Genomic DNA, 122,916 nt, shown 5'->3' with positions numbered 1-122,916 from the left:
TTTGAGGAACCACCATACTATTTTCCACAGCAGTTGCACCGTTTTACATTCCCACTGTTGATCCAATTTGAGTTAATTTTTGTATATGGTGTGAGGTAGGGGGTCCAACTTCATTCTTTTGCATCTGGATACCAGTTGTCCCGGCATTTGTTGAAGAGACTGTTCTTTACCCCTCTGAATGGTCTTGGCACCCTTGTTGAAAATCAGTTGGCCATAGATGTATGGGTTTATTTCTGGACTGTCAATTCTATTCCATTTGTCTATATGTCTGTCTTTACCACACTGTTTTGATTACTGTAGCTTTGTGGTATATTTTAAAATCAAGAAGTCTGAGTCTTCTAACTGCATTCTTCTTTTTTCAATACGGGCTATTCAGAGCCCCTTGCAATTCCATATGAATTTTAGGATGAGTTTTTTCATTTCTTCAAAAAAGGTCATCAGAATTTTGATAGAGATTGCATTGAATTTGTAGATTGCTTTGGGTAGTATTGCCATCTTAATAATACTAAGTCTACCAATTCATTAACATGGATGTCTTTCCATTTATTTAGGTCTTCTCTATTTCAACAATGTTTTATAATTTTCAGTGGACATGTCTTTCACCTCCTTGTTTAAATTTATTCCCGGGTATTTTATTCTTTTGGATACTATTGTAAATGGAGTTGCTGTCTTAATTTCCTTTTAGGATTGCCCATTGCTAGTGAATAGAAACACAACTGATTTTTGTGTGTTGATCTTATAAATCCAGATGTTTTTGAGCTTAAATAGAATGTATTTGGAGACTTGCTGTTTGTCCTCAGCATTCTGTTAGAATTATCTGTGGTGATACACACAACTAATTCATTGATTTTTCTCTATTGCATGGTATTCTACACATGAAGATACCACAATTTATCTCTTCTCCTCATGATGGAGAGTTGGCTGATTTCAGTCTCTTACTCTTCAAACAGGGCTGCTCTGCATATGTCCAGAGAATGGTTCTCAGACGGGACTGCACATTAGAGTCATCTGGCTGCAAGCTTTTTATCATTACCAGCAACAAGGCCCCACCTCCAGAGATAAGGATTCAGTTCATTTGGAGTAGGGATTGGGTGTATTTGTTAGAAGATTCTTAGATAATTTTAACGTTCAGTCTGTGTTGAGAACCACTGTTCTAGAGTATATACCTAGGAGTGGAATTCTTGAGAATGTGCATCTTCGGTTTTGTTTGATGTAAAATTGTTTCCAACGTGGCTGTACTATACCAGTACAACCAGGCCGAACACCCATCAGCAGTGTGTAGCTTCCATTGCTAAAAATCCCTACCAACACTTGACACTGTCAAACTTTTCAATTTTTGCCAGTTGATCTCTCATACAATTTTAATTTCTATTTCCCTCATTAATGATTAGGTTGAGCATCTTTTCATATTTATTGAACATTCTTGTTTCCTCTTTTGTCAAATGCCTATTTGTATCTTATAGCCCATATCTATGTATTCGTATATTCTGCATATGAATCATTTGGTTGCAAATATCTTCTCCCAGATTGTGGCTTTCCCTGCCACTTGATTACAATGTTTGATTAGCAGAAGTTTTTCATTTTATTGTGGATGAATGTTTTCAATCTTTTCCCTTACAATCTGCTTTTATGTAGTAAGAAATCTCTCCTGACCTTGAAGGAATCAAGATATTCTCCTATATTTCTTTCTAAAAATGTTTAAAGTATTACTTTCCATATTTAGGTCTTTAATCCACATGAAATTGATTTTTTGTGTACGATGCGCAGTAGGGGTCTAATTTCATTTTTTTCCCTTATGGTTAACCCATTGTCTTACCACGATTTATCAAATAAGCCATAATACTGCCTCTCCCCCTCTCCCCAACTGCAATGCTTCCTCTGACATAGCCAGGTTTATGTGTGTGTGGGTCAGTTTCTGCCTTCTCTGTTTGATGCCCCATTTATCTGTCTTTGGGCTGATATCAGACTCTCTTATTCTCTCCATCTTATCCCTCAGGAACATCTTGAGATTCAACGTTGGTGGTTATATGGGTGTTCACTGTAAAATTCTTTCCATCCTTCTCTATGTTGGAAATTTTTCATAATAAAATATTGGGGAAAACAGTGTCAGGGCTCATCCAGCCTTTGCCCTTTTATCACTGTACCATTTTTAAAAGCCTCAGGTTTCAGACTGAGCCAGCTCTCAGCAGCCACAAACCTTGGAGAAAAGGACGGAATTTTAGGACATACGTGGAACTTTCACACTCCAGTGGGCATCAGAGATTACTTGCTGGGGTGAGGCAGTGCTGGTCTTATATCGTGCCCATTTCACAGCCCAGGAAAGTGACTTGCCTGAAGACCCAGCCTTTGGGCCCCACTGAGAGCTGTGTCCGGCCTACTTCGTCTAGCTAAGCGTTCCCAGCCCCTTTCATTTCCCCTCCAGGACCCTTGTCTCAATCTCCCCCATCTGCCTCCCACGCCAGTCTCTGGTTCTCCGTCTCCTGGAGTCTGGTGTGGTGGAGAAATGGAGCCCAAGGAAGACGGGGGTGCAACCTGGCGCAGGCCACACCGTGTGACCCCGCAGAGCAAGAGCCAGCCTGCAGGCCCCCAGACGTCCCTCATTCCCGCCCTTCTGGGGCCCTGATCGTGCCTCTGCCTCCCCAAGTGGCCAACTATCTTCCAGCTATCTCCCTGGGTCTCCCCTGCTCCGGTCTCGCCGTTTGACAACGCGGCAAACTGTGAGCGCCTCCTGTTTGATTCCCACCTCCGCATAGCGACCGGGGCTCCGCCAGGCTCCAGCTCCTCGGGCACCCGGCGCCGGGGTTCTCCGCGGCCGCGAGGGGGCGCGCGCGGCTCGGTCTGGGCGCGGGAGCCGCGGAGAGCCCACCCCCTCCCGGCGCCCCGCCCCGTCCGGCCGCGGCCCTGCTCCCCCGGCGCCCCGCCCCGTCCGGCCGCGGCTCGCTCCCTCTGTTACCCCGGCGCCCAGGACCCCCGACGCCCCTGTCTCCTCTGCTCGCCGGGTCCGCCCATGGGCCCCGCCGCTCGCCCCGCGCTGAGGTCGCCTCCACCGCCTTCTCCGCCGCCGCTGTCGCCGCTACTGCTGCTGCTGCCCCTGCTGCCGCTCTGGCTGGGCCTGGCGGGCCCCGGGGCCGCGGCTGACGGTAGCGACCCCGCGGCCAGGGCGGGGCGGGGCGGGGCCCGCGCCGTGCGGGTGGACGTGCGGCTTCCGCGGCAGGACGCTCTGGTGCTGGAGGGCGTCAGGATCGGCCCCGAGGCCGACCCGGCGCCCCCGCTGGGCGGCCGCCTGCTGCTGGTGAGCCGCCGAGCCGTATGGCCCCCGCCCCGCCGTAGACCCTGCACCCAGATCCTGCCGTCATCCTGGATCATGCCCTGGCAGCCCAGCGCCCCCTCCCCAGGCCGCCCCTGCCCCCAGCATTCCGGCTTCCAAAACCTGAGGTCCAGATGCCCTCCCCTCCAAACTCATTCCCAAACCCTGGCCTTGCATCCCCTGTGTGTCCGACCCCCCTTACTCCCCCTCCTCCCTCTGCCCATGGCCCCTCGCCCCACAGATGGACATCGTGGATGCTGAGCAGGAGGTGCCTGTAGAAGGCTGGATTGCAGTGGCATACGTGGGCGAGGAGCAGGCGGCCCAGATCCGTCAGGAGAGTCAGGGCAGCGGCCCGCAGGCCTATCCCAAGGCCCTGGTGCAGCAGGTGCAGGGGGTGTATGTGGGGAAGGGGGCTGGAGGCAGGAGTTTCAAGGCATCTGCTAGAGCCAGACTACCAGATGGGCGCCTGAGGAGCTTCCACAGAAGCCCTGGGCTCTGGTGGGGCAGGGGGCCCCAGTTGGGAGAATTGAGTCAGTATGATTAGCAGCAGGGAGGTGGGAGGAGGCCAGAGAATCAGGAAGCTCCACCAGGCTCTGAGAGTATCCAATGGGGGGTTCCTGCTGGCGGTTGGTGGGCAGGCCTGCCCTGCTAGGACCAGGGAAGGCACAGCATTGTTTGGGTCCCACAGAGCATCTGGGGGGAAGGCAGGAGGAGTAAGAGTTTCTGCCCTTGACCTCAAGGAGCTGAGAGCCAGTCTGTCCAGAGGAAATGCTCACTGCGAGTCAGGAGCTGAGGACAGCTGTGGCTGCAGGTGTGTGGTGAGACATGTGCTAGCTCTGCCCCTGTCCCCTGCAGATGCGACGGGCGCTCTTCCTGGGAGCCTCTGCCCTGCTTCTCCTCATCTTGAACCACAACGTGGTCCGAGAGGTAAACTGCATCAGGTTTTGGGGGCACGCGCGCTGGGGGATAGGGACCAAGGCCGGCTGACCTCCCTGTCCCTCTACAGCTAGACATATCCCAGCTTCTGCTCAGGCCAGTGATTGTCCTTCATTATTCTTCCAATGTCACCAAGCTGTTGGAGGCACTGCTGCAGTGAGTGGGGTTTGGGCTCTAAAGGACTAGGCTGGGGGGCCTGGGTGCTAAGGGTCTCTGGCTCTGCCACGGGCTCAGGGGTCTTGGGACCAGGGCTTTTCTAGTTAGCCTTAAGACTGTAGTCTCCTGGTCTGAAAAATGGGTGAGGGGACCAGAAGGAGGTGGCAGGGCCTGGAATGAGGAGGCGACTCTGTGGGCAGAGAGGATTGGCTCCAGCAAGGAGGAAGCCAGATTCCTGCTTGACAGGCTCTTCCCTGAGCTTGTGGGCCTCCCTCGCCTGGCTGGTTTGAGATTTGGAAAAACCAATAGCCAGGAAAGGCCTGGGGGCCAAAGCAGAAGGGCTGCGGGAATATCCTTTTCCCACAAGGCTGGCATGGGTGGGTCTGGGCCTCCCCTCCCAAGAGCTGTTCCGTCTGGCCCCTCCGTGGCTTTCCCTCCCAGGAGGACCCAGGCCACGGCTGAGATCACCAGCGGAGAGTCCCTGTCGGCCAACATCGAGTGGAAGCTGACCCTATGGACCACCTGTGGCCTCTCCAAGCATGGCTACGGAGGATGGCAGGACTTGGTGTGCCTGGGAGGCAGTCGGGCCCAGGAGCAGGTGGGTGCCTGGAAAGAGGAGGCTCAGGGGGGGTCACATGTATGCCTTGTCTCAAATCCTGTGCCCTCTCCCTGCCTTGGTAACGAGGACTACCTCTTCCACCTCCCAGGGCTGTGAGTGTTCAATGACATGGCGGGTCCTCAGTACGGTGCCTGACCCAGGGTCATGCACAATCAGTGTTAGCTGCTGCTCTCGTCGTGTCATTCTCCTCCTCAGAAGCCGTCTTTGGCTCTCCATTGCCTGCAGAAGAAAGTTCAGACTCCTTAGGCTGGCTTTCAGCTCTCCTGATCACTTACTTATCCTTTTTTTTTTTCCTAGTCTTCTTGCACTCCACCACCCTGTGCCATTTACTGGCCCCCACACACACCCTGGTCTCCTGCCACTAGGCCTTTTCCATGCTTGGCTACAGGCACGGACATCCTTTTCCTCTGTCTCCATGTGTCCCAGTCCAGCCAGAGCCCTCACAGCGACCCCTGCCTGCCTTCTTTGGAAAGCCTCCCTCACACCCTCCGCTCACAGTCCCTGTCCCTCTCCTAAATCACAGCAGCACTTTGTGAGTCCCTTCATGGGGCTCTTAGGACAGCCCATCCTGTGTAAGCGTTGGGGAGCGTGACTTTGTCTCCTGCGGGCTGGGGCTGTGTCTTATTTGTCTCTGAATTTCCCGGTGCTCAGCATTGAGAGGGTTCAAAGGTATTCTGTCCGCAAGCATTTCTCGAGTCCCCACTCTCTGCAGGGTGGGCGTGCCCTTGTCTGGCGTGCAGCCTCCAGCACGTGTTGGTGGACGTGGGCCGTGTGAGGCGGCTTCAAGTCAGGCAGACGTGGGTTCAGATCCTGGCTCTGAAACCTTAGCTGAGTGGTCTTAGGCCAAGTGTTTAACCTCTCTGGTCTCGTGTTCCTCATTTGTGAACAGGGACAGTACATGGCCACAGGATTGTTAGGGGATTGTATACATTAAGCTCATAGTGGGCCCTGAGCAGATGACAGCTGCTGCGACTCTGAGTATCTTCATTGTTATAAGTGCTTGAATAAGTCAGTGGCCATAAGTAGCTTTTGAGATCCTAGGATGCAAGGGGCTTCACGTGGAGGGTACAAAAAGCCTGTCAGACCGGGCTGTGCCCTTGAAGGGCCCAAAGACAAGCAGGGAAAAGGAACGCTTATGTGAATGCAGCTTCAGCCCGTCAGCCCAGACAGCACTTGCTGATTCCTGTCTGAGCAGCCCGAACTGCAGTTCGGTGGAGGGAGCGGGCACTGAGGCTGGGGGAAGGGAAGGGCTTTCTGGAAGAGAAGGGAGCCCCACTGTATCTCCCCTGGAGGACAGCCCACACAGAACTCTGGGCGGGGCAGGCATTGGTAAGGGGCTGTCAGATGAGAGGCTAGAGCTGGGAGAGAGCCCGGAAGCCTGTAGGTGGGAATGTGCTCAGTCTGCAGGTCGCTCTGCTGGTGCAGAGGGCAAGGCTGAACAGCCTCGGCCATACTGCTGGCCGGGGTGGACCAGTACAAGTGTTGGGTGCCTGTGGTAGCGAAGGTGTCTGAAGGGCAGGTGGGGCAGGTTCTCAGCCCCAAGCCCAGGGCCCAGTCCCCATCCGTCCAGCCTCTGGGAATCCAGAACGGCGGCACCCGTGTGACAGAAAAGCCCAATGAACCATGTCCTTGCTGCTCTGATGGACAAGCCCCAGCCCCACCCTCCCTCTTCACCTGGGGGTCCCCAAATGCGCTGAGCCTGGGGAGGCTGGGTCTTCGGCCTACAGTGGAGTGCCAGGTAGGCCATGCCCTTGGCCCACCCAGTGCTCACTGGCTGCTCCAGAGCACTGAGCCCCAGGTTCAGCCCTGGAGTTTACAGCGTAACGGCTGCTCAGTGAGTCCTGCCAGGTGTCAGCTTGGCTCAGTGTGGCAGGGGGCACAAGGGCAGGGCAGCTCCAGGCCTGGGCTCACAGGGCCCCATCCAGGGAGGAGACAGGCCAGAGGCAGTCACTCTGCTGGGGCGAGTGCTGAGCTAGTGGTGGGAGAGGGGCCGAGCCCTCTGTGGCATAGTGAAGCCACCTGAGCTCAGCTGAGCAGCTTGCGGGGAGCTTCCTGGAGCAGGTGCCACCACCCCACCACGAATGAGAGAGACGGGGACAGAAACCAGGGGGGGAAAGGGTGGGACAGCAGGGTGCTGGGGCTCATAGACACCTTTCGGCAGTGGCCCCCAGAGTGCCTCTGCCCTGAGCAAAAGCAACATGTGTGACACTAGCAGGACCCAACCTTGTCTAGAGTGGTGGCTTCTTTTAATGTCAAATCATTTCTCAGCCCCTCTCCCACCTGCTGGTAGTTGAACTTCAGCGTTGGCCGGGGAAGAACCTGATGGCAGAAGGCTACTAGGAATGCAAAAAGCTTTTAAACAAATGCATTTATTAGTCATAACACATCCACAGACCCTGTGAAACGGTGTGCCCATGTGGGTGAGCGAGCCAGGTTTTGCTTATTCTGCTACATCATTTCCTGAGCCAGCTGTTTAGTAGTCAAAGCCTTGCTGCCACACTGCAAATGGTGGGAGTTACGTCCGGGTCAGTGTGGTTCCCCTGGAACTCCGAGGCCCCCCTGGGACCTCTCAAAGGCTAAATGAGGCACGTCAGACATGGTTCTCTCCTGCCAATGGGAGTTGGGGAGTTCGAGGACAGCAGCAGTGAAACACTGGGTTAGAGTAGGTATGAGGAGGGCTGCACAGGGAGAGGCAGGCGGGGAGCATTTGGCCAGCCGTGGTGGTCTGGGAGAGCTTCTGGAGCAAGGGGAGTCCAAAGGCATTAGCCATGGGAAGGGGTGAGGAAGAAGAGAGTTCCCAAGACAGGGAATGGTGTGTGGAAAGGCACAGATGTGGGAGGGGGCGAGGAGCATGGACACTGAGGGGTGGGAGGGTGTGGGAAATCAAGGCCTTGAGGGTCGGCTGAAGGAGGAGTTTGGGTTTTTTTCTGAGGGTGGAGGATGGGGTGGGGGAGGGTCACAGGGAAAGGTGTCAGGCAGGGGTGCTGTGTGATCACGTTTGCAGGTGAGATCCCTGTGGGTGGGAAATGGGTGCGTGAGGCCGGGGCAGGGGACCTGAAAGAGCAGTGGAGTGGGATGGAGAGGAGGGGCATGGGAGACCCCTAGGAGAGCGAGGCAGCAGGGCCTGGGGTCTGGCGCCCTCTCAGAATGCTCAGCCTAGACGGTGGGGAGGCAGGTGGGTGACGGTGGCCAAGAAAGCAGAGCAGAAAAAGTGTGGGTTAGGGATGGGGGTGGGAAGGTGACAGGGTCCTGAGCTGGGGAGCCTGGGAAGCTGCCAGATAGATGCTTCCAAGAGTGCAAAAACACCAGGTCTGTTGCCCACGAGAGGCCTGGGCTGGGGACAGATGTGGGTCACCTCACTGTGGAGGGTAGAGCAAAGGCAGCTGGGGCAGACCCTAGGAGTGCACAGGTGGGAGGGCGGGAGGCTTCAGAAGAGGAAGCCAGGAGCATGGACCTCACCTGGCTGGTCCTCAGGGTGGATTTCCTGGGGGAAGAGGGTAGAGTGGCCCCACCGGCTGACACCTTGCTCCCCTCCCCAGAAGCCGCTGCAGCAGCTGTGGAATGCCATCTTGCTGGTGGCCATGCTCCTGTGCACAGGCCTCGTGGTCCAGGCCCAGCGGCAGGCGTCGCGGCAGAGCCGGCGGGAGCCTGGAGGCCAGGTGGGAGCCAGCCCTTGGGAGCTCTGCTGCCCCAGCCCTCGGGCCTGCTGAACCGTGCCTGCCCTCTGCACAGGTGGACATGCTCAAGCGCCGCGTGGTGCGCAGACTGGCGTCCCTCAAGACCCGGCGCTGCCGGCTGGGCAGGGCGCCACAGGGCCCCCTGGAGCCTGGCGCTGAGACTTGCGCCGTGTGTCTGGACTACTTCTGCAACAAGCAGGTTAGTGCCCTGGGCAGAGGCCAGCCCTCAGCTGACCTGTGATGTCCCCCACCCTACTCCTGAGACCTCAGAACCACCCCAATGGGGCCCTTCTCCTCCCAGCCCCCACCAGCGCTATGGAAAGCAGAACGGGGGCGTGCAGGCCACAGAGGTTTCAGTTCCCCAGCTCAGGTGAGGGCACGGGGCCAGGCACCCCCACCTGGAGGCCTGCGCCTGTGGCCTGAGCCCTTCCCTCCACCCCGCAGTGGATCCGGGTGCTGCCCTGTAAGCATGAGTTTCACCGAGACTGCGTGGACCCCTGGCTGATGCTCCAGCAGACCTGCCCGCTGTGCAAATTCAACGTCCTGGGTGAGCACCAAGGGTGGGGGCCCTTGGCCGGCTCCACTGGGTCCCCATCTGATGCCTCCCTCCCTGTTCTTTTTCCTTCTCCCCTGCAGGGAACCGCTACTCAGATGATTAGCTGCCCCAGCTGGGTCTCTGCATGTGGGGAAGGGACCCCCTCCCGCCTGCACCCTGGCTCTTGGCCTGGGCTCCTGGAACAGGACAGCAAGCCCTGTGGGTGGGAGGAAGGATAGGGGCCCTCCCCTGCTGAGAGGCAAGGCGCCCTACCACATCCACATTGGGAAGGAGGGCCACAGGCCCCAGGCCGAGGATGCAGGGCCTGGACTTGCCAGGAAGAGAGGCCGCATTGGGGGCCTTCTCTGCCATCCTGGGGTGTCCGTGTCTGCCTTCTTGCAGGCAGCTCCTGGGACCCTGGGCAGGGGTCTGGGGAGAGGGTGTGGAGCAGTGCAGCTGTTCTCAGGGCTCCGGGAGCTCTCCAGCCTGCTTGTCAGGGCATCCCTGGGGGCTGAGGCTGCAGTGGTCGGGTTTTGTGCTTATTTATTGGGGGGGTGAGTTGGGGGAGGAGCCATCTGGCCTTGGGGGCACCTTAGCCTGACCACCTTTCAGGACCCATCTTGGTCAAGGCTGTGATGTTAAACCCAGAGGCCCCTCCACTCTCTGCTGCCCTTGGTCCTTGGACACTGGGAGCCGCAGGTTCCACTGCCTGACCGGCCGGGCTCCCTCCCCGGGCCTGGCTGGGACCAGAGGCCTTAGAAACCATCCAGTCCTGTGCTGCTCAGCAGGGCTACGGGTTGCTGACCAGGATACTTGAAGCCACAGGATAAATGTGGGGCATCTTCCAGAGGCATCCATTTTTTTAGAAGATAGGGGAGGTTTAATATTAAAATAAACATGTATATATTTTAACATAAGAAGTAAAATTTGTGTGGATGTTTTAAGATTAAAAAAACAAGTCGCCTTGAGTTCTACTGCCTGCAGGAGGTGGATTCTCAGATGGCTCCCAAGATGCCCCCAGCCCCCATGCTCGTGCCTTGCAGAATCCTGGAACTGTGACTCGGAAGGCTTTCACTTCCCTGATTAGGTTATGTTAAATGGCACAGCTGACCTTAAGACAGGGAAGGTATCCAAGTGGGCCTAACCTAACCAGGTGAGAAATTCTCTGTTGCTGACTTGAAGATGGAGGGGACCACGTGGCAAGGAAGGCAGACAGCCTCTAAGAGCTAAGATTGGCCCCTGCTGACAGCCGCCAGCAAGGAAATGGCCCCCAGTCCTATAGCTGCAAGAATCGGAATTCTGCCAACAATCAGAATGATCCTGGACTCTTCCCCAGAGCCATCAGAAAGGGACGTGACCTGGCAGATACTTTGATTTCAGCCTTCTAAGACCCTGAGCAGAGAACCCAGCCATACAAGGCCTGGACATCTGACCTACAGAACAGCGAGTTAATAAATGGATGCAGAGAAGAGCTGAGCTGTGACGGGTCCTCCCCCTGCACTTGGCCCAGGCCTCCTGCCTCGGAGCCCCCGCACAGAGAACTAGCTGTCATCTGAGGGGCAGGGCCAGGCACCCCAGGCTCCACAGAAGCAAGAGGGGGGCAGACCCTGGTTCAGCCATGGCCCCTCTTGGCCCTCCTCTGTAAACTGAAGAGCTCTACCTGCTGGCTTCCTCACCAGGGGAAAGTGTCACAGGAAGCTGGGAGTGCCACACTGAGAAGTCCTCAGGCAGGTCTTAGAGCCTGTCCTTTACAGATAGAGTGACTCAGGACAGACTGGAGCCTTCATGAGGAAAACTGGACTGCTATGGGTCTGGTGTGGCTGGTGGCATCAGTGCCCAGGCCCCAAGGTGCAGGCCTGTGAAAGCCTAAGCTGGCTGAGGTGTCCCACTCTGGTTGGGTGAGGCCTTGCCCTACCTTCAGTGGCCTCCCAGGGGTCCACCCTCCTGGATTTAGAGAAATTCTTGTGACTCACATTTCGTGGAGGCGAGGAGTTCCTCAGGGAAAGGAGGGCTGACTTTCTTGGGTCTTTAATGTCTCCATCCCCAGGTTTAGGTCTGGATCTGGGGCTGGGGAAGGCGTCGCTGCCCTCTGCCTGCCTCGGGGAGCCCAGTCTCTGACTTCTTCCTTGCCTCAGACATCCTCACCGGGAGGGGGCCCATCTCGGTAGCTGCTCTCCCTCCCCTGCACACACCCTCCCCTGACCCCGCTCTTTGTTCTTGGGGGTCACTGAGCCCAGGTTACCCCTTGGCCCTTGCTATGGGGATCAAAAGACTGCCTTTCACCTGACCCAGGTGCTAGAAGCTTCCTTCTGCCCTCAGTGTGCCCTCTTCTCCCATTGCCCCTGTCAGGAGGGAGGCAGGAAGCTCCCATTTACTGAGGGCCCACAATGTGCCAGGCCTCTGCTGGCCGATGACCTGCATGGCTCAGTGGTCCCTGTCCAGGATGGGGAAGGAAGGACACTTCCCCCGGCGCAGCCGGTGCTGTGAGGCCAAGGCTGCTGTGGGCAGATGGCGGGGGCTTTATTACATTTGGGTGGGTTACCAGCCACTTGCCTTCTATCCCCATCTCACTGCAGGCTACATGGGCCGCTCCTGGGGCTGCTGTGCAGGGCTGGCCTGGCCCTGGCCCGGTGATAGTCTCCTCCTCAGCCTGGCCAGGGCCCGGATGGGGTTCTGGGCGCAGGTGGTTGAGTGGGTCACATTCTCCAGGGAGGACTTGCTGGGCCGGCTGCAGGGCTGCTGAGGCAGCGATACCCGGGGCTGGCCTGTGAGGGTCCTGCCTGCACTAGCCGTCCTGCTGCCAGGTGGGTGCTGCCTGCCCAGGGGCCTGAGGGAGGACCAGATGGCAAGATCCCCTGTGAGCGAGGGGGACGAGCCTACCCCTCTCTGCCCTGCCTCTGGCAGAGCCTCACTCACCCTGGGGATGGTCTCTGGGCCTGGGCTGGGGGCGTTGCTCCCTGGATTCCTTTGCTGGGAGGGGCCCAGAGCTGGTCCTGAGGGATCAGCTGCAAAGAAAGCCAAGCTCAGGCTCAGGAGTCCCCTCCCCACTGCTCAGAGAGGGTGTCATAGCTGGGGGCGGGGGGGTGGGCCGAACCTGTACCCACAGCCCCTCTCTCTGAGGGGCAGGGTTTGGGAAGCCTTCCTGGGCTGCCTCTGCTGCGGTTAAGTGTGGAAAAGTTTGCTTTCTGACAAGACTCCTGGTTGCACTTGAAATAAAGGCACGAATGGCCAGAGAGGGGTTTGGAACCAGAAAGCACTGTTAACACTCGCACACCTTCTAGAAATGTGGAAGATAGTTCACAACAGCATGGCCTAAAGTCATGTGTGATGAGGCAGGCTCTCGACAGGTTCCCAGGGTGGGGTCTGAAAACCTCTGCTGAGTCGGGGGCCTCCTCCAAGTCCCCAAGGGCCGGCCCTCTCAGGTGGGGGAGCCAGGGTGCCTACCTTGAGGCCTCCCTGCTGGGCCACCTCCCGGATTTTGGACAGCATCGACCGGAGCCGCCCATTCTCCTCCTGCAGGACCCGGATGCGGATGTCGTTGGCCTCCACCTGCCTCTCCATGTCATCCGTGACATTGCCGGAGCCTGTGGGGACATGCTATCTGGCACCTCACCCTGCCAGATCTGCCTCTTGTGCCCAATGGGACAGTACCTCAGAGGGCAGGCACAGCAGCTGGCATGTGCCTTGGGTTGGTGGCCCAGCAGGCACAGGGGAGCTGGGCAGGGTCACTGCACTGGGCCTCCCATCTCATCTTCCTTCTCCTGAGGCCTTATCCCCCCACCTGCTGGGAAGTGACCACAGCAGGATAGAATTTGAGAGCTGGGTGGGACCTAGAGCTCACTGAAGACTCGGCAAATAGGCAAGAGAGTGAATCTCTTCCAAGGCCACCTGTTTTCAGAGGGCCAGAAGGAGGGTGAGTTGTCCCGAGTCACACAGCGGCTCTTGGGCATGAGTCACCGGAATTCAGCAAGGCCGTTCTTTCCCACTGCTCGGGGGATGGATGCTTTCTTTCGGCTCTGTAAACCCGGGCAAGTTGCTGCCCGCTCTGGTTCTGGGTTTCCTGGTTTGTAAAAAGGGGCTGCTACCCGCCCTGCGGGGCAGTTGAGAAGGCATCGAGGGGCCTGGCACGTAGTCAGCGCTCAGGAGTGATGACTTATCATGAGCAGCTTAACTGTAGAGGATCTTCCCAACAGCTCTGCAAATGATTCACCCCCAGAGCTCTAGAGGGCTGGAGGGGCTGGGACGAGAACCCAGGTCACTTGGAGTCAAATCCTCCGCTGTGCCACGGGGTCCAGGACACTGGAGAGCTGGGGCTGTGCCCTGGAGCTGACCCCACGATGTGGTTTGGGGAGACGCAGCATGGGGGACACAAGGACGTCGAGGACTGGCATGTGACGTGGTGAAGAGCACAGGCGACCGAGGCAGCCAGACCTGCATCTGGATTTGGCTATGGGACCATGGGCAGTCACCACACCTCTGGGCTTCCCTGTCCCCATCCATACAGAGGATAACACGTGAAGCACCTGTGTGTCGTGGGGGCTCTGTATGGGCCGCACTGCTTGCTACCCCTGCTCTCCCCGCCCTCGCTGCAGCCTGGGAGCTGCAGACCGCAGTGTCCTGCCAAGGTGAGCCCTCAGCTGCCCGCCCCAGGCCCTCTGCAGCACCCCCAGGCCCCTACTCTGGATCTGGGTCTCGATGGGTCTATGCAGGTCCGGGAAGGCCACCAGCAGCCGCTCCCGCTCCCTCAGCTCCACGAGCTCCCGTTCCAGCTCTGAGATGGTCAGCCGCAGCTCCGTTGTCAGCTGTTCCAGGCCCTGCTTCTCCTGCTGCAGGCTCTGCAGCAGCTCCTGGGGCAGGGGGAGGCTCAGGCCGTCTGAGGAATGGCTCCCAGCTCCCCTGGGGACACCCCACCCCCCTACTCCCCAGACACGGGTCAGGCCTGCAGGCACTCAGCTGGCTGGAGGCTCCTCTGGTGAAAGGGAAGAGCTGCCCCCAGCACCCTCACCCTGCCCACTCCCACCTGCTGGGCCAGGAGCTGGCACTGCCCCTGCTCCCTCTCACTCTGCACGCTCTGTAGCTGCTCCTCCACGTGGGCCCGCTGGGCCTCGGCCTCGTCCAGACTGCCCCGCAGCTCCTCGCGCTCCTGGTCTAGGCTGTCCAGCTGCTGCAGCAAGGCTCGCTGTTTGGCCTGCAGGGACTGAGCCAGGTGGGCAGGCGGGGAGGCCATGAGGCCTCTGGGGCTGGGCCCAGCCACTTGGGACTAAGGAGCTACCATATCTGCGACCCTCTGAGCCCTCCCCCTAGAGCCGCGTCTCTCTGTGTGCAGGAGGCTGTGCACAGCGTGGAGTGGAAGATGGATGCACACCCCAATCCCGTCAAGGCCAGGCCCCCCAGCTTGCAGACCCCGCCCCCTTGGAAAGCAGTTGCCTGATTCTGTCGGCCTCACACCCACTTCTTTCCAGTTACACAGTCTCCACTTGAAGAGGAATTCTGGCAAGTACACTTTTCTTCTCCTCCGGTCACTAGTGTCCCATCAACCCATGTCACTTGGAACCCACATTTCCTGACACCCACTGAGTGCAAAGCCGCAAGAACCAGCACCAGTCTGCTCTGAGTCCTGGCTCCACCACTGGCTAGCTGTGCGGCTTTGGACAATTTCCCTAATCTCCCCAAGCCTCAGTTTCCTCATCTGTAAAATGGGGATGACAAGAGTATCTACCTCCTGCTGTGGCGAGGAGTAAGAATGAGGGGGTTGCAGAGGCTGAGGCCCAGTGCCTGGCTCACAGCAGACACCTGATGCATGGTGACCGTGACTAAGACACCGAGAAAAGCACTGTTCGGGGTTGAAAGGCTTCCCTATCCTGGCCATGCCTGACCCAGGGGACTTCTACCTTGGATCTTGGCTCCCCACTGAACATCTAAGGTTAAGCCCAGCCAGGACAGCCCCCAGACCTGCCCCCTTCTCTAGATGACAGGTCACTTGTTCCCTCAGCCACTCCCTTGGGGACTCCTGGGCAAGGCCCCAATGCCCAGAGCACAGCCATATCCCGGGCCCTGGGCCCTGGCTCACCCTCTGCCCTATCTTTCTTCTGGCTGATGGACTAATCACCAGCCATTGGCATCCAGGTCAAAGGCCAGCTCCTCCCAGAAGCCATCCTGGATTCCTACGGGCAGATGTGACCATCCCTCCCTGGACCCCTGCAGCACTTTCTCCAGCCCCTTAGCCATCTGGCAGGAGAGTTATGGTGGCACAACCGCTCGTCCTTGCCGGGCGGGGAGCTCCTCCAGAGCAAAGCCTCATTTGGCTGTATCTGTCCCTGGGTCCCTGTTTCCCCAGTGCCCGGCTCAGGGGAGGGCTCAGACTCTTGGAAAAGATCAGTCAAAACAAAACTTGGGTGTGTGTGTGTTGGAGAGCAGGTACCCTACACAGATAAACCCCCATCCCCACCAGTGGAGCCCTCTCTCCCTGCAGCCTACATTGCAGGTGCCCAGAGCGCCGGCAAGGCCCCCGGCCTCACCTCCTGGTGGCGGACCATACTGTCGACGCGGGCCTTCTCCTTGTCCAGCTCTGTGCTGGCCCAGCGGATCTGCTGGCTGGCCCCGTCCAGCCGCCCTGCCAGCAGCTGCACCTGCTCCTCCAGCTGCTGCACCTGCCTCTCGGCCTCCGCCCTGCACTTGGCCTCCTCCTGCAGCTGCTGGGCCTTGGTCTCTACAGGATTGAGCAGCCATGGGAAGGGGTAGGGCAGGGGAGCCCTGGGTGCGAGTCCCTGCAGTGCCTCCGATCCAGGACAGGACCTGAGTGGGGAGGGTCACGGCACGTCTCTGGGCCTCAGTGTCCTTAGCCACAACATGGGGCTCTGAACCCCGCCTGAGGTAGGTTCTGAGAATAGAAGGTGGCACCCGGGCTCAGGTCATCACCCAACAGTGTGGCTGGTCAGGCCCACCCTCCTGTGTGGTTCCCTTTATTTTTACCCTGGAAGCCCAAGGAACAGAGATGGAGGGGCTCATACAGCCACCACTGGGCACAGGGCCCATGATGCAGGGCCGTACAACGGGGCTCCTCACCCACAGCCTGCATGGACTCCTTCTGCTGCTTCAGCTCCCCCTCCAGGATGGCCACCTTCCTCTTGAGGTCACTTGTTTCTACGGCAGCCAAGAGAGAGGCCCTTCAGAGGCTCCCTTGGGCCTGGCTGGCAGTCTCCACACCTAGTGCACCCTGCAGAGCAGTGGCAGCCCCTGCAGTGTGCAGGGGCCAGGAGGCCTGGGCCCCATCTGCCCTGCTTGCTACTGGCTGGCTGCCATGTCTCTCCACCTCTCTTGGCCTTGGTGTCCTCCGTCGGGGGGACAGTGAGGCTTGGAAAGGGCAGCAACTTGCCCAAATCCCTCAGGCCTCACATCAGCGAGCACTGGCCAACTTCCAGTGCCACAGCAACATCTCTTTGCCCAATGGCTTTTGCTGAAGCCAAAGAGGCCGCTCTGCTGGCTGGAGTTGCCAGAGGAATGAACTCCCCCAGGAGTCCCCTTCAGCGACCTACAGGAGTGTAGGAATCCCTGGGCTCCCTCGCCCCTCTAAGGGGACAACTCTGAGGCACTGTTTTACACCACTGGCTCCAGTGTTCCCCAGTGGGATGAAGCTCCAGCTGCCTGCCATGTAACCGGCTTGATGAGCACACCCTTTCTCGTTGCCTTCCCTTCCCTGCGTCTCTTGCCCACTCCCCAGCCGGGGTCTCTTCCTCACCAACTACTTGCACCCACAGCCCTGTCTCGGGTCTGCTTCTGGGCGAGCCCGAGCTAAGGCTGCAGCAGAGCCCAGGGCACAGACCTGCGAGCAGTTGCTGCTTGTCGCGCTCCCACTTGGCCAGGCGCTGCCCGGCCTCGTCCGCCTGCCGCCGCCGCTCCCCCTGCTCCTGCTGCAGCGCCTGCTCCAGCTTGCCCACCTGCTTCTTCAGGCCATCCTTCTGCCCCTCAGCCTCCTCCAGCTGGGCCCTGAGGGGCCCAACGAGCTGAGTAAGGGCCCCCACATGCTTACTGAGGCGCGTCAGGTCTTTGCTCTGCTCTGTGGCCCAGTGGCCCATGGTGGTGGCCGGCAGTGGCCTGAGCCCCACGCTGTCCCGCACCAGCTGCTGGAACTGGCCTAAGGACGAGGGCAAGTTCTGGCTCTGACACAGGCTGATGACCACCTTGCCCACCTCCCACAGGCTGCCCTGGACGCTGGTGCACGCATCACAGGGCACCAGGGCCGTCTCCACGGTCTGGGAGCGGACACTCCTGGTGTTCTTGGTGGTCCCGGCTGGACGCTGCAGGGAGACTCTGACGGCGAGGCTGTCTGCCTCTTGGCAGGTCTGGGGCAAGAGTGGCATTGGGGAAGGAGGCTTGATGAACTTGGCAGTCGCAAATTCAGGGCTCCTGGCTGGCTCGCCGGTGGCTGTGGGCTTAGAAGTGGGGGTCTCTCCTTGGTTTGCCCTTTTCTGTGGTCAAGAAAAGAAAGGGAAAGCAGGTGAGGGGGATAGGTCTGGGAGGTGACCAGTTCCCTGGGGATTTCTGTGACAGCCTCTCCTGATGCTCAGACCCTCAGATGTCATCTGACACCAACGTGAATGAGAGAGAGAACCTTCTTTCTTTCTGCTGTCTCAACTTCCCAAGCCCAGGCCTCCTCTCTGCTGCCCCTCCCCACCCACCAGGCTCACTGCAGTTACACGCGTGGTACTGGGAGGGTGACAGTGACAGCCACGGCTGCTGGTTACGGGGCTCTTGCTTGGTAGACTTGCTTGCTCTCATGTCACCAGAGTCACCGTCAGTTTGTTTCCTCCCCTTTATGGTGACGGTGGTCCTTCCACCGGGATAACCCGTAACAAATGGGGCTCATATTAACTCTATTACCCAACAAGATCCTGAGAGGTAGGGACTGTTATTACTCCCATTGTACAGATGCACAAGCTGAGGTTTAGAGTAGGTAGGATTTTTCCAAAGCCCCACGGTGTAAACAGCAGAGCCAAGTAGCCCAGACATGACCCCGAGGCCTGTGCTGCTAACTGCCGAGCTGCGTGGGCCTTGACTGGGAGGTTCCAGAGTTGACACTATCTCCTTCAGGCAGTGTGGAGCCAGCAATGGATATGGTGCACGTTTGGTGTGCTAGAAAGCTGGGACAGGGTAGACTGGTGTGAGGGTGACCACAGTTGGGGAATGAAGGGTAGCCACCTGCTGGTACCTGGGGGGCTGCCTGCTGGTAGAGCATGCCCAGCCTCAGCAGACTGTTCCAGAAGCGCCGCACCGTGAGCCCCACAGACATGCAGGGCCCTGCAGCCCGGGCAGGGGGCACTGTCTGCTCTGAGCTGAGGTTCTCCAAATAGCTCGCACAGCTCTGAAGCAGCAGCAGGAGCCTGTGGGCAGAGAGGCAGGGTCACCTGGGGCAGAGCCCAGCACCAGTGTGCCCTCATGTCACACAACCAGCAGCCTCTGACTCTGGGGAACTGGCCCAGGCATCAGGGACTTGGAACATCTCGAAAGATGCTCTGCCTGGCCAGCTTCAAACCCAATCCAAGAGCTACTTCCTCCAGGAAGCCCTCCTTGAGGGCTGAGCTTGGGGGCCTCCTGGGTGGCAGCACTTCTGCCTGGCTGTTCCCCACTGGACCAGGATGCTCTGGGAGGCCCAGCCTGCCTCATTTGCATCCTGAGTGCTCAGAAAGTGAGGGGTGAGTAGCTGCCTTACATCACATGCTCAAAGCCTTCACCTGATGGACAACAGAGCTGAGACCTTAGGAGGGGAGGAGCCTGCCCACAGCCTCAGTTTCCTGATTCTAGTCAGGGGCTTCTCCTGCAAGGTGGGCTGCTTCTGTGACAATGGAGATGGAGGGAAGAGAGCTAGGCCTCTATCCTAACCTTGGAGTTCAAAATCAGAGTCACGTGCTAATTTTAAGGAAAAGTGGTGCTGGGAAGATAAGTTTATGTTTGCCTGGGAACTAAGCAATTTTATTTTATTTTATGTATGAATGTATGTAAGTATGTAAGGAAGATCAGTGCTGAGCTAATGTCCGATGCCAATCCTCCTCTTTTTTTTTGCTGAGGAAGATTGGCTCTGGGCTAATATCTGTGCGAATCTTCCTACATTGTATATGTGGGACATCGCCACAGCACGGCTTGATGAGCAGTGTGTAGGTCTGCACCCGCAATCCAAACCTGAGAACCCCAGGCCGCCAAAGCAGAGTGCGCACACTTAACCGCTATGCCACTGGGCCAGCCCTGGAACTAAGCAATTTTAAAGGAAGAAGTATTGCATTTACAAAAGATACCAGGCAGATAAATGACCTTATCTTGTGGCAGGTGCTGGGGGTCATCTCAAACCCACTGGGGTCTTGGGCAGAGAAGGGAAGGAGGTGCCAACCACTTCTAGGCCCTGCCCCACTCTGGGCCAAGGTGTCCTCCTCTGTGAATGGGCACAACAGTGCTTGTGCCATGGTGCTGAGCAGCACTAGGGAGAGGGAAAGGGCCTGGAAAGAGGACAGAGCATGGCCTTGACAGAGTGATCTGCCTGCTCAGGCAAACCCTCCTGATGGGAGATGCTGTGCTGCTGCATTATCTTCACCCTGAGCCGTAATCCCATCCCCTGACATGAACTAAGCACCTCCAAGTGCTACACTCTGAGCTGGCGGCTGCAGCCCTGTCCTCCGGGGCTCCCAGGCTGGTCTAGGTCTCAGACCCAGCAGCCTCTGCCAGGAGTTATGTACACACATAGAAGCCCAGAGGAGGCTCTTGACAAGCTCAGCCAGAGGTGAGCAGAGGGATGTGGCAGAGGGCAGAAAGCCATGTCAACAATAGCTTCACAGCGGGGATGGGTAAACTGGGCCTTGATGGATGAGTGGGGCCCGGCCAGACCAGCAAGGGGTGGGCAGGGCGTTCCTAGCAGAGGGCACAGCATATGCAAAGCCACGGAGGAAGGAAGGTGTGTGCTGTGCTTACACAGGTTCAGCCCCTCCCAGGTTACAAATGGTGCTCTCACACCAAGGGCTCCTCCTCCAGGCCGCTAAGTGGTTACCCGGGCTTCCTTGTCCCCAGGCAGGCCATCCCAGAACTGCTGGGGTCCCCGTCTATTGGGCCTCCATGACCTCATTAGTGTATAAGGTTTTGGAGCACAGGGAGCATGGGTTACAGTCCCCAGGAAGTGGAAGTGACTTCAGTGATAGCGCAGAAGTGGCAGGGCCACCGGGGAATCCACTGGCCTCTTCCCAGCCGGGCCAGGATTTGGAAAAACACATCCCGTGTCTGGTCCTGTGACACACAGAGGGAACAGCACAGCCCACAAGACACCAGGAAAAAGAGCCTGGGATGGAAACTCTGAGCAGCAGGTGTGGTGTCCCCGACACACAGAAACCCTCAGGAGGCAGGTGGCAGTGGCCAGAGAGGCAGCCGTCAGAGCTGTGGTGCTGCAGAGACCAACAGGGCGGCCAGCAGCTCCCTGAGGGTGGACAGGATAGGACGGCCCAGCACAGCACAAACAAGGTGAGATCACTGCGAGGGCCCTGAGCTGAGCTGGCCCCCAACAGGTACTCAGTCAAAGGCGACTGTTGTTACCAATGTCATCACCACCGCTGCTACTGGTTTAAGGGGAGGGTGCCAGCAACCCGAGGTGACTCACCTGTCGATGACCAGCTCCAGCAGAACAGCGTGGGAGAGCTGCGTGAACTCAGGGTCACTCGGCACATGGTCATAGTGCTCTAGCAGGGCCACCATGTCCAGGTCACAGGCTACTCGGTCAGGGAACTTCCAGGAGGGGAAACGCACGGGCCCGGCACGGGAGAACACGTCCACGATGGCGCCCTGCAGGTCGGTAAGGTCCTTGCGCAAGCTGTCCATGCAGGCCTGGCTGCCCAGCAGGTGCGCCATCCTCGTGGCTCCTGGGGTGGGCAGAGAGGATCCCCATTAGCCAGCACCATGTGACCACTGCTGGAGGAACCTTCCTAAATCCCTGATCTGCCCAGTGGCTCCTAGGCCAAAAGTCCAACCTAGACCCTAGGGAGAAGTCTGTTCCCTGGCCCCAGGTCACCAGGTCCTTCGGGACCTGGTTGTGGGTGACCTCACCAGCCTCCCTCATCCACCCTACCCCATGCCCACTCTGCCGATTCCATCGTCCCACAGTCCTTGCTAAATGCTGGGCAGATACAGCTGTGAACGAGAATGTACCTACCATCTTTCTCTCCCTGAGCAAACAAACCATTGAACAGGCAACTGACAGCTAAAAGAGAGTTGTAGCTACAGCATGATGGGGAGTGAGTGCTGGACCACACCAGGCCACTGTCATCTCCCGCCTAGACCACTGCAGCAGCTTCCAGCTGGGCCACAGGCCTGCCCACTCCAATCGGATCCACTTCAGCTCTCAAGGTCTAGACCAAACCCTATCTGACCATGTCACACTGGCCAACAACGCCTCAAGACTCCTTGTGGCCCTTGGGAGAAAGGCCATCTCCAGCCACACCCCTCCCTGTCTAATCACCCTCTACCTGCCCCATACCCTCCCCTCCAACCAACATCAGCTACGAGCAGCAGCTCATGTGCAGCCACTTGTTTCTGAATCCATGCCCATGTGTCCCCTCTGTCTGAATCATGCTTCCCCCATCCAATCCCACCACCTAGCTAACTCCACTCATCCTTCAGGGTTCCCAGATATCACCTCCTCCCTGAGAACCCTCCCTGAGCATCCTCTACCATCAGGCTGGGTTAGATAATCCTTCTGGGCTTCCCCCACCTCAGCCCTGATTGCTTTCTGCTGAAACGGCCTCTGCTCTCCAGGCCAGGTCCTCAGACCACCTTAGTCACTGTGGTACCCCAGTGTGGCCAGCCTGGGGCCTGGCCCATTGTAGAGGCTCACTGGCAAGTGAACGACTGAGTAATTGAATGGAGAAAAGAAAAAGAATCCACAAAGAAAATTTAAAACACATTGACTTTTGAGGAAAAACAATTCTTAAGGTGTGAAAGAGGAAAATGTGAAAATTTCTATCAATACCTATCCTAATCACTCTGGGGACAGGGGGCCCACTATATGTTGATACAGAGAGTCCCAGCCCTGCCCCTTCCTGGCTGTGTGGCCTTGAGCAAGTCACTGCACCCCTTTGAGCCCCAGCTGCCTCCACTGTAAGATGGGGACACGGTCCCCAACCAGGCCAGGTGGTTGTGAGGCCTTTAAAGGTGTCCACAAGTAATTTGCTTGGTCCAGGGCAAGGCACCAGTAAAGTTCTCAAGCAATAGTAACTATTATTATTGTGATTACTATTATTAGCAGTAACAACAGCAAAGACCATCCTTGTCTGGAGCCGCTGCCTGCCTCCTATACTTCCCCTTTTCCCCTGCGGCCCACCCAGAATGCTTCTCGTCCATCTTCGGAGTCTGTGGACATCTGAAGACGGTGATTTGGTTGAACCATCCACGAAGCCCGACACTGTCCTGGCCCCTCCTGTGGCTCATCGGCTGCCTTGGGGGTTTCACCCTCTGGTAGCTGGTGTCAGAGCCAGCACTCTGTTCAAAGCTGGGCAGCCCTGTGTGTGCTGAGCCCTGGTCCCTCCCCACTCTGCGGAAGGGGCGCTTGTCCCTTGTGGATTTCTCAGCAGCAGAAAGTGCTTCCTTGCACTACAGCTCCTCCCTGCAATGCAGGGGCTGCTTGGGCAGTATTTAGGCCACGGCCACTCTGACCCCCACCAATCCAGGCTTGCCTGGGAAACCTCTCTTCCTCCAGCCTATTTCTACCCCCAAGCCTCCCTCATCTCAGAAAATAGCACCCCTACTGAGTGCATCTGGGCACTTCCTCGAATCCCCTTCCTTTACCCCCACGTGCAAGCAGTGAGTGATGCCAATCCTACATCCGGACCACACTGAGAATCCACCGCTTCTGTCCATTGACACTACTCCACACTCCACTATCTCCCCAGGCCACTGCCACAGCCTCCCTGAGGGGTCACCCTCTTCCCTCTGCCCAGCAAAACCTCGCCCACCCGTTCTGTATACGGCAGCCAGAGTGATCAGCTTTCTCCAGCATAAAGACTGGAACACTTCCCCAGCTCCGGCCCTGCGTGGTCTGTTTCCATCTCAGCTTCTCACCACCCAGAATGTGCCCCGTCCCCATACTTCCTCTTGATAAGATACCTCCCTCAGGTACCCAGCCAGGTGAGGTCCCCTGGTACACATTCTCAGAGCATCCTGTTCTTTTCCCTCCCAGCACACACCACACTGGCACTGAATCACTGAGAAATTATTTGCGGTTGGCAATTCATCTCCCTGCGAGCACATGGACTGTCTTTTGAGTTCACTGCAGTATGACCTGGACGCCTGGGCCAAGGGACCTGAGGGCCAGCCTGTGCCCACAGGTGCTGGGAAGCTCAGAGGCACCCAGGGGTGGTTCCTGAGAGCTGAGCAGGCCTCTCCGGCCTCCCAGAGGACTGGGCCCTGGCCTTACCTCTGCCCAGGTGCCTGCTCCTGGAGCTGGATGTCTGAGTGTGTCGAGCTCTTGGACTAGGCTTTGGGCTCTGGGGCTCAGGGTCAGAGGATCACCCAGGTGCCTGGCTTCCTGTATCCTGTGTGAGGGCTGGCCCCGAGCAGCTCTTCAGTCCCTGGGAACCAATGAAAGCAACAGTCAGTGACTGGACACTCAGAGAGGGCTCCCTGGGGGGCAGGCAGGAGTCTGTCCGGGAAGAAAGAGAGGGTGATCCAGGCTGGAGGAATGGGGTGGGAAAGGGCAGGTGGGATGGCCTGCATTGAGCCTGAGCACAGAGGGCACACTTCAACAGTGCTAGCTCTGACTGCAGGACCTACTGTGTGCCACTTCCTGAATCCACTTCCTTTATACAGATGAGAAAACTCAGGCTCTAGAAAGTTAAGGGGCTGGCCCAAGGTCACTGAGGGAGCTGGGATTCTTGAGTCCAACATTTATGCTCTGTATTCAAACTATGCTGCTTCTAGAGCAGCCCTGGCCAAAAGAAATATAACGCAAGCCACATATGGGATTTTAAATTTTCTACTAGTCACATTAAAAAAACTAAAAAGAAACCAGTAAACTAACTTTAACAATGTATTTTATTTAACCTACTATACTCAAAATATTATCACTTCAATATGAAATCAATACAAAATTATTAAGGAGATTTTCTTTCTTTTTGGGTGAGGAAGATGAGCCCTGAGCTAACATCCAATGCCAATCCTCCTCTTTTTTGCTGAGGAAGATCGGCCCTGGGCTAACATCTGTGCCCATCTTCCTCTACTTGATGTAGGACGCCGCCACAGCATGGCTTGACAAGCAGTGCGTCAGTGCATGCCCGGGATCCAAACCCGCCATTCCCGGGGCCAGCGAAGCGGAGCGCACACACTTAACCTCTGTGCCACCGGGTCAGCCCCAAGAAGATTTTCTTTTCTTTTTTTTTTTTTTGTGAGGAAGATCAGCCCTGAGCTAACATCCATGCTAATCCTCCTCATTTTTTGCTGAGGAAGACCGGCTCTGAGCTAACATCTATTGCCAATCCTCCTCCTTTTTTTCCCCAAAGCCCCAGTAGATAGTTGTATGTCATAGTTGCACATCCTTCTAGTTGCTGTATGTGGGACGCAGCCTCAGCATGGCCAGACAAGCGGTGCGCCAGTGCACGCCCAGGATCCAAACCCGGGCCGCCAACAGCGGAGCGCGCGCACTTAACCGCTAAGCCACGGCCCCCAAGGAGATTTTCTTACAGTCTTTTTTTGCATTAAGTCTCAAATCCAGTGTCTATTTGACACAACACATCTCAATTTGGACCAGCCACCATTTTCAAATGCACCACCACATAGGCTGGTGGTTACCAGACTAGACAGTGCAGGTGTAGAGGCTCAGATCTCATGTGTTCATTCAGCAAACAGTGACTGAGTACCTACTACGTGCTGGGCACCATGGCAAGAATAGGGCCAGAGGGGCCAGCCCGCTGGCGTAGCAGTTACGTTTGTGCATTCTGCTTCAGTGGCCTGGGGTTCGTGGGTTTGAATCCCAGGCACAGACATACGCACCGCTTATCAAGCCATGTTGTGGCAGGCGTCCCACATATAAAAAAGTAGAGGAAGATGGGCATGGATGTTAGCCCAGGGCCAATCTTCCTCGGAAAAAAGAGGAGGATTGGCAACAGATGTTAGCTCAGGGCTAATCTTCCTCATAAAAAAAAAAAAAAGAATAGGGACAGAGCAAGGCACACAGAGCCCTATCTGCCAGGAACCACCATCTATGTCTGAGGGTCTCTGGAGTGGACAAGTCTTGAGTGTGTCAGCTCTGTCAGTTCCACCCACAGGGCGATGAGTAGCCGTCCCACAACACTCAAATACACACACAAACACACCCAGGCCCACATCCCGCACACATATGGTGCCTTGGTGACTGCCTCTCATGAGATATTGCCACCTGTGAGATTTTATGTCCCCAAGGAATGAGGCAGAAGCAAACAAAAAAAAAACAACAGACTGAAACATTCCAGTTTCCTTCCTGGAATGGGAGGAAGGAAATAAATAAAGAAAGCAAGAAACTCCACCCTGGGAGAAGGTGTATTCAAGTGGCACCCGGACCTCAAGCGCTTGCTTGCAAAGACACCAAGAAACATTGACCTGTTCCTCAAATAACTATGGCCATCTAGGGCCATCTGAGATGCCAACTCCTGTTAGATTCCAGTTCTGAGAGGCAGCAGCAAATGCCAAAGAATCAAGAATATACAAGAGGAAAACACAGCATTGAAAAATATCCAAGGTTACCTTATGTCATTTCTTATGAACTTTGGGGATTTGCAGATATAAGCATGGTTTGAGAACCACTTAGGTGTGTGTCAAGTGAAGGAGCATTTGACACAGCTTTCTCTGTAATTCCTGGGTCTTGAGTGGAACCCTCAGCCTGAAGCTGCCAGCCCTGCACTGGTCCCGAGCTCACACAGGCAATGGCCCTAACTGAGCCAACACTGCCTGAGGTAGGAACAGCAGCTAACTCTGCCTCTCCTCAGTTCCCTCAAGCTCAAGGTGGACTTTTGATTCACAGAGAAGGTAAGGAATCTTTCCTCCACTCCTGTTCAACATTCAAGCCCCTTCCCTTTCTGAGCCCTAAGACCTACCTCTCTGGTAAAGATTATGCCCACCTCCCGGCCAGTGTGCTGAGATTCCAGGTGACCACCATGAAAACACTTTGGAAACTCTAAAACCATCAATATGGTAGTTGTCAGTCTCTGATTCAGGATTGCTAATTGCCTGGATCCCTGGGGACAGTGAAGGGACTGACTGAAGACAAAGGAATAAGTAACTGCACAAGTAGAGGAGTAAGAATGGCCTGGGTTTGGATTCCCACTCCACCAACTCCAAACTTCACTATCCTCAACCGTAAATAAGTTGCTGTAAGAAATAAATGACGTAATGCACGTAGTCTTTGGACAGGGTCTGGCTCACGGTAAACGTTCAATAAATCCTAGCTATCATTATTATTCTACATTAATAATAACAACAATGACATAAACCAGCTATGGTGTGTGTGTGTGTCTAAGAGAGAGAGAAACAGGTAGGAGTCACAGGAGGCCATTTTTTTCCTATCATCCCCCCATTTCACAGGTGAGGAAATTGAAGTCCAGGCAAGGCCCGCATTCCGGAGTTGGGAGGGAGGGGAGAAGGGACAGAGAGAAGAGGATATCAGGAGGGGAAGTGAAAAAGGTGGGATTCGAGGTGGGCCAGGGGAAGCGGAGGAAGTGGTCTGCAGAAGCACCTGTGGGAGTGAGGGGTGGAGCCTCAAGAAGCAGCCCTGATTTGAGATGGTCCATGAGGCTTGAGGGCGGGACTATGGACGGCAGGAGGTGGAACCCAGAAAAGGCGCGCCCACAGGAAAAGGGACCAGTGGAAATTAGGGATTCTGACTCCGGAAAGGAACCTGGGGGAGGTGGGCATGAACCAGAAGAGAGGGTTTAAGAAGTAGGGAGGTGGGGCTTTGAGGAGGCGGGCCCGAGGGGGCTCTCCAAAGAGAGGCCAATGGGAGGGAGCGGGGGCCTTAGAAGGCGGGGTCGGAGGGAGCTAGGAACCCACCCGAGGAGTAAAGGAGAGGGGGCGCGTGCGGGGGGCGTCTGCCATGTGGAACATCTCACCAGTCTCCGGCGTCACAGCCTCAGCCCCTGTGTCTGGTGGGCTCATGGAACTGCTCTCGGCGCGCCCGCCGCGCCTGGGATCTCCCACAAACCAGAGCCGGGCGCCCCGACCGCTGCCATGGCAACGGCGTCTCGCGCGGGCCGCCTCATGCGCGGAAGGGGCGGAAGTGACGCCACGGAATAGGGGCGGGACCGGAAGTGCGTCAGCCTCGCCTCCTCGGCTACGACTCGTTCGGTCGCCGCCATCTTGCGAGCTTGTCGTACTGTTGGTGAGGGGAAACTCTTTTGACGGAGCACCGCTCACCTACACCGAGGCGGACTGGCAGCCCTGAGCGTCGCAGTCATGCCGGCCGGACCCGTGCAGGCGGTGCCCCCGCCGCCGCCGGTGGCCACCGAGCCCAAACAGGTACCGCGTCCCCCGCACCTCTACCGGCAGCCCGAGCCTAGGCCTGGGCCCTCCCTCTGGCGCGGGCGCTCCTCACTTTTGCAGGAAGGCTGAGGAGGGCTTAGAGGGACTGCAAGTCCCAGGAGGCAGCGCGCTTCCTACGCTGCTTTCCGGTAGCGCAACGAGCTCACTACAACAGTGGTTCTCAAAGTGTGGTCCGCGGACCAGCAGCATCAGCATCACCTGGGAGCTTAGTAGAATTACAAAGTCTACACCCCAGACCTTCTAAATAGGAATCTGCATTTTAACAAGATTCCAGGGTGATTCATTCGAGTTTGAGAAGCACCGATCCGGCCCATCCACCGGTCTTCTGTTGCATTTGGGTTGCCGGCCCCCAGCCTTTGCCCAGTAATCTCTATAATTTCCCAGCCTGCAGGGTACATCTTTTAACGTTAATTTGCAGCATCTGTTCGGTGCTTACTCTAAGCCAGACTCGGTGCCAGGCTCCGACGTTACCGGAGTGAATGAGGTACAATTTCTGCCTTAGAGAGCTCACCGACTAGTGGGAAGCTATACGTGAATACTCAACAAATGTTTATTGCCCCGCCAGTGTAAATGATACAGTTCCAGCCAGTCCTTAAAAAGATCTCAAACAGGTGAGGAGGAAAGATGTGCATAAATAATTGCGTTATGGTGTGATTGTCTCTATAATAGAAGTATCAGGTTCGAGTAAGACAGTAATCTAATCAACGTGGCTTTGATGAGATAGAGTGGAGATTAAGGTGGGTGAAGCTCACAGGAGTGAGGTAAATTGATTTTAGGAGGATGCATAAGAGTTCACCAGGTAGGTGGTTGGGGAAGGGAAATAGCATTCTTTAATCATTCATCAAACATTTATTGAGCACATATTGTATACTAACCACTGCTTAGAGTTCAGAATACAGTGGGGAACATGACAGAAGAGGTCCGTCCCCTTTCCACAAACATGTAAGTGCCCATGTGTCCTGGCGTTTTCCCAGTCACTGGGGAAAAATAAACAAGGTAATACCAAATAATAATGCAAAGATACCAAGATAGGAATCAGATGGCCCCTCTGGTCATGGGTAAATAAACAGGTGTGGTTGAAGCACAGCATTGGATAACTGGTGGCAGGAGATGGGATTCTCAGAATTTGAACTTTGCCTAGTAGACAACGGGGAGAAAATGAAGGATATTAAGCTGGATAGTGACATTGTGTTTCAGAAATTCAGCTAGGTAGGCAGTGATGTGGAGAATTGCTAGGAGGACTGAGGATTAGTCACTTTATTAAAAAAAAAATGCTGAGGATGGGTGATGAGGCAGAGGGTCTGAGCAAGTTCGTTTCACAAAATGGCTCATAGTACAGGCTCTCCAGCCAAAGTGATGTTGGAAATTTGGTTCTGTCATTGAGGGCAGTTAAGCTCTCCATTCCTCAGTTTTGTCATCTGTAAAATGAGGATAATAAGAGGACTGACTTACCTTCTGGGGTTCTCACGAGGGTTATAAGAGTTAATATATTTAAATTGCTTAGGGGGCCGGCCCCATGGCTTAGCGGTTAAGTGCGCGCGCTCCGCTGCTGGCGGCCCGGGTTCGGATCCCGGGCGCGCACTGGCGCACCGCTTCTCTGGCCATGCTGAGGCTGCGTCCCACATACATCAACTAGAAGGATGTGCAGCTATGACATACAACTATCCACTGAGGCTTTGGGGGAAAATAAATAAATAAAATCTTTAAAAAATAATAATAAAGTGCTTAGGAAAGCATATGGTACCTATTCTGTGCTTGACAAATGTTATTATCATTGAATGTAGAGGCTGAGGAAGGGAGAGGAGGCCCAAGTTTCTGGCCTGGGTGACCAGGTACATGGTTGGCCATTCATCAGGAAAGAGGTTAGAGATAACAGTGCTCAGGAGTCAACTGGGTCTGGCTGGATAAAGCTCTGGGATGTCAATTTGGATGGGATTAGAGGTGGTACGGGAAATGGAGGATGTGGTTGTGAGTGCATCACTGAGGACAGTGTGAATACTATGAAGAGAACCAAGAACAGAATTCTGGGGGTGCTCGATGTTATAGGGCAGGAAGTGAAGGAAAGGAGCCAGGCAGGAAACTTGGAACGTATGGTGAGCAAGAAGGAAAGACAGGTGAGAATAGGGTGTGGGAGTTGAGGAGTGGAGAACTTTGTGAAGGAGTGGTCACTGGTCACAGAGCCAGATCACCACTGTAGTCAGTTTTTGACTTTGGCAAGAGCACTTGAAATGGATGAGGACCAAATGGGAAGTGAGGAAGTGGGAATGGCAAGACTGGGAGAACTCAGGGTGTTTAGCTCCGGGGCTGGGGGGGAAAGGGGGGAGGGAGAAGGCAGCAGCAGAAAAGAACGTGAGGGCAGGGGAGAAACTTGATTTTTCTTTCTTTTTTTTTGTGACGAAGATCGGCCTTGAGCTAACATCCATGCCAATCCTCCTCTTTTTGCTGAGGAAGACTGGCCCTGAGCTAACATCTATTGCCAGTCTTCCTCCTTTTTTTTCCCTTTTTCTCCCCAAAGCCCCAGTAGATAGTTGTATGTCACCGTTGCACATCCTTCTAGTTGCTATATGTGGAACGCGGCCTCAGTATGGCCGGACAAGCGGTGCATTGGTGCGCGCCGGGGATCTGAACCCCGGGCCGCCAGTAGCGGAGCATGTGCACTTAACCGCTAAGCCATAGGGCCAGCCCGAAACTTTATTTCTCTTAAGATGAGAGATTTGACCCTTCGTTTGCTAAGGAGAAGAAGCTAGTGAGGAAAGAATATTGATACTTATGGGACAATTAACGTTGAGTATTCCAGTGGAATTTCACAAAACATTTGAGCGTTGAGTGTGGTTCAGACTATGGAAGGGATGCAGAAGGAAAGGACATTCAAGGCAGAAGGAGCTGCCAGCAAGGAGTTTCCTGTTTCTTTATTTAGCAAACAATTGTTAAATATCCTGTGCTAGGCACATCCTGGGGTATGGGGATACAGACATGGCCTTCTGGATTCTGGAACATGGTTTTTCAGAATGTGGTCAGTTCCCCTCCACATCTGAATCACCTGGGCACTGGTAAAAATGCAGATTCCCGGTGTCACTGAGCCAGTCCAGCTTATGGGAGCCAAGGAGGCTGCTCTTTTCACTGGTCGCCCGGGAGAGTCCCATGCAAGCACAGTGCAGCTAAGAGAACCAGTCCTCTGGAGCAGCGGGTCCTAATCAAGGGAAGTCTATGGGAGAGAGTCGATATTCTCAGTGATACCCTAGAGGAGTCTAACGGTGGGGGTCAGCCCCAAACCAGGAACTTGAAGACCTTATTTCCTTTTCTTTTCACAGCCCACAGAAGAAGAAGTATCTTCAAAGGAAGATTCTACCCCTTCCAAGCCAGTGGTGGGGATTATTTACCCTCCTCCAGAGGTCAGGAATATCGTCGACAAGACTGCCAGCTTTGTGGCCAGGTAACATAGCTCCTTCTGTTCATGTGGGTCATGGTGGATTTTAGCACCAAAAGCTCCTGAATCCGCGCAAGGGTAACGCCTGGGTTTTTAGAGGGGGTGTTGTCAGCTTAGGCCCATTAGCTCATCTAAAACCACAGCATGGCGGCAAGGTAGGCAACGGGCAGGACTGGCGTCTCTGACATAGCATGGCAATGCAGAGTTCTAGTCACATCCAGCCCCAGAGTCACCAGGTACCTGGGCTTCCAAAAGGATCTTGAGGAGATGCCTGGAAAGCCGCTTTGTCACAGATAATGTGTGTGTCTGTGTCTGAGCTTCTGGGCTGAGGAAGACAAAAAAGGGATTGCTCATTCTCATTATTCAAGAACTGCATTCCCCAGAGCCTCAAATGACCCATGTGCAAAATGGAATGAAATGCCACCTCAGAGTCGTGAGGCAGGAGTGAGTTGTGGGACTGAATGCAGTTCAGGTACATCATACAGTGTTTGCTGTCTTCTCAGATGGCAGGGAAATTAGTCCGAGATCCTCTCATCTCTCCCCATCATAGTTATACACACACTTCCCCAGATGGAATCTTCTTGGTGGCCACTTGACTCCAAATGTCAACATATCCTCTAGTTTAGGGTAAAGTATTCCATTGGCAGCCATTAGGCCACATCCAGCCTGTAGATCTTTTGTTTGTCCTCACAGTATTTTTTTAAACTTGGATTAGTTGCCACTGTTTAAAATGTTTAAAAATAAGGAGATTGCACAATAAGTCTGGATTTCTGGCTTCTCTTTACAAACTGACCCTGAGCAGACTGCTGCCCTCAGTCAGAGCCTATGCTCTCCAGGGGCCGTGCCTTGACCCTGAGGCAGCATTCCTATTACAATACATCATTTAATAGATGGTTCCTTCCTTTCCCAACCTCCTAATAAAATGAAACACAGAAAGAGGTTACTCTGGTTGATGTCTTTCGCTGTGTCATGCTCCCTACAGGCTTATCTCATCACATCTCAAAGGCTTTGAGTAACCTGGGTATTGGGTTAAAACTGCTCTGTGCTTAGTTGAACGTTGTCAGATGATGTCAGATTTAGGGCAGCCCGTGTTGTGTTTATGATAAAAATTTAATGTCTCATAGAAACACTTATGCTTCCCTTTTTCCCCTATTTTAGAACCAGAATAAATAGGAAAAGGGTGTTGGAGGAAGAAATCACCACAATCTCACTATCAGAATAGTTGCTGCCAGCTGTTTTCACTTTTTCCTGTTTCCTTCTGGCCCTTGGCATCCTTTTTTAGATCATTGTAATACTAGTAGAGATACTTTCACATCCTGCTTTTCCTTTTCACACTGTTATAAGCGTTTTCCTGTGTTGTTCTGTGGTCTCCTGATGCTGTGCGGTCCCCTGGAGAGGATGCACCATGTGGAGGTGATGGACCTTCCTTGACTTGGCTGTCTGGTCAACATTTTCCTTCGAGGTTGTTTCCAACATTTCAATTTGGCAAATGAAGCTGTGGGGAAGTCTCTGAGCATTTTCTTTCTCTTTTAGATTGTTTCCTTAGAAGAAAATTCTGTGCAGCACATTACTGGCTGAAAGAGGATTTTTAAAGATTTCTTAAACATTTTGCCAAGTAGCTTTCCAATAATTTGGTGCCATCCTCTGCTGCCACAGAAATAAGAGTATCCAAGTTGTAGGGCTGGCCCCGTGGCTTAGTGGTTAAGTGCCCGCGCTCCGCTGCTGGCGACCCAGGTTCGGATCCCGGGCGCGCACCGATGCACCGCTTCTCCGGCCATGCTGAGGCTGCGTCCCACGTACAGCAACTAGAAGGATGTGCAGCTGTGACATACAACTATCTACTGGGGCTTTAGGGGAAAAAAATAAGTAAATAAAATCTTTAAAAAAAAAAAAAAAGAGTATCCAAGTTGCCTTAAAAATAAATCTATACATCCACATCTCTAGATCTATTTTTGACTGCAATGATTGCCTTGTAGGCTTTTCTAAAACCTGTGGTCTTGCTTTTGTTATGTTGCAATGAAGGGACAGACCAGCATCTCACTGTGGGCTGAAGGAAGCCTGCAGGACCCTTGCTTCCCTTCTTTTGGGTTCACACTTACTGAGAGAGCATGCAGTAAACATCACCAACTGAGTGTTGGTGTTTTTTTGTCCCTAGGATTGGTCTTCCCTGCATTTTTCCTGTCAGGAAACTGAAGTGGAAAATACCCTTAAAAAGTCCTACCAGCTGGGTTGAGTCAGAATCATGTCTTTTTCTGCTGAAATCTGTTCCTTGTGTTAGAGAATGTAATTCTAAAATTAACATTAAGCTAATTTAAAGCAACAGAATATCTTGGAATGCACATGCCTGCCTTTTTGTTGTTTCGTCTTTCAGATTGTTCCCAGATGTGGTGAGGTTATGGCTTAGGAGGTAGTACTAGAGGAGACAACCAGAGCCCCCTTTTCTAGCAGGCCTATGTCTGCCCTGGATGTTTGCTGGGTTGGTGGCCTAGTTTTACAGTATTTCAGTGTGCATTCACCCTCCTTTTGTGTGGTTTGCATTATTTAAGGAGGGGGAAGAATGCTTCTTCCCCAGGCATGAGGTTGCAGTTGGACTAATGCACTGTCAAATTGGGACCTCATGGTGTTAGTCACGCTGCAGGGTGTGACCAGAACTTGCAGAGGAGCTAGCCTGGGTGTTGATGACTGCCATCATGGTGCAGATTGTTGTGGTGGCTAATCTGGGGCACAGCATTGCCTGCACCCTGTCTCCTGCCCTCTCTTCAACTGACAGGGCCAGGGTGTGAAAGTCTGAAGAAAGTGGAGAGACCTGGCTGCCACCAGCCCCTGGAGCCATCCCCTGGTGGTGTGTTTGGGGCATCTCTGACTGGGCTCTCCTAATACCCAGATCATCTCTGTTTATGGAACAGCCCCTTCTAGCCTTCCTAGGAGTACAGCCCTTGCATTTGCAGGCCACTGTATGATTCAAAAAGACTTTGGCATCTCCTTAACTAATTCCATCTTCTCAATACTTGAAGGTATAGAGAGAAGGTGGTATTAGCCACATTTTACTCATGGGAAATTGAGTCAAAGAGAAGTTTGGTAACTTGATCAGTCAGTAGTGAACCGAAAACTGGACTCTGTCCATATCTTGTGTCTTTAAGGTTAATGCACTTTCTGCCTGACACAGGTGTTGTGGATGTGTGACACCTTGAAATATTACCATTGAGACTCTTTAAAAAATCAGGGTTCACTAAACATCATGAGAGGGACGTTTTTTTCATTATCCTTAAAGGCATACAAACGTGGGACATGGGGTGTATGTGGAAAACTGTCCCAGGTACAGAGAAAGATGAGAGATCTCCCTGCCGGTCTTACCACTCCCTTGTCGTCTAAATGTGCCTTACACAGCAGCACAGATCTGGGTCCTTGGAGAGCAGTGTTTCCTGTGTAGGCCTCACCCAGTGGTAAATGAGGTGATTTTAGACAGCATTTGGACAAGGCATTAAATCAGATTGTCTACATTTTCATGTTTTTTTTAATCCTTCTCGTTACCCAAACGACAGAGTCTCAGTTTGGTGGTAGTATATCTCTAACACCTCTCCAATGCTCGGTTATCCCCCTTTTTAACTAAGAGAACTGGCCTCAGTCTGAGCAAACTTTGAGCTAAACTTTAATGATATTACTTTGTTTTCATTGTATATAATTTTATGACTGCCTTTCCTTGGTATAGCCATACTGATTTTTATTTGAAGTAGTGTAACATATGCCTTCCTTTTTAAGTACTCTTTTTTTTTTTTTAAAGATTTTATTTATTTATTTTTTTCCCCCCAGAGCCCCAGTAGATAGTTGTATGTCATAGCTGCACATCCTTCTAGTTGCTGTATGTGGGACAAGGCCTCAGCATGGCCGGAGAAGCAGTGTGTTGGTGCGCGCCCGGGATCCGAACCCAGGCCGCCAGCAGCGGAGCACACGCACCCAACTGCTAAGCCACGGGGCCGGCCCTAAGTACATCTTTGAAAGTAAATAGATTTTACTAAAAGCAAAAAGCAATAGTCCAGATGGTTTTGGAAATGGCAAAACTGGCAGAGGAGCTGCAGGAATGACAGAGGTTTGGGAGACCATGTGGCAGAGGAGGCCTGGGCCAGGCTGACGGAGGCAGATGGCACTGGCTGCTGACGCTGAAGTCTCGAGGAGGACCTCTGCTGGGCTGAGGGATGTGCTAGTTTGAATGATGGGTGGTGGCACAGAGGGGCTTGAATGGGCAGTGTTGTGGGTCTAAGCAGTTGCAAGGGTTGTAGTGTTAATTTTTTTTGCTTTCTCCTCCTTCTAGAAATGGACCTGAATTTGAAGCCAGGATACGACAGAACGAGATCAACAACCCCAAGTTCAACTTCTTGAACCCCAACGACCCTTACCATGCCTATTACCGTCACAAGGTCAGCGAGTTCAAGGAGGGGAAGGCTCAGGAGCCCTCAGCCGCCATCCCCAAGGTTATGCAGCAGCAGCAGCAAGTCACCCAGCAGCAGCTGCCCCAGAAGGTTGGAGCCAGCCCTTCCCCCCTTCCCCCCCTTCCCCAGAGCTGAGAGGGAGGCCAGGACAGGGAGGGAAGGACAACGAACTCTGCTGTCCAAGCCTCATGACCACCCAGGAGGAGACGTGAGGTTTTTATCCCCATTTACAGAGGCAGACGCTGAGGCTCAGACAGCAAAGTACTGCTGACAGTTAACATTTCCTCAGCGCTGCTTGCCAAGCTCTATGCTTTAGGGGCCTTGTCTCCTTGGCGCCTCTGAGGGGCTGCATGAGGAGGCCAGCAGAGTGACCATTTTACAGATGAGGAATCGGAGGCTCAGGAAATGTGATTTATCCAAGGCCGCAGAGTCAGGACTCAAGTCCATGTTCCCAGCTCCTACTCTTTGCCTTGACCGTGGCGTGAGGGCAGTGCTGCGATGTCGCTTGTGGGCCCCTTCTTGTGCCATCTCTCCCTTCTGTCTCACCTTCCCAGGGCCCCTTCATCTGGCCTGCCCTAATACTCGGCACTAGGGACGATTGGTGTTGTCAGTGAGGACAGGAAGAGCTGGCACATTTGCCTCCTGTGTAGACCTGGACTGGGAATGACTCTTTGTTTCACTCCTGAACAATGGTGGCAAAGGCCGCCCCTTGTTTTACAATGGGAAGTAAAGGTTGAAGTAGGTTCTGAGACCTTGCATTGCAGTTTACTACTCCTAGGGCCTCAGGCTACCTCAGTCTCCTCATCTGTAAAAAGGGTTCACAGTACCTGTTTTGTCCCCCTTGTGGTTTGTGAGGAGGCCAAATGAGGTAACAAACATGGGAGTCCTCTGTCCAGTGGAGTCCTCTGTACACATGGGCTTACTGCATCCTCCATCACCCTCGGGTGGGATTTAATAAGCCGTGTTCCTGTTGGATCTTCTGTTGCCCAGTTTTGGCCCTCGATTTCAGGGCAGCAGCAGAGATACAGAGGGGCACAGGTCTGACTTGAAACCATTCAGGGAGTTGAGGCCACAGTTGGCCAAGAAATCGGTGTTCTTTCCACCTCTGTGCCTCTTGCCTCATGCTCCTTCTGCATCTTAGGTGCAAGCGCAGGTGATTCAAGAGACCATCGTGCCCAAAGAGCCCCCTCCTGAATTTGAGTTCATCGCAGACCCCCCCTCCATCTCAGCCTTTGACCTGGACGTGGTGAAGCTGACAGCTCAGTTTGTGGCTAGGAATGGGCGCCAGTTTCTGACCCAGCTGATGCAGAAAGAGCAGCGCAACTACCAGTTTGACTTCCTCCGCCCGCAGCACAGCCTCTTCAACTACTTCACGAAGCTGGTGGAACAGTATACCAAGGTGCCTGGGTGGGCCAGGGTGCTGGGCCCAGGGAAGGAGGGCATCTTACCATAAGCACTCTATCCACTCACTGTCTGGAGGGTACTGCTCCTGTGTGGGCCCCTGGGCAGATGTTAAAAATTCCAGTTCAGTGTAAAATCTTGATTTCTGTTCAGTTTTTCCTTTTAAATGCAACGTAGACTGCTGTTTCTAAAGACAAACGAAACACATGATTGATAACTGCTGTTGGGTGAGGGCCTGCTATGTGACAAGGCCAAGTGGTGCTAACTGCTTTTAAGTACACCTGAATTTTCGGTTGCCTAGCACAGGGCCTGAGAAGAAGCAAGCCCTTAATAATTGCCTCCTGTTACCTACTGTAATCCTCAAACCCATGAGGTAAGTGTTTTCCCCCCTCTTTCAAAAGTAGAAGCAGTCTCAGAGAGATACAGTCACTTACTCGTGGTCTCTCAGCTACTAAGTAGCTGTGCTTAGATTTAAACCAACATTTGACTCTAAAACCTATGTTGTTTTCACCCTAAAAAGTACCTTAAATTAGAAATGTCATTTAAATAGGCATTGGGAAACAGTAAATACAGCCAGTATTTATTGAGTGCTTACGTATGTAGCATCTTCTCATTTAATCCCTAATAACCTATAAGGTAGCCACTGTTATTCTCATTTTATAGAAGAGGAAACTGAGGCACAGAGAAGTTAACTTGGCCAGGGTCCCACAGCTAGGCATTCGCAGAGCTGGGACTTGAGATCTGGGTTTTTTATTCCAGACCCTAAGAACTTATTTATCATGCTACATTGTTGCAGTCAAGAATCTGGACAAGTCAATACTGGGACAGTCATGTGCTGTATAATGACGTGGACTGCATATACGATGGTGGTCCCATAAGATTAGTACCATATAGCCTAGGTGTGTAGTAGGCTATACCATCTAGGTTTGTGTAAGTACACTCTATGATGTTCACACGATGACGAAATCACCTAATGTCCCTTTTCTCAGAATATATTCTCGTTGTTAAGCGATGCATGACTGTATTTAAAATAATCAGATCATTAATTTGTAGCAAAGTACACTGGTACAGATCTGGCTGTGGCACGTTGTTACACACGTAGTAGTAGTAGAGGTTGTCTTCATTTTTTAGTGGCATGGTCTACACATCTGCATATCTAGAAACAATACGTAAGAAAAGATCTTACTTGAGAGGACTTGTAATGATTTCCTCTAACTTCATTCATTCTAAGCATATAACTAGAAGGAATTGTAAAAATGCGTGTGTTTAGAAAATGACCAAATCCAGAAGCTAGTAGAGTAGCTAAAATAACAGTCGTTGAAGGCCCAAAGTCAAAGGGTTACTGTAATTACACAATATCAGTTTTAAGCGCACCCTGGATTAATTTCCCCCAGTGGACTGCTTCAGGGTTAAAGGTCACCAGATCCCTCCTTATTCTGTTACTTTCCTGTTTCTTCTCCCTCAGAACTTGGGTATTGACATTTAGTCCTCTAACCTGAGGGCGCTGGTGTCTACCTCTAGCCATGGGAGACTCTAGGAGCAGATCAGTTCCTGGGCTAGAGGTACAGGGAGGATGGGGTGCGGCTGAGCTGCTTTGCCAGTGACAGTAGCTACTGTTGGGGCAGTTGGAATGACTGGCTCTTTTGAACAAAGCCAGTATTCGTTCTCTCAGCAAATATACATTGAGTGTCAGACACTGTTTCAGGTGCTGCAAATGTAGTAGTGAACAGAAGACAGAGAAATTCCTGTCTTTTTGGAGTTTCTGGTCTAGTGAGGGGGCGACAAGCAAGTGCAATGTCAATATATGTCAGATGGTGGTAAATACTATGGAGGAAGAGAAGGCAGGAGATGGAGATTTAGGGAGGTGGGGCCGGTGGGCTGCAGTCGTAAATAGAGTCATCAGGGGAGGCCTACTAGCGTGTGCAAAAGGATAAGAGCAGGTTCCCTGAAAGCAGCCATCGCTTGCTGACCGTGTGCCGCTGGGTGATCTGCCAGTGGTTTTGCATACTTTCCTCCAAATTCTTGCGACAGCGTTTTAAGTTGGTGGTGCCAACTTTAAGTGGTGGTGTCACCATTGTGTAGAGGGAAACCACATTACAGAGGTTAAGCAACTTGCCCAAAGTCACAGAGCCAGGTGGAGCTGGGTTTGGGACCCGGAATCCCATGCTCTCCCTCCTCCCGTGCCTTTCCGTAGGCCCAGGGAAGCCACCTCTTTGTCCTGTGTTGTACTACACTGAGAGTTGCTTTAACTCTTCTGTGTTTCAGATCTTGATTCCGCCCAAAGGCTTATTTACAAAGCTCAAGAAAGAGGCTGAGAACCCCCGAGAAGTTTTGGACCAGGTAAACTGAATTTCTTATAACCAGTTACTGATGGTGCAAGTTATATTGTGTGGGTTCTGTTTCATGTTTGGAAATAGTCTGTGAGGCGTACCTTGTTGTGGTCAGGCACAGAAGTGGAAGAAAGGCCTTGAGGGTACAAAAGCCAAAGAAACCTGGAATCTCTGCTCCCCAACTTTCTGCTTTGCTCTCAGCTTCACTAGGTCTCCCTCTTTTCTACCCTCGCTAGAAGCCAACTTCTGAACAGGTTCTCTGGTGACAGACGCCTTTTGAAGCCTCAGGTTTTCAGAGTCTAGAGAAGGCATATTGGTGCTGGCTGTTTTGGGTTGCTGCACAAAGGCTTTTGTTTCTCAGGCTCTCAGACTGCTGCTTCTCTTGTGGGCACTGGGTTGTCACCTAGACTTCCTGGGAGGGAGTTTGCTTCTCTCTGAGCGCAGAGTCCATCGCCAACTCAAGCAGAAAACTCTGAGGTTATAACAAATGGCTGCCTTTGCGGCCCAGACAGAAGGTTTCTGTGGCATTTAGAATTTTCATCCTGTCCAAACTCGGCCTGGCTGAAACCAGATGCAAATACCATAGTTTACTCCAGGAAGTTCCCCTTTTGGGCAGAGCAGCCTCCTGTTCTGAGGGAGATGCTGGCTTTGGTGAAGGCCGTGGAGGTGACAGCCTGGTTGGGAGCAGACCCCGATTCAGCCTAGCACCAGGCTATTTCCCATACCTTCAGGTGTGTTACCGAGTGGAATGGGCCAAGTTTCAGGAGCGTGAAAGGAAGAAGGAAGAGGAGGAGAAGGAGAAGGAGCGGGTGGCCTATGCGCAGATCGACTGGCATGATTTTGTGGTGGTGGAAACAGTGGACTTTCAACCCAATGAGCAAGGTAGGTCTGTGGCTCCAGATGGGGAGCCAGGAGCTCGGAGCCATCCCAGGAGATCTCGTACAGCTGTTCCAGGGAGCAGCAGAATCCGTCAGAGGGCTTTATTAGTGTCTGTTTCATCTTTGCACCCAGAACATTTCAGGTCTACCACATTGCCCCAATTAAATCCAATTCAGCAAATACTTGTGCCAGATCCTGGATGGGCCTCGAGATGGAGAAATCAGAGAGCTCACAGTGTGGACAGGGCAGATAGATGGGCCTTTGATAAGCAATGTCTGTATCCCTTTGACTCTGGCTTACCCTCTGCCAGGCAACTTCCCTCCCCCCACCACCCCGGAGGAGCTGGGGGCCCGAATCCTCATTCAAGAGCGCTACGAGAAGTTTGGGGAGAGTGAGGAGGTTGAGATGGAGGTCGAGTCTGATGATGAGGACGAGAAACAGGAGAAGGCAGAGGAGCCTCCTTCCCAGCTGGACCAGGACACCCAAGTGCAAGACATGGATGAGGTATACTCCTGGGAGGGCCTGCAGGATGACCTTTTCCCCTGGAGCCCAAGGAGATGGGGGTGCTCTCCACCAGAATCAGAGATCCAGCTTCCTTGTGAACCTCGAAAGGAGGCGTGGGTCCTGAATAAGGCATCTTGGCTGAGCAGCTGCCCAAGCCCAGGCAGCACAGAGCCTCTTTCCAGCTCAGGCAACAAAGATTCATTCATAGGCAAGGATCTGAAAGCTGTGCTGGCCCTGTTCTGTGACCTTCCCCCTTTGCCCAGAGGCCTTACTCCTCACCACCCCCATGCCAGCTCTCAGTTAGGGAAACCTCGACACCACATGCTTTGATCTGTTTGAGCTTAGGCCCAAATGGTCAGCAGTTCCCAGAGCTTTTCTAAGTGTAGCCTGTGCCTCCTTTTGGCCACATCTGCCCCCTTCAAGCCAGGCCCTCCAAGCTGGCATAGAGTCTCCAGAGCGAAGCTGCTCTCCTCCCCTTGGAAAGACTTTGTGTGCAGCCTGAGAAGAAGGGCCCCTATGTCTGTGGGAACTGACTTTTTCTCTCCCTCCCAGCATTGCTCCATGAGCAGCTACCATTGAGCGCAGACTTGCCCTCCGCACCCCTCCCCAGCATGTTAAGTGCCCTTGGCCTCCTGGGACTGCCTGGTGCCAGCTGCTGGAAATGCCTGGGTGGAGTGTTAACACCACGGCCCCCAGCATTCCCATTCATGCTGTGAGGAAGCAGCTTGGCCGGCTGCCGGCTGGCCTCGGCTGCCCTGGGAGGCTTAGCACATGGATGCTGGCTGGCAGGGGCCTAGGCTCCTTGCCACCCTAAGAGCCACCAGGCTCAGCTGCAGGGAGGTGGTTTCTCAGCCCCTCTCTGAGTCTTGCCATTGCTTTGCTTTTTAGGGTTCAGACGATGAAGAAGAAGGGCAGAAAATGCCCCCACCCCCAGAGACACCCATGCCGCCTCCTCTGCCCCCAACTCCAGACCAAGTCATTGTCCGGAAGGACTATGACCCCAAAGGTAGGGCCTGCGTTCCTGCCCTCATGGTTCCTCAGACCTGTTCGTTTCTAGGAGGGCTCAAGACGGCTTGTCATAAAGGCAGGGATAGCCTCTCTGTCACAGGCCTCAGGGTGGGGAATAGGCTTAGTCATCTCTGGTGCCCTGGTGCCTTGCACAGTGCCAAATACAGCATGGCACTGAGTGGATGTGACTCAAATGAATCATGCACGCATGAAACAACATCCTCTTAATCCAGGCTACCACCCAGTATTCTCATTCAAGCATCTCGGCTTCCTTTTAGCTTCCAAGCCCCTGCCTCCAGCCCCTGCTCCAGATGAATATCTCGTGTCCCCCATCACGGGGGAGAAGATCCCTGCCAGCAAAATGCAGGAACACATGCGCATTGGGCTTCTCGACCCCCGCTGGCTGGAGCAGCGTGATCGCTCCATCCGTGAGAAACAGAGTGACGATGAGGTGTACGCACCAGGTGAGGTGGGAGTTCCCCCACCCGGTCCACACCCCTTCTCTGACTCAGCCCTGACTTTGGCCCGTGGGAATCTCTAAACTACAATCAACTTGCTTTAAGCACACATAGAAAGCAACAGTTAAGGTCAACAAAAGCTTTTGAGGATAAGTGCAGCCTATGATGCTACAAAAGAACTCCCCATTTTCCAGAAAGACTCTCCCCATAGGACTCCTTCAAGGGCAAGCACCTGACGTGGATGGCGTGTGTCCATTGACATCCGAGAGCAAGATCTGACTATAGTTGGGAGGGGTGCTCATTCTTGGGGCTGTCTTAGAATGAGGGCTCTGATGGCTGGAGTACCCTGAGCACCTTGAAATGAGACACAGTGGTTCTGTGACTGCTGTGTGAGAAGCAGCATGATAGGGAGGAAACCGTCCCAGAAGCAGGAGACCAGGCTTTTATTCCTGACTCTGCTACTTGCCACTCGTGTGACCCTGTCCTCCTAATTGCTTTTCTTAAATCAAGGGGTTAGACGAGCTCTGGTTTACTGGCGTAGTGCTGATTGGGTAGCTGTCCCCAGGCTCAGAAGACAGGTGTGCTGTCTTGGGACCCAGAGTCAGCCTTGTCCCATGGGACCAGTCTCCACCCTGCATCAGGAGAGCTGCTGCCTTGTTGGAAGGGCACCTGGTTTAGTTTCTCTTTCTGTCTCCTGCCTCCATTTTGTGACTGTATCCAGGTCTGGATATTGAGAGCAGCTTAAAACAGTTGGCTGAGCGGCGTACCGACATCTTCGGTGTAGAGGAAACAGCCATCGGTAAGAAGATTGGCGAGGAGGAGATCCAGAAACCAGAGGAAAAGGTGCTGTTCAGATGGATCCTAGTGCCTTTGCTGCCCTCAGACTCCCACACTTGGGCTCAGTACCAGGAGCCCTGACAAGCTGTGGCTTTGGTTTCCCTTGCAGGTGACCTGGGATGGCCACTCAGGCAGCATGGCCCGGACCCAGCAGGCTGCCCAGGCCAATATCACCCTCCAAGAACAGATCGAGGCCATCCACAAGGCCAAAGGCCTCGTGCCGGAAGATGATACCAAAGAGAAGATTGGCCCCAGCAAGCCCAATGAAATCCCCCAGCAGCCACCACCTCCGTCTTCAGCCACCAACATCCCCAGCTCAGCCCCACCCATCACCTCAGTGCCCCGGCCACCTGCGGTAAGCCAGCAGCTACCTTGTGACTCGTCTTCTAGAGCTTGGTTCTTGGGGTTGGACACTATTGGCTGAGAAAGGCAGCTGCCGTATAGAGGGGCCCAAGTGCCGAGTGAGTCAAGTTGAGAGAGAAAGAACCCTTTAATTGGCAGTGGGAACCTCTAGCCTGATGTTGCATCTGTGTGGGAGGATTGGAACAGGGAGGGAGGCAAGTGGCAAATGTGAGAAGCAGGCTTGGGGCAGAGAAGGGCTGCAGGGCTTAACAAGTCTTCGAGGACTGCTGGCCTGTCTCCAGGAGGCTAAGTCGAGGTCAGCCTCTTTAGTGGCTCTCTCAGTGTCTGCCACGAGCAGCTGGTTGAGTCCCAAGTGGAAAGAAAGTCTCTCTGGGCCTGTCTGAGCGTAGTTCCTGTCAGAGCCTGGTGTGAGGCTGTAGTCTCTCAGTCTCAGGGGGCTGAGTCAGAGCTGTCAGGCCCCTATCCTCAAAGGCTGCAGGTGGCCAGTTGCCCTTGTGTGTTCCCTTGGAGTCCAGCCTTGGCTTCCTGTGACCTGTGGGTCCCTTCTCCCCTACAGATGCCACCTCCTGTCCGTACCACAGTTGTGTCCGCAGTACCTGTCATGCCCCGGCCCCCAATGGCTTCAGTGGTCCGACTGCCCCCAGGCTCGGTGATCGCCCCCATGCCACCTATCATCCACGCGCCCAGGATCAACGTGGTGCCCATGCCTCCCTCGGCCCCTCCTATCATGGCACCCCGCCCACCCCCCATGATTGTGCCAACAGGTCAGTGTCTCTCAAATCACTTTCCAGGCCACTGGGTCAGGACTACAGGCCAAGCACTGTGAGCTGAGCAGTGGCTGATGGTAGTTCCAGCTGGGGGTCCTGCCCGGAGGAGAGCCTTGGCTTCCCCATGTGAGAGATCCCTGAGCTGGGAGCTAGGGAGCCATGGCTCCTGGGGGAGATAGGCTGATGTGGCAGGGCTGGAGTCTGTGCACCCAGCGGGGCGAGGCCCCAAACAGGTGCAGAGGCCTGACAATGCTTGCTGTTGGCTGGCACCTGCTGCATCTGTCAGTCCTGCCCCTCATCCAGTTCCCTGCTGCTCAATCTGGGCAGCCTCCCTGGTTCCCCTGCCAGGCACCTGCTGGCTGCCGGACTCAGCAAGGAGTGGCCCTTCACACCTCTGGGAGAAATGGGAAACCTTTGCATTCTCCTCTCTCACTTCTCATCAGTCCTGAGTCCTGGGCCCCTTCCCCCGACTCATGTGGCTGTTTATTCCTGTTCTTGCAGCCTTTGTGCCAGCTCCACCTGTGGCACCTGTCCCAGCTCCAGCCCCAATGCCCCCTGTCCACCCCCCACCTCCCATGGAAGATGAGCCTGCCTCCAAGAAACTGAAGACAGAGGACAGCCTCATGCCTGAAGAGGAGTTCTTACGCAGAAACAAGGTATGTGATCCCAGAGTGCTGCCTGTGGCCTGGAGTGTCTAACTGGAGGGTCCAGTCCAGTCCCGCCCCAGTCACACACTCCCTGACTCACCCTATTCTGCTCCCATGGTTTTGGCTTCCAGGGCTTGGGTCAGCCGTTGGAGGCCTGTGAGGGCTTCTGGGCACACACTAGATGTGGGTGTGAACTATTGTCGTAGAGGTCAGCCGAGAGACGAAGCTGCACAGGCAGCAGGTCTCAGGTGCCAAAGGGGCCTTGGACAGTGGAGAAAATCCTGGGTGCAGTTGTTAATTTCTTTGAGGCCGTCCCCTCCAGCTTCAGCCGCTAAGATGTCTGCATGTTGTGGAGGATGCTGTTTGGGTGCTAGAAATGATGGGAGGTGGGAACCTTGGCACTCCTGGTCCCTGGGGAAGCTGTTACGCTCCAGTGAGGAGGCAGAAACAGTCCCAGCCCCATTTCACCAATGCATTTAACCAAATCTTTTTTTTTCTTTTTTTCTTGATAGTAGTTCCCATTTTTTGAGTACCTACTCAAGTGCCAGGGTAGAGCTGTGCATTTTATGGGCACTTGTCCATTTAATGCTCACAATGCTGTGCAGCAGTTGTGATCAACCGCTTTACAGACGTGGCATTGAAGCTCAGAGACACCTAGTTAGCAGGGAAGCTGAGTGGGGGACCCAGGTCTTCTGACCTTGCAGTTCATGTTCTTTCCCCCTGTGGTGCTTCTTGGGGTTGGCAGAGCATTTTCATGTCACTTCTTCAGCTCCAGGCTCACCAAGAGACAGGATAAGGGATCATTTTAAAGAAACCAAATCTTGGAAAGGGGGAGTGACTTGTGCCCCATCACAGCGTCAGTCGTGAATCAGGGCAGAGTCCAGGAGCCCAGATGGATGGATGACATTGTCTAGACTGGATCAGGAATAGGAGAGCCGAGTTCCTGATTGGCTCAGGGCTCTCCGGGCATAATCGCTACCTCCTGTTTGCAGGGTCCCGTGTCCATCAAAGTCCAAGTGCCCAACATGCAGGATAAGACGGAATGGAAACTGAACGGACAGGTGCTGGTCTTCACCCTCCCACTCACAGACCAGGTATGAGTTGTTGCTGCCAACTGGCATCAGGTGCAATGGAACCAAGGGGTCAGGGGGCAGCTTCTTTCAGCTGACCTTAGCAAGGGAGTGAATGACCTCTCCTTGGTCCCACAGGTCTCTGTCATCAAGGTGAAGATTCACGAAGCCACAGGCATGCCTGCAGGGAAACAGAAGCTGCAGTATGAGGTGAGTTAGGTGTCTGTGGTCCTGCCCCTTGGGTCCCAATGCCTCTGTCGTCCCAAAAGCTGAATCCTCTGTGGAATCAAAGGAATGGAGAGACACCTGGGTGTGGCCATCTGTGTCCATCCTAGAAGTCATGATGCTGGCTAAGAGTACCAGAGCAGGTTAGCCTGACAGGGTGCAGCTCTGGCAGGGTCACGATACGGTCTTATATGGGGTCCAGAAAATCCTCTGCCTCAAGGACTAGGGTGGACATCTGGGGACAAGACTTGGGAGTGCTCTAGTGGGTTTCTGGCCCAGTGGTAGAGCCATCCCAGCCAGTGTGGTCTCAGGTAGCCTCTTCATGCATGGGCACAGAGGTGATAGTCCAGCTCAGCCTGGTGCCCACCAAGTCACACGGGGCCTCTGTGTTCTCCTTCTTTGGACTTTGACAAATTCCGGGTCTGGTCCTCAGTTTCCTGCTCTGTAAAATGAAACTGTTGGACTAGGTGATCTCTGAAGGTTATGATTTGAGAATCAAAATTCCGTGGGGTTGGTCAGGGCCAGCTTCTTGGGGATTTGACAAAGGGGAAGAACATGGCTGGTAGGAAGGAAGGAAAAGCAAAGCATTCTTGGAGGAACCAGAGACCCTTCAATCCCACCCTATGCCACTCCCCCACCCCCGCTGCCCCGCCTTCCTTCACTGAGTTCAGAAGGAACAGACGTTGGGAGTAGCGAGGCTGTGCAGTGTGCTCAAGGCCAGATTGCCCCATGCTAAGGCACACTGTCTGTTTTCCAGGGCATCTTCATCAAGGATTCCAACTCACTGGCTTACTACAACATGGCCAATGGCGCCGTCATCCACCTGGCCCTCAAGGAGAGAGGCGGGAGGAAGAAATAGAAGAGAGAAACCTGCTGTCAGGTCCCAGCCACTGGCGTTTTGCCTCTCCTGTCCCCCACCCCCTGCCCCAGACCCAGGAGCCCCTGCCTTGAACATTTATTTCCCTCTTACTAAGTTTGGAAATTCAGATTGTCCTGCAGAGTTTCCTTCTCCCCACCCGCTCCCCACGTTGATAAGAGAGGGCTTTCTAAGCCAGTCTTCTCCCCAGTGGTCTCTGGAATTCCTTCGTGTTTGGGTCTTGATTTGAGGACATTCATTTCTCTAGGCAGCGCTTTAGGAAATGTGAACCCAGGGATGTCCTGCGAGGTAGTGTCATAGTGCCAAGTGGCATTTGGCTGATAGAATATAGTTATCATCATCATTAATCATTTTGTATTTTGCCATGGGCTATCTAATAAAGCTCTTGGATCCTTCTTGTGAAATCAGTGTCATAAGACTTGTCCCTTGGCCCCCTGCACCCTGTCCAGACCCAAGGCGGTGGGAGCATGGCACAGTGCCTTGTGGCTCCACTTCTGCTCTGAGGAATGCTCTGCTCTGAGACTTCTAACTAAATTCTTGCTGCCATCAAGTCTTCTATGAATCTTTCTTAGAAATACATAATTTTATTGCCCTTTTAAGACTTTTGGACCCTCTAAAGTCATAGCCCGGCCTGTTTGACAGACTAATACAGGATGCCTTCAACATGCCAGCACTGTAGAAGAGCAAGGACAGATGAGATGCAGTTCCTGGGTCATTGGGCAGATGAGACTCAAGGGTAGCAGTTTCCTGCAGGCGTAGAATCACCCATCACCTTATTGGCTCTGTGACCTTGGGCAGGTGGCTTATCCTGAGTGAGCACAGGGTCATGATGAGTTTTTAAAAATGTATTTATTTTAAAAATACTTAATTGTGCCAAGGCCGTGAACTATTCTAAGAACTTTATAAAACTTAACCGATTTTCTCCTTGTTGTTTTAAGCACTTTATCGATTTTAACTCATGTACTCCTGATGTGAGTGTTCTTGTTTTACACTTGAGTAAACAGGCACAGAGAGGTTGAGTCGCATGCCCACAGTCACACAGTGAGAAGATGAAGAGATTGTGTGCAAAACACATTGTCACAGGCTTTGCTGCCTAGTAAGGGGCAGATGCAGGCTGTTATTTTTGGAATTGTGCTATCACAGGGAGGTGGGTGCTGCTGTGGGTGTTCAGCAGAAGAAAGGTGAGAGCCTGTTGATAACCGTTCCTGGTTTTAAACCTAAAGCTGATTTCATTCTGAAGATCTGTGTGTTTATCCCCTGAGAGTTCCCGATGCCTTTTCTTTGCATTCCCTCCATTTGATCCTCCTAGCTGCCCCATGAGGTCATCTCCAGGGCTTAGAGGGGAGATGGCTTAGAGGAGGCCATTCCCAAGGTCACCAAACCAGTATTCTAGTCACCACCCTATTCCCCCACACACTCCCTACCCCCCACCCTGGCCAAGCTCAAAGCTTCCAGCTCCAGACCTAGGGCTCAGGTGGCCCTTCTACAGGGCCAGTTGTATGACTCCATTACAAACTGCTGGATCCCTCACGTTTTTAACTTGCTTGATGGGATGTTATTCCTCCCCCTGTTTGACATTTGCCTGCTGCCTGGAAGTTCCCCCCAGGGGCAAGGGATGAAATTTGAAGATCTGATCTTTAGGACTTCCTGAAGTGGGCTCCATGGTTTGGATGCTTAAAGTGAGCCCACTGCTGGCTGCTTCTCCATGACCAATCCCCAAAATTCCCCTGAACACCATCTGAGGTTCTGTTCAAAGAGGGATGGTGGGGGTCAGGAGACCTGGGGGAGTCCCACACTCCAAGCTTTCTTTCCTTCCTGGGATTGGCTCTGGGGATGGGGGGCAGGGCATTATGTCAGGGTACTCTTCCCCACAGATTGGCAGATCTCGTAGACCCTCCATGACTGAGGCTGTGACTGGAGGCCAGGAATGCTTGTGGGTCGAATGTGAGTGAATGGGCCCTTTGAGCCGTCCTCTGGGGCCCAAACCCAGTTTTCCAGGGCTCCTGAATGAACATCTGTCCTGGTTCTCTCAGTTGCAGAAGACCCCTTGACCAGGCAGCCTCATGACCATCAGTGGCCACAGGCCCAGCATGTGGCCCAGCACTCTGCACTGCTTGTAGAGGACCTGCAGCATGTAGGCAGCATCTTACTTGCACATCTTTTCAGATTCTTACTGCACTCCTCTGAGGATTATCTGTCCCATTTTATAGATGAGGTGGATACCCAAGGTCATGTAGCCAGCGAGGGCTCTGGAAGGCCAAAGCGGCTCTTCTGTTTCTGGTGACCATACTGTCCTCACCACTTCACCAGACTAGACTGTGAAATGGGGAGAACTGTTCCTCTTGTGGGACTGCTGGGAAAACTGGGCACAACTTGATGCTTTCGGAGTCGCTATAATTTTAAAGACTTGCACAAGGAGGGCTCTAGGAATTGTTGACATTAAGGAATTTCACTTTCTTGGGGCCAGCCCCGTGGCTTAGCGGTTAAGTGTGCGCGCTCCGCTGCAGGCAGCCCGGGTTCGGAGCCCGGGCGCGCACCGACGCACCGCTTCTCTGGCCGTGCTGAGGCGGCGTCCCACATACAGCAACTAGAAGGATGTGCAACTGTGACATACAACTATCTACTGGGGCTTTGGGGAGAAAAAGAAGAGGATTGGCCTGGATGTTAGCTCAGGGCTGATCTTCCTCACAAAAAAAAAAAAGAAAAGGAATTTCACTTTCATTTCGATCAGCTGCTTGAAATGAGCACTTGTCACGTAGCCCAGAGGAGGCCGCTAATGATTGGACCCATTTCACTTTTTAAAATTATATATTAGACAATATATGCAAAGATTATATTAGGTTATGTTAGGATATATACTTGAATAGAAATAGCTAGTATACTGTAATTATAACAATCATTATATGTAATATTTCATTTATCCCTGTAATTCAAAAATCAAAAAGGCAAAAAAGTACATGTGCTAGTATATAAGATTTTTAGAAGTTTACATTTTTTAAATAAAAGTAAAATGTAAGATCTTGAAGTTAAGATTATTAGCTCTCTCTGATTTGGGGATTCACTGTTAACTACTCTACATTATTATATTTTAAAAAAATGTAAGTGAATAGTTCTAGGTACCCCTGAGCCATACGATACAATCCGTGAAGCAGGACAAAATACGCTCCTATTCCTTGTCATTACAGAGAAGGTACTACTGTCGCCTTAAACTGAGTTCAGTTAAGCCAGCGATCCCTGTTCCTGAGCTGTGGTGATTAGATTAGGGATAGGCATGTGTCCTAGTGAAACGGATGATATGTGAAGGAAAGCAGCCTCCTCAGTATTGAGCAGAAGCTACCAGAAGAGTCATCCGTTGTATGGATGTGTGGAGGAAGGATGTGAGCCTGGAGCTGCTGCCATGAGGGGCTCTAGCTTGAGGATGAAGGAACTACAGGAAAGAGGACGAAGAGAAAAGGAGGAAAAAGGAAAATGAGGCTGATACCCCTGGTGACAATCTCTGGATCAAACTGCTCCTGAAGCTTATTTACCTATGGATTTTTTTAGTTATGGGACCCACTGAATGCAGTTTTGGGTTAAGCCTATTTGAGTTGTGTTCTCTGCCACTTGGACCAAAAGATTCTTAACTGTTATCCTCAGTGTAGGGATAAAGAAGATTTATAGTTTGCCTGTTCTTCGTAGGCTGCTGGGCATTAGCTGTCTACCTTCTGAAACTCAGCTCTGCTCTCATTACGAATAAAGGCTGTGACATCTGGACATCTGCTTGTGGCCAGTACTGACAGATTTCCTGAGCACATGCAAGCTGCACATTTCCAGGATCCAGGAGAGGGGACTGCACGGGGACCTGTGTGAGTGCCTCGGGCTAAAGTTGCAGGACTGACCCCAGTAGGATGAGACTACAGGTCATCAACACCTTCCTGTAACCCTGGCCTAGCATCTCATCCTCAAAAGAACATCTACAGCAGCCAGTCTACCAGGATGTTTCACAGTGTTGCCAAAGGTCTCTTATTTTGTACTCCAGCGAACCACGTGATTCTGCAGGGCATTCCTTTGGATCATTCATTCATTCACTCCTCCTCCTGCTTTCTCACTCCAGTCTAACCACACCATCTTCTGAGCCTGCTTCTCTTTCAAGGGCTTTGCACCTGCATGCCCTGCCTTGCCATGCCGTCACTGTTCTCCCGGATCCCCACAGAGAGGGTTCCTCATTTCCATCTATTCCCCCCACCCACAGCATTCCCTCTACCTTACTCTGCTTCATTTTCATTTTCACACTACCTGACAAATGTTCTGAGCTTGTTCATGTCCTTCCTCCTCCACTGGAATATAAACTATTGGGCCAGGACTTCATCTATCTTGTCCACTAGAGTAATATCAAATAAGTTATTAAAGAGCCCCAGGGCTGGCCTGGTGGCATAGTGGTTAAGTTCAGGCGCTCCCCTTTGGCGGCCTGGGGTTCGCAGGTTCATATCCCGGACGTGGACCTACACACCACTAATCAAGCCATGCTGTGGCAGGCGTCCCACATATAAAAAAGTAGAGGAAGATGGACATAGATGTTAGCCCAGGGCCAATCTTCCTCAGCAAAAAGAGGAGGATTGGCAACAGATGTTAGCTCAGGGCTAATCTTCCTCACCCAAAAAAACAAAAACAAAGCTCTGGAGTTTGAAGAAACATAACATTTATTGTCCACTATGTGGTGGAGGCTTCAGCAACATAGCTCACTGACTCTTCACCAAGTAATTGTTGATATTCCTATTCTTCAGAACAGGAGACAGATTCTGAGAGGTGAAGCAGTTTTGCACAGAACATCCAGTTATTGAGGGGCACAGCCATGAAGCAAAGTCTCCCAAGCCATGTGCCATTGGTTAAATTAGGTAAACTCCCCTGCTGCAGCCACAGGCTGTGAAGGGAAATACAAGACAATAATGAATTTGCGAGTGCTTTGCAAACTACAAGTACTACCACTCCTGGCTTCCATTTACTGGGTATCTCCATGTGCCAAATGCTTAGCACATATTATCACATTCAAGTTTCAGAACAACTCTTCCAAGGAGGCATTTTTTAAGTATTTCCATTTTGCAGATGAGGAAATGGACTCAGAAAAGTGATTTGCTCAAGGTCATACAGTGACGAGCAGAGATTTGAATCCTGGGTGGTCTTATGTAAGAAAATTAGAAGCTGGGGCATCAAGGCCTAAACTTGAGAAACATCTATCCCGTCTCCCAAAGATGGACACTTGGCTGCCTCTAACCTACTCCTCACGCCTAGTCCTGGGGTGAACATCACTGTTCATGTGCCTTTACAGAGCTGAATGTGTTTGGGATGTGACCCTAGGACCAGAATTATAGAGTCAAAGGGTTATTGATACTTCGCCAGGCTTGGGGCTTCACATCTGCTCCAGGTGTGTCTGGCTCCTCTCTCTTCCTTCTGTGGGATAGGCCCACACTCCCATGCGAGGCCCGCTCTGCCCCTCCTGAGAGCTGGGACTAAGAGCCCACCACTCTGTCTGGAGCCACTGGAGGGGAGGAATGGAGAAGCGTCCTCTCAGACTGAGAGTTTAAGACCAAAATAGCCTGTGCCCACTCCCATGTCTGCTATTGGCCTCTTTATGGAAAACCAGAAGCCTATGGAATGTGAAGACTGCACAGTGAAGTCTTCAAGAATGTCTGGGCCACGTGGCATCAAGGAAACGGCTGGTGAAATCACTCAAGGCATAAGACTTCCCCTCTTGGGGCTTGCCTCGGGCCCCTTAGCGGTCTGCCCCAAGCCCTGTAGCTCAAGCCTGGCTCTTCCAGTCCCTTCCCTGCTCTGGGCCTATCTCCCCCAGAGGTCTATAGAGGAGTGTCAGATGACAGCATGATTGTGACTTGTAAACTATAAAGTACTGGACTTAATTGAGGAGCTATCATTATGGCTCCGAAAGTTGACAATCCCTGGGGTCAGAAGTAGGCTGCTGGGAGCTAAGTGTGTATAAATACAATTGGTCCATGCCTCCCAATATAAGCTGTTGCTAAGAGCTAGGTTCAAATCATGGCTCTGCCACAAGCTAGTTCTGGGACCTTAGGCAGCTGACTTTATTTCCCTGCATCTCAGTTTCCTTAAGTGTAAAATGGGACTAATAATAGTATCTACCCTGTTGCTCAAAGATTACAGGAGACAGTGTGACCAATTTTGAAAACAGCTTGCCAGTTCCTGGAAAGTTAAACAGAGTTACCATATAACTCAGCAATTCCCACTTCTAAGTATTTACCCAAGAGAAACGGAAATATATGTCCACACAAAAGCTTGTACCCAAATGTTCATAGCAGCTTTATTCATGATGGCCCCAAAGTGGAAATAACCCAAATGACGATCACTGAAGAATGGATAAACAAAACGTGGTATATCCACAGTGGAATATTATTCAGCCATAAAGAGGGATGAAGTACAGTACTGATAACATGCTACAACATGGATGAACCTTGAAAACATTATGCTAAGTGAAAGGCCACATATTGTATGATTCCGTTTATATGAAATGTCCAGAAAAGGCAAATCTATAGAGACAAAAAAGCAGATTAGTTGTTGCCAGGGACTAGGGGAGGAAGGATGCGGAGTGACTGCTAATGGATAGGAATTTCTTTTTGGGGCCATGAAAATGTTCTAAAATTAGATTGTGGTGATGGTTGCACAACTCTATAAATATGCTTAAAACCATTGAATTATACACTTTAAACGGGTGATTTTTATGGTATGTTAATTATATCTCAATAAAGCTGTTGGAAAAAAAGATTACAAGAGAAAGTACGCAGAACTTGGGGCAGTGAGTGGCTTCATGAGCTGTTGGTCATTCTTATTAATTAGGTTCCCGTAAGCTAATTTAAAGCCCCAGAAGTAGTGAGCAGGCGGAGGAGGCTGCGGAACTTCTAGCTCAGCCTGGGTCTTTAAGCAGCTGAGTGTCCCTGGGGCAGTCCTCAGAGTCCTTCAAAAATGAATGGGTGAAACAATCCCCACCCACGTCCCTGGGGTCTCGCGAGGAGGGAGGCCTTAGGAGGCGGATGCGGAATCCCCAGCTGAGGCCCTCGGCCTCTGCCTGCACTGCGAGGCAGGTGACAGGCCAGGCTGGGGCCGACCCGGAAAGGCCCAAAGAGCTCATTCAGGTGAGCTCGTGTCATTGGCAGCCCGCGGAGGAGGGTTCTGGGTGACGGGTGCCCCGCCCCCTCACGTCGGGCCGGTTGGCGCCAGCCGCGGGGGGGGGGGGGGGGGGGCGGGCCCTGGGGTCCGCGGCGCCTATTGGGCGTGGGGGGAGCGCTCCCGGGGAGGGCCTAGGGCCCCGCCCCCGGCCTGGCGGCGGCCAATGGGCGCGGCGCGTGGGCGGGGCGCCGGCGGCGTCGGCGGCGGCGGGGCGGCTGAGGAGGCTGAGGTGGCTGAGGTGGCCGCTGAGGCTGAGGCGGCGGGCGCGGCCGGGATGGCGAAGAGCCGCGGAGAGAACGGGCCGCGCGCGCCCACGGCCGGGGGGAGCCTGTCGGGGACCCGGGAGAACCTGGCCCCGGGCCCCGACACCGCAGCCGCCGACGAGCTCAGCTCTCTCGGCTCCGACTCAGAGGCCAACGGCTTCGCAGAGCGCCGCATCGACAAGTTCGGCTTCATCGTGGGCTCTCAGGGCGCCGAGGGCGCGTGAGTGGCGCAGGGGCTCGGGCCGGGGGCTAGGCCGGGCGCGGGACCCGCGGGGGTGCCTCGACGCGGACAGAGCCCCCCTCCCAACCGGGGACGGCCGACTCCTTCTCTCCCCGGCCCCACCCACCCCCTCCCCCCCCTCCCCCCTCCCCCCTCCCCCCTCCCCCTCCCCCTCCCGCTCCGCCCAGGCAGACCGACCCGCCCCTCACCCGCGAGCCTACTTCCGACCTGGGCACAGACAGGCAGGGACGGACAGACGGGAGGGTGGGGTATCTTCCCCTTGCCCCCCACCCCCAGGCAGTCTGACCTGCCCCCAGGAAGGGCCTCCAGTGTCCTCCTCCCAACTACGGGACAGAACGGCAGACACCTGTCCCAACCCTCCTGCTGCCACCGCGGCCTTCAGGCTGATTGACTTTGCCCCCCCCCCACAGGCTCACAGATGGCTGCCCCTCCCCCACAGACCGACATCCTCCATCCGCCACCTCCCCACAAGACCCACAGACCCCTTGTCTCACTACCCCCACGCGGGGGGACACCTTAGGCAGACTTCAAGAGATAGACTGCCCTGCCCCCACCCCACTCCAGGACTCACAGCCCTTACCTCAAGGCACACAGACCTCTGGATGGACTGACAGCCACCCCCACCCCGGGACGGACAGCCCCTTCCCCTCAAGGAAGGGTCGGAGAGTGCTCCCCTCCTCCCCTCAGAAGCAGATTTCTCCCTGTCAGTGGCAACAGGTGGGCAGACACTCCCCCTTCCGAGTACCCACGGGGTGACAGTGCCTCACTCACAGGCCAGACTCTTGGCTGTCTCCATGTATGCTGTGGAAACAAGCCCTTCCTCTTGAAATACAGACTAGGGGGCAGGCAGGGAGACAGTAGGGTCCCTGCTCATAGCTCACCGAGATCCCCCACCCCTAGAGTCCCCAGGCACCCAGCTGGCGGGCAGAGAAATGTGAGGCGGGAGAGCAGCACCTCCCCTCCAAGCTGGGTAAACTGGGCAGCCATGCTGCCCCACAGAACCCCCTGAGCCCAATCCTCACAGAGGTCGTGTGTAGGGGCTGGCAGTCCCCTGAAGAAAGATAGACTCCAAACCCCACTCCCATCCCAGCTGTCCTGTCACATGAGACCAGTGTTCTGCACAGAACTCACAAGCCTCCCTCATGATGTGCCTCCCCTTCAACAGAGACAGCCCCACACTATAGCTTGTGGGGGCCCGCAGGACTCAGCCATGACCCTACTTCAGAGGGTCCTTCCTCCCCTTCTCTGACCTGTTGTGACTGCCCAAGGCTCCTCCAGCCTCTCTTATGACTTATGGAAGTGCCTTGACCATCTGTAAAAACCCCACCCCACACAAAAGTCAGCCCCATAAAGGTCACTTCCGGGATTTTCCCCAGTCCCAAAGCCTCATATTCTCCAGGCCTCCTTCTCCTTTAGAGAAATGTAGGCCCCCCCCAAGAAGAGTTCTGTCCTACCCACTGGATCTGTCTCCTCCAGCGTCTCCCCACTTGCTCACAGCAGGCGCAGGCTAAGCCTAGTCCAGTCCAGGACTCTGGAGAGTACCCCATATTCTGATCCCTCACCCTGACTTGATGCTTTGTCACAGTTCGCCAGGTATTAGCTTGTGAGAACCCAAAGAGGACTTAGGGTATATTTTTGAGTTGAGGAGCAGTCACCAGGGATCAGGGCCCTGGGAAGGAACGGGTCTTGAGAAGAGGGAAAAAGTTCCCAGTTGTTGGGGCCGGCCTGGTGGCACAAGCCGTTAAGTGTGCGTGCTCTGCTGCGGTGGCCTGGGGTTCGCTGGTTCGGATCCCAGGCGTACACTGACGCACTGCTTAGCAAGCTATGCTGTGGCGGTGTCCCATATAAAGTGGAGGAGGATGGGCACGGATGTTAGCCCGGGGCCAGTCTTCCTCAGCAAAAAAAGAGGAGGATTGGCAGATGTTAGCACAGGGCTGATCTCCTCACCAAAAAAAAAAAAAAAAGTTCCCAGTTGCATTTATGGGTTCTTGGAAGGAAGAGCTCAGATTTGCTGGTGAGTTCTAGGAGATGAGAATTCATACTACATGCTTCTCAGGCAGTTAACCAGAACTCGGTGAATAGAGTAGTGTGATATAGTGGAAAAAGACCAGATTTAGGAAGAAATCACACTTGCTGGCTGTGAGACCTTGGGCAAGATCCTGAATCTCTGAGCCTATTTACTCACTGTAAAGCACAACAGTAACTCTACTTCCAAGATTACTATGGGGATTAAATGAGATCAGGTATGCAGAGGTGCCTAGCACAGTGCCTGGCACAAGTAGTGGCACAGAAAATATTATTAGTTTCCTTTCTTTTCCTTCTAAGGGTCTGAGAATTGAGGAGAAAAATGAGGGCATACGTCTGGTATTTGTGGACAGAGAGAGGCCTCAGTGGGAGCACCTCCCTTTGGCTGTAGTCCCCAACCAGGCAGCCAGACATCTGTCTTCAACTGCAAACCCGGGCTTTGTAGACGCCCTCTGCATCACTGGTGTCTGTAGGGCTGGGGCTGAGGTGGGATCTCTCCCTGCCTTACTTTGTTGACTCCGTTGGTCAACCTAAAATCTCTGGTGTCTGAAAGCTTGAATGTTCCCTGCTTAGTTTACATTGTGGTTCCAAAAAAGCCACAAGTAAGTCCCTGCTCAAGGCTATAAGAGAGGAAGTTATGGGAAGTTTCAGGGTGACCGTCCTGAACCCAGTCTCGTGGTTGAGGGCTAGGAGTCCATGTGCTATCCCAGAGAAGTGAAACATTAGCACTGATGGCTGCAGTGGAGATGGAGAGGACTCTGGCTCCAGGTTAAAGGTCCATTTCAGTCACCCTGGGTCAAAGGTCATCTCAAGACGGTCACTTTTGGCAGTTGCTAGGACCCGGGGGGATGGGGAAGAAAGCAGATCAGAGGCAACCCCGCTCAGGTGACTGTTAGCTGCCTGGCATGAGTAGATCATAAAATCATAGACTGTTTGAGCTGGAAGGGATCTTAAGAGAGTGACCAGTTTAGCCCTTACTTATACAGATAAGGAAACTGAGGCCCAGAGAGGAGAATAACTTGCTTAAGATCACACAGCATATTAATAGCAGAAGCAGGACTTGAACCCGGGGTTTCTGACTCCCAGGTCAGGACCGTTTCCACTGCCTTCACCATTCGTTAACATGGCCTCTGGCCTTAGCAGAAAATCAGGCGGCAGACAGGTAGAACAGAAGTTTCCTAGCTACCCTCACTTTCCCTGGCTTCACTCAGCACTTTTGACTCCCTCAGCAATGTAGGAGGCTAACAGGGACAACCCAGCAAGGATAAGAGTATGTTGTCTTTCTTTCTTTCTTTCTTTTCTTTTTGGTGAGGAAGATTGGCCCTGAGCTAACATCTGTTGCCAATCTTCCTCTTTTTTTTTTCCCGCTTGAGGAAGATGGTCCCTGAGCTAATATTCATGTCAGTCTTCCTCTACTTTGTATATAGGATGCCACCACAGCATGGCTTGATGAGTGGTGTGTAGGTCCATGCCTGGGATCCGAACCCATGAACCCCAGGCTGCCAAAGTGGAACCTGTGAACGTAACAGCTACGCCACTGGGCCAGCCCCAGGAGTATGTTGTCATTACCAGTTCATTAGACTGATCAGCTTCAGGGCTGGGACCAGGCTTATTCACCTTTTTCTCCTTAGACCTGCAAAGAAGTAAATGCTTAATTAATGTTTATTTACTGAATGACATTTACTGACAGATATTTCAAGTCAGAAAGCTGACAGTGACCTTAGAGTTGGCCATCATCATACAGACGGGTAAACTGAGGCCTGAGAGAAGTTATTAGCCTTATCTCTTCAGTCTGTTAGGAGCAAAGCCAGGAATTGAACCCAGAACTCCTGATGCCCAGCCCTCGGCCCTTTCCACTTCTTCACTTTGTCTGTCTTTTGAACCTACTCTTCAGGGAGCCTTTGGTGGGCCAGAGATGGTCCCTGCCTGCTCTTAAGCAGTAGTAGTGGGGAGAGGCAAGAAAGCAGCCAGCCCGCGAAGGGTCCTGCAGTACATGGGCACAGACGGGGTGCTGGCAGCGTTAGTTCTTTTGGCTTGGCTGGGGACTGAGCTGGTTGTTGAAGCCCAGGAAGGACCAGAGGAGGAGAAAGAAGTGTCCTCAGCAGGGAGGGGTGGAGAAGTGATATTACTATTCCTAACACTTTAGGGTAAAAAGAGCAGACCTGTTTGGGGGGAGGGGCTCCCTTCTGCAGCATAGAGGAGGTAGTCAGGAAGGGAAAGAAGGATATCAGTTGGATACCAGGTCTCCTGGCCTGCGGGAGATGGCTTGAGAGAGGTGGGTCGCTGACCTCCCTTTCCTTTTCCCATGTGATTGCCAGGACTGGCCTCCTAAGGCTGGAGCTTCCCACCCAGCTTAGTCTCCTCAGTGCTGCAGGCCAGATGAGATGAGAAGCTATGCTCTCTGGGACCCCGTGGGTGTTGGCTTCCTGTTAGGGGAGAGAGGGATCTGAGCTGGGCCCAGGGAGAAACATCTGGAACAGCAGTATTGTCTTCTGATTCAGTTCCCCCGTCCCCTGGGCCCTCCACTACTCCTAGCCAACCCATGGCAGCCCTATGACTTTGGAAATCGTAGAACTGCCTTAATTGGCATCCGTATAGTTTGATCTGTGCCAGTTTTCGTTGGGGTAGGGCCAGGGCCTTCCTAGCAGGCCAGAGCCTGCCTCTCTGCCTTTGCACTACCTTCTCCAGTTTATAAGCATCCTCTTTTCTTGAGGTACTCCAGTTCCCAGGAGAGCATGCAGCTGGTAATGGAGTAGTCCCTGGGTGGCCCATCTGGAAGGAGGCAGTTGCACATGTGGGGCCCTGGTCTGTGACTCTAGACCACAGGCCCTCCATTTTCTCTTCCTCCAGCTTCAAAGGAAAATCTGGTTTGGTGGCCCTGTGGGTGTTCTAGGGCCTCAGACAAGACTTGACTTGGTGAAGGAGGGGGCCAGTGCACCAGCTGCTGCCATGGGAAGGTGCCTGTGTGTCCGCCTGCTAGGAAATCCTAAGCTGTGGGAAAGAGATAAGGCGGTGGGGCTGCTTGATGTTTTGTCCTCCCAGCATGTGGGTTTGAAATAGGACCTCCATTGGGCCAGTGAGTCCTGGCTCTGGTCCAGCCACCCAATCTGTTTACACTGAGATGGGGGAAAGAAGGTGCACTGTGCTCTCTCCTCACAAGCTCTGGAGTCCGGCTATCTGTGTGATCTTGGACATGTTTCTTCACTTTTCTGAGCCTCACTGTGAAATGGTTATGATAATACTGACTTTGCAGTGTTGTTGTGAGGTTTAAATGAACTGATGTTCAAAAAGAGCCTGGCACACAGTAGGTGCTCAATGAATGTTCTTCCTCCTGTTAAAGACTGGAGGAGCTCGTGGTCCTGTATTTTTATTTTCTGTTTTCCTGCTCTCCTGCTGTGATGATGAGTGTCAATGAGGTCCATCCCCTGTGGGCAAGAGTGAACCCTCACCAATGGTGAACTTGCACTTTCCCCTGAGAGGGGTGGTTATCCCTACTCTGTAGATGAACACACTGAAGAAGAGTACCCAAGGTTTGCCAGCTGGTAAATGGCAGAACTGGGACTAGAACCTGTTTCTCAACCCTGAATCCAGTGACTAAGCCTTGCTAAGGTGGCAACAGGCTGGGTGACAGGTGCTCACCAGTCCCTGAGGCCCCCACACCTACAGCAGGATTTAGCAGGAACCTGGCTACCTCCCCATTGCAGTGTGGAGGGCAAGGCAGGTCTCAATACAGTGCAAGTCCATGGCCAGCCAAGTCAGAGAAAGACCCAGTGAGGAAGATCCTTGGGGAAGTCCTGAAAGCATCCCCAGATCAGGCCTGCTCTAGCCCTCCCATAGGCCAGAGTCCAAACTGCACTGCTCTTGACCCCAAAATACTGCATGATGGTCATCTGACTTTGATATCCAGTTTGTGCCTTTTGGAAGGAGTATTTCTTTGTAGGTAAGGCAGGGATTATGCTCCCTGTACGGTGAGATATCCGAGGCTTGGAGAAGCCTTGTAGTCAGTTAACAATGGAGGAGAAGCCTCATAGTTAACAGTGAAGCCGGATTAGGGATGGATCCCACATCTTCTGACTCTCAACCCTTTGCTACTCCAGCTACGTGGCACTACCCATTCTCTTCCTCACTCCAAGCCAATTGAGCCTCCAGGCCAGGATGCATTGCCCGCTGGAGCAGAACTCAGCTATCATCCACCCATTGTCAGTGTCCCTAGCTGATCACTTTCTTTATCCTGCAGGCAGCACACCTGAGGCGGAGGAGGCCTCCTTTAGCTGCTTTGTCTGCCCCTGGCAAATCTGCTGCTATCCTGGACCCAGGGACCCTCCCAGGCAGAGAGAAAACTGTCCTGGCTGCTCTACTGGCAAACCAACGCTCTTGATGCTTTACCTGCTTAGAGACCCCCTATCCAGGATTTCAAGGCAGCTGCCAACTTTGGCTTTCCTTATCTCATCTTTCTCTTTCCCTTCTTCCTCGCACCTCACCCCAGCCCACCCCATTCTGTTCCATACCCTGTCCAGCTCCTCAGAGGCTGTCACAGCTTAGCTCTTCGCTGTTCTTCAGATAGGGAAGGAGGCAGCAGAATCAGGAGCCTGGGAGAGAAAGCCAAGCCTTACTTTTGCCAGCTTATCCTTCTTAGCAGTGAGCTTATTTACCATACATTTATTGAGCACATACTCTGCCAGCCTCTTGTGGGACAAGGGATACAGAACTGAACAAGACATCTGTGTCTTATTGCCCTCAAGAGGCTCACACACTGGTTAAAAAAATAGAACCACAAACAAATCATTACAATGTTGAGCAGTAAAGGCTATAATTGAGATGTATGGTTGCTCTGGGACTATATAGGCAGAAGCAGCCACCTCCACCTATAGGAGCCCAGAAAGAAGTGGCATTTGATCCAGGGGTCAGAAGGAGCAAGAAAGGGCATTCCTTTGGATGGGAAGTTCCCCCAAAAGTTCCCCCAAAAGCCGGCTATTTGAGAAGTGTGGTGTGTCAAGAGCAGAGGTGACAGGAAGAGCGGGAGGCAGGAGGATGATGTGAAGCAAGGGGAGGCTAGGAAAGTAGGTTGGGCAGACAGTGCCTAGCCTTGAATGTCAGACTGAGGCCTCCTGTGTTTCATCAAGATCAGTCGGGTGCTGGTGTGGAAGATGGCATAAGGAGGAGCTGGATCGCAGGCAGTGAGACCAGTTGGGAGAGTTCAGGACAGCCCAAAAGGACTATGGAGAGGCCTGGAAGAGGTCTGGAGCTATGAGGATGAAGAGGTCAACAAATCAGTAGGGCTTGGTGCCTGACTGGCTGTGTGGTCTGATGGGTAGTTGGGAAGGATTGGGACAAGCTAAAGTGGTCCTGGCCTCTCACAGAACGCATCCTGGGGCTGTCTAGCCACAGAGAGGGAAGGCCAGCTGTGACCTTCCTCTGAAGTGGACAGTGGGCTGCTGCTGACTCTGCTTTGTTACAGCCCTGGGCTCCCCAAGGTGCCTGGCATGGCTGGCATGCCCAGGGCACATCAAGGAGTTCTTTGTCTCTCTCCAGTAGGAGAGTGGGTTAGCTGGCCTGGTTGGGAGGGGGTGGGGTGAGTGGAACTGAGCATTGTGGTCTCTCCCCAGTAAACATATTGGATGGCAAGGAGAGAGGACTAAGGCCTGAAGGCATGGAAAACCTACCTTAGGGTGGTGTGCAGCTGCGGAGGGTACAGCTTTGGTCACAGCATAAGCTGATCAAGGGGAGGCAGATGGCAGCTGAGGGCTGGCTTGACCTCACCTCGAGTCTTGATTCTGTTCCTAGAGCTGGCACCTCAGTTGGGACAGGTGGAAGCAAGTCCAGTGCCTATGAGAAGGCAAATCCCTCAGCACTTAGGGGCACCACCAGCCATTTCTCAGAGATGAGAGATTCTGGCTAGCAATGTGGGTTTAGGCTAGTAGTGGGAAAGGGCTCTGAACCAGGCAGAGGGGTCAAGGTGCTGGTGCCGGCTCCACCAGTGAACCTTGTGGTGTGTGACTTAGGTACGTCCTTTTACCTTACCAGGGGCTAATGGTCCCTGTTTTTCATACAGCACTTACATATGTGTGCAGCGGTTTGCTAGGCTCAGGGGGTACAGAGCCCTCTAGGCTCCCAGAACTTAGAGCCTAGCAGGGAAGTCAGACATTCAACAAGCACCTAGTTAAAAGGTGTGGCCTGTATACAAAAGGATTGTGAGGATCAAATGAGATAACTGGATTAGGAGTATAGTGTAAACAAAGAGTGCTGAACAGGGTCAGGAGACCTGAGTCCTAACTAGCTGTGTGACCTTGAGAGAGTTGCTTAATCTTTCTAAGCCTCAGTTTCTTCCACATATAAACTAAGCCAGTTTTAAGTGGATGATGTTGAAGAGCTCTTCTGCTTCTAACATTCTGAGATTGACCTTGGAGTATATGAAAAGTGCTTTGAGAAGTTTTTTATGAGGTACTACACAAGTGCAAGGGGTTGTCATGGCACAGCCCAACAGAGGCCAATGCTTCCAGCATGCTCTGTTCTTGTGAGAGGACCTCTCTTTGTGTGTAGACCAGTGGCCCTCATGTCTTTGGAAGTATAATCAAATCAAAGGATGCTTTGATTTGTCTAGCTCTTTAGTCTGCAAAGTGCTTTCATTCCCGTTACCTTGCAGTAATCCTTACAGGAACAATAGGAAATCAGTAGGGTAAGTTTTATTTTACTCTGTTTACAGACAAGGAAACCAAAGCTGAGCAAGTTATAGAACTGGGCCTGGAACCCAGAACTTCTCCTTCCCAGTTTTCTCTTACTAAAGCTGATAGCCACTGTGTGGCCTCTCCTCCGCATCCCTGTCTCAGCCTTAGGACTTTAGCCCAGCCCCAAGTGTCTGCACTTCTCCCTAGTAGGCTTCTTGAGGTGTTTTTGTTGTTGAGTTGTCATGATGGATGGCATACTTCCTGTCCTAGGTCTCCACACACAGCCCCTCACTTGCACCCTAAGACAAGGCAGGAGCAGCTGGGTAGTGAGGGGGCCCAGGAACATAGTATGGAGAACTCTTGTTCCTCCTCAGTGCACTCTGGGCCCTGGACTCTGTGTATCCAGAAGTAATCCTTTCCAGCCAACCACTTTTGGAGGATGCTGCTTTTATCCCTTCCATCTCTGTCTTGGTTTCACAAAAAAAGAGAACCTGAATTTGGTCCTGGAAGAGCCCAGGTTCAAGACAGCAGCAGACCTGGCGTCAAGTCCTGGCTCTGTCACTTTCTAGCCGTGTGACCTCTCTGAGTCTGTAAACAGGCCAAGTAGTGTCATTGGGTGGGAAATGTTACGAGGATTAAGGGAGGCAATGTTGGTAAAGCACCCAACACACCCAACACAGTGTCTGCCACAAAGTAAGGGCTCCATGGTACATGGTGGCTCTTATAATTTGAGTGTGAATTATCCTCTGAGGTTCATTTCAGGACTTAGGCATAATAGTGAGAGAACAAGGGAGTATGGGCGTGAAGATCCAGATTCCCTCATGTGCTCTGCCCACCTACCCTTGGGCCTTGGGAGTAAGGCAGGAGCCAGTTCCACTCAGCTTGTGGTCTGGAGCTTTCTGGCCTCCCAGAGCAGGTTGGGAATCCCCCCATCAGTTCCTCATTGAATCATTTGGAACAGAGTCCTCAGCGACCGTGCCTCTGAGCACGGTTTCTTCATTTGCAGAAGGGGGTTGATAATTAGAGGACCTATCTGAAGGCCTGACCTTTCTTCTCCTTGGCCTGTGAAGATAAAACAGAAGTGTGAACAGAGGTGGGTCTCTTGAAAGATTCAACTCAAAGCATACAACCATAGGGCAGCCTGAGGCCTCTGCCCTCCTGGGTAGTGGCAGTCACTTTGGGAAGGACTCAGAGTTTGCTTCATAATTACCACCACCCTCCTTCCGTGTTCCTTGTGGACTTTCATCCTGGGCTTCCTGTCCTGACTCTGAATGACCCCCTCCATCCTCTTGCCATAGTCACATGGTAACACCATTTCACAGAGCAGCCTGCATGGTGAACTAGGCTTTCACTGACACCACCTCATTTAATTCTGTGAGACATAGCCATCATCATAATCCCCATTTTACAAAGGCAAACACCAAATCCCAGAGAGCTAAAGTAACTTGCCAAGCATCACACAGTTTATGGCTCTGAATCCACTAAGCTCCAAGCTCCCCAGCAGTAAGGCTTGTGGGCACCCAGCCTCGTGAACAGCACTCAGTGCTGGAGTTGAGTGACAGCAGGAGAAGAGCAGGGCTTCTTCACCTCCCAGGGCTGTCCTCTACTCACCCTGGACCTTGGAGAGTTACTGGCTTGCTGAAAACCTGAGTTTCTTCATTTGCAGAAGGGGGTTGATAATTAGAGGACCTGTCTCGTGGGCTTGATGTCAGGATTAAATGAAATAATGTAAGTTAAGTGCTGAGCACTGTGTCTGGTGCATAGCAAGTGCCTGGTAAGTGTTATAACAGACATGCAGTTATGTTAATTGAATATTGGGATTATAATGTTGTAAAAGGCCATCATCAGACACATCTGTGGTCAGCCCTGTGCTGGACTTCAAGGAAATCCAGAGCTGGTATCTGGCCAGAGAGGGAGTGCCCTTTATCAAGCACTGTCTGTGTTTTACCCACCTGATCTCAAGGTAGAGGACAGTGTTCTCATCTCACTGCGGAACCCAAGGTCACAAAGCTAATGAATCTGTCAACACACATTTACTGAGCACCAGCTAGGTACCAGGCTCTGTTCTAGGCCCAGGACATACTGCAGAGAATGAGACCAGCACAGCCCCTGCCCTCCAGGAGCACACCTTCTTGTGGAATGCTGCCTCAGCAGAGCTGATAGTTGGGTGGAGAAGCCGTCCCCACTCCACTGGATGGCTCACATTCCCCAAACAAGCCGTGCCCTTTTCTGTTGACTTGTGCTTGCTCATACTGAGTCTTCTGCCTGGTGTTCCCTTTCTCCTTTCTCCCCCTGGCCACTTCCTGTCACCCTTCAAGGACCATCTCAAAAGTCAGCTCCCCTTTAAAGCTTTGCCTAAACACCCCCACCCCCACCCTGGGGGCTTCATGCAGTCTCCTAGCACCTTCTACATGTTTCTACGAGCGCACTTCTATGTGTGCTAGTTGTTTACTCACCCACCTGTCTCCTCTGCCAGATTGACCTGCTCAAGGGCAGGGACTGCATTTTATTCATCTTTGTAGATTCAGAGCCTGGAACACAGGCTCTAGAGAGATGTGTATGGAATATAATGAGGTGCTGATTGTGTTCTCTCCCTGGAGTAGTTAGGAAAGGTTTTGTAGAGATGAGAGAGATTTCTGAATGAGGCGTTGGAAGATGAGTGGGGGTAGGGGTGAGGGAGGGCAGCTCAGAGAGAGGGCCATCTAGAAATGGGGCTGGGGAAAAAAGAGGGAAGTTTGAAGGGAATGGGAGGGCCCGAGAGCCAGGGCCTGAGGTTTCTATTGGACAAGGAGGGCAGTAGGGAGCCTTAAAGGAGTCTAGCAGAGGAGGGACCTTATATAAGCAGTGAGTCAAAACTAATTTGGTAAGATCAATCAATAAGATCTAGCCATTTGGTAAGGATGGGTGAGAGGGCCATATATGAGTCAGGGTGGCCCCAGGGACCTGAAGTGAGATTGTGATCTGAGGACCCAGTTGTTGATGGGAATTTCAAGCACTACTCTCTCTGCCTGGTAGGGGTAGGGGTTTGGGGAAGGGATGTCTTCTGTTAAGAATAGTCTCCATACCTTTCTGCAGTTGTCAGAGAGAGCTGCCCAGAGGGTTTCTGTTGTGGTCTGTGCCTTGCCCTAGCTGAGTGGGGGTGGGGGAGGGTGGATTCCTTGCTTTTTGGAGCCAGCAAGCTTGGTGCCTAAAGGAGCCATTTCTTCCGTCCGACATTGAGGGGGTGGAGCTGAGCAGAGTGGAGAGCTGGGCAAAGGCCCAGGGCACCGGGGCCGGTGGAGGGTGGAGAGAACCTGTTTACCACTGTGCACTGACCCAGGGCTGGAAGGAGCACAGCCAGGAATTCCTTATGGGAAAGGGAGGCAGGCTCAGAACTAGCTTGCACTGGGAGTCGGGGAGAATGAAGCAAGCTAGACTCTCTCTCACCCTCTCACTGGACACTGCCCTCCTTCTAAGCCAGGGGCTGCCAGGCCACAGGAGGGAGTGCCAGGCTGCTGCAGACCATCTTCCTTTTCCACACTGACTCACAGTGTGGCCTTGGGCAGATCACTTTCCCTCTGGGCTGCAGGCCTTCCCTGGCTGTCTGGGGAGGAGGTGGACTCACTAACACAGGCCTCCCAGCCCTGACCGTTGGCCGTTTGCACACCACCAGCCCACCCTCTCCTGCGTTCCAATTTCCTATCATCTGTTATTACAGAGCTGGCATAAAAGCTATTTATATTTTCAGTCATTACCACCTCTTAGGTTAATGAAGTCCAGAGGTTGTTACCCAGTGTGCAAAGTAGGTTAGCCTTTTGTTTATCCTCACTTCTTTTTCCAGTTCTGAGTGGGGAGGGGAGCTCCCTGACCCTTCTTGTCCCTGGATCTGTGATTGGCTGTGCTGTCTCTGCACATCCACTTCCCAATTTTCCACACTTTCATCTTGCTCACTCCTGCCCTTCTCAACACAGAGGGTAGTGGTTCTCTGCATTACTGGGTATTGAAGAAGAGGAAAGGGAATGTGACAGGTATTGAGGCCCTGTTACATGTGGGGCACTTTATATTTATCGGATAGTTTAGTGCTCAAGTGGCAGCCTCCACTTCCAGGCTGCGTAACCTGGGGCAGATTACTCAACTGTGCTGAGCTTTAGTTTTCTTGTCTATTAAATGGAGGTAATAAAAGCTACTTCCTTGGGGAATTGTGTGCATATTTAGTGCTTGCAGAGCTGGTACATGCCCAGTCCTGGAAATGTGTCAGCTCTTACTGCCTCGTGTGATCTTTATCACTGCCCTCTGAGGACATGGCATTGCTCCCATATTACAGATGGGGAACCAGAAGCTCAGAGAGTAGAGCAGCCTGTCTCATTTCACACAGCCATCAAGTGGTAGAGCTGGGATCCGAAGCTAGGAGTTACAGTCTGTCATTGAGTAAATTACTTAATCTCTTGGGGCAGTCAATTGCTTCATGGGTAAAATGGGGATAATCCTTCCCTGCTGCATGTGTATGTGGCTGTGTCTGTGGAACAGTTAGATGAGAAAAGAGATGTGAAAGTGCTGGATAAGCTGCAAATAACAGTTACCTAATAGCTACCATTTGCTGGCCACCCATCAGGCTGGGCCCTTATACACACTTATTCCTCATTGCAGTCCTATAAAATGCAAGGTGTGCGTTATAGTCCCACTTAAAGATGAAGACGTTGTGGACCAGCCCGGTGGCACAGTGGTTAAGTGTGCGCACTCCGCTGCGGCAGCCTGGGGTTTGCGGGTTCGGATCCCAGGCATGCACCGACACACTGCTTGTCAAGCCATGCTGTGGCGGCGTCCCATATAAAGTGGAGGAGGATGGGCACGGATGTTAGCCCAGGGTGGATCTTCCTCAGCAAAAAGGAGGAGGATTGGCAACAGATGTTAGCTCAGGGCTGATCTTCCTCACCAAAAAAAAAAAAGAGATGGAGTAGTTGAGACTTAGGGAGGGCAAGTATTTTGCCCATGGTCTCCCAGATGGAGGAGCTGGAATGGAAACCTAGGTTGGTTGGCTTCAAAGTCCCCTCCCTGTTCATTCTCCCCCACAGCCCTCCTGGCCTCCCCAGTTGTTGAGATGACGAGGATCAATCCTGTGGTCTGTGACCTTGGCCTTTCTGCTGAGGCTGTATTTCTCTTCCTTTGGACTGATTTGGAGAGTGAGGCTTGGAGGACGGGCTTAGACTGGTTCCTTGGGATCAAGTTTTATTTTCCACCATTGCATAAAGGAGTCGTGGGCATGGGCACCATATTTGGCTGAGTCTGCCAACCAGAGGGGCTGAGGTGTGCTTGGGCAGAAAGCAGACAACTGGAAGGACAAGGGGAGAGAGCCCTAGCCTGTGGTCTCAGTAGCCATGATCTTGTCCCTCTGACCTCTTGGAAGCCTCCAGCCTCTAAGTTTGGGGAGAAGGCTAGGGAACTGGGAGCCTGCAGAGCATTGGGTCAGTGGCATGTCACTGCCGCCTTGGGCCATAGCATGGCACAGCACAGCTAAGCCTATCTTTGCCTGAGAGCCCGACATAATCTGGGATCAGGTGTTCCCTGGCTGCCCACCTTTGTCTCCTCTGTGCCTCTCTGCTTCAGGAGGGGGCGGCTGGCAAATGGCACATTGCCCAGGCTTGCTATCTCCAACTGAGGTTGTGCTTGCAAGCTGTGCTCATCCAGCATATTGGCCTCCCTGAGCATTGCTAGGTATGGGCAGGCCACTCACTGGGGCAATCAGAACACTGGAGGAGGGGGTTAGACTGTCTCTAGGGGCTTGGGAGTCAGATACGGAGCCCTCGGCAGTATCTGAGAACAGCCTGATTTTCCCCCACAGCCTTCCCAGGGGAGTCAGAAGCAGCACATGAGTCGCTGTGGCAGAGGGAAAGCCCTGGTTCTACCACTTCTTAGCTTTGTGACTTTGCCCAAATCATACAGCCTCTCTGATTGGGTCAAGTTTCTCATGGACCAAATAGTCCATGAGACATGGAAATAGTAATTTATCTATGAGGGATCCACCTTACTGGGCTATTAGGGGCACAAATAAAACTACTGTAGGCCACACTGGCTTATAGCCCTGCATGCAATGCAGATGAAAATAATGATGTCATGGCAAAAACCAACCAGGCCCCTGTTGAACACCTGTGAGGTGCATGGTAGGAATTACAGAAGTTCAAGATCCAGTCCAGTTAGGAAGGGAAAGTGCTGAGCAATATGAGCAAGTTGTAATGAAGTGCTCGTTTCAGACTTCATGTCTTGATTCATTATTGATTAGTGCTGATATCAATTTTGGAGAATTGTGGCTAGCATTAAAAAAGAAAAAAGAGGGGCTGGCCCCGTGGCTTAGCGGTTAAGTGCGCGCGCTCTGCTGCTGGCGGCCCGGGTTCGGATCCCGGGCGCGCACCGGCACACCACTTCTCCAGCCATGCTGAGGCCACATCCCACATACAGCAACTAGAAGGAAGTGCGACTATGACATACAACTATCTACTGGGGCTTTGGGGGAAAAAATTAATTAATTAATTAAAAAAAAAGAGAAAGAAAAAAGAGGGGCCAGCCCCGTGTCTTGGCGGTTAAGTGCACTTGCTCCGCTACTGGCGGCCCGGGTTCGGATCCCAGGCGCGCACCGACTCACCGCTTCTCCGGTCATGCTGAGGCGGCATCCCACATACAGCAACTAGAAGGATGTGCAGCTATGACATACAACTATCTACTGGGGCTTTGGGGGTAAAAAGAGGAGGAGGATTAGGCAATGGATGTTAGCTCAGAGCCGGTCTTCCTCAGCAAAAAGAGGAGGATTAGCACGGATGTTAGCTCAGGGCTGATCTTCCTCACAAAAGAAAAAAAAAAAAGAAACAGAATATAATAATATATAATTAAACTGCTTTAGTACATGTAAGAGTAAATTGTTTCATAAAATATATTTCAGTTATATATATGTAATCTCAGTATAAAATGTTTCTTACTGTGGGTCTCAGTTTAAAAACTTTGAGAAATGGTGTTCTAAGTCAAGATGAAGGCCTGCAGGTTGCAGGACAGTTAATGAGATCTGGGCAGGCGTGGAGGCTGAGGGCTTGACCTGTAGGGACAGAGGAGTGTAGTGCAAGGGTAAGGAGCATGGGCTGTGGAGTCAGGCAGGCTTGGGTTTGAGTCCCGGTTCTTTCAGTTACAGCTACAACGCCTTGAGTGAGGCACTTAACCTTACTAAGTCTTGGATTCTACTTCTGTAAAATGGGGAGAATGATATTAGGGTAGGGTTATTATGAAATATACAGGAAATAATGTATGTAAAGCATTTAGGAAGAAATTGGTAAGTAGTAAATGATGTATAAATGGTAACTACTATTGCTGCTGTTATTGTTGAAGTTGTGGGTTTTATTATTATAAATATAAAATTTTATTGGGCCCTGAAAGGGTCAGTATAGTTCTGTGACTTGGAGTGGGGAGAGGGAAGAGCATTCCAGGTAGGATGGGTGGGTGACAAGGGATAAGCACATGTGTGCCTGGTATGAGACTGGTCTGGCTGAGAATTGTGCAGCCTTAGAAGGGGGTGTTGAGATTATAGATTATAGGTAGAAAGTACCAGGAAAATTTTGGCATTACTTGGGGAAGAAAGTTTTAACAGTAAGAACTTCACAATAGGGTGGCTTCACCTGGAGATAATGAGGCCACATTCCTGAAGGAGTTCCTGCAGAGGCTGGGCCACTAGAAAGTGTTCTCATTAGGTTCTTTTGGTTGCAGAAACTCCCTCAGGCTGCCTTAAGGAAAGCGAGGTTTTCTGAAGCATCCCCCATGGGCCCTTTGGTCCCTTAAACTGGCCATTTGGTCAGCTTTCCTGTCACTAGAAACTGGCTCATGCTCTCCCTGCACTGTCAGGAGGAAGCCACCCCAGGGCCTCTACACCATCACACTGTTTGCCCTGACCCCAGCTTCATCTCATGGCTCCTTTCTGGGCATCCTTTGAGGGTCAATTCACAATGCAAGCTGTTCAGTCATATAGAGAAACTGAGGCTCAGAGAGGGCAAGGGGCTTGCCTGGTCTAGAAGGGATTCCTATATCAGACAGCAGTCTGATCAGATGCCTTCTGAGATCCAAACTGACTAGACTGAAGGATATATGAACCTTCTAATTTTTGAAAAATGGATAGCCTGCAGCTCTTCAGGAGCACATCCTGTACATAAAGAGAAGTCTACCCACAGAGCATGTGATGTGCTGGGTACTGGCTACAGCCAGACCTCCTGTGTCTTCCTTCTCACCGTCTCCAAGTGGGTTAATCTCCTCTGCTGTTGGAGGAGAAGCTATTCAAATGACCATATTTCCTCAAAATTTTCCCAATTTAAAGTTTTAAAAGTCAATATGGATCTTTCAGTTGACATGTACATTTAAAGTAGTGGGTTTTTTGTTTGTTTCTGAGAACTTGCCAAATCAGTGGTGTAGCTTAAAATCGGTAGTGTCTTAGCATCCAAGAAATATGGTCGTTTGTTTTGTACCCAATTGAAATTCCGGTTTGAGGTTTAATGTTGGGGCTTTGAAATTGCCAGAGCTATTATCTGGCATCAGTTAAAAAACGCTGAACTTAAATGTGTTTCTCTGTGCGTCTGCATTTGGGAAAATGAGTATCTCTGAGGCCCTAAAGTCAGATCTTATCAACAAAGACTGGCGCGAGGGTTGAGGTGTCAAGTGGGCATGTATTTAATCACATGGGACTTCTTTGGAAACTGGTAATCTTGGTGAAAGCCCTTCCCTCTGTGAGCCTCAGTTTTCTCATCTGCTCAATGCGGGGATTGGATTAGCTATTATCCACATCCATAACTGCCACAACTTCCTATTGATTCAGTGTAGAGCACCCCCTTTCATTTAGTTAACTAGAAGGCTCATCCCCTGACTTGTATAATCGAGTGCTTCGTAGGTGGTAGAAGGCAGCATAGCCTGTGATGTGTGGGCCTTTGGTTTCCGCTCCCTGGGTGTTTGGAGTTGCCTGGAGACACGTGTCCTTTTGTAAATTGCGTGGTCTAAAGGCGTGGTCTCTGCTTCTCTCCTATGGGGAGGGAAAGGGTGTCCTCATACCCTGGTTCTGCCTCTAGGCGGTGAGAGTGTCAACAGTTCAAGAGGGAAGGGGATGGTTAGTGTTAGAGTGTCGAGGGGGCCAGGTTTGTCTCTCCTCAGCTGTTCAGCTCTCAGGCCTGTGCAGTTCCCCAGATAAAATGCACTGAAGAAGGGGACCTGCCCTTTTGTGTCTCAGAGGCCTCGGCTCTGCCAGGGCCCCTCCCTCTGCTCTTCCAACCAGTAAAAGTCACAGCAGTGCATTTCCTTCCGGCAGAGAGAGAATCAGAGAATCAAGGCCTGGGCCAAACCCTAGCCCCACCATGTCCTGTTCCTGAGACGTGTTCCTGTTCCTCCCAGCCGCCTGAGTGCCTTTGACCCTGCGCTCCTTTCTGGGAGGTCAGGCAGGACTGAGTGCAGGCTCTTGGCTAGGATCTGACTTGAATTTGAGTCCGGGTTTTTCCACTGATTTGCTGTGTGACTCTGAGCAAGATACCCCCTGGGTATCTTACCCAATACCCTGAAGTACTTTTTTAAATGGAAAACATAAAAAAGCAAATCTAAAAGATCCATAATCCACCACTTTAAAAATAATTTTAAGAAGAAAGTGTGTATGTTTGTGTAGAGAGGTACACACATTTGTTGTTGTTGTTTTTTTACTAATATTGCCCTGTAGGCTAAACAAGAATGCATATGTAGAATGCCCAGCCTACAAATGCTAGTCTCCTCCTTCTCTTTGCCGCTCAGAGTTATGGGAAGCCATGAATTCCCAGGGACTCACTCCTTGGAGGAAGCCCATTCACTTGAAGTGCCCTCTGGCTAAGCCAGGGATTGCCGCCCAGCCTGCCTCAGCTGCTTTGGTGCTGGTTCTGCCTGCCTGGGGTGGATCTCTATGCTGAGGTGTTTTCCCCACCAGCTCTAGTGGGCATTCAGTGCCCAGTCGAATGTCAAGGCCATGAGGCCTCTGTTCTGGTCACAGGAGTGCTTTCCCATAGCCAGCGCAGAAGCCCTGGCCCCAGAACAATGCTGGCACAGCTGTGATAGCTGCTCAGTTAGTAGATGTACAAATACAAGTGGTATTTGATGGGGCTTTGAAGTGTGTGTAGGATTTTGATAAGCAGAGATAACTTAGAGAGTGTTCCAGCAAAGGGACTGGCATGAACAAAGGTTGAGAGGTGGGAAAAGGCCAGGGTGTAATTGGGGAAATGATGAGTAATTAGTTTTGCTAGAGTGAAGAGGTGAGCATATTATTTCTGTATTCGTTTGACTAGGTTTTTTGTCCAGCTCTGCACCTTGCACGCAGGCCCTCTAAAGAGGCTAATTTATCGACACAGACCCGGGACAGGAATGCTTTGCTTTGGTGCACAGATGCAGGCTCTCAGCTCTCTGTTCCAGAGAGGCATAGTGACCCCTGGCCCCTTGACTTATTGGGGGAGTAGACACTTGAACCTGGTGTCCCTCTGGCCTGTGCCTTCCAGGGAGGGGACAGTGTTCCCTCTCCTCTGTGTTAGGGTGTTCCTGAGTTAGCAGCCCTGAAGGGACCTGCAGGGATGGAAGGCCGGGGGAAGAATGGAGGCCCAGCCAGGCTGGGACTGGGGCCTAGGCCAGGGCCTTTGCTTCTCTTGGCACTGCTGATGGGCCCTGCCCTCTGCTCCACAGGCTGGAGGAAGTCCCCCTGGAGGTGCTGAGGCAGAGAGAGTCCAAGTGGCTGGACATGCTCAACAACTGGGACAAATGGATGGCCAAGAAGCACAAAAAGGTGAGGGGCCTGGCCTGGGGCCTTGTGCTGGGAGTTAGCAGCCTGCAGAGGAAGAGGAAGAGGGAGAAACTGCATCAGCTTAGAGGGGCAGGGGCTTCTCCAACTGCCAGCTGCCTTAGGTGACCCCCATGTGCCAGCTCTGAAACGGGAGCAGAAGCTGGCTGGAGGGCAGGGCCAACCTTCACCTGGTCCTCCCAGATGACTTCAGACTCATGCAAACTTTGTCCGGGAGTCAAACTTCAAAGCTGCTCTTTGCCAAAAGCCCTTAGAGGCAGCTTTCCTCCGGCCCTCTTGGGATAAGTCCTTTTTGCTGCTTACCACCTATCAGAGAGGACTTTATAATACCAAGAATAGCTAACATGTGTTGAACATTTGTAGAGTGCTGGGCACTTGACTTGGATAATCCTTATAACACCCCAGGGAGGTTGACAGTAGTAGTATCCTCACTTTATGGATGACCTGTAGAATCAAAATTTGAACCTAGGCAGACTAATTTTAGTGCCTGTACTCTGTTTTTTTTTTTTTTTTGAGGAAGATTTGCCCTGCACTAACATCTGTTGCCAGTCTTCCTCTTGTTTTTTTTTTTCTCCCAAAGCCCTGGTACATAGTTGTATGTCATAGTTGTAGAGTTGTAGCTCTTCTATATGGGACGCCGCCTCAGTATGGCTTGATGAGCGGTGAGTAGGTCCACACCCAGGATCTGAACCTGCGAACCCCGGGCCGCCGAAGCGAAATGCATGAACTTAACTGCTATGCCACCGGGCCGGCCCCACTGCCTGTACTCTAAACCACCACAATAAGGGAACTTCACCCTCTAGATTAATTTAATGAGTTCGCTCCTGCCTCCTGGCCAAAGCAAAAAGAAAGAAAAGTAACCTCACAGTTTAATGGTCTTATAAAAATGAAAACACCCTTGGACCTTTTCTAGGCAGGCTATCTTTAGGCGCTAACTCTATCACCCGATAGGCATGTCCTTGCCCACCACTCTTACGTGTGTGTGTTGATGCCCTCGACCACCTTGACAGGATCTAGTTACTCCCTGGCCTAGTGGAGGTCTGCCCAGAGAGACCCTCACAGCCAGGGTCTCTCTGCACAAGTTCCCAGTGCGTGGAGTGAACCCACCGGCCCACTGTCGTCAGCTGACAGGGTGCTCCAGCCCAGGCTGGCACAGCTGGCTGCAGGGCCTAGCAGAAAGCTCAGGACTGAAGGTCAGGCACGGGCTTGGGTCCAGGCCCACTGCCTTCTCTCTTCATGCCCTTGGCTAGCTGTGTAACTTGGGGTGAGTCACTTCACCCTCTTAGCCTCAGTTTCCCTGGTCAAGTGGGAATGACAATCCTGTTGCAAAGCTCCCACGAGGCAGTGACTGTGCCCTGTGCCCATGGGAAAAGAGGTGTATCCAGGCCTGGGCTCTTTCTTGCTGTTCTTTGTGGGGTTTGGGGCACTCATTTTTTGCCTATTAGAAAATCTTTCTCTTTTTAAAATTTTTGTAAGGCAGCTGTTCCTCAGTTGCTTCATGCCTAACTCTGGGGTCTGTTTTCCTGCCTCACCCCTCAGGCTCTTACCCTGAGTTTCAGCTCCTTCTCCACTGTCTGTTGTGGTAACTAGTGGCTGGCAGGGACAGTGGCTCTGGCCATCTTGCCGCAGCCTCCCTTGCAAATGGGGATTCCAGAGGGGAGCTTTGGGGAGCTCCTCTCAGCAGAGCAGCCAGCACCACTTCCTCTTCCCCTTTGCTTCCCTGGCACTGTGGTTAGAGGCTGAGGGCTACCCCTTCCCAGCAGGGGCCACCACAAGAGGCTTCACCCCACCCTACCCAAAGGCCCTAGACCTCTGCTCTGCTCCTGTGGCCTCAGCTGTGGCCACACTGGCCCTGGGAGCTCTTCTTGCCTGGCTGTACAGGCTTGGGCTCTCCTTGTGGTCAGGAAGTCGTGGCACAGGAAGGACAATACCTGTTTCAGGAAGTGGGTCCAGACCAAACACTTCTGGACTCATCCTGAGTCCCCAGGAGGGGGACCCAGCCCTGCAGGGAGGCAGGGCTGTGGTTGGAATGCTATCTTCCCCTGTAGAGCTCTGCTCAAGCTGTGGCCCTGCCCTCCTAGAGTTCAGCAAGCAGGGTGCGGCCTCACTCAGCTGTCATCAGAGACCTCCTTTCCCGTGGTAATCCTTTATTCATCCTGTTTGCCAGAGCACTTTCTCGCTTTATCCTTACTGGTCCCCATCATTGCCTCCACCCTAAGGCAGGCAGGTGGAGATTGCCATCTCTAGCACTTCTGTGCTGAGGAGGATTCCAGAGGCCAGAATGGGAAAGGATGGCTGTACTCCTGGCTGTCACTGCCCAGCCCTGGGCTTGAGTGAGGGCTGGGCCTCTTTGAGAACCTTAGTGGACAGAAGGTGTTCCTGGGCTCCCCTGGGCAGGCCAAATATGACAGGGGGCTGTGATGATATGGGGGCTGGCTTGGCTAATCTTGGCCCTGGGGAGAGCCTAAAGGATCTGTGGCTCTGGGCCATACTGCATCCCTTTGCTAAAGCCAAGTGGCTTCCTTAAGATACCCTTGTCCCACAGCAGCAGGAAACTGTTCCCAGAGTCTGGGGCAGTTCCCTTCCACTCTCTTCCTCTCCTCACTTTGCAGGCAGTCCCAGAAGCTTGAGCTTGGCTCCTCTGACCAGCCACTCTGCTTTTCCCCCACTGCCCTCAGCCTGTCTCCTTCCTGGTTCTTGATTCTCTCTGACCCTTGGAAAGTTTTCTCTTGTTTGCATTGGTCATCAGGAAGGCTGGACCTTCTATGCTGCCTCCTCTGAGAGTTTCCAGCAGGACTGTTTGAGGGGGTTTCCAGGGAGGGGAGGTTAGGTATGAGCGCAAGGCCCTGGGGCTTGTGTGTCAGACATCCTTCTGAGATGGAGGGGTCGAGAGGAAGCCATCATTTACTGAACATGGACAGTGTGTTAGGCCCCATACTAGGCACATTTTTTCCCCCTTCTAATAGAATCCTAAGTATTCATAGATGAGAAGTGATTGGCTCAAGGACAGTGCTGGATTCAAACCCACATCTGGGTGCTCTTCTCATTGCCCTGAGCTCCCATCTCCTTCATTCCAGGCCAGACTGCTTAGTGCAGGGGCTGAGGGAAGTGTCAATGGCCAACTCCCCAACCCTATTCTGTAGGAGTGGTGCCATTGCCTTTGCCCTCACTCTCCTTGACCCTTGGCCTTGAGGTCAAGGAGGACAATCAGGGTAGCTGCCTCAGAGCCTCATTCCACCCCAAGCCCAGGGGGAATTGCCTCCCTGCCTGGCTCTGAGAGGCCAGTGAAATGGAAAGTGCATGGGCTTGATCCCTTCAGCCTGTGTGCTGTAGCTAGGAGGTAGTGGGATCCCTGACAGTGTGACCTTAATATTTTTCCCACTCTTTGCCACAGTTTCCACATTTGTAAAAGAGATGATGGTTTTTTAGACTGGGTTTTAGTAGTGGAAGCCTTTTTCTGATGAAAACAGCTAGCACATGAATTGAGCACTAGCTCTGGGTCATGAGCTACCCCAGACTCTTCCTCCCTCACCTCTTGCAGTCTGTGAGTGGTGGGGAAGACCTGTACCATCTTAGCAAAGGCTGGGATCAGGACTTGCACCCAGGCCAGCTGCTTCTGCCTCAGGCTGGTGATCATGGGAGCTCAGGGTCAGGGAGAGCAGAGGAGGGGATTCTTGACCAGAGCAAAGAGGGAGCCATTCTTATCAGCGCCCGTCTTCCTTCTGAGTTCTGCCGAGATCTCTCCTCTCTAGGCTGGCTGTGTCCTGCCACACAGCTGCTTAAACAAATATCCCTGTGAAAGTGCCTGGAGCCACATCTCTGGGCACATTCTCAGTCATCTCATGAGCTACCCTCCCGGTGGCTGCAGCTGTGCTCTGCACCCTGCAGATCCCTCCCTAGTGACATCCTATGGGGCTCCTCCAACTTGTGTGGTTCCATTTTGATTCAGAAAATGGTGATAGGGATTCAGAATTCTGTGGTAGATCTCAGGAATACCTGTGTTGTCACCGGACCAGTGGACATGGGGACTCTGCCATCACCTGGTGGCAGCATATCTAATTGCAGTCACACTCCACCGCCCTGCCCCCCACCCCCTCGGGCCCCCAAATCATAGGATCTGCATTTTAGCAACAGTAGGAAAGTTTTCTTTTCTTTCCTTTTCTGCTCTTGCTATTGTACTCACCAAAGGCTGGCCAAGCACTGGCAGAGGAGCTAAGCTGGCTTGCAGCCTCTGGGGTTGCTGCCCAGGTGCATGGGCACAGCCCTCATTTTGACTTTCAGATCCGTCTGCGGTGCCAGAAGGGCATCCCACCTTCTCTGCGAGGCCGTGCTTGGCAGTACCTGTCAGGAGGCAAGGTGAAGCTGCAGCAGAACCCTGGAAAGTTTGACGTGAGTTGCCCTTCCTTCACCCTGCCCTTCCTTCTGTGTCTCTTGGCGTCCTCCCCATGGCAGCGATCCTCCCTGTGCTCACCTGGACCTCTGCAGTATGAGTGATGATGTAACCACCATCAAGTGCCCAACTGCCCTTCTAGCTCTTTCTCTTAACAACTACTCAGGTTTGCTTTCTTGGGCTCAGTGGGCCACCTCCCAGTTCTTGGTCCTCAGGAGGGGACACTGAGACCACTTCCCTGACTGCCTTGGGCCCTGTGCTCTGGGCCTTTGGGGTCCTGCTCAGCAGGACCACAGAACCCTAAACACTTCGTGGTTTCCCATCCTCTACTCTTTCTCCTGCCTGGTCCAAGCCTGGCCAGACATGGTTCACCTGTGTTGCTTAAGGGGTTGTCAGCCCTGGGGATGGCCAGAGCCAAACTAGTATCCTTAGGGGTCAGAAGCCAGTCAGAGAGGGTGCCCTCTGCAGCCATGTGTTCCCCTCCCCAACCCTATCCATTGTTCCCTGTCCCATGGCTGCCAGGGTAGGAACACCCCTCCATTCATGGGGCTTCTTGGGGGCTGGGCAGCTCCTCCAGCCTGCTCCCTTAGGGAACTGTGGGAGGCAGTTGGCTTACCCGGGGTTGCCCCGGCTTACCTGCCAGACCTGGCCCCAGGCATCAGGGTTTCTCCCAGGATCTTGGGACTGGTGACAGGCAGACAGTGAGACAGAGCTGCCAGCCACCAGCTCTTTGTTGACATACCTCAGGCTTCAGCAAACATTCCTGTCCTACCAAACCTGTTCCCTGAGAAGGGTGGGCAGGGCAGGGCAGCCTAGAGTTTCTGCTGTTGATCTGGAGTGGGTGAGAGCTGTTTGCTGGCAGCACTTGGCCCTGGGGGGTAGGGGGCGCTGGTGGAGTGTCTGGCTGGGGACAGCTCTGAATTACGGTGATTAGACTGTCCCACAGAGCACCAATACTAGGCCCCACTGGCGCGGTCTCTCGACTCCAGAGTCTTACTTCCAGTGGCTACATCTCTTACTTCCAGGGGGCTGCATCCTGGGCAGAGAAGGACGCACACGGGTGGGAGCCTCACCCAAGTCCATAGCTTACCTCTGGCCACCAGAGCACAGGCATGAGAGCCGAGAGCTTGAGCGGTCCAGCTAGCCTCCTGTTAGCAGATGTGAGCAGCAGAGCATGGAGCTGTGTGTGCATTATGTGTGTGTTGAGTGGTGCATCTGGAGAGGAATTGGCCACCCCTTTGTAGTCTTGAAGGTTGCTTGTGGCAAGAGGTAGATTTGCTGAGAAAGGTCTTCAAAATGCTCTGAAGCAAAGTAGTGGGTCCCTGAGGTAGTCTTGGGAGCTGGAACAGTGGTTTTTGAGTGGCCTGGAAGGACTTTGCCTGTGGGTGATGTGGAGGAAATTGACAGGGATGAGAAGCTCTCTCTGTGATCCCAAAGCAGGGGTACGGTGAGGGGGCTGCTGGTGACAGCACGTAGCTATTCCTGTGCTCCCTCACAGACCCAGGTGGCCAACCCCAACCTCAGCTGTCAGGGCAGATTCTGCAGCCCCTGATGGCTCCTTCTTCTGCACTGGCTATTTCTTTCTCTTTCCTTGGGCATGGCAGGACCTTCTGTCCTTTTCTTACCTGGTTTTGCTCCCTGGCTTCACCTCATGATGGCACCAGCCCCTTCAGGCTCTCACAGAGGCTGTGGTAGCGGCATCATCTGCCACGGCCCACACCTGCCTTTCATTCCCAGTGCCTTTCTCCCCACAGGCCCTTCAGCTACATGTTTTCCTTTCTTACCAACCCATGTGTGGTTGAGCACCTTGGGCTGCTGAGGTACCAGGTGAGCACATCCCAGGAACTGACTTTTTAGGTTCTGAGGTCCCCACCTCACAGGAACCCTTAGGAGAACTTGTGGGACCCTTCTCCCCTTTCTGACAAAACAAACCTGCATTGTACTCAGACAGTACCCAGCTCTGGGCCTGACTTGGGGGGTGCATAGGACTCACATAGGCCTCCATCTTGAGGGTGTGTGGGGCTCTAGAGGTGGGGCTCTCCACCTTTTCAGCTGTATGCCTACCCAAAGACCTTCTGTGGGAGCCCCCAGTCCCTTCCTCCACCCTCCAGCCTTCACCACTCTGTCAGCTTTTTCTCTCAGTACTAACTCGCTCGTGTCAAGTTACCTGGCACCCCAAGTTCTTCAGTTCAATGCTGGGACATCCCCACTGAGGAGTCACAAGAGGGAACGGGGCTTGTATGAAGTCATCTGCTAGTTAGGGCCCGGGCCTGGGTCTGCACCCACTTGACGTGTTTGCTGAGGATCTGGCCTTCCTCTCGGGGGCCTCCCCTGACCCTACCCCAACCTTGCAGGCAATGTGTACTTAGTCTGCTCCCCTGTTCAGCTCTCTGAGTTTCCTTTTTATTGATTTCTTCTTTCTTGTTTTTGAAGTTGAGCTATACATACATAGAGTAAAATGTGCAAACCTTAACTGTGCAATTCAGTGAATTTTGACAAATAGTACATATCCATGTCTCCAACATGGAAATAAAGATATAGAACATTTCAAATGACCAAGAAAGGATTTTTCTTTGTGTAGTACTTTGTTTCTATAAATGATACTCATGCTATAAAATGTTCACGGAAGTTCAAAGAAAAGAGACAACTTTGTTGAAACCCCAGCACCCAGAGATGGCTCTGAGGTTAAGGGTTTGACAGATGTCATGTCCTTCCAGACAGTGGTCTGTGCACATCTCACAAACACACACACACACACCCCTACCTACCTGAGTAGGTGACACCACTTGCACAGGGAGACAGGTAGCAGAGGAGTTGGGATTGGTGGCTCTGAGGCAACCTGGCTTCCAGGCCCAGCTCCACCATTTTTCTAGCCACTGAGGCCTAGGGCAAGTGACTTTTCTTTGACCCTCATCTGTGAACAGTATAATGACAGGACCTGTCTTTTGGGGTTGAGGAGAAGAGTCAGCGAGGCCCACAGGTGGCGCAGAGCAGTGCTAACAGGTGGTAGCTAGGCTTTGGTAGTAGCCTTCCATCTTAAGGATGTGACACAAGGTGTTTAAGTGAGTCCTGAGTGATTAGAGGTTATTTTCATCCACAGCTATGATGGACACTCTTGCCCACGTGGGTCCTCCTGGAGCCAGGATCACCCCTTAGGGTTTCCAGGGCCCTTCCCCACTTGCCTCTTTGCCTCTGCCCAGGCTTCCTGACCTCAGGAAGGCCCAGTCCATGATGGGATTGGGTAGGCAATGCCCCTGGTGGAGGGCTCCTCCAGTACTTGAGACAGTTGTACCTCGTAGACATCCTTATCTCCTAAAATACACCCATGACCTTGCTTCCAGGAGCTGGACCTGTCCTCCGGGGACCCCAAGTGGCTGGACGTGATTGAGCGTGACCTGCACCGACAGTTCCCTTTCCATGAGATGTTTGTGTCCCGGGGAGGCCACGGGTGAGCAGGCTGGGCATGGTAGGCTGGAGATGGCTCTAGTCCCTGTCCCTCGGGGCAGAGGAGGTAAAATGAATTTGAGGTATCTAGGGGGCCCAGAATCTGGGGGCCCCAAACTCCACTGTTTGGTTTGGTTTGAATCTGATGCGTCCTCTTAGCATTTCCTCTTACCTCTGGGGCAACTTTCATCATTTACTCCCCAGAGTGTTAGAGCTTGCCTGCCTGGCCCTCTTCCGAAAACAAGTTTTGGTAGGGAGAAAAAGGGTTAGAGAGAGTTGGGTGGGCAGAGGGTATGTAGGAAGGAAGAGATGTGGTGGGCCAGGGGACCAAGACAGACACCTGGAACAAAGCTGTCCTGGCCAAGGGGCCATAGCTCCCAGGTGAGAGGCCCACACTTCCAGCCTCCAATATGGCCTTACCTTGTATCTGGCATCTTGCCCTGGTCTTGCCCTCTGCTTTCTCTTTGAGCCTCTGCTCTCACCTGTCAAATGGGGGAGCACTTCCCTGCCTCTATCCTCTGGTGGTGTGAGAGCCTGTGTGCTGCAGTGGGAGACTGACCTCTTGGTGACCCCAATCAGGTCACGTCCCCTTTCCAGGGGAGTGCAAATTCTGAGACAAGGTCTGGTCTAGTGGGACACAGGTAAAGGCAGAGTGTGGCAGAGTCACACCTGTCATCCCTGCCACACTTGGCCTCTCCACAGCCAGCAGGACCTATTCCGAGTGCTGAAGGCCTACACACTGTACCGACCTGAAGAGGGCTACTGCCAGGCCCAGGCGCCCATTGCTGCTGTCCTGCTCATGCACATGCCTGCTGAGGTACCACCAGGCCCTGGGTGGGCGAGGGGCCGGGCAGGGAACACCTAGCAGGAAGGCCTCACATCTCTCTTTCTCACAGCAAGCCTTCTGGTGCCTGGTGCAGATCTGTGAGAAGTACCTGCCCGGCTACTACAGTGAGAAACTGGTGAGTGCTTGCCAGACTTGGGACCTGGCCTGGGACCTGCCCCAGGCTGGACACCCTTTGTGGCCTCTCCAGGCCTTTCTCTCCACAGCCACTCCTGACTCCACTTAAAACCTTCCCAGCCTTTTGTTGCTTTCTGGCTGACATTCCCAGGCCTGCCAGAGTCAGGTCTCCCAGGTTCCAGAGTCATCAGTTCCACACTTGCCTCCATCTCTGCCTCCAGCTGTCCAGCAGCTCAGCAGGATCACAGTTCCTCCAGTGCACCAAGTTCCTCCCTGCCTTGGCCTTGGCATAGGCTTAAACCTCTGCCCCTTTCCTGCCCGTCCTTCCCCTGATAACTCCTCCTTTCCCTTAGCTTTCAGCCCTCAGGGAGCTTTCCTTGACCCTGACACGTGGGACCTCCAGCACACGTTCACCCAGCGTTCCTGTTCCTGCCATGTTCTTGCCACTTAGGCCCCCTCTCCCTAGTCTCTTTGCTCCTGTGATTCATCTCTGTCTGCCCCTTTTTACTTCACGCTTCACAAGGGGGACAAGCTGTGGCTGGTTTGCTCATCACTGTATCCCAGCACCCAGCATGAGGCTGGTACCCTGCAGGCAGTAGCTGCCTGAGGAATGAACGAAGGCTGCCTGGTGCTGGGGGCCAGGGCATAGTCCCCACCCTGGTCATAGCTCCATGGCCTCGCTGTCCCCCCAGGAGGCAATCCAGCTGGACGGGGAGATCCTCTTCTCACTGCTGCAGAAGGTGTCGCCTGTGGCCCACAAGCACCTCAGCCGGCAGAAGATCGATCCACTGCTCTACATGACAGAGTGGTTCATGTGTGCCTTCGCCCGCACCTTGCCCTGGAGCTCTGTGCTACGTGTCTGGGACATGTTCTTCTGCGAAGGTACTGGGCTGGGCTTGGGGGAGCACCCCTACCCCCAGCCCAGCCCACAGGGGGCCTCTATTTCCAGAGAAACTCCCTAAAGGCCCCCTTGCACTCACCACCTGCCCCCCCCCACGCAGGAGTCAAGATCATCTTCCGGGTGGGGTTGGTCCTGCTGAAGCATGCGCTGGGCTCCCCCGAGAAGCTCAAAGCCTGCCAGGGCCAGTACGAGACTATTGAGCGGCTGCGGAGCCTCAGCCCCAAGATCATGCAGGAGGCCTTCCTGGTCCAGGAGGTGCGGCCCACACCTTCCCCTCACCACTGGGAGGGAGGGAGAGATGTGGGGGCCCTTTGAAGGGGGCCTGGTAACCCTCTGCCCTCGAGGGTGGGTCACCATGCCAGGCCCAGTGATCAGTAGCCCAGGATGGTGTGAGTAGACCTCATCCTTCTATCTAAACAAGAAGAGGGGCCACAGAGAGGCCTAGGTTTGCAGGGCCTTGTCTGTTCTGAACCACTTGGGAATGAGAGGAGCTGCAACCCATCACCCCCTCTTCCTCCCTGGTGCCGCATCCATGGCCTTGGCTTTATTTTCCCTTTTTTCTGTCTTTGGTGGATTTTTGTCTCTCGGGCTGTAATGATGTGACACCTAGTTAGGCAAGTGGACTCATGAGTTGTGGGCAGCTTTCTCCTCTGAGGGACTGGGTCTCAAGTGCCTGGCTCACCTGGCAGTCAGCTCTAGGACTTGTGACCACTGCAGGGACCAGACCCCCATCCTTCCTAGGGTCAGCCTTTAGTGACCAGGGCTGGGGGACACTGAGAGAGAACAGGGGCCCAGGCTGGGAGGCAGAAGGGGAAGGTTTTTCCTGGTGCCCACCCGCCTATCACTGCCCCCACAGGTGGTAGAGTTGCCAGTGACAGAGCGCCAGATTGAGCGTGAGCACCTCATCCAGCTGCGGCGCTGGCAGGAGACCCGGGGTGAGCTGCAGTGCTGCTCCCTGCCCAGGCTGCATGGTGCCAAGGCCATCCTGGAGGCGGAGCCAGGCCCCCGGCCTACCCTGCAACCTTCACCGTCCATCCGCCTGCCCCCAGACGCCCCCCTCCCTGGCTCCAAAGGCAACAAGCCATCCAAGCAGACCCAGAAGGAACAGAAGGAGCAGCGGAAGCAGGCAAAGGCGAGTGGTCACCTGGACAAGCCCCCGACCCCAAGTCAAGCCAAGACGGCGTCTGCAGCGGGAGATGCATGTCCCCCACAGGATGTGGCCCTGAAGGACCCAGTCTACCAGGACCCTGGCCTCCAGGACTCAGCCCACCACTGCTCCCAGGAGAGCCTGACTTCCCAAGAGAGTGAAGACACCTACTTGTAACCCCGGCAGCTTGGGCCTCCAGAGCGTGGTCTCTACACACCTACACAGTTCACAGACTGACACTCTGGGGCCTGCCCACCCTCTGAGGGCCTGGCTGCTGGGCCCCCGGGTGGCAGAGAGTCTGGCTGGCCCAGCACAGGTTCTACCTGAGCCTCCTTATTTATTTTCTCCAGAGTGGAGCTTGGGCCAGCCTAGCTGGGGCAGGCAGAAGTGAGGGCCGATGGGCGGGGCCTCGGCTCCCTCCTCCTGGGGGGATGCTCTCCAGGGCCAGGGCGCTGATATGAGGGGAGAGTGGGGTGGAGGGTGGGGTATTTTTTGTGTAAAATAGAAACATGGTTTTGTACAGAAATAAACAGTCTTGTGTAAGAGCTGTTGTGCAGGTAGGGACCAGGAAGGGGTGCCACCCCTGGTGCCCAGCATCTCTTCTCCACACCCTACAGAGCCCCTCATCCTGGCCCCAGCCCAGCACCAGAGCCTCTCTGAGAAGTACCTTGCCAGAGGGGATGCCAAATCCAGGGCCAGATCCTATTCCTGGCCCCCATTTTCCCTCACCCTAGCCCCTCTGCCCCTTGTCCACCGTCTGCCGTTTATGAGGGTCACAAGGGCTGGAGCCTAGTGCTGGAGCCGAGCCTGCTCCCCAGGCCTTGATCCCTGCTCATCACTGAGGGGGAGGGGCTCCTTAAGGAGGTCGTTTCAGGGTCTTCCTCCTCCAAGGCGTAGCCTGGATGCCATTTCTGACTCCAGTAAGATTCTGAGTGTTCATCTGGGTCAGGTGCCGGCGCCAGGGGTGGGGTGAGGGGAGAAGTCTGGGTCTTTGACAAAAGGCTGTCTGCTGTTTACTAGGCACTTAGCATGTGCCAGGCTGGGCTGGTTGTGTCACATACCTGATCAGGTAGGCTCTATTATTTATCCAGATTTTCCAGATGAGGAAACAGAGGAGCTGAGTGGGAAAAATGAAGCTGATCCAGATTTGCACCCAGAGCCTCTTCAGCTACCTCTCCTGACAAGGGTGCCAGGTGACCTGACTCTGCCATTGAGGGCCCAGGCAGGCGCTATGGTCACAACCTGATGACTGGTGAGGGTGAGGACAGGGTGTCCCTGGGAGAGGCCCCCCTTCTGCTGAGGAAGCAGCTTTTCCAGTCAAACAATAGAGGCTGTTCCTGGCAGGCCACCAAGCTGGGCTGGGCCTTGGGGGGAGGGGGCGGGAGAGGGAGGAGTAGAGCCTCCCTGGGAGCTTTCAGGCATCACAGGGCCTCTGCCTGGAACATCTTGTCCTGATACTGTTGGGGATACTGAGGCCTGGGGAGTCAAGGGTCACATGAGCCGATCAGGGCAGGCCACCCACTTCCTGCTTCCCGCTGCTCACTCCTATGGTTTTCTACCCCATCTGCACCTGCCATCAATGAGATGAGGGGCTCAGCCTGTAAGGACACTCCACTCCCCTATGTGGTGGCTGCATAGTGCTCCACAGGAACCCACCAAGCCAGAGAGTCCAGAAAGTGAAGGCGCCACCCCGCTTCCATCCGCCTACAGTGAAGGCTCACGAGCAAGCAGGAGGCCTGCTCAGGCCTGCTGGATCCCTGTCAAGCTTTAACCTGCTTGGTTCAAAGCCTCAGATCTGAGGCCTGAGAATGCTTGGGCCAGACAAGGACCCCCCAGAGCAGGGCCTCCTTGGGCATGAAGCAAGTTTAGATGTGCTCAGGCGAAATGGGATCTGCTAATGGCTGCAGGCTCTAGGAGGCCTCAGCAGGGCTCAAGTCTCAGGTCTGAGATTTTGAGTACCCAGTCAGCCCCAGATGCATGGGTCCATCCCCCAAAGTCTGAGGCTTGGGCATTCCTGGGCCAAGCACTTAGTCTTGAGGGGGGCCTCAAGCCTTAGGCCTGGCCACCTTCAGCTCTCTACCCCCTCAGACAGAGGTGGCTGGGGTCCTCCTTGTCTCTGTGACCCTGGTGGGGAGACTTCTACTCTGAAAATTGGGTGAGAGGAACAGGTGTGGGGGCCACCAAGGCCAGGCAGGTTTCACATTGTCAGCCCACTTGCAGGGCTCACAAAGCAAGGAGGGGTATATATCAATACCAGTCCTGGACAGCCCTTGCTGCCCATCACTTCACCACCACTTTTGTCTCCACCACTCCAGCCAGCTCTGGTGGCCCTGCCCCATGCTGAGCCATGAAAGGAAGGAGAGAGAAAGGCGCCAGGACACTGCTGGGAATCTCAGGGTCACCCAGGCTGCACAGCCGACCCCTACCCTATGCTCCAGGGGTTTGGGGGCAGCATTCTGGGTCCCAGCGGAGCCCCAGTTGGCCTCGCGGTCTTTCCAAGCTTCAATGACCTCACTCATAAGACCCTATGGAGGCCAGAGGACAGAACCCCACGCTTCCCGCTTGCTCCAGACCCCGGCGAGGCAGGCATCCTGCGGAAAGGGCGGAGCCCTGGGAGGGGGCGTGGCATGGGCGGGGCCTGGAGGACTCGACGGGGGTGGTGTCAGCGGGTGATCCCCGAGCCAAGGCTAAAGGGGCGGAGCCAGCAGGGGCGGGATTCTGCGGGCTGGAAAGAGTGGGGTCAGGCTCAGGCATCAGAAGAAGGCGTGGCCTCCTCGGATAGGCGTAGCAGTCAGGGAGTGGGACGCGCCGTAGCGGGAGTCGTGGACGCGGCCGCGCGGCGGCTCCTTTAAGCCTCCGGCACCGCCCCCCCCGCCCCGCCCCCGGCGCGGCCAGGGTCTGGTTGGCGGCGGGTTCGGGTCCGCGCGGGCCGCGATGGAGCTGCACATCTTAGAGCACCGGGTGCGGGTGCTGAGCCTCGCCCGCCCAGGTCTCTGGCTCTACACCCACCCGCTCATCAAGCTGCTCTTCCTGCCCCACCGCAGCCGGTGCGCGCCCGGGTTCGGGGGCACAGATGGGGGTGGGCTCCGCGGACTGTCGCTCCGGAACGGGGTCGGGAGATTAGGATCGCCGCGGGGCGAGCGGGAGCCGGCGGGGAGCCCCCCCACCACGGCCGCCATCCCGCCTGGGCCTGCCCTCCCTGGGACCGCCGCCTATCCGGCCCCGTGAGGACCCCTCCCAGGGCCAGTTAAGGCGCAAACAGCCTGGGTTGGTCAGTGCTTAACTCCGAGTGGTGCTAAATGGGGGCATTCCTTTCTGGCGACTTCCATCGGGTCAGCTTCTTCCAGATGCCTCCCATCTGGTCAGCGGGGCGGGTCTATGGGGCCCAAGGTCCGACGCCCCCGGCGCTGTTGCCGCAGGTGAGCCTCTCCTCCCTCCCGGAATGGAAGGGCGGGGGCGCTCCTGCGGAGGTAGGGAGTCGGAAAACAATTCGAGATTCCGGAGGTGGAGCCCACACCCCACTGCCCTGGGGAGAAAATTGAGGCTTGAGGGGGCAGGGAGGCGCCCCGCGGGGGTCTTTCCAGGCAGATGGAGCGAAGTCTACCCGCCCCCTTCGCCCAACCCAGGCTGAAGATGCCCCCTACTCCCAACCAGGTGCAAGTTCTTCAGCCTGACGGAGACCCCCGAGGATTACACGCTCATGGTGGACGAGGAGGGCTTCAAAGGTGGGGCTGGGCTGGGCAGGGGGCGTAGGGGATGTCGCACTCCCGTCTTTTCGGGATTCTCACTAGATTCTGGGATCCAATATCCCAAGAGCTGGGGCCTTTAAGGCGGATGAATCTGGGTTCGGATTCGACTCCACCACTCACTGGCTGTGTGCCCTTTGACAAGTAACTTCCCCTCTCTGAGCTATTTGTTTCCTCTTATGTAAAATGATATAGTTATAGTTCTGATCTAATAGGGTCCCATGAGGGCTTTATAAACGGGGCTGTATGTGAAGGTCGCTTAGCAGCCTCAGGCCAGCAGCAAAACCTCTGTTAACGTTTCTGGCCAAGAATCGGGTTCCTGTGGCTCTTATACCCCACTGGCCATTGTTTCTCCCTGGACTTCTCTCCCTAGTGCTGGTGCCCCCCTCCCGGACTGGTCTGGGAAGTCCAGGAGTCTGAGGGTTGGGGAAAGAATGCAGGAGCAGGCAGTGAGCCCAGGGCAAGGTCCTGGGGGGCCTCCTGGCTGTGCCTGGGCGATTAGCAGCCACCCTGGCCTTGGCTTCTATTCTGTACTGGACGCCAGCCTGGTCCCTCCCAGGTCCCTGGAACTGACATCTGTCTCATACTACTGCCAGCCTGACCTGTCCTCACAGGCCTGGAATCTCAGGCCAGCCAACTGGGGCTTGGCCCACCTCCCACTGCACAGCTTCAGGTCTTGGTTTCCCTATGTGTACCGCAGGAAAGGCTGAGTGTGCTAAGGGGGAAGGGCATACCCCAGCCAACCTGATCTGCTGGCGCCCCCTAGTGGTGTCACATGGTGTAAAACTTGTTAAGCCAGGAAACGCTGTCGTGAGGTAGATAGCTGCTGTCATCCCATTTTACAGATGAGGAAACTGAGACTCAGAGAAGTTGAATCATTTGCTCCAGGTCAACAGCAAGTAAATGGCGAAGCTGGGATTTGAACCCAGGTCTGTCTGAATCTGGAGCTTCAATCTTAACTGGGAAGTTTCAATTCCTGGCAGGCCAGCACTTGAAGCATTTCTCAGTCCTTGCATACATGCAGGTCTCAGGAGCAGGACTTGGAGAAGGGAGACAGCCCCAGTCTCCAGACCTGACCTTACCTTGGTAGAGCCCTCCAAGGCACAGACAGGGAAACAGGGGCAGGGGCCAACCCTGCAGGCCCTGACCGGGCGTGTGCCCCCTGCCCACAGAGCTGCCCCCGTCCGAGTTCCTGCAAGTGGCTGAGGCCACATGGCTGGTGCTGAATGTGTCATCCCACAGCGGCGCAGCCGTGCAGGCTGCTGGGGTCACCAAGATCGCCCGCTCAGTCATTGCGCCATTGGCCGAGCACCACGTGTCCGTGCTGATGCTGTCCACTTACCAAACGGACTTCATCCTGGTGAGTTTCCCGCAGGCGCCGGTGCAGGGCAGGTGGGCATGGGTGCCTGGGGACCCATGTGATGTGCCATCTCCTTGCGGTCCAGGTGCGGGAGCAGGACCTGTCCAAGGTGATCCACACACTGGCCCAGGAGTTCGACATTTACCGAGAGGTGGGCGGGGAGCCTGTGCCTGTTGCCAGGGCTGATTCCAGCAACGGCTTTCCCCGTGCCCAGCATGGTGAGGGCCGCCCTCTGACACCCAAACCTGGGTGGGGTCTCCTCTTCCCACTGAGGCCCTTCTCTTGTGCGCGTGGGTCTGTGGGTATGGGGAGCCCAGCTGACAATGATCACCTCACAAGGTGGGGAGATGGGGTGGGGGAAAGCTGTAGCCAGTTCCCGTAGAGCATGACCCTGCATTCATCCCAGGCCCCACCAGGGGACGCCCCAGCCCACAGTTGCCTTTTCACCTGCCAATGCCTGGTCCCTCCCTAGCAGGGCCCAGCCCCACAGTGCATCCCATCCAGAGTCCACAGAACCGCTTCTGTGTCCTCACGCTGGACCCTGAGACGCTGCCAGCCATCGCCACCACCCTCATCGACGTCCTCTTCTACTCACACAGGTGGGCTGTGTTTACACTTCATCCGTTTGTCCTCACACCATTGTTCCCTCTGCTCTGTCCTACTGCCTTTCACCAGTCTCTCGATTCTGCAACTCTGTGCCCTGTTCTGTGTCTCGGGGTTCCCGGCAGCCTGTGATGCCCATGTGCCCTTCACTGGTGTTCAAGGAAGGTCCTGACATCACAGCTGGAGCCCTCTCCTATAGTGTAGGCAGAGCCGTGCCCTGGTCAGGCCCTCTGGCCCTGGAGTCCTGCGCCTTTGGCGCAGACAGGGTTCATCGTTCTCCTCCATCCCCACCCGGCACCATCAGGAGATCAGGACCTTCAGGCAGGAAGAAAAATGACCCAGAGATGGGAGGGCCTGCCCAGGGCCACCCGTGCCAGCTCCTGCCTGTGGGTCTGGAGGCTGACTGGGAGGAAATGGAGTGGGCTGGGTGCCCAGCAGAGCGCCTGAGCCTCCTGTTCCTCCCCAGTGCCCCCAAAGAGGCTGCCTCTGGCAGTCCTGGACCCAGCTCCATCACGTTCTTTGCCTTCTCCCTCATCGAGGGCTACATCTCCATTGTCATGGATGCCGAGACGCAGAAAAAGTATGTGACCCCTGACTTCGAGTGGGCCATGGACCCTAAGCCAGCCCCAGGGAGGGAGGAGGTGGAGCATCAGACTCGGAGGTCACCAGGCTGACCTGCCCCAAGGTCTCACAGTGGGGCAGGGAGGGGATGGGTGGGTGCCCTGCCTACTGCCCACTTGCCTCCCCAGGTTCCCCAGTGACCTCCTGCTGACCAGCTCCTCTGGAGAGCTGTGGAGGATGGTGCGCATCGGTGGACAGCCCCTGGGCTTTGGTGAGGGCCGCTCCTTGTGTGTTGGGGGCTTGGGGAGGGCCTGCGGGACAACCAGGCTGATCCACATGGACCCTTCCTCAACCCTCAGACGAATGTGGGATTGTGGCCCAGATCGCGGGTCCCTTAGCTGCGGCTGACATCTCTGCCTACTACATCAGCACCTTCAACTTTGACCACGCCCTGGTGAGTGCTGTGGACTGAGGTGGGGGCTCCTGGAGAGACACTGAGGCCCAGAAGGGTGGAGGGGACAGGAGGTAATCCCCGCTGGGCCAGGAAGTCAGGGTGGCCCTGATCCCTCCCTCCCCCTACCTGCCCGCAGGTGCCTGAGGACGGTATCAGCAGCGTCATCGAGGTCCTCCAGCGACGGCAGGAGGGACTGGGCTCCTGAGGCCTGAGGAGAACAGCAGCCTCCGTGCTCTCCCCTTGCCCCCAGGCTTCCAGAGACTTCTCTAAGCTATTTCCTCAAGCTCTGAGATGAGCCCAACCCCCAACCCCTGTTCCTGCCGGGGGACCTCTCCTTCTGCTCTCTGTATGTAAGCTGCGTGCCGGCACCAGCTCACGTGGATGCACGTGTCTGCCCACACAGGGGAACATGGTGCTCGGGGCTTCCACCAGGAAACCCTCAACCCATTACTCCCTGAGCGGCCTTGGGGCGTTTGCACATTCCCTGCCTGAGGCCTGAGCCATCCTCCCTCTCAGTGCCCTGGGCCAGCTGCTCTCTGGACAGGGCCCTGATTGCCATTCTGCCTCTGGCTGGGTTGCCTTCCCTGGCCAGGGGAGTTTTGACAGTGCCTCCCCTCTTGGGGCCTCCAAGAAAAGTATTTTTACATCTCTTTCTCTTCTATTTTTATTGACTTATTAATAAAGGGCTTGTAGTGACCAGCCTGGGCTGTGGTCCTTGGGGGTTGTCTGAGCCTCAGCCACAGCTGCTCTGCCGCTCCTCGTGGCCCCTCAGCCTGAGGTCCTGGTCTCTCCCTGTGTAGCTGCCTCAGGGCTGGGCTCGCCTCACCTCACTCAGTTTTCACGGAGAGAGTGGTGGGTGAACCATCGCCATTTTCCAGATGAGGAACCGGAGCTTTGAGAGATGAAGTGACTTAGCCAAGGTCATATCCAGGGCTGCCTGGCTCTGAAGTCCAGGCTCTTTCTTCATTCCTTGCTGCTTCTGGAATAGCCTAGAAGCTTCTGAACATGGGCAGAAACTCCCAGACCTTCCTGCCCAGGGTCTCCCAGCCTTCCTTGCCACCTTGGGTAGGGCTGGCCTTTTGCAAAACCCCCTCAAGGAGGACCCCAAAGCACCTTTCTTCCAGGTGGCTGCCTGCTTTCTTTTGGACAGTGTCTGAGTTCTGGCTGTCCCTCACAGGAGTCACTGTTGGCCAAGAGATCAGTCAGTTCTTGCCACCAGGGCTCTCATGGAGCAGTGTTAGGAAGGGGCCAGCCAGAGTGGGGACCTGGGTATACCCTGGCCAGGAGATAGGACAGGAGCCTAGAGACTACCTGGAGCCTGCTCTGCACCCGATGGCTGCATGCCTGGGCCAGAAGCTTAGCATCTCTGGCCCGGGTTTCCTGTCACAGGGGGCCACCTCCCTACTCCATGAGGCTGGGATTCCGATGGGGCCCCACATATGCGCCAGGGAGGTTATCAGGTGCCCTCAGCCAAGACCCGCCCACACTCAGGAAGGGAAGGAGGGTGTGACTTCAGCATACTCGGAGGTCGCAGTGGCTCCCCAGAAAAGCCAGACTGGGGCCACGCCTCTGGCAGTGTGCCCACCCTGCCCCTGGGAACCCGGAGGCTGCAGATCAGGGGAGCAGAGAGCACAGCCCAGCCCGGTGAGTGAGCTGTCGGGGATCCTGGGGCCAGCCCCTTCCCCTCAGCCTCAGTTTCCCCATGTGCATTGAGACCTAGGAGGCGGCTCTTTCAGGACCCTATACCTCTTGGCCCTGGGAAGGGGGTGATCCTTTGTAGTTTCTTTGGGGTTAGGGGGAGTTACGGCTCATCTCCCTGGAGGGCCCACCATGGACCCTGGCTCAGGAGATGCCCTGGGCTGAGGTGGGGGCTTTGGATGCAGAATTCTTGGGGCTTCCTGACCTGCAGCTAGAGAGCTCCTGGCCCCACGTCCAGCTCTGGGGGTCTGTCCATCTGTCTGTCTGCTTGTGAGTCACTGCCTGATTTGGGTGTTTCAGTCATCCTGGCTTTCCAAGTGCATCAGGCCTCACCTGGTCCCTCAAACCAGGTCCTAACCCACCATCAGTTAGTTCTTGGGGCTGCCCACAGGACTGGCCTGGGTTGGGGGGCCCCAAGCACACCCTGGTGGGCTGATCTCACTTGGATCTAGGCCTGATGGTCATCATGCCCACACGTGTCTCTTTGCCACGTGTATGTGAGTCTATGTGGAGGGGTTTTAGCTCCCAGGGTATTAGGGTCCTTGGGGGTCACTGGGCCAGCTCTCAGCCTTCAGCAGGTTACAGATGGGAGATCTGCTCAGGGAATGCCAGGGAGACCGAGACCCACCTGGAGTCGGGCAAGGGCTTGGGAGGTGTTTGGGGGACACTTGGCTCAGAGGGGGATGTGACCCTGGACCTCACAGGCGGCTGATGCTCTGGGTGTTGTCAGACAGATGGGCCTTGAGCTGTCCCAGGCTGAGGTGGGGGCTCACAGAACCACCTCCTCGTCCCAACCAGGCCCCTGGGAGTTCTAGAGCAAAGGAAATCAGTCTGGTCAGCCTGGACCTGCGGTTGGGTTCAGCTTGGGTCATTCATAACCGATGTTGGGGGCACTCGCTGGCACACAGCCCACGTCCTTGTCCTCCCAGCCCTAGGAGCCCCTGTCCACCTGTCCACATCAGCACAGCCACCCCTGAGTGTGAGAGTTGGGCCCCAGACCACAGAGCCTGGGTGTCCATCCTCATAAAGATGGCAACTTGTGCCTGAGGACGGCCCTGCCCACAGTCTGCCAGAGAGTGGGAAGGTGCTCTCAGCCCTCTGACCGCCAGCCAGAGTCTGGCATCTCCTGGGAGGATATGGACCTGGGTGGGTGGAGACGGGAGACAAGGAAACCTCAGGCGAGGAGAGTCAGTGGCTCATTTCCATCCTTTCTGATCTTCATGTCCATTGTGGGAGATCAAGATTTGGCCACCCTGAAATATATCTCTTTACCTTGATTGTTTTCCCTGAGGGACGTTTGACCTCCCCTACTAACTACCTAAAGAATTTGGCATGGTGGCTCCTTCCTGGAACAGATCTTCTATCATGATGGCTGTAAAGATAATGTAGGATAGAGGTTACAATAGGAAAGGCACCAAGCCCCTTTTATCAAAAACTCTGTCACTCCCTGACCACATTATCTATAGATGACCCTGAAAAGAATTGTCTTCCTGCCCTCTGAAGTCCCAGACCACTACCCACCCCCAACACGTTCCTTGCCTTTAGCTGCAATACTTAAGCAAGCAGCTTAGAGAGAGGGCCGAGTTGCTCATTTCTGAGTTTCTCCCATGTATACATGTTATTAAACTTGATATTATTTTCTCCTGCTAACCTGTCTTATTGATTATTTGGCCAGCCATAAGAACCTTAAGGAAAAGGGCAGAGGGAGATTCTCCCTCTCCCCTGACACCATACAGGGGAAGTGACCTCTTAAGTCCTCCTTGAAGACATTTGAGCAGAAATTCGGGGTTTAAAGTCCTCATCCCCACCCCTGCCAGGTAGGGCCCTGTGGTCCCATGCTTGCCAACTTGCTCCAAAGCTGGCTTCTTGGTCCTATGTAGAGGGGAGAATAAACCCACACCCTCTCGATGTTCCACCTGCCCCCAGGATCTCACCTGGTGGGAAGGGACCAAGTAGGAGGCATGATGGGGAGCCCTGTCTGCAGCTAGCTGACTCTAAGCACAGGGAAGCTGCTTCTCACATCTGTATGTGAGGAGGAGGGGGAATGGTGTGCTCCATTAATTCATGTGTTCAACACACACTCTCATTATCCCCCTTTACACAGGGGAAATGAAGCACAGAGAGATGAAGTGACTTGCCCAAGGTCACACAGCTGGGCGTGGCAGAACCAGAATTCAAAAAGGATGTTAACAGTGCCCGCAGGAGCCTGGGGAAGTTCCCTGAGGGAACTTTAGCTGAACCCTGAGGGACGGGGATGATTTTGCAAGATCCCTCGCAATCCTATCTGTCTGCGTAGGTGGCTGGGTGTCTGCTGCCGGTGGCAACGAGTGCGTGGGCAGGCACGGGAGGCCTGGCCCTGGCTCCTCCCTGACCCTGGGCAGGGCCAGTGGGTGTGTCAGGCAATGGCCATGGTTTGTGTCTTTCCCAGGCGGGCCCTGGTGCTGGGGTTTGAGGCAAGCCTGCCTCAAATGGGAGCGCCCAGAGCTGCCTTCCTTGGGGGTGGGTCCCAGTGCCACGTGTTGGGGTCTGTGGGCAGGACTGCATGCGCAGTCATGGAGGCCTTCATGTGCATCTCTACCGACAAGTCTGTTTTGGCCAGAAAGTGTGTGTGTGTGTGTGCACACGTGTGTCTCAGTGTCGGTGTGTCCCGGTGTGTCCTTGTGCATCTGTGTTGGTCTGGATGTCTGTGGCTGTGTGTGCATCTGATTACGTATGAACATCAGCTGTGTGCCTGGCTCTGTATCTGCACGTGTCCTGTGTGTGTGGCTGGGGTGTGCATCTGTGCCTGTGTGTGCACTGTCCACGAGCCCCTCAGCCGGGGCCCCACCATGACACAGAGATCTACCCCAGCCCTCCAGCCCCAAAGCCCTCCACAGCCTGGCACCCCACACTTCCCAGGGTTCTGATTCAGCCCACGGTCGTCCTCACCTCTGTTGCTGCCCCAGACTTCCTGCTGGTCTCCCTGCCTCAGTCTCCCTCTCGTCTGGCTGCACAAGCGCATTTTCCTCAGCACAATCCTAGCGTGTTCCCTATCCCCCATCACCAGCCTTCAGCAGCCCCCCGGCTCAGGAGATCCGCCTTTGAGACCTCCTGGCCGGCACTGGCTCTCCTGGCCGCCCTCGGTGCCTCGCCCTGGACTTGCCCTCTCCCAAAGCCGGGAGCCCCCCCTCGTGGCAGCTGCCAGGTCCTGTTCTGAGCTGGCTTGCCCTGGCCTTTAAGTTGAGGTGAGTCTTTTCTAAGTCGACAAACAAGAGCCCTTGGACAGGTGCTAACCGGGCAGTAACACAGGAGGGGCTGTGGGATGCCCTCTGACTCTCCTGTCCCTTCACAGCCCCTTGGTTTTCCTGGGGTTGCTGTGCTTTTAAGCTCTGCCCTTTTGTTTTTATTGAGGTGACATTGGTTTATGGCATTATGTAAATTTCAGGTATACATCATTATATTTCGATTTCTGTGTAGATTACATCATGTTCACCACCCAAAGACTAATTACCATCCGTCACCACACACATGTGCCTAACTGTCTCTTTCACCCTCCTCCCCACTTCCCCTCTGGTAGCCACCAGTCCAATCTCTATGTGTTTGTTTGTTATTATTTTTATCTTCTATTTACTAGTGAGACATACGGTATTTGACTTTCTCCCTCTGACTTATTTTGCTTAGCATAATATCCTCAAGTTGCATCCAGGTTGTCGCAAATGGCAAGATTTCATCTTTTTATGGCTGAGTAGTATTCCATTGTGTATATATACCACACTTCTTTATCCATTCATCCCTTGATGGGCACCTAGGTTGCTTCCAAGTCTTGGCTATTGTGAATAATGCTGCAATGAACACAGGGATGCATATATCTTTATGCCTTCGTGTTTTCATGTTCTTTGGATAAATACCCAGCAGTGGAACAGCTGGATCGTATGGCAGTTCTATTCTTAATTTTTTGAGGAATCTCCATACTGTTTTCCACAGTGGCTGCAGCAGTTTACACTCCCACCAGCAGTGTATGAGAGTTCCCTTCTCTCCACATCCTCTCCAACACTTGTTGCTTCTTGTCTTGTTAATTATAGTCATTCTGATGGGTGTGAGGTGATATCTCATTGTAGTTTTGATTTGTATTTCCCTAATAATTGGTGATGTTGAACATCTTTTCATGTGCCTGTTGGCCATCTATGTATCTTCTTTGGAAAAATGTCTGTTCAGATCTTTTCCCCATTTTTTAATTGGCTTGTTAGTATTTTTGTTGTTGAGATGTATGAGTTCTTTATATATTGTGGATATTATCAGATACATGGTTTGCAAATATCTTCTCCCAATTGTTAGATTGTCTTTTTGTTTTGTTGATGGTTTCCTTTGCTGTGCAGAAGCTTTTTAGTTTGATGTAGTCCCATTTATTTATTTTTTCTTTTGTTTCCCTTGCCTGGTCAGACATGGTACTTGAAAATATGCTGCAAAGAACCATGTCGAAGAGAGTACTACCTACGTTTTCTTCTAGAAGTTTCATGGTTTCAGGTGTTACATTCAAGTCTTTAATCCATTTTGAGTTAATTTCTGTGTACGGTGTAAAATAATGGTCTACTTTCATTCTTTTGCATGTGGCTGTCCTGTTTTCCCAACACCATGTATTGAAGAGACTTTCCTTTCTCCATTGTATGTTCTTGGCTCCATTGTCGAAAATTAGCTGTCCATAGATGTGTGGGTTTATTTCTGGGCTCTCGATTCTGTTCCATTGATCTGTGTGTCTGTTTTTGTGCCAGTACCATGCTGTTTTGATTACTGTAGCTTGTAGTATATTTTGAAATCAGGGAGTGTGATGCCTCCAGCTTTGTTCTTTTTTCTCAGGATTACTTTGGCTATTCAGGGTCTTCTGTTGTTCCATATAAATTTTAGGATTCTTTGTTCTATTTCTGTGAAAAATGTCATTGGAACTTTGATAGGGATTGCATTGAATCTTTAGATTGCTTTAGGAAGTATAGACATTTTAACTATGTTAATTCTTCCAATCCAAGAGCACGGAATATCTTGCCATTTTTTTGTGTCGTCTTCAATTTCTTTCAGCAATGTTTTATAGTCTCCAGTGTACAGGTCTTTTACCTCTTTGGTTAAATTTATTCCTAGGTATTTTATTCTTTTTGTTGAAATTATAAATGAGATTGTATTCTTAATTTCTCTTTCTGCTACCTCGTTGTTAGTGTGTAGAAACGCAACTTATTTTTGTACATTGGTTTTGTATTCTGCAACTTTACTGTGTTTGTTTATTATTTCCAAAAGTTTGGTGGATTATTTAGGGCTTTCTATATATAAAATCATGTCATCTGCAAATAGTGACAGTTTCACTTCTTCCCTTCCAATTTGGATCCCTTTTATTTCTTTTTCTTGCCTGATTGCTCTGGCTAGGACTTCCAATCCTGTGTTAAATAAGAGTGGCAAAAGTGGGCATCCTTCTCCGGTTCTTGTTCTTAGAGGGATAGCTTTCAGTTTTTCTCCATTGAATATGATATTGGCTGTGGGTTTTTCATATATGACCTTTATTATGTTGAGGTACTTTCCTTCTATATCCATTTATTCAGAGTTTTTATCATAAATGAATGCTGTATCTTGTCAAATGCTTTCTCTGCATCTATTGAGATGATCATGTGATTTTTATTCTTCATTTTGTTAATGGGGTATATCATGTTGGTTGATTTGCAGATGTTGAACCATCCCTGCATTCCTGGAATAAATCCCACTTGATCATGGTAGATGATCTTTTTAATGTACTGTTGTATTTGATTTGTTAGTATTTTGTTGAGCATTTTTGCATCGATGTTCATCAGCGATATTGGCCTGTAATTTTCTTTTTTTGTGTTGTCTTTTTCTGGTCTGGGTATCAGGGTAATGTTGGCCTCATAGAATGAGTGAGGAAGCTTCCCCTCCTCTTCAATTTTTTGGAAGAATTTGAGAGGGATAGGTATTAAGTCTTCTTTGAATGTTTGGTAGAATTCACCAGGGAAGCTATCTGGTCCTGGACTTTTATTTTTTGGGAGGTTTTTGATTACTGTTTCAATCTCCTTACTGGTGATTAGTCTATTCAAAATCTCTGTTCTGTTTCTTCTTGATTCAGTTTTGGAAGATTGTATGAGTCTAAGAATTTATTCATTTCTTCTAGATTATTCAATTTGTTGGCCTATAGCTTTTCATAGTAGTCTCTTATAATCTTTTGTATTTCTGAGGTGTCTGTTGTAATCTCTCCTCTTTCATTTCTGATTTTATTTATTTGAGCTGTCTCTCTTTTTTTCTTGGTGAGTCTAGCTAAAGGTTTGTCAATTTTGTTTATCTTTCCAAAGAACAAGCTCTTACTTTCATTGATTTTTTCTACTGTTTTTTTAGTCTCTATTTCATTTATTTCTGCTCTGATTTTTATTATTTCCTTCTTTCTACTAATTTTGGGCTTTGTTTGTTCTTCTTTTTCCAATTCCTTTAGGCCCACTGTTAGATTGTTTATTTGAGATTTTTCTTGTTTATTGAGGTTGGCTTGTATTGCTATATACTTCCCTATAGAACTGCTTTTGCTATATCCCATAAATTTTGGCATGTTGTATTTTCATTTTCATTTGTCTCCAGGTATTTTTTTATTTCTTCATTGACCCAATCATTGTTCAGTAGCATTTTGTTTAATCTCCACATATTTGTGGCTTTTCCAGTATTCTTCCTGTAGTTGATTTCTAGTTTCATACCACTGTGGTCAGAAAAGATGCTTGGAATTATTTCAATCTTCTTAAATTTATTGAGACTTGTTTTGTGGCCTAATATGTGATCTATCCTGGAGAATGTTCCACGTGCATTTGAAAAGAATGTGTATTCTGTGGTTTTTGGATGGAATGTTCTGTATATAGCTACTAAATCCATCTGGTCTAATGTGTCATTTAAGGTCAATAGTTCCTTATTGATCTTCTGTTTGGATGATATATCCATTGGTGTAAGTGGAGTGTTAAAATCCCCTGCTATTATTGTGTTACTGTCTTTTTCTCTTTTTATGTCTGTTAATAATTGTTTAATATGTTTAAGTGCTCCTATATTGGGTGCATAGATATTTACAAGTGTTATATCCTCTTGTTGGATTATTCCCTTTATCATTATGTAGTGCCCTTCTTTGTCTCTTTTACAGTTTTTGTTTTAAAGTCTATTTTGTCTCATATAAGTATTGCTACCCCAGCTTTCTTTTCATTGATGTTTGCCTGGAGTATCTTTTTCCATCCCTTCACTTTCAGTTTGTGAGTGTCTTTAGGTCTGAAGTGTGTCTCTTTTCTGCAGCATATATGGGTCTTGTTTTTTATCCAATCAGCCACGCTATGTCTTTTGCTTGGAGCATTTAGTCCATTGACATTTAAAGTAGCTATTGATAAATATGTAGTTCTTGCCATTTTGTTACTTTTTTCTCGGTGTTTTAGTAGTTCTTCTCTGTTCCTTTCTTCTTCTCTTGCTCTGTTCCCTTGCAGTTTGATGGCTTTCTTTAGTATTATATTTGGGTTCCTTTCTCTTAATTTTTTTTTGTATTTATTTTAGGTTTCTGGTTTGTGATTACCATGAAGTTCATATATAATAATCTACATATATAGCAAACTATGTTAAGTTGATGATCTCTTAAGTTTGACCTCTTTCTAAAAGCTCTACTCTTTTACTCCCCTCCTCCCACATTTTATGTTTTTGATATCATATTTAACCTCTTTTAGTGCATGTGTATCCATTACCCTCTTATCATGGAAATAGATAATTTTAGTACTTTTGTCTTTTGACCTTCATATTAGCTTTATAGGTGGTTGATCTGCTACCTTTACTGTATATTTGCCTTTACCAGTGACTTTATTGTTTCTGGGTTTGTTTGTTTTCTTTTTTCATAATTTTCATATTCCTATTTGTGGTCTTTTCTTTTCCACTTAAATAAGTCCCTTTAGCATTTCTTGTAAGGCTGGTTTCTGGGTGATAAACTCCTTTAGTTTTTGCTTGTATCTCTCCTTCCATTCTGAATGATAACCTTACCAGGTAGAGTATTCTTGGCTGTAGGTTTTTTCCTTTCAGCACTTCAAATATATTGTGCCACTCCCTTCTAGCCTGTAAGGTTTCTGCTGAGAAGTCAGCTGGTAGCCTCATGGGGTTTCCTTTGTATGTAACTTGTTGCTTTTCTCTTGCAGCTTTTAGGATTTTAGGGGTCTCTCTCTTCTCCTTCTGGGGCACCTATAATATTGATGTTAGTGCACTTGATGTTGTCCCAGAGGTCCCTTAGACTGTCCTCGTTCTTTTTTCCTTTATCTGTTCAGCTTGGGTGATTTCCTCTAGTCTTTCGTCCAGTTCACTGATCCATTCTTCTGTATCATCTACTCTACTATTGAGTCCCTCTAGTGAATTTTTCATTTCCGTTATTGTAGTCTTCATTTCTTTTCTTTTTTTTTTTAAAGATTTTATTTTATTTATTATTTTTCCCCCCAAAGCCCCAGTAGATAGTTGTATGTCATAGCTGCACATCCTTCTAGTTGCTGTATGTGGGACACGGCCTCAGCATGGCCGGAGAAGCGGTGTGTCGGTGCACACCCGGGATCTGAACCCGGGCCGCCAGCAGCGGAGCACGCGCACTTAACCGCTAAGCCACGGGGCCGGCCCATGTAGTCTTCATTTCTGATTGGTTCTTTTTTATATTTTCCAATTCTTTGTTGAAGTTCTCACTGAATTCATCCATTTTTCTCCCAAGATCAGTGAGCATCCTTATGACTCTTAGTTTGTACTCTTTACCAGGTTGATTGTTTATCTCTGTTTCATTTAGTTCTTTTTCTGAGGATTTGTCCTTTTCCCTTACTTGGAATGTATTCCTTTGCCTCCTCATTTTGCCTCTTTCTCTGTGCTTGTATCTATGTATTAGATAGGTCAGCTACGTCTCCCAATCTTGGAGAGATGGCCTTGCGTAAGAGATGTCTTATGAGGCCCAGGAATGTGCTTCCCTCTCATCACCAGTTCCAGATGTTCCAGGACTGTCCCCTGTGTGGGCTACGTGTGTCCTTTTGTTGTGGCAGGGTTGCTCTTTTTCTTTTATGTCAGCCCTGAGCTAACAATTGATGCCAATTCTCCTCTTTTTGCTGAGGAAGACTGGCCCTGGCCTAACATCTGTGCCCATCTTCCTCCACTTTATATGGGACGCTGCCACAGCATGGCTTGACAGGCAGTGCATTGGTGCGCGCCCAGGATCTGAACCTGTGAACCCCAGGCCACCGAAGGGGAGCGTGTGCACTTAACCGCTATGCAACCGGGCCAGCCCCGCAGGGGTGCTCTTGCTGCAGGTGCCTAGAGAGGCTGGGCTGTCCCCCTGGCAGCTGGTTGTAATGCTCAGCTGCATGAGACTGCTGTGGTTCCTTCAGTCACTTTATCAGGCATGGGGAGCCCCAGCACAGTTGGCTGCAAGGTCTAATAGCACATTCCTGCTGGTTGCTAGACTCAGGGGCTCACAATTGCTGTAGGCCTCGGGCCTACAAGGCTGTTATCAGCTGTCTCAGGAGTGGTGCTGGGTGGGGCTGGCCCCAGGGGAGGCAGCACACAATCGTTTCAGGTGTTGGAAGGTGGGGCCGATCCCCTAGGTGGCTGTTTGAGAAACACAAGTCTGCTGCAGCTGACAAGCCCCACCACCTACAGGCCCACACACCCCGTCAACACAGTTGTGCCCGTGCACACACCCTGACCCACTGAAGCAGACCCACTCGCCCTGCTGCAGAGGCCTCACACACTCCACCAACCCAGGCCTACCCCTTGCAAATGGCTTGCCCCGCAGAGGCAGACCACTCACAGAGGCTGACCACTCACGCTGCTGCAGAGGTCCCACACACCCCGCATATGCAGGCCCACAAGTTGCCCGAGGGCTTGCTCGTGGGTGGAGCCAATCCCTAGGGCGGGCTGCCTGCCCTGGCTGAGCTGGATTAAATTGGTGCTCTAGTGTGTGAGGCAGACCCCTGCACTAATAGGCCAGGAGAAGAACTCCAGCGGTGTCTGCCAACTTCTGTGTCAGCATGCCTGTACTAGAGAGGTCTTACCTCTCACCAAGACGCACCCAGAGCCTATCAAGTGAGTCTCTTTTCACCAAAGGACTGTGCACCTTTCTTTCTGGTGATTTTAGGTTGCTTTCCAAAACGTGCGAACTTGTGCCTGGACCCTTTAAGAGCCAATTTTTCTTTCCTTTATGTCTAATAGCTTTTCTGGGGGTATTCCTTGTTATTGTTAATAGCCAGCAAAGCCAGATATTATGACACTCGTTTCTGTTGTGCTGAGTCCAAAAGCTGCTTATTGTGGCAAAGCTCTCCCACTCAAATACCCTCCTCCTCCAGGGAATACTGCATACCTTAAGGTTGCTGCCTGCCGTGAAGTGCTGCGGCTACAATGTGGCTTTTTCCTCTCCAGATAGGAATTTCTGCCTCTTCCGCCTCAGTCAGAACTGCGCCGTGTTGTGGTGATTCTTTTTATCCAGTTTTCAGTTCTCTCTCAGGGGTAATTGTTCCAAGAGTAGTTGTCAATTTGTTGTGTCTGTGGGAGGAGGTGAGTTCAGAGTCCACCTGTGCCTCCATCTTCTCAGCAATCCAAGTTCTGCCCTTGAAAAAAATTTTTTTTAATTGAGGTGAAATCCACATAACATAAAATGAACCATTTTAAAGTGAACAAGTAGCATTTAGCACATTCACAATGTTGTGCAATCATCACCTCTATCTAGTTCCAAACCATTTTCGTCACCCCAAAGGAGACTCCAAACCCATTAGCTATCACTCCCCATTCCCTCCTCCCTCTGGCCCCTGGCAACCACCAATTTGCATTCTGTCTCTATGGACTTCCCTATTCTGGACATTTCATATACTCGGAATTATGCAATATGTGTCATTTGGCGTCTAGCTTCTTTCACTCAGCATAATGATTTTGAGGTATATCCAAGTGATAGCACATGCCAGTACTTCATTTCTTTTCATGGCTGAATAATATTCCATTATATGGACATACCACATTTTTATCTATTATCTGTAGATAGACATTTGGGTTGCTCCTATCTTTTGCCTATTAAGCTCTGCCTTCTTGATTGTGAGGGTGCCCAGCATTGGTGTTCCTTACACGCTCTTTCTGTGGACAGGACGACCTGGCCCCAGCTGGTCACACCATATCACCCATTGAATGGCTACCAGTAGACCCTTGGAGGGAGCAAACTCTAATGGCCTTTTCTCCCCTTGGAGCTGCAGGATTTGTTTCTTTTTTTCTTATCAAGATAAATGCCCAGAGTTTCCTTGGCATCTCCCCAAGATCAAGAGGGGGAAGAGTGCAAGTCTTCCCAGAGCCTGTCCCAGGTTATTTCCTCCAGCCTGGTAATTGGCATCCTTGCAGGTGAGTCCCACCTCTGTGTCCCCGGCTTCCCCTTGGGACCAGGGCTGTCATTTCAGACAGCCCCATGGGGACCCTAGCCTGTTCTCCCGGTCTTTCTCCAGCTGCCCACTCTATTGAGCAAAGTTTCTGAGCTTTTGCTGCACTTACTGTGTCCGTGCAGCTGGCACTAAGAGGAGGCCCATCCCACTTTCTCCCTCCAGGCCCTCCACCCCCCGCCCCCATTCTCATGCTGGTGCAGGATGAAGGACTCCCCACTGCAAGTGCTGGGAAACTAGCTCAACTAGCAGAAAAGTCCTGTGCATCATGTCCTGTGTAGGTGGGACACGCTGTCTGGTCGGCCCTGGCTTCAAGCAGGGACCAGGGACTCAGGGAAATCGCTCGCCTCCCTGGCTGCTCAGGCTATGTTCTCATGCTCAGCAGAACCTCACCTCTACCCTGTGGGTTTGGAGAAGGTGGCTTTCTGCAGCGCCAGTCCAGCGACATCCCAGCTCAGAAACCCCAGCCACATGAGGGAGGCCTGTCTCCTGGGTCTCACATCAGTGCTCGGGAAGGATTATGTTGATCCTGCTCAGGACACAGGCGCATTGCTAGACCCTGGGGTACCACAAAGGCCAGGCTGGGTCGGCGACCTGAGGCGGGAAATGGGCAGCCTGACAAATGGGTCTTCTAGGCCCCTCCACATGCTGGATGTTGGTGTGTGTGTTTATTCATCCTTCAAAACCTGGATATAAAAAGGCATTCATAGTCACTGCACTCATCTGTAACCTTGTCTTTCTTGATGCCCCGCACCTAGACTGGTGCCTGACACACACAGCGAGTTACTTAAATATAGGTTGGATGAGAACAGGAAAGGCACCGTGATCTGTCTGTTTTTGCAAAATGTAAGATTGTCCCCTCGAGGGAAGACTGGTCCATTGAGGGAAGGCTGCTTCTATAGAATTCATTGTGAAGTGAATTCAGAATTCATTCTGAAGCAGAAGAAATGCCTCAATGTTTTCTTTTTCAGTTTAATTTCCAGCAAAGTGTTGAAATCTGCAGTGGGTGAAAGGATAAATTCTGAATTCATTTTAGAAAAATTATCATAAAAGGAAAAAGTCAGCATCTTTAAAATCGAGGCTTCCTGAAAAAGCGATCATGTGCTTTGGAGGACTGGGAGTAATATGATTCGACTTCCTTGAGAAGAGGCGACCAGGAAAGGACAGGGCAAAGTCTCCAAGAGAACCTGCTCCTGCCCAGCAGCCAAGGGGGCCTGCACCTCTGAAAGCCTGGCTGTAGGTTCACTAAATGTGCGATGGGGACACATCTGGTCCGGCAGCCTGGGGCATCTGCATATGGGCACATCTGTATGGCTGTGCAGTCATCTGCTCACTGAGGATTTATTGAGCACCTACTACATTACGGGGCCTGTGCTGTGCTCCAGAGAGGCGATGGGGAGCCACCACCACAGTGCACAGCCTCTTGGAATTTACAGTCTGGCTGAGGAGACAACCCCACAGTTGTAAAGTTTACAACTCTGAAGAGGGCTACAAAGAGGGGTACATGGTACTCTGAGAGGGTCGATGGGAGTGGGGAGGTGGGGACTAGCCTTGGGTTAGGGAGGAAGCCCTTGGAGGGCTTCCCTTAAGAGGTGAAGCTTGTACTGGACCTTGCTGTCTGGGTGGCAGTTCAGCAGGTGGAGTGTTCAGGCAGTGGAAACAGCATGTGCAAAGGCCCTGGGGTGAGAGCTTGGCTCCCCTGAAGGATTGAGGAAGGTCAGAGAAGGTGGTGGGCTAGAGAGGTGTGGGTGAGGCTGAGGAGGTGGGCAGGGCCTGGTGGCAGTGGTAATGACTTGGGCCTTATCCAAATGGCAGCGGGAAGACAGGAGAGTGTGTTAAGCAAGGGGGTGGGACAAGCTGTGGAGGGGCTGCAGTGGCAGAAAGCCATTTTGTGGGTGGCTTTGTTTCCCCTCCCTCCTTGACTTCTTCACTCTGTTAGATTTCCAGCCACACCAGCCAGTCTCTAAACTGGTCCTATGAGGTCCTGCTTGCAGGTCAGCTCACGCAGTTCTTTGGGTGTGGAATTTGTAGCAGCTCTTTTCCTCATTTCTGTCCTTCCGGACCTGCAGAAATATCAACCTCCTCTGCCAAGCCATCTTCAGTGCCTTGCCCCAGGCAGCCTCCCCTGTGGGAGCGGATTTCCCGTTTCCCCACTAACAGAGCCTTTCCCGTTTCCCCACTAACAGAGCCGTTTGTTTTGTTTTTGTTGTCCCTGCTCCCTCCCACCTTCTGTCAAGTACCGTGCCTCTCAGGCCTCAGTTTCCCCATCTACAGAACGGAGACAATTTCTGCCCCATAAAGTGGTTGTCAGGATTCAGTGAGCTAGCCTGTGTGAAACGCTCAGAACTGAGCACGAGACACAAAAGAACTCCGAAATGCGCCCGATCATTATCACTGGGCCACAGCATGTGCCTGGGGCACCAAAACGTTTTTGGCAAGAATGTGATGTTTCAAAACAGGCATTGTAGACTGTTATCATGAGAAAAGTCACGACTCTACTGTTTGATGTTTAGGGTTGTTTTTATTTGAGGTGACGTCTCAGTGCCTAGAACTGCTACAGGACCCCGTGGGGCTCTGTAGGGTTGTGGGCCCTCCGTGGTCATCTCTCCTGTCCCCTCATCTCACAGAGAGGACCCTGGGCTCAGAGAGTGCAGCCAGGGGCTGAGATTGTTCCAGGCCAGCCAGATTGCAGACAGCAGGGCAGCACCCTCATCTCCTGGTCAGCCCACCTCAGAGTAGACGCATCGGCCCCCACCCGCCTTCCCCTCGGCCTGGGGGGTCCCTGTGGCGGGCCTGGTCTGAGGACACAGCTAGTGTGAAGTGGACAGTAGAGGATCCTGCACAAAAGTGAGTTTCAACTCTCTCTGCTGCACTGCCCTGAATAGGTGTTCAGGCCCTTGAAAAGGAGATCAGTCACTCAATTTGGGGGAGCCACTGGGTGCAGGGGGACATGGCTTCCCACTCTTGTGGATGCACCAGGTTCCAGAAGAATTCTGTGGCAGGTCTTGAGCCAAAGGATCCCCCCAGCCCAGGGTGACCTGGCTGACCTCACGGGGAGGGCCCTGGTAGAGCCTTGCTCACCCCGGGGTTTATGTAACACCATCTTTCCCAACCGCCCTTAAAGCCACCCGGTGACATAAGCAGATGTGCGCCTTCGTCTGACCCAGCGGCTGGCCAGTAAGTGTTTGTCGAGCACCTGCGGTGGGCCAGGTGCTTGCACGCATTTTCCACTGAATTACGTGGACTGTCCTGCAAGGTAGCATTTGCCATTGCATTTTTAAAATTGAGGCACAATTCACACATCAAATGCATCATTTTAAAGTGTAAAATTCAGTGGTTTTTAGTATATTCACAAGATGGTGTATCCATCACCGCTATCTAATTCAGAAACATTTTCATCACCCCTAAAGAAACCCCATACCCATTAGCTATCACTCCCCATCCCCCATCTACTTTCTGTCTTTATGGATTTACCTGTTCTGGACATTTCATATAAACAGAATAATACAATATGTGGCCTTTTGCGACTGGCTTCTTTCCCTTAGCACAATGCTTTCGAGGTTCATCCACATTGTAGTGTGCATCAGTACCTCATCCCTTTTTATGGCTGAATAATATTCTATTGTATCGATGTACCATATTTTTTTAATCCATTTTTCTGTTGATGGACATTTGAGTTGCTTTCACCTTTTGGCTATTGTAAATAAATGAACATTTGTGTGCAAGTTTTTGTGTGCACATATGTTTTCAATTCTCTTGAGTACATACCTAGGCACAGAAAACTTGGGCGTATGACATCTCTATATTTAACCATTTGAGGAGATGCCAGACTGTTTTCCAAAGTGGCTGCACCATTTTACAATCCCACCAGCCGTGCGCCAGGGCTCCTACCTCTCCATGTCTTCTCCGACACTTGGTATTGTCTGTCTTTGATTATAGGCACCCTAGCAGGTACGAAGTGGTGGCTCACTGTGGTTTTGATTTGCATTTCCCTGATGGCTAGTGAAGCCAAGCATCTTTTCATGTACTTATTGGCCATTTGGTCTGTCTGTTTTGGAGAAACGTCTATTCAAATCCTTTGCCCATTTTTGAATTGGGCTGTTTGTCTCTTGATTGTTAAGTTGTGCCACGGAGACCACAAAGTTTTGGTAAATTGAGGCTCAGAAAAGGGATGTGACTGGCCCAAGAACACTGGGCTCACAAGCAGATTGGTCTCCACTGCCCACCCGGCAGGTCGGGGGCCGCTGTCTCTCCACCTCGTGGAGCAGCCTCCAGCCTCCAATTTTGACCGGCCTCCCAGGCCACCCCAGGTCCTGTGCTTGCATTTAAAGGGATAGAGCCCCACAGCAGAAGGGTAGGCCGGAAAGGAGGGTAAATAGCAGTTCTGAGGAAGCAAGCCAGTCCTCTCTTCCCCTCCGAATCACGCGGACCTGGCTGACGTGGCCCGGGAAGAGGGGACAGCCCGGGTCCTGTGGTCGGGGAGCCTATTTATACTGGCTGGGCCGTGTTGCAAGCTTTTCCTGCTGGCGAGAGGGACGTCACTGGGTGCTGACCTCACCAGAAACGCTGACGCATCTTCCCCTCAGGCTTCGCTCAGATGGGCAGTCGGGCAGCCGGGCCGCCTCACCTTGTGGCCTCTCCCTGTCCTCTCTGCCCTCTGCCCTCTCTCTGGACTCTCCTCCAGTGATCCTGTTCCCTGCAGCCCTCCGACCACGCCCTCCTCTTGTAAGCGATTATGCGCTGAACTGTGTCCCTCAAATTCATATGTTGAAGACCTAACCACTTCGAGCCTCAGAATGTGGCTGTATTTGGAGATAGGGCCTTTAAAGAGGTGATTAAGGTAAAATGAGGTCATTGGGTGGGCCCTGATCCAATAGGAGTGGCGTCCTTAGAAGAAGAGGAGATTAGGACACAGACACAGACCCAGGGCCACCATGTGGGGAGACAAGAAGAAGGCGGCCATCTCCAACCCTGCCAGCACCTTGATCTCAGACTTCCAGTGAAGAAGACATTGTTTAAGCCCCAGTCTGTGGTATTTTCTTATGGCAGCCTGAGCAAACTAATACATAAGCCCTTCTTCCCTTCAGTGGCCCTCGTCCCTGGGGCCTGCACACGGCACGTCAATTAGCTGCATGCTCAGAGCGTGGTCTTTCAGATTTGGCAGCCCTGCTCCTCTTAAATGTTCCTATGCCGGGCAACCTCACATCTCCGGGCCTCGGAGCCCTTTTTAAAGGAGGAGACAATACGGCCTCCCTGGACCGTGGGGATGACAAGGTAAAGGCATGTGGCTGTCCCCCGAATGTGGAGGTCAGTCAGCAGTAGCTGAGAGGGGCAAGGAGCTCTCTGGCCAGACTTGGCTCTCCTGCCTGGAGCAGGCCCTGAGCCTCTCTGAGCTCCAGTTTCCTCATTAAAGGGAGCTGAGGCATCCCTGCCTGGCTGCTCTCCCTCCCGGGGCTGTTGCAAGATGAGATCAGGGATGTGAAATGAAGAAGGATCCCAGCTTGGCATGGGCCCCAGGAAGCAGCCTTGCGGGGGTGGGCACAGAGATGAGGAATTTAGTGGAAGCGACATTCTCAGGAGGAGAATCCAGAAGTGCCCCTCGGGGTTGGTGATGGCGCGGTAATTGGGCATGGCGCAGTATGCACCATGCTGGGACGCCAGGGAGTGGGTGGGGGTGAGAAGCAGCCTCCTGAGCAGGAAGGTGTGTCTGGTTTTGTCCACTGCTGGATCCTCAGCACCTGGGAGTGGCTGGCACAAAGTAGGGCCAGATAAAAGTTTGTTGAATGAATAAATGATTGATGGCGGCATGTCTACAGAGAGAACAGCACATGAGAAGAACCTTGGTGGTCATGATTGGTGCCAGGGGCAGAGAGGGACATCTGGTCCTCCTCCTTCTTGCCACCTCAGCTTTCCTAGTCCAGGTTGCACAGGCCCAGTGCTCTGCCCAGCTGGAGCAGCTCAGGCCTCCCTGGCAGTCCCCTGGGGTCCCACCCTGTCTCCCCAGCCTTCTGACACCCTCCTCGCCGCCAGGATCCTGAGGGGATAGGCCAAAGATTCTTTTCAGGGCCTGGTGGATGTTCTGGGGCCACTAGGCACAGCCTGCAGGTCTGGGCCAGCCTGTTCTGCCCCTGCCCCAGCCTCAGCTTACTCCACGAGGAAGCAGTGGGTTGACTAAGGAGGCGCTGTCTCCAGGGCCCCTTCATTCTGACGTTCAGAAGGCTGCGAGAAGCAGAGCACCAACCCACAATCACTATCGTTCAGAGAAAGTGAAACCTGGTCCCCAACCGTCACTGCAGCGACTCCCCCTCCCCGGCTTCCCCTCTGAGCTCACAGCTTCCCCATCTCCTCCATCCCCCACCCCGCCCCCCGAGAGCTAGTACTTGGAACTAGAGTTTCATTTTTCCTTTTTCCTTCAAAGGGCTTTTGCTTTTATGTCCGTGATGACAGCAGCCCTGTGAAGTGGGCCGGGAAGTGCTTTTCTAGTCCTCATTTTATAGGTGAGGCCCAGAGGGATTAAGTGACTTGCCTCAGGTCACACAACATGTTAGCGGGCTTGAATCCTGATCTCTTGTTTCTCTTGCTCCAAATGCCCAGAGGACCCTGTCTGTAGAGAAAGGAAAAGGGCCTGGCTGCGGGCTATGGGCCTGGGATGGGGAAGGCTGGTCGTGTGTGGGGTGCATGGTGGAGGAAAGAAGACAGCAGGGAGCCCCACTGGGGGATGCAGGTCCCGGGGCCAGAACCACAATCTCAGGGCTGCCAGCCTGGGTCTGGCTCTGTGCCCAGAGCCCGGTGGTTTCCGCTCACAGATGTCCCAACAGCCCCGGCGGGAGGGCGGGAAGGGCACTCAAGAAGGAAGACGTCTCGCTCCCTTCAGCCCCAAACCACCGTGGCCTGTGAGGCTGATGGCTCCTGGGCAGACACTGGCCTTCGGGCTCTCCCGGTGCCCGTCTGGCAGACTGTCCCCTCTATCCCAGGCACAGCCCCCTGCAGATGGCACAGACCCTTTGCTCCCCGCTTACCCCAGGAAGGCTGAGGCTGCGGTTTGCATCATCCTTGGGCGTGGGGCTGACCTCGAAGAACGAATTCGAAGAAAACAGGAGGAGGAGCAGGCATGCCACCGCACCCAGCGCCCATTGGCCGCCTGTGGAAACTTTGGTTTTTGGGGTCATGTTCCCAGAAGGCCTGCCCTCCCCCTCTCCCTCCCCCTCCCCACCCACCTCACGAGGTGTTGGCCAATCGCCCCAGCGGGCATAAAGTGGCTGCCAGCCCGCAGGGCTCCCAGCCTGGAGGTGTCACCCCCAGCAGGCACGGGCCAGAGCTCAGGCACCCAGCATGCGGGCACAGCTTACGCAGAGGATGCTGCTCAGTAAGTACTTCCTTCCTCCCCACTAGCACCAGCTTGCTGTGCCCACGGGCACCAGTGGAGCAGAGGCACCCTCTGTCCTCCAGGAGGTGGGGAGGCTGGGCGCTGGGTAAAAGGATGCTAAGAACAGGAGAGAGCCAGGAGGTCAGGCAAAGAGAGGGGCCCACTGAGAACACAGCATCTTTACGGGGTGGAAAAAGGGTATCCCCGGAGGGCTTCTAGGGGGAGGTGATGTAGAGGCAACTCTGGGAGCCAAGGAGGGAGAGAAGAAGATGGATTAGGGGAGAGGCTGGGGAAGCAGGAGAAAGGTGGGAGATGTGCTGGGCAGAGGAGAAAGCTGCAGAAGCTCAGTGGGAAAATGGTGCATTGTCTGGAGGGGCTGCGAGGCCTCCTCTTGCCCCGATTTGCAGGGTCTGGGATGGATAGACACAGCCAGGCTCAGGAGCCCTGGAGCCCACGCAATCACACAGCACACATAGCCATAGCCACACCCACAGGGTGACATGCACACAGAGCGGAGTGACATCATCCAGAACCCTTAGTCTCACCAACCTGAGAACCCCCACATGCAGCCCAGGGCCTCCACGGTGGACGGGGCACAGCACCTGTGTGTGACCAGCTGCTCCCTCAAGCCTCACACAGACCTGGACGCATACCCGGCAGACACCCTAGTCCCAGGCGCACACTCACACAGGGCTCCCCCACCCACGCCCAGCAGCAGGTACCTGGGGAGGCGGCGATGGGTGTCCTGTGGTCGCTGCACCTGGGTGCCCAGCCCCTCAGCTCTCCCCAGCAGCGTCTTCCCCAAGGGGCCAAACGGTTCTTAGGAAGGGAACATGGTGTCACTGCCTTCCGGGCCATTGCGCCACAGGCCCCTTCCGACCACGTGGCTCCCGGTGCCTGGTGGTGGTGAGGGAGAGGCGGGTGAGTGGTAACTGTGCCAGCTCCCCAAAACGTTCTGACGGGCTCACAGCATCCTTGGTGGGTCTGACAGAAGTGGCCCTTTATGGAAAGAGAAGGGAGAGGCGTGAGAGGTCAGGGGACAGGCTGGCTTTGTGTGACCTGGGCATCCCTTCTCTTTCTGCACCTTGGTTTTCCTGTCGGTAAAATGGGTGCATGGACTGGACAATCTCATGCATCCTTTCCAGATGGAATCTCTGGATGGAAAGGCAGCCTCTCTTGGTTCTGCAGACGTAGCTCAGGGCGCCAGGCTGCTCCCGGGCTGCCTGCCATAAAGCCTCTCCAGCCCACCTGCTCAGAGGGCCTGGGTCTCTCTTGGGGGGCCCAGGGTGCTGCAGCAGTAGCGTCCTGTAGCCCAGAGGTCTTCCGGAGAGCAGCCCCAGTTGGGCTGCCCTGTGTCAGCTCCTGAGGTTGGCAGGATTGCCAGGCACAGGAGCTCCAGCAGGGCCCCACAACCTCCTCTCAAAGGCCTACTTGGTGAACCGCAGCCACTGTTTCCAGTGCTGGGCAGTGAGTCACCAGGAGGTGGCGGCAGCCCCAGCACGTGCTCCGGTGCACACACGGTGCGCAGCCCGCCCTCGAAGGCACAAAGCCGGGGAAGGGCTGTGCCCTCCGAGACCCTCTTGGGTGCCCTCCCTTCTGAAAGCCACCCGCCTGTGGCTTCCTTGTCAAGTCAGGTGATACCCCCCTTCTCTGCCCCAGGTCTGGTCCTCGGACTCCTGTTTCTGAGCACAGCGGCCACGGGCAGCTGCTCGGGCAAGTACCAAGGGCTCCTGGAGCAGCTCCGGAGCCAGGCGGACTACATGCAGGACACCAGCAGACTCCTGGACCCTTATGTGAGCGCCTGGCCCCTGGCAGCACGAGTCTCAGAGAACTTTGGGGTTAGGGCAGGAGTGAGCCCCAGAGAGGATCAGGCCCAACCCCCACTCACCCAACCCCCACTTGAGTTGGGGCAGGTGGGGAAACCGAGTCCCCACATTATTCCAGGGAGACGTTGAATCTCAGGCCTAACTCTGAGACGCCAAGGAGAGGATACAGCCTCCCTAGCTCAGTGGGTCTGTAATGTGAACCCCAACCCCACTGCCTCATGCATCTGTTTGTCCATCATGCTTACTACACACCTACCACTCGCCTTGTTCTAGGCCCTGGAGATGTAGCAGTGAGCATGAGAGTCCCGCTCTCCTGAAGCTCATGGTCACCCCCCCACTGACACTCCCCATACCACAATCACTGCCTGTGCGGCCACCCCCACCAGCCCCCCTAGCCCTCTGACCTTGCCTGCAGTGACCGGGGAGTCCTCTCCCCCTCAGGCCTCAGTTTCTGGATCTGTACAATGGGAGGACTGGATAAGGGGGTATGTGAGGTCGAGCATTTCAAGGCTGACCAGAGCAGACTTGTCTCTCTATGTGTGCATGGTGGGGTCTCCATGCTCACTCCCTGATTCTCCTTTCCCCCCCAGATCCACATCCAAGGCCTGGACACGTCTGGACTGAAAGAACACTGCAAGGAGCGCCCCGGGGTCTTTCCCAGTGAGGATGCGCTGTGGAGGCTCAGCAGGTGGGACTTCCTGCAGATCCTAAATGCCACGCTGGGCCAGGTCCTGCACAGATTGACCACTTTTCAGCAGGACCTCCCCCAATTCAAGGACTTGGGTATGGTGATGCTGTATATCCGCGGGTTCCAGAGCAACATCCACTGCATGTGCCAGCTGCTTGGCAGCTCCTCGGAGGCAGCTAAGCCCACTCAGGCAAGCCCGGCCCCGCCACTGCCCACCCTCGCCTCAGACGCCTTCCAGCGCAAGTTGGAGGGCTGCAGGTTCCTGAGCGGCTACCACCACTTCATGCACTCGGTGGCCCAGGTCTTACGGGAGTGGGGGAAGAGCCCGCGCCGGGTCCGGAGACACAGCCCCCGCCAGGCCCTGCAGAAGGGGGCACATGGGACCCACCTCTTCAGCAGAGGCAGGAGACTGGCGCCCAGCGGGCAGCTGCCCTGGTAGCCTTAGGGGCTCCCCTGGCAGGTGGAGGGTCAGCAGGTGCTCTCCAGGATGGCACCTCCAGGGACCTCCAAACCTGCTCCTCTCCATTCCCCAACTCTCAGAAGTGCACTTTAAGGGATCTACCTCCTCCTTCTGGGCTAGGGGGATGGGGTCAGGCCATTGTGCCCCCCATCCCTGAGTTCCCCCGTCCTGGGGGGATGGCCGGGTCAGGCCACGCGGGGCCAACTTTCCATTGATTCAGGGGTCTGATGACACAGGCTGACTCATGGCCAGACTGACTGCTCCCCCTGTTCTGCTCTCCGGAGGCCTGCCGGCCCTTCCCTCTCATGACTTGCAGGGCTGCTGCCCCCAGACTTCCTCCTTTCCGTGGTGGCATGGTTCCAAGGAAGAAGTCGGGGCCTGATCTGGCCTCCTAAGCCCCATCTCAGTCTCAGGCCAGACACCTGGATGTCTGGGCGACCTCACCTTAGGCAGCTGTGACAGGCAGAGTGTCCTTGAAGGAGCACTGATCTGGGGGCGTCCAAGGAACCCAGCTCAGCCCCTAACTCGCTGTGTGGCCTCAGGCAGCTTGACCTCTCTGAATCTGTTTTCTCTTTGTGAATCAAGGGGATTGGGGACCGTGTAAAGCCCTCTCTGCCTGTCAGTTGCTGGGACTCCCTGACACAGGGTGCATATCCAATTCTCTCCATAAATTGGGACACGCAGGGTTGCAGACTGAGTTCTCTGTTCTTCCCAGCGCCTGGAAGCTCCAGGTCTTGGGTCCTGGCTGCTGGCTGCTCCCCCTGGTGGTACATCGTGGAATTTTCTCATGCTGAAACCATTGCCCTCTTGGAAGGGGTCCCAGAAGCTGTTGGCATATTTCCTCGGAGGGACATGACTAATTTATCGATTTTTATCAGTTTTTATCTGTTTACTATTTATAAGGCTTATTTATGATGTGTATTTAATCTTAATATTGTACCTTCAGATATTTAAAATTTGCCTGATTTCTAAAGCCCCTGTGTCTCTCTGTTGCCTTGTGGGAGAGGATTTGGGGAAGCCTGGCCTCTTGGCGGGAGGGGGTGCCTAGGTGGCAAGGCCACAAGCGTCCACCACCTGAGAACTGGGCTGGAAGTCCTTGCCCTGTCCAGGAAGGGAAGTCGCCGTCCCCAGTCAGCCGAGGGCTCTGACTGTGGGGGCGTCTCGAACACAGACAAGGAGTTTGTTGTGTCTGAACGGGTCTCCCTTGGGACCCTGGGGACTAGGGCGTTGGGGTTTGGGAGTGGGAGGGGAGGGAGGAAGGCTGGAGAGTGTGTGTGACTCTGGGCCTCTGTGGGTGTGGCTGGGCGTAGGTGTGTTGATGTGCGTTGTGTGAAATGAACAAGATAATAACAGATCCTGCCTCAGACGGAGCCTGTGACCCGGTATGTGCTTGCAACTGCTTCCTGAAGGGCCCCAGGGGTGTAGGGATTCCATCTGGCCCCCAGAAAACTGGGCTCCTGCTCGAGAGGGACAGCTATAGGCTGGTGATGGACATGCTGAGGCAGCGGCTACAAAGGAAGAGCTGACAGAAGCGAATGAACTTGTCCTGGATGGGCCCCTGACCACCCCGCTTCCCGGAACTGGGGCCCAAGGTGGGAAAGGGACTTACCGTCGGGATGGAGGACAGCCCCGTGCAGGACGCTCTGCAATAGATACGATTCACTTTGCAGATGAGAAGACTGGGGCTCAGAGTGTTTGAGTGACCTGCCCATGACCTCAGAGCAAATTTCCTGGGGGCGGGCACATTTTGAATTCAGGTCTGTTAGATGTCAAGGAGGGAGCATTTTTCTGTTCCCCTTCAGCCTCTGGAACTTGGCTGACAATTTCATGAGTCCCCAGGGGCAAAGGGCTCCCAGGCGAGGGGACAGACAGACAACAGACAAGCAAAAGAAGCAACAGGAGCATCTGAGATGGCAGTCTGAGCCCAGCAAAAACTAAGCAGGGGCTGTAACAGAGACTGAGAGCAGGCAATGTGGGAGGGCAGGGCAGCATCTGGAAGAGGTGGCATCCACTCTGCAGGCTGAATGACGTGCAGGAGAAGCAGTGGAGCCTCCAGGTGGTGGGAACAGCTAGGGCAAAGGCTCTGAGCATTCAAGGATCAGAGTATATAGGGCATCACTGATTTGTCAAAAAGGCCCAGAAAGGGGAAGTGTCTTGCTCAAGGTCACAGAACAGTTAGTGCAGAGATGGAGCTAGAACTCCAGGCCCCTGACTCCCAACCAGCCATCTTCCCGGGCAGCTGCCCAATGTATTCCAGACTATTTACCAAGTACCTAGGAAGGGCTCTCCACTGCCCCCCACTGGGATCTCCTTTGCTCTCAGGGCTCCTGCCACAGCGGCGACATTTTGGCTCCCAAAATGCCCAGGGCTCGCTCCTACCAAGAGGCCTTCATCTATGCTGTTCCTTCTGGAATGCTGTTCCCTGTCCTTTTGGTCAGTGCATCCTCAGCAATCCTTCCCTACTGCCCATGGTATGGGTCCAGCAACTTGGTCATTTGTTCTCTCAAAGCTGTCCCATCCAGGGGCCCTCACCAGGTGTGGCGTTTGCATTACTGTCTGCCTCCCCCACTAGCCTGGAGCTGCCAAGGATGCAGAGCATATCTGCTTCCTTCTGCTCTGTCCCAGCACTCAGCACCCAGCCCCGTGCCTGCACCCAGTAGGAGCTCAATAAGGACCAGGGCAGATGGGCCCCTGGAGGAAGTCAAGGCGCTGAGGAGTGTGCTAGGGAGCGTGGCCTGGACAGGTGCCACCCAGGTGCAGCCAAGAGTAGGGGGCTAGCCTCACTCTTTTCTGCCAGGCCCCAGCATGGGGGTGGGGGGCTTTCCTCGGGCGGGAGGCTGTGGGAGGTGGCAGACACCGAAAGCCAGGCATGTTCACGTTCCCAGAGCGGAAGGGGAGCTGATGCTGTGGCTAGCGTGCGGTTGCCCAGGGAGAGGAGAGGGCAGAGGTTGGTCTGCAGAGGAAGAGCTGGGAAGCCCAGGGTAGTGGACCCCTTCCCCTGCCTGGCCCCCTTGCCAGCCCCCCACTCCGTGGATAAGCCCCAGGAGAGGTGTCTGGGGCTGGCTTTGAGCTGGAGCAGCAGCCCTTCCACCCCCACGAATGAAGCAGATCAGGGAGCTCCAGACTCTGGGGTGGGGGTCTCAGGGGTCCCACTTGTGAGGACTTGTCACTGCCACTCTGCCTCCTGATGAGACCACAGCTGCAGGTGCCCCCATACTGCCATCTCCAGCCTGGCCCTCTCCCTAGCCCAGATCCACAGCCCCAGCTCCAGGAACATCTACTGGGAACCCTGTGGGTACCTCAAGGCCAAACTCGCCCCCAACCCCACACCTTTCTGCTTCCTGTTTGCCCCCACTGCAGTCCCAGAATCCCCTTCTCCTCCCTCAGCCTCTCCTCCCCCCACTAATCACAAAGTCCCGTGGTTTCTCCCGCACCCCGTCTCTGGCACGTGCCTCCTTCTCTTCCCACCGCCCACCAGGTCCTGGCTCCCTGGACACTGTCTAAAATCTCACTATCAGCACATCTTCTGCTCACAAATCTTCTATGACTCCCTCCTGTCCTAGTGCCCACGGCATCAATTCCCAACTCCTCGGCGCAGCGTGCCAGGCCCCTGCTCTCAGGCCGGCCCGCTCTGTCAGCTCATCTCTGTGTTCACTCCATGCTCGGCTGGCCCCCCGGCCCATCCAGGCCTCCTGACCTCCCGGACGCTTGCATTCCTCCCCGCTTCTCCCACCTTCCCACCCTGAGGGCTGGCTCAAGCGTCCCCTCCTTCTCAATTCCCCTGTCCAAGGGGCTGGTGGGGCTTCCCTGGGGGCTCGAGCAGCTCGCAGGGGGTCATTTCTGGAGTCTGCACCTGGAGTCAGAACCAGCCATCTCTGATCGCCTTGTTCCTCCCTGCTATGAGATTGGGGTTCCCATGACCATCTGCTGTGACAGGCAGCGGGAGGGGCTCCAATCTGGCTTTTGTGCCACAGTGTGAGCTGAGCCCCCACAAGACACGTTTCCCCGGAGTGGCGACGCCCTGTGAGCCTGCAAATAGCAAATGCTCCCCCACAACGGCCCATGTGAAGGGACACTGGCCACAGGTGAGCTGGCACCGGCTCAGGAAGATAAAGGGGTCCTGGTGTGACCCTGCCACTGGAATCGACTCAAAGCTGGGTTTTCTTTTTCTTTTTCGAGTTTTTTAGGGTGACAGTCACAGCCCCTCAGTCAATGACGCACGTAACACACACGGATGGAAACTTCCCAGGGGAACTGCAGGGAAAGGCAGGGATGGGGTCCCAGCAGTCACCCTCTGTCTGCACAACAATCTCACATCTTGCTCCCGGCAGAGCCAGGTCTTCGGCCTCCACGGTCTTAGCCCCTTCGCTGGCCACCAGTTCTAACGGGATTTTTTCCCTCTTTCTGGAGGGATGAAAAAGTACCCAAGAGTTGAGCAAAATGAGTTCCACCCCAGCCCCCCTGCCCTTAAGCTGTGTAACCTCCAGCTGGACCTCAGCTTCCCCCTCTGTACAATGGGCCCGCCTCCCAGGCTGTGACAGAGATTTCCCAGGAGACGACACAAACTCGGCGCCTGTCAGCACTGTCATAAGCTGTCACTGAGCAGGTGCGCGAACAACCTTCTCTCCATTTCCTTTCTCTCATTTTCCCTTTTCCTTGTTGCTTTTCTTTCTTTACAGCTCTTCTCTCTTTGTCCTTGTCCCCCCACCAACCCCCCTCCACGCCAGCCCTGAGACCCAGAGTGCCCACAGAACGCTTTTCCACCAAGAGGGAAGGGTCACAGTCCACGGGCAGAGTGGGGAGGCCCTCGGCTTGGCCAGCCCTGCTCCCTGCTTCCTGGGGCGTCCCTGAGGGCTGGGCTCAGGGAGGGGCGAAGGTCTCTGAGGGAGGGGGTTGGGCAGGTGGGGCCCTGGAGACTGTGGAGGAGGGCGGGCCAGAAGGGCCAGGTGACTCGGGTGTTCTGAGGTGGGTACCAGGGCAGGGAATGGTGGCCTGGGGGGACACTGTGTCCGGGGGGCAGCTGCAGGGGCGGGGGACAAGGAGGCATGGCCCTGGTGCACACGGCCTGTGGCAGGTCTGAGTCAAAACACCTAAGGCCGACCCCGGCTGGTCATGCGGAGGGCTGCCCAGTCATCGCCTTATGCCGGCCTGGGTCACCCAGGCAGGCTGGGCGCGGCCCAGTCAGCTGTGACTCAGGTCCCAGCGGCCTCGCCACACAGCACTGGGCAGGGGTGCCGGGCACTGGGACGCCCCCTCCCCACTCCTGGTCCCACTGCTCCCCTTGGCCACCCTGAAGCCCCTGCCCCCACCTGTGTCAGGTGCAATCTGGCCAGGACCCTGGGGTTCTCTGCCCCTGTGGCCCCCAGCCCTTCAGCTGGGGGTGGGGTGGGGTGGAAGTGGGGGGAGCCTCAGGGCCACTCGGCCCTGGACGGGAAGTCAGGTTGGGGCGGGGTGAGGAGCTGTCTCCAGAGAAGATTCAGCAGGAGAGGGAAGCAGAGGGGGCCTGGCCCCGAAGTCGATGGTGTCCCACTGAAGACCCGGCAAACTCCCTGGGAGATTCTGGAGGGTCCTGCGTGGATGCAGACCACGGTAGGCTTCCCTGATGGGCAGGGCGGGGGGTAGATGCTAGCCCCCCACTTTATCTTCAGCACAGGCAAACATCACACCTGCCCTCGTGTGTCAGGGGGCACCTGGTGGCCCACATGGTTTCCCAGGCCTCAGTCTCCCCATCTGAGTAGCGGGCATAGTAAGATGTACCCTGCACATCTCTCCAAGGATGTTGAGGTAAAGGGGACAGACCAGATGCGACAGTGTCATGCAGACATGTGAAGGGTTAAAGATTACGGAAGGGTTAAAGGGCAGAGGAGAGACCACTGGATGAGAAGGCTGGAATCATGGCTTTGTGTGATCAGAGGGGTCAGCCCTCTGGGGGTCTTGATTCCTGGATTACCAAGGGACCCTCAAGTTCCCTTCTCCCCAGAGTAGTGGAGAGTTCTGAGCCCACTGCGGCCTAGCTTTCCCTCAGATGGAGAGGTGGCAGGCAGAGGGTCCCTGTCCCCCCAGAAGGGTCTGCAGTGGTCAAGGGATGGCCCCTGCCTGCCTCCTCTTGGGAGAGGGGAGGGGGTCTTTGCCAAAGTGAAGTCCCTCATGGGAGGCTCTAGGGTGTGTGGTCCGTCAAGGTCATGGCCCCTGTGCTTTTGACCTTGGGCCAGCACAGGACTCAACGGCTCTGTGCTCCCCTCACTCTGTAAGAGGGGCCTGACTGTGGAAGCACCTGCTCCCGGGGCCACGGTGGAGAGAAAGGGAAACAGAAGCAAGAGTCTGCACAGAGCTTGGCGGTGCGGGGCGGGGGGAGGGGGGGGCACCTTGGCACAATAACCTGAGAAGGGGCTCGACCCCCATCTTGCCATCAGCAGTTCCCGAGGACTGGGGAGAGGCTTCCGGGAGGGCGAGGACACTGTCCCAGGGCCTGTCCCGGGTGGGGACTAGGTGGTCCTGGGGCCTGAGATGGGTGGGAAGGGGCAACAGTCTCCCTCCTCCTTCTCCTCCCAGGGCTCCAGCTGGATCCGCCCGCCGCCCACTGCGTGTGGTCCTTGGCGCCCCCTTGTGGTCAATCCTCAGGGCTCCCCCGAGGAGGTGCTGGGCTGGGCAGCAGCTCCTCCGGGACCCCTCAGTGCGCCTCCTTCTCCCGCCTGGGAGGAGGGCCTCTGCCTACCCCGATTTCCGAATTCCGAGCCTCAGGCATCCCCGCCCACTTCCTCAATCCCCAAATCCCGCCCTGCCCAGCCCTGGGGGAGGCACTGGCCGAGGTGGGCCGGTCTGGGGCTAGTGGTGCCTTGGCCGCTGGGCAGTTGGGGGCGCTGCAGCCCACGGCTTTGAGCCGAGCTGAGCGGCTGGGCGTTTGAGAGCATAGGGCAGTGGCCCTGGGCCTGGCTCCTGCTGGGCCCAGGTTTCCAGGGCTCCTGGGAGGCTTTCTCTATCCCTCCCACCCCACCCCACAATCCAGGCTTTGAAGAACCTTTTCTAGATCCTTCAAGACTGATGGCCTTCTCTAGGCCCATTTTACAGATGGGTAAACTGAGACTCCAAGAAGCTTCTTTCTGGAATTCTCACAGCAAATCAGGACTGAAACCCAGGGTTCCCGGCTCTCTGTCTGCACCGTGTGGCAAGCAGCCCACATGCTGTTGGGGATATGCCACTAATTTGCTGTATGGCCTTGGAAAAGTGACTTCCCCTCTCTGGGCCCCACCTGTGAAGTCTTAACAGCTAAGATAATAATAGCAGTAACTCAGGCACATCTTCAGTGTCTGCCCGGGCTTTCCAGAGGGCGTAGCTAACGTCGCAGGTTGATGACACTGTGTCCCATTTTGTAGACGTTGGAACTGAGGCCTGAGGGATGAGGTCACTTGTCTGAGGTCCACAGCTTGTAAGTGGCGGAGCTAGGACTGGACCCGAGGTGTGGCTGATGGCAGAGCCCACCTAGCTTCTCCCTCTATCTCCCCATCCCCCACCCCCACCGCAGTCTCATCTTTCTGACTTTTCCCCTTTACAAGTGGGAACACTGAGGCCAGCAGGGCCCATGACGGTCTCTAAGGTCCCTCCAGGCTGAGATCTCTGGGGGAGGCAAGAGGGCTCTCAGGAGTCTGAGGATGGGCAACTGCAGGCTACCGTCCTCCTTCTATGAGGGTCCCCTGCCACCAGCCCACTGGCCAGAGTGGATGCAGGGGAGACTACGCGGTTGCGGAGCTCACAGGGATGCC

At 53.5% G+C, this 122,916-nt stretch overlaps 6 protein-coding genes across 8 annotated transcripts; 5 read left to right on the top strand and 1 right to left on the bottom strand.

Annotated features, from left to right (window-relative positions):
* The first annotated feature begins 2,930 nt into the window (after positions 1–2,930).
* On the top strand, positions 2,931–10,781 carry RNF215 (ring finger protein 215). The gene is made up of 9 exons (XM_058531772.1): positions 2,931–3,292; positions 3,549–3,692; positions 4,163–4,234; positions 4,314–4,399; positions 4,841–4,997; positions 8,558–8,677; positions 8,751–8,894; positions 9,140–9,242; positions 9,332–10,781. Exons 1-9 carry the CDS (start codon positions 3,008–3,010, stop codon positions 9,352–9,354), a joined length of 1,134 nt encoding a protein of 377 aa, XP_058387755.1. The 5' UTR covers positions 2,931–3,007; the 3' UTR covers positions 9,355–10,781.
* Positions 10,782–10,808: 27 nt separating this feature from the next.
* Positions 10,809–27,490, bottom strand: CCDC157 (coiled-coil domain containing 157). Its single transcript, XM_058532236.1, has 12 exons — positions 27,332–27,490; positions 23,671–23,824; positions 20,863–21,121; positions 18,439–18,610; positions 17,053–17,698; positions 16,296–16,373; positions 15,749–15,939; positions 14,251–14,427; positions 13,895–14,077; positions 12,675–12,827; positions 12,147–12,235; positions 10,809–12,057 (listed from the first exon to the last, which is right to left on the bottom strand). Exons 3-12 carry the CDS (start codon positions 21,108–21,110, stop codon positions 11,808–11,810), a joined length of 2,187 nt encoding a protein of 728 aa, XP_058388219.1. The 5' UTR covers positions 21,111–21,121; positions 23,671–23,824; positions 27,332–27,490; the 3' UTR covers positions 10,809–11,807.
* Positions 27,491–27,590: 100 nt separating this feature from the next.
* On the top strand, positions 27,591–47,385 carry SF3A1 (splicing factor 3a subunit 1). The gene is made up of 16 exons (XM_058531766.1): positions 27,591–27,737; positions 31,073–31,194; positions 35,498–35,705; positions 36,757–37,014; positions 39,282–39,356; positions 40,078–40,228; positions 40,536–40,729; positions 41,618–41,735; positions 42,016–42,201; positions 42,917–43,038; positions 43,142–43,387; positions 43,952–44,159; positions 44,664–44,818; positions 45,802–45,903; positions 46,018–46,089; positions 46,862–47,385. The coding sequence occupies exons 1-16, from the start codon at positions 27,675–27,677 to the stop codon at positions 46,961–46,963; spliced, it is 2,382 nt and encodes a 793-aa protein (XP_058387749.1). The 5' UTR covers positions 27,591–27,674; the 3' UTR covers positions 46,964–47,385.
* A 6,987-nt stretch (positions 47,386–54,372) lies between these two features.
* Positions 54,373–85,500, top strand: TBC1D10A (TBC1 domain family member 10A). The gene is made up of 9 exons (XM_058531767.1): positions 54,373–54,637; positions 74,032–74,131; positions 78,428–78,535; positions 81,878–81,984; positions 82,683–82,797; positions 82,877–82,942; positions 83,634–83,823; positions 83,943–84,097; positions 84,699–85,500. Exons 1-9 carry the CDS (start codon positions 54,429–54,431, stop codon positions 85,164–85,166), a joined length of 1,518 nt encoding a protein of 505 aa, XP_058387750.1. The 5' UTR covers positions 54,373–54,428; the 3' UTR covers positions 85,167–85,500.
* A 2,360-nt stretch (positions 85,501–87,860) lies between these two features.
* CASTOR1 (cytosolic arginine sensor for mTORC1 subunit 1) lies at positions 87,861–92,412 on the top strand. 2 transcript variants are annotated; one of them, XM_058531764.1, is made up of 9 exons: positions 87,861–88,036; positions 88,644–88,714; positions 89,908–90,095; positions 90,181–90,313; positions 90,568–90,694; positions 91,165–91,278; positions 91,448–91,530; positions 91,619–91,713; positions 91,850–92,412. In XM_058531764.1, exons 1-9 carry the CDS (start codon positions 87,924–87,926, stop codon positions 91,916–91,918), a joined length of 993 nt encoding a protein of 330 aa, XP_058387747.1. In that variant the 5' UTR covers positions 87,861–87,923; the 3' UTR covers positions 91,919–92,412. The 2 variants fall into 2 exon arrangements, with proteins under 2 accessions (XP_058387747.1, XP_058387748.1); XM_058531765.1 differs by having other exon boundaries at positions 87,862–88,036; positions 90,571–90,694.
* Positions 92,413–103,411: 10,999 nt separating this feature from the next.
* Positions 103,412–116,114, top strand: OSM (oncostatin M). 2 transcript variants are annotated; one of them, XM_058531762.1, is made up of 3 exons: positions 103,412–103,485; positions 113,842–113,975; positions 114,599–116,114. In XM_058531762.1, the coding sequence occupies exons 1-3, from the start codon at positions 103,431–103,433 to the stop codon at positions 115,133–115,135; spliced, it is 726 nt and encodes a 241-aa protein (XP_058387745.1). In that variant the 5' UTR covers positions 103,412–103,430; the 3' UTR covers positions 115,136–116,114. The 2 variants fall into 2 exon arrangements, with proteins under 2 accessions (XP_058387745.1, XP_058387746.1); XM_058531763.1 differs by lacking the exon at positions 103,412–103,485 and adding an exon at positions 112,057–112,182.
* Positions 116,115–122,916: the final 6,802 nt, after the last annotated feature.

Source organism: Diceros bicornis, chromosome 35 (genome assembly GCF_020826845.1).
Source record: "Diceros bicornis minor isolate mBicDic1 chromosome 35, mDicBic1.mat.cur, whole genome shotgun sequence".
In the NCBI taxonomy this organism is placed as follows: Eukaryota; Metazoa; Chordata; class Mammalia; order Perissodactyla; family Rhinocerotidae; genus Diceros; species Diceros bicornis.
This window is presented reverse-complemented; position numbering and strand designations above follow the sequence as displayed.

Excerpts from the sequence above, each read along its gene's own strand:
- RNF215 (XM_058531772.1), top strand. The coding sequence starts at position 3,008 with ATGGGCCCCGCCGCTCGCCCCGCGCTGAGGTCGCCTCCACCGCCTTCT. Across the intron at positions 3,293-3,548 it reads TGGGCGGCCGCCTGCTGCTG|ATGGACATCGTGGATGCTGA; the intron begins GTGAGCCGCCGA and ends CTCGCCCCACAG. Across the intron at positions 9,243-9,331 it reads GTGCAAATTCAACGTCCTGG|GGAACCGCTACTCAGATGAT; the intron begins GTGAGCACCAAG and ends TCTCCCCTGCAG.
- CCDC157 (XM_058532236.1), bottom strand. The coding sequence starts at position 21,110 with ATGGCGCACCTGCTGGGCAGCCAGGCCTGCATGGACAGCTTGCGCAAG. Across the intron at positions 15,940-16,295 it reads GGAGTCCATGCAGGCTGTGG|AGACCAAGGCCCAGCAGCTG; the intron begins GTGAGGAGCCCC and ends TCAATCCTGTAG. Across the intron at positions 14,428-15,748 it reads GTATGGTCCGCCACCAGGAG|TCCCTGCAGGCCAAACAGCG; the intron begins GTGAGGCCGGGG and ends CACCTGGCTCAG.
- SF3A1 (XM_058531766.1), top strand. The coding sequence starts at position 27,675 with ATGCCGGCCGGACCCGTGCAGGCGGTGCCCCCGCCGCCGCCGGTGGCC. Across the intron at positions 40,229-40,535 it reads CTTTCAACCCAATGAGCAAG|GCAACTTCCCTCCCCCCACC; the intron begins GTAGGTCTGTGG and ends ACCCTCTGCCAG. Across the intron at positions 46,090-46,861 it reads AACAGAAGCTGCAGTATGAG|GGCATCTTCATCAAGGATTC; the intron begins GTGAGTTAGGTG and ends TCTGTTTTCCAG.
- TBC1D10A (XM_058531767.1), top strand. The coding sequence starts at position 54,429 with ATGGCGAAGAGCCGCGGAGAGAACGGGCCGCGCGCGCCCACGGCCGGG. Across the intron at positions 74,132-78,427 it reads TGGCCAAGAAGCACAAAAAG|ATCCGTCTGCGGTGCCAGAA; the intron begins GTGAGGGGCCTG and ends TTTGACTTTCAG. Across the intron at positions 82,798-82,876 it reads TCATGCACATGCCTGCTGAG|CAAGCCTTCTGGTGCCTGGT; the intron begins GTACCACCAGGC and ends TCTTTCTCACAG.
- CASTOR1 (XM_058531764.1), top strand. The coding sequence starts at position 87,924 with ATGGAGCTGCACATCTTAGAGCACCGGGTGCGGGTGCTGAGCCTCGCC. Across the intron at positions 90,695-91,164 it reads GTCCTCTTCTACTCACACAG|TGCCCCCAAAGAGGCTGCCT; the intron begins GTGGGCTGTGTT and ends GTTCCTCCCCAG. Across the intron at positions 91,531-91,618 it reads TGGACAGCCCCTGGGCTTTG|ACGAATGTGGGATTGTGGCC; the intron begins GTGAGGGCCGCT and ends CTCAACCCTCAG.
- OSM (XM_058531762.1), top strand. The coding sequence starts at position 103,431 with ATGCCTGTACTAGAGAGGTCTTACCTCTCACCAAGACGCACCCAGAGC. Across the intron at positions 103,486-113,841 it reads ACGCACCCAGAGCCTATCAA|GTCTGGTCCTCGGACTCCTG; the intron begins GTGAGTCTCTTT and ends TCTCTGCCCCAG. Across the intron at positions 113,976-114,598 it reads GCAGACTCCTGGACCCTTAT|ATCCACATCCAAGGCCTGGA; the intron begins GTGAGCGCCTGG and ends TTTCCCCCCCAG.